Source organism: Chiroxiphia lanceolata, chromosome 8 (assembly GCF_009829145.1).
Source record: "Chiroxiphia lanceolata isolate bChiLan1 chromosome 8, bChiLan1.pri, whole genome shotgun sequence".
NCBI classification, from domain to species: Eukaryota; Metazoa; Chordata; class Aves; order Passeriformes; family Pipridae; genus Chiroxiphia; species Chiroxiphia lanceolata.
Window position 1 is genome coordinate 16,570,318 of NC_045644.1, and position 144,179 is coordinate 16,714,496.

The 144,179-nt window shown below is 39.5% G+C and overlaps 3 protein-coding genes across 6 annotated transcripts; all 3 read left to right on the forward strand.

Annotated features, from left to right (window-relative positions):
* The first annotated feature begins 10,008 nt into the window (after positions 1-10,008).
* Positions 10,009-99,361, forward strand: EXOC6 (exocyst complex component 6). 2 transcript variants are annotated; one of them, XM_032694238.1, is made up of 23 exons: positions 10,009-10,212; positions 30,242-30,413; positions 31,692-31,739; positions 31,854-31,944; positions 32,852-32,897; positions 39,492-39,696; positions 40,774-40,927; positions 41,595-41,665; positions 44,983-45,066; positions 45,162-45,208; positions 45,589-45,709; positions 47,569-47,640; positions 48,217-48,318; positions 49,405-49,509; positions 52,899-53,008; positions 54,017-54,128; positions 54,232-54,366; positions 58,115-58,294; positions 66,958-67,099; positions 74,811-74,884; positions 97,239-97,351; positions 97,768-97,779; positions 98,245-99,361. In XM_032694238.1, exons 1-23 carry the CDS (start codon positions 10,091-10,093, stop codon positions 98,375-98,377), a joined length of 2,451 nt encoding a protein of 816 aa, XP_032550129.1. In that variant the 5' UTR covers positions 10,009-10,090; the 3' UTR covers positions 98,378-99,361. The 2 variants fall into 2 exon arrangements, with proteins under 2 accessions (XP_032550129.1, XP_032550130.1); XM_032694239.1 differs by lacking the exon at positions 10,009-10,212 and adding an exon at positions 12,362-12,460 and having other exon boundaries at positions 30,238-30,413.
* Positions 99,362-100,040: 679 nt separating this feature from the next.
* LOC116790234 (cytochrome P450 26C1) lies at positions 100,041-109,037 on the forward strand. The gene is made up of 6 exons (XM_032695015.1): positions 100,041-100,232; positions 100,309-100,533; positions 100,662-100,937; positions 102,570-102,725; positions 105,696-106,202; positions 106,458-109,037. Exons 1-6 carry the CDS (start codon positions 100,041-100,043, stop codon positions 106,794-106,796), a joined length of 1,695 nt encoding a protein of 564 aa, XP_032550906.1. The 3' UTR covers positions 106,797-109,037.
* A 212-nt stretch (positions 109,038-109,249) lies between these two features.
* LOC116790152 (cytochrome P450 26A1) lies at positions 109,250-113,690 on the forward strand. 3 transcript variants are annotated; one of them, XM_032694888.1, is made up of 7 exons: positions 109,250-109,394; positions 111,012-111,236; positions 111,322-111,609; positions 111,730-111,879; positions 112,202-112,336; positions 112,548-112,700; positions 112,893-113,690. In XM_032694888.1, exons 2-7 carry the CDS (start codon positions 111,030-111,032, stop codon positions 113,232-113,234), a joined length of 1,275 nt encoding a protein of 424 aa, XP_032550779.1. In that variant the 5' UTR covers positions 109,250-109,394; positions 111,012-111,029; the 3' UTR covers positions 113,235-113,690. The 3 variants fall into 3 exon arrangements, with proteins under 3 accessions (XP_032550779.1, XP_032550777.1, XP_032550778.1); XM_032694886.1 differs by lacking the exon at positions 109,250-109,394 and adding an exon at positions 110,248-110,824; XM_032694887.1 differs by lacking the exon at positions 109,250-109,394 and adding an exon at positions 110,248-110,824 and having other exon boundaries at positions 112,205-112,336.
* The last annotated feature ends 30,489 nt before the right edge of the window (positions 113,691-144,179 follow it).

Sequence of the window (144,179 nt, forward strand, 5' to 3'; positions counted from 1 at the left end):
ACAGTTCAATCAAGCATTAAAAAAAATGTGGATATCATGTAAATCTTATCAGGATCACTAAAATAATGGGACTTTTGTTTACAAGGTGTCGATTGGTTTTAGAAGCTTTGATAATGACTCCAGACAGTCAATAAATACAGAGACTTTTACATACCCAGTAGGAGCCGAACTGAACTATCTAATCTTTTTAAAATGACAGACAGCACAGTGAACTCTGAACTTAATCCCCTCTAAACATTAAGGAGACAGTTTAGTGCTTAAAGTACTATTCAAACTCAAACCCTACATAAAAAAAATCACTAAGTGTCTGATTTAAACACACAGGAAAATTCAGAGCTAAGGCTGGTTTTCCTTCCCATTGTGTCTGGCCAGTGGTCTGTGGTGGGCTCCAAGTCTGTTAGTTGCTTGTCTTGGGCAAGGAAAACACCTTTGTGCCTTTTGAAAGTTTGTAGCCAAAGCATTAAACTCTCCCTCAAACCTGAAACCTTAATTACTTTTTGTCTCTATCAAGCAAATTTTCCCCTTTGGAAGCAGACATGGGGGACAATGTTATATGCTACATTTCAAGTGACAAAATTTACACTGGTGGGATCATAACCTTTGAAAATGATACATTGCCTTTAAGAGGCAAAGGCAACTGTAAATGTAAAGCTTACAGGGGAAAAGAGTGGCAGGTAACAGCTAACATACAGCTTCTGTATATGTGAGCATATAAATATATTAAATCATTTATTTCAGCTTGTCAATTTTTTAAATAAATAAGAGGACTATCAGACCGCAGGACTGTTTCTTCTACTAGTAATAAAGTAAGAGAAGAGAAAAATGTCCTTTAAATTATCATTAGCAATTCTTCTAATTGTTTACTTTTTAACATCTTCAGAATCTCTACGTGCAGTGCAAACCTGCATCCTTCAGTGCTGCTGAAGGTTCATTATTACGTGGTTTTCCACAGATTGCATCTTGCATGTGCTTTTTATTGGTTTGTCTTATAAACATACCTCTCTGTCTAATGAACAGAGGAATTAATCCATTCTAACCTTTTCAGTGCATCCCTCTTGCTGGCTAGTGTAAAGCCTGATGTGAAAAATGCTTTTGTTTTATTCTTAACATGATCCACACATCTTTACTGTCTTTATTAGTAATTGGAGATAAGCTGTGTTTAATCTCTGTATTTGTTATTAATTAATTCCACCAAATAGATATTTCCTGAGATCTTTTTGTTGCCTCTCGGTGTCTCCAGTAGATTGCTGTATGCAAAGGGGGATACAATTTAAATAATAATTTGGACTTTAAATAATACATTTCAATTACCAAAATCTGCTTACACTGTTGAATGCAATTTGTTGTTCTACAATTTTGTATTTTTTTTTTGTAGTATCCTTATTGTCTTGGTAAGTTACAGTGTGTAAATGATTTCAAATATTTTACGTTATTAACAATGATTCTTAAGTCAGGAATTTCTGAGGTTCCCACTATCTGTGTTTTGCCACGATTAATTATGTAAGCTTGTCTTTCCTGTAGTGCTCGATGAGTAGACTATAGCTGCTTGTTGTTGAGTTGTCCCTCAGATGAGCTACATTATCAGGACAGCCTAAATCTTATAATGGATTGTTATTGAGAGATGTGATATCTGTGTTGTCAGGATGAGAGGTGAGAGTGTGAGTATTTATTTGGCATCAGTGTCTGATATTTTAAAACATTTTCTGAAGTCTGAATTTACATTAACTGTATATAAACTCTATCCTGATTTCAGGCTCCAGTTATGCTAGTTGATTTTGCTGACTGATCCCAACATTTCAAGACATTATAATTAAAAAAAACCTCAAAATGCTTAATTTAGAATATTTTCTATATGTTTGACTAACAGGATTTTGATAATCAGTTTTTTTTCTGGTGGTCATTTGTGGTAAAATTAGTGGAATTTCATGACAGTTGATATACACAGCACTTTTCCTTTGCAGTAGTTGCCTTTCCTTTCCATAGTTGCCTAATTACTGTTTCCTGAATCAGAGAATATGAAGAACCATAGCCTGCCAGGTCTATGATGAATGAAAATCCACAACTGCTGACTTATTTGGCTTCTGGTTTTTTCCTTCTTAATTTCTTTAAAGCCTTTGGTAGTCATTCTAATAGGTTGCTTCCTAAATCTGCCTCTGTTTATGGACAAGTACTGTAGAAAACTTTATAATAGGGAAGTCTGTGTTGAAGAACTACGCAACTGGTCATGAATAACATCTCACCAGTATCCAGTTAGAGCAGAACCTACAACAAGTGTCTCTAAAATAATTGCAACATCTTTTACTCTCACGGGCTCCTTGGTACATGCTCTCTCTCCCATCCTCTGTCCTGCACCACGTGCTCCCAAATGCATTGTGTTTGGGCAGTCCCATCATGGACCAAACTATAACTGAGATTAGTTATAGGCATTAGTAATTTTTTTCTCTATCTGTAACGGTGGTAGCCATGAAAGAGTTTAAGAAAGCTGAATGATGCCTGCTGGCATTGTGGGCAAAGGATCCTTGGCACAGGCCAGATGGCCCAGGACTCATAGACTTACCATGTTCCCCCTCTGTGGACTAATTATGATGCAATATATATACAACACAGCCCCTCCAAAATCCCCTTCTCCTGGTGCAGCAGCAGAGACCCGCTGGCTGTGCTGTTCTTGTACCTGACTTGCTTGTAAGGGAGCCCTGGGAGTGTTCTGGCAGGCTTGGGGCTGGCTTGGTGACATCCATGTCCTGTGGTGTGGGTTTGTTGTGTTGGGCCTGCCTATAGTGATTCAGTTTCAATTTTTAAAGCATTGAGCTCTCCTGTCACTTGTCACAGCTTCCCAGTGGGGCTCAGTATCGGTGTCTGTGAAGGCCTTGGTCTCCTGAATGGAAATCAAGTACTGCTTTCTGGAGGAAATCCCGGCTCTGCCACAGCCAGTGAGCTTCCTACCAAGAAGGCAGATAAAGGCATAACTTTTTTCTTCCAAAAAGAGTAGCATTTACCATACCTTTAATTCCAAACTGTGCAGTAATTTCACAAGAAGTACTTACCAGCTTTTGAATTTTTTAATTGATCAGACCTTTCCCTTACTTTGCTGGACTGTGTGTGTATTTTTAGAATTGTAACACTAATCCAGATCTGCCTTTGTTTTTTGTGATTTATGCTTTTTTTTCTTGAACAGGAAAACATTCATTATCAAATGTTGTGAGAACAATACAGTAACTGGAGGTTATTTTATATGAAAATACTGTTGATTGTTCCTCCCCTAGAAATCTCTCTTGGCAGCTCACTTCCTGCCAAATGAATCAGCAAAAGCTGCTCATGAAAGTTGTTAATATATAATACAATCACCCAGCACTGCACTTGCTCCTTATCTATGAAGTCCTTTTGTGATCAATGTTTCACATCACCTTTTGATTATAGTCTCTGAGCACAAACAGTTTCTTAATATAAATTAATGGCCTTGGAATTTCTAAATAAACATTCCCTTTTGTTTAGCATCATTTCCTATTTTCTTACCAAAACAGAGTCTTATTGTAATTGTTCAGTTTTCACTGGAAAAAGTGTTTGTGGACTGGAATGTTCTCAAAAAACAAGAAGTTCCTTTCAGAGCTATTAGTGTTGATTTACAAGGTCTAACGTGCAGTGTTAATTGAATATAGTTAGGAAATATTACAAAAAAGCAGCTAGTGTGGTGTGATCCTGTAAATAATAATTCCGGCTTTCATTTACTGGAAAAGAGATTTTCTTTTGAAGTATAGTACTATTTGGCAATGTTGGGGATTTTTTTTATTTTTCTTTGGGTTTTTTTTTCTGTGACAGTAATAAAACTCAGTTTATCTAAGCAGGAGGCAGTCAAGGTACTTCCTCTAAATGTTCTTACTGTAGTTAAGACAACTAGATAGTTAGGCACGGGCTCTTCAGCAGAATTAATTCTGAAGATTTCCTCTGGCTAGGTCTGACTAGCAGGACAATTAAAATACCAGCCATCACAGAGTGGTAAGCTAATGTTAACTGTCTCCTCTTGCAAACTTCAGTGAACCACGAGTGGAGAATGTAGCAGAAGCATAAGCCTCACCTGCACACAATTGGTTCAAAAAGCTGATAGTATTCCTTTTTAAAGGCAGAGTTATTTCACTTAAGTCAAGTAGGTGGAGTTCTAACTAAACTGAAGTAAGAGCCTGAGAGACTGAAAATGCCTATGGAGATATTTAGTTTAATTAATTGTTAGCTGAAGTGATTCAAGCTTATATTCAGAGAAGGGATTTTTTTTTTTCCCTAAAGCTTTTAAAGAATATAGGCCATGACAAAAATGATCAGACTTCTGAGTGGGTTGTTTGTGGTGGTTTCAATTAAAGGGTTTCAGTTTGCAATGAGGACAGACTCAGACTGGGCACAGTGTATGTCACTCACTGCAGTAACTCGTCAAGCTGGGATTACTTGGCCATCACCAGTCAGAGGTCCATACACTTGTCCTAACCTCAAAAGTAATTTTATTTTCTGACTTGCTCGTACCCCAAACTAGAATAGGGGCTGTTTTTCTCTAGAAAGTTCTCCTGGATTACATAATGAATTTAAATGCTGTGGCTGTCTAAGACTGGGTGCTCTTAGAGGGGGAGAAAAAAAAGCCCTCCTGTTCCAGAAAAGCAATGTCTTCCAGGACAGCATCTGTAACATAGCTCCTCACTGCCTACAAGGAAGCAAAGCTCTCAGGCTCCCAAGGCACATCCTTAACTCAAGGTTTTAATCGATGCCTGTTCCTTAAAAGCTCTAGTAAGCAGAGAGAAAACTTTTTTTATGCATCACTGTTTTGTTTTGGAGAATGATAAAGACACTAGTTTGTAGGCTATTATCCAGTGTTATTAAAGTGTCTCCTTCAAACAGGAAATGCGAATGCTGTGTTAAAAAATAGATGTATTTATTTAGTCTGATCTATTAATTACTTTTTGCATGTGCTCAGAGATGGGGCTGAGCGTTATTTCATGGTTTGTATGTTACAACGGTACTTGTTCCTCAGTGGCACCAAGCATTATATAAACGTGTATGATGAGAGTGACTCTCCTCTTGTTTCCACTGCTGTCAGAGGGAAGTGCTGCTGTCCAGCCAGCAGTCTCGATTCCTTTATTGACTTATACATGGATAACATCAGCACCAGCTGTCAATCTCTTCAGATATTTTTAAACACTTGTAAGATGTCAGTGAAATTTCAAAAGTAGTTAGTGATATGCTGCCTTCCTAATGGGAGAGATGCATATTGTTTTGAGCAATTTACTATTAAAAAAAACAGGTGTAAATGTGCAATAGAACTTTGTTTCCTCAATATTTTGGTGGAGATTGTTATATACACTGTCCAGTTCTTAAATCCAGTATAATTAAAACAAAAAACAATGTATTTATGGATTTTGATTACAATTCAGGAAGCATAATTCACTTAAATGCTCTGAAAGAAAACCAAGGTAATTTCACTGTGCTATCTAAAGCACTGTCAGTATGGAGTGATCAGGCAAGTCAGTAACCTTAAAAGAATACATTTTATCAGATGCATGCTAAGGAGATGTCATAGTAGCTTTTGGAGAGAGAGGGGTGCAATTCAGTTCAAGGAAACTCAGATTTTTAGTCATGGTAGTTCTTTGAGCACTAAAACAACTCCTAGCATCTTTCCCTTGGTTTATGGTGTGTATGTAATACCTAAAAATAAATGTTTTAAAATAGAAATAAAAATGTTATATGCAATAACAAAGCACAGTTTCTCCTGCAAACCCTTACTATACTGAAGTGCATTTGGGACAATTAAAAAATGTATCAATTTGCAACAAATGCCTGTGAATCATACACAGGGGCCTTCTACCTAATCTGCTAAGGGTTTTATTACAGTTTCTAAAGGTTAATATCAAAGTTATTAATGTGTTCATGATGCATTTATTCTGAAAAAGCAGTATATGACAAAGATCAAAGCACAAGAAGGTAGGTAACCAGTGTACCTTTTATTAAAATTATTCTTACACTCCTATTTCATACACAATTTCATGGTTTTATCTCAAAAAACGAAAAATTTTGAGAATAAATTTTTTGTGTAAAATGAATGAAGAGGTCTAGCAAGGTGCTGGAATTCTCTTTTTCACGGAGCAAAGATTGCTGTCTTCAATATGTTTCTGCCAGCTGAAACTGATACTAAGTCCTCCATTCATCCCAGCCTATGTTGTACACAGGTTATTACTGCATAGGTCGCACTTATTCATCTGTTCCCATGTAGCTGCTCTTGTTTTACTTGCTTGGGCAAAGGTGCCTAATTCCTGATGGCATAACCTTGAGCTATATAGGCCTAAGCTTTTCAATGTAAACTTTCAATGGTATATTTGAAAAAAAATAATTTTGTCCTGATCAAATGGGCCAGGCTGAGCTAGGTGCAGCTGTACTGTTGATGCTGAGGTACAGGGAAGTGCATGTTGTTGATTAGAGTTCTTCAGGGGGTGGGACGGTGGGTAGAAAAATGAGTGAGAAACAAGTTAGAGCTCCCTTCCTCCTCCAGGTAAATCTCCAATGGCAGTATTCATCAAGAAGCCCGGGTAGCTATTCAGGTTACAGATTAAAGAAAATTTCTTAAAGCACATCTGCACCAAGGAAAAATGTGGCAGCGGTAATTCCATCTTCTCCTTATCTGCCTGTTTTCCCCAGGAACCATTTGACAGGGTTGTTGCCACCATGCTTCATCTGAGAGGCAGGCAGAAATAGGTCTGGCCACCAGAAAAGCAGGCACAAGGGAAATGGGAGCAGCCAGTGCAGTTTCTAAGGAGAATGAGCCGGTTTTCAAGGGTCCAGTTTGGGGATGAGCCCAGGAAAGGAGGCAGTACGAGAGCAGGAGATGCCAGAGAAATGACTAATGCCATTGTTGCCCTTGTGGAGGGATGTAAAGAGGAAATATCCGAGCAATGGCCAGTGAAGTAATTTGTTATGGATGGCATTGCATGAGAAAATTATCTATAGTAATTCCATTTGAGGGTGGACATTTTCCCCCTTCCCTCTTTTCCATGAATCATTCAAAATGGATTCCAATCCAACTGGGAAAGAAAATTAAAAAACTTGATGCTTCTAATCTTGTATTGGCAATTAAAAAAAAAAGTAATCTACACTGGAATTGCATACCCAGTACAGATTCCATACTACAGCACGTGCTATATTTATGTAATGATCACGTGGGTAAAATGTGTTTTTAAAGTATTAGCACAGGCAGGCAAGATTTAAACCAGCAGTTCTTGGCCCCTGGTATCCCATTAGGGTTGGGGAAGAGTAAGTATTATGGGATGAAAGGGAAAAAGGACGTGGTGAAAGTGGTTTTGCTCTAGATAAGCCTCTGCTTCCTGCTTCACAATCTTGTTATTTGCCTCAATTTCCCCACTTATTCTATACAGAGCTGTGAACCACTTTTACACCTTCAGCAAGAAATAGGTGCTTTGGCTTATTTTTTCGAAGAGAAATCTCAGGATGGTTGGAGAGATGGCAGCAGCTGTCTTTACAGCTTACAGGGCCTGAAGTTTCTGCTTGACCAGACATTAAATATTTCCTTCACAGAAATAGCGGGAACTTAACCAGCACAGAAAATACCTTCCCTTTTCTACCAGCGACGCCTAGCATATTAATACTTTCTCGGCTTCTTGATCTGATTAAATCTCAACTTGTACACGTACCTCAAAAATTATAACTACTACTCTCCTTTTCTGCATAGGGAGTACCATAATTTAAAAAAAAATAAAAATTAATATTTAGCATTGTCTTTGCTGACAATCTATTTAGTTGCAGCCTCTATGTTATGTATAGTTGTGAAGTAAAGATACTGTTCTGCCAGAAGCTGATGTCATGTGACTGTATGAATTTGTCCTTTGTCTTTTGCAAAAAACCTTTATTTCCTTGGACAACGGAAAGAGCAGAAGACAGAAGTGGAGAAGGAGAGCACAGGTTGAACAGACAGCACAGGGAGGAGGCAGGGTCATCTGCAGCAGAAAGGGCTTTTGGCAGGTGTTAAGGTGCTCCTGCCCAGGGATCTGAGGTCAGACACAGATCCACCACTATGTGGTAGATTCTTTTTTACATGTCATGATCTCAGACAGGTTCAGTGTGGGTGTAAACCACTCTGGAGAGCCAAGCAGCTGGGCCTGGTGCTCTTTGGTCTAATCCTGTGCAGAGAATCAAGGTACTTCAACACCCACTGCCACAAACGAAGAGAGTATAACACCTGCCTGTGTCTTGGTCATTCACCTTTGTATTTGTTTGCTTCTTTTACATTGTTTTGCTTTCTTACTAAACATATTTATTTCCTGGCAGCTGTGATACCAACAAGAACACTTGCACAAGGGATTCAGAGTCCTGTTTATTTGGTTGGCTGATTCCTAAAGCAAGTTTCTGTTTAAATTTTTGGGGAAAGAATGAAGTAGTTGTACCCAAGCCCCTGTAAGTATTGAACTATTTTAAAGTCATAAAAGCTCTTTGTATAAATGTTCATTCTATTTTTATTGCAAGCCATGGTGTGGTGATGGCTGGGTGCAGATGTCCAAGGCACCTCTGATTTACCTGGCCTGCCAGCCACAGTGGCAGGTAGATGTACTGTCTTCTACAACGTGAACAAGCTTAAGCTTACTGTAATAATTTTTGCAGTTTACTTTCACAGTGTCACCTGATAAGTGTTAATTAATACCAAGTCTGGTAACCGTTAAGATAAGAACGAGCAGTTACAATATCCTTTCATCTGCATTTGTGTGACATCCAGTGGCTGGGTGGCTCAATCACAGGCTCCAATTTCTTGTGAAAAATGTAAAAAGTGACTCACGACTCTGTTTAGAATGTGAAAGCAGGAAATGTATTGGTTATTAATGCTAGCAGAGCAATTGCTTACTTTAGGTTAAAAATAAACAGGCCGTTAAAACAGCTTGTTCAATGGAACACACTGGAGATGTGTGTGCATGTAGCCTTAACTCATTATAGCCCTTAGAGTTCTTTCCCGCTGCTACTGACGTAAACTCATCTCCCCAGTGTTCCCACTGGACACAGAGAGGTGAATAAACAATATATCACCCTGGTCAGAAATGAGTAATCTCTGTTTTCCTGCATTTAATAGTTGACTGCACCATGACCAAGACTCTTGTCATTTTTTTCAGGAGCAGTACTGAAATAGGAAACAAATTTTGATTAAAACCCTTGAAATATTTAAAATAGCCAAATGTATAAAGTTTGATTATCCAAATAGTATTAAATAAGCCTTCTAATAAGGCTTAAATTGAAAGACCTAGAACTTCACTCTCGTGTTTGAAGTAACTGCCTGAAATTTTAAAGTAATTCATGGCGGTTGTGTATTTTCTTTACCATCATCATAATGACAACGATTTGACAGCACTGATCTCAGCATTTGCTTATCCATTTTTTTTCCATGCAGGCAATAGTAACAGCTTTTTTTATTGCACACTCGGAAAAACCACAGTTATCACGGAGCATTTTTTGCAATTTTTTTATTATAAATATTGTTTACTAATGCTACAAAGGAAAAATAGGAAAACATAGAAGTTTCTCTGTTTTTCTTATCTGCTTTACAAGGTCTATAACCTTGTTTCATAAATCCAGCTAATTCCTTGTGCAAGTAGGCTTTTTACACAAGCAAAAGGAAAAACACAGTATTTTTTAAAAAATTGCTTTTAATCTCATAAAACCTAACAGAGAAATTAAGCACTGATGCCTAGTGTCTGAAGCCACTTGAAAATTGTGTTTTCAAAATTACCAAATTCCAGGCTTATTATTTATTAATGATGAGCTATTTCAAAGATGTAAAAATATTATTTTGGCAGAAAATTTCCTGTTAAGATAAAGAAATTGGATGCACAGAGAACAAAGATAGTGTGAGGCCTGGGTACTGCCTGTGAGGCAAATGTTAGCAGCAGACAGGAAAACAGCAGCTGTGCACCATTCTTGGACACAAAGTCCTCAGGAGTCACGAGGTTAGTGCAGGATCTCTTTTTTCGTGCCTGGTTTTGCTGACTACAGAGTCACTTAGTCAACTATAATAATCAGAATAAAAGTCCTCTCCTAAAGTTAGACTAGTTTATGCTAATCTATGGCAAGGAAAAGCAAGTCGAATCTGTCAGAATTGTGTCTAGAAGAAAACAAAGATCAGATATATGAAAATGCCCTTGCTGAGATCCAGTCCTTTGAGCTGCCTCTTGGAACCACACTAAGGTATGCTTTTTTGATAATATTATACTCTTCATGATGGATATGTTTCATTCTATAGCTGTTCTTTTAGTTAGTCCAATAGATTAGAAACTTGGTTTTCCTGACCCTGACGCCTACAGGACAGTTGAGTTTAATTTCAATGTGATTGGCCCTAAATGAAAAAATACAAACCTAGGTCAGCTACTCAGCTCTTTCTTTTCACCAGGACAAAGCGATCTGTTACTGATGACCGGCTGCAGATTTGCTGCGCAGAAAGAAATTACTCTTAAAAATGAAAACAAGGGGAAATCTAGTGTAGCAGTGTTTTTAATTTGACATTAACAGCTAAATTTTTAAATAATTGCTTCTTATTCTTACATTTTTAAGAAATGCAACTTATTTTAATCACTAAAGACACAACTACTTAAGGTTTTACCATTGATATTCCTAAATATCTGAAGACTTTTTTCATTTGCAGCTTATGGAAACTGTTTCATGGTAAAAGTGTAACTGAAAAAATTTCCTCTGCATATTTGTCCCTAAAAGAGTAATACACAAAAGATTATGATGTTATATGTCTAAGTATAATGTCAGTATCTGTAGAAGAGTTTTAAAAATAGCTGCCTGGCACTGTAGGCATCAGGTTGCAGTAACTATCAGGCTAAAAAAAGAAAATTTAATTTACCCTGAAAAAATGTGTCAATCTATCATTCAGTACTTTGGTGATGGAAAAAAAGGAACGTGGGAAGATTATTACTGCATTTGAATGAGAGAATAGATCATAATATTTGTTCTCAAGATGATTTCTTGAGGAATTACTCCTGTGGTGGTAGCTTGTAGGATTTTCTTATTTTTTTTGCATCATGTGCTTTGTAGGCACTTGTCTACATTTGGATAGTCCCTGTTGAGGACTATTCAGTATTCAATAAATTCATCTGAATCAACAGGAATATGATAAAGCCACAAGCACAGACAAGACATGCAGTCTTCAGTGCCATTACTAACTTGTGTACAGGTGTAGTTGCACCAGGGCAGGAGAGATGATGAGTTTTATACAGTTACTGAAGGATGCCAAATGCTATTGTAGACCTTGATGCATTCACAGTTGTGAATTGCTGCTAGTTCCTCACTGGAAAAAGTAGCTACACATCACCCTGAAGTTTTACACATCTGGTCTATTTTTTTGCATGGGCTTCCACTTGCGTGCAGATAACTTGCCCAGAAAGCAGGTGTATCCTGTCTCCTGAGCACGCAAAACCCAAGGACTGGTTCATCTTTGGCCACAGACACAAAGCATATAATTTAAATAGAAGATAGGCTGATCCTCCTCAAAAAATAAAGCACTAGGAAACAATATGTCAATTTCTAGTGAAACGTAGCAAGCCAACGCGCCAAAAGGTGCACTTTTTTTTGGTTGTTTGTTCTGTTCTATTTTTACCCCGACCCCCAAATTTCTATCACCTAAAGAATGGAAGGAATCAAGTCCGTGACATAACCCGAATGCAGAAACCCCCGCAGAGCCTCTGTCTTAGGGGTCAGCGCCGCCGGCCCTGGCAGCCGCCTCCTGCAGGGACAGGGACAGGGACAGGCACGGGCACGGCCCGCGTGCGCAGGAGCGCTTAAATCAAATCAAACAAATAATAATAACAATAAAACAAGACCATACCATGAAACAAACCAGAACTATCCCAGAGGAAAGGGCCAGGTTTGACCCTATAAGCCTCCAAGGCGTCCCTGCAGCGCGGTGCCCCGGGGTGGGCGGGCGGCCCGTCCGGAGCGCAGCCGGGACAGGGGTCGGATTTTGGGTGTCCCCCGTCTGTCACAGGGCGCTGAGCGGGTCGGAGCGGGTGGCGCCGGGCAGACACAGCTGCCCGCGGTCTCTGCCGGACACCAACGCTTGGAGATGCCCGGGGGACGGAGGGGCTTTGCCCGGCTCCCGGGATGTTCCCGGCGCAGCCCTTCCCCTGACAGGGGCGGCGGGGCGCCGGCGAGCTGGGACGAATCGCGCGGGCGTGGTGCTACCCGCTCGTCCTTACCAGCCCCTTCCCCTCTGTCCTCACCGCTGCCCGCGCCTTCTCCGCGCCGGGGAACCCGGCGACTCCCAACTCCCGGCTCCGCGGCCGCTCCTCCCTCCCCAGGTCCCTCCCCGGCACCTCCCGCCGCGGCGCGGCCGCCGGGTCCCTCCCATCCAAGATGGCGGAGAGTCTCCCCGAGCATGATCGGATCCTGCAGGAGATCGAGAGCACCGACACGGCCTGCGTGGGACCCACCTGAGGTGGGGGCGCGGGGGTCGCGGCGCCGCCGCCGCCAGGCGAAGCTCCCCCGCCCTGCCCGCCCGCCGGCCCGGGACGCGGCCCGGCCCGGCCGCGCTCTCTGACAGCTGCTCCCCAGGGACGGCGCGGGGCCGCCCGCAGCGCCGCCGGCGGGAGCGGCCGCTCCGGGCGCGGAGGGGACGGGCAGCCCCCGGGGCCGCCCCGCGGGAGCTCGACCGCTGCCCCCTGCCCCGGGCCCGGCGGGGCGGAGGGACGGGGCCGGTGCGGCGCGGGCAGGGAGCGGGGCTGTCACCCCGGGCCGCGGCGCTGACAGGGGAGGGGAGCCGAGCGTATGCGGCGGCCGTGCCCCGGCCCTGGGCTGGCCGCTCTCGGGCATTGTGTGTTGGGGAAGCAGCGGGGCGAGGAGCGCGGCCTCGGGACGCGGTGGCCAGGCTCGGCCAGGCTCGGGGCGCCCGCTGTAACCCAGGGCCGGCCTTTCCTGCCCCGCGCTTGGACACGAGGCAGCTCCCTGGGGTGTGCCGGTACCCCCGGCTCGGTGCTGGGAACGGAACCGAAACCGTGTCGTGGGTGGGTATTGCAGTGCTCCTCTGTGCAGCTTTTAATGATGCGATCTGAAACATCCTGCCCTGGTCAGCTTCCTCCTGGAGATGTGACAGTGTTTAGAGCGTTTCTGATGTGCCATGACTTCAGTGGTTTGGTTTTTTTCTTCTCCCTCCAGTTCCACATACTGCCAAATACCGTAGCCTGCATGTTGAAAAAAAGGTTTTGCATAACCTTTCCTGTTAAGAGGGGAACGTGAGAGAGAGATGGGGAGAGAAGCGCTGGGCCTGGAGAGAGTGAAATGAGTAATGGAGGAGACATACTGGGAAAGGGGATCTTCATCCTGGAGCTGTGTTGATGATTCCCTGATTAGAGATGTCAGAAAGAAGTGAAAAAGCATGGATGCTACCAAACAGGGGAGAGAGAACTGTGAATTCTTCCTCTGAGAAGATACAGAGTGCCTGTTTGCAGAGAACTGGAAAAGGCAGTTTGTGTGGCAGCATGCTGCACAGTGGTGAGCGTGGTGCTGCTTGCTTTTCCTGGAGGGAATGGTGCCTGCCGGAGAGCGTGGACAGGGCTGGAAGAGGGTGAATGCAGGGTACACAGATGAGGAACCCTGTGCTGAGAACTGATGGAAGAGAAATTTATGTTGCATATGAAATGGATCATTTTGCACTTCACAGCAAATGATTTTGAGGTTGGCTGCGTGTGTCTACGGTGGGCCCTCCAGAGCAGTGTGGAAGGTGGCAGTCTGGGCATTTGTGCGAGGCTGGGGCTAATCAGTCTTCCAAGAGCCCAGCTAGTAGGGTGGTCCAGACATCACACAGGGACTGCTTGTCAGGTCAGTCTGGTCTTGGAGGTCAGCTTGGAGCAAACTGTGCTCTAATCTCCCCTCGTGTTCCTTAAACACAGCAAGTATTGGGAGTACAGAGTGGAGATGCTGAAATGGAGCATCACAAGGAGCTTCACTTGTGAGACTCTGAGAGCTCAGGCTGAGAGAAACTAGATTGAGTTGTCCCTGGAGGCAGTTTAGCCATGTTTCAGTTAACATGCCCAGGCAGGCTGAGGCTGATGTCTGGAAAAAAACACACCAAAACAAAAAACTTAGCAACAAAATATTAAATATAATTGCAGTTTTGCTACCATCTCCAGGATGGAGCTTAATCACAGTACGTTGTGTAAAGGACATACAAGAGAATCAGGCTACACAGTAGAAGAAGGCATGTTTGGGACCCACAAGTGTGAATGAGGAAGGGACTATATAAATCTCTTATCCATATTAAGCATTTAAAATGTGCCAAAGTTTTTATAAATATGGACATTTAATTTCTTAATTTCTTTGCATGTTCCTGTCCTTTCTTCTATTTGTGTCTCATCTGTCTTGTCTATCTTGTTATCTCACTAGCTTTCCAGTAGGGGAATTTTGCATTGCTAACTTTAAGGGACCCCAATCTTTTTGGAAAAGATTGCATGTTGGTCTAATTTAAGCTCTAGTGTTCAATTTCAAATTAAAAAAATGAGGCTAAAGAATGGTTACACCTGGCAGAGTGTTTTGAAAGAAGTCCAGTCAACATCACAGTAATATCCTGCTACTTCTTAAGAATAGCAGTGTTTAAAATCAAAACTGTAGCTATTTGCTCAGCTGTGTCTGTTACAATTTGTGAATTGCTGGGCAAAACTGAGAAGTCTAAAATCCCGCAACTAATTTCAAGATCTATTTCAGTGAACAGAAGCGTGAACGTAAAATGGAACGTTATTTTCTGTGTGAGATCTAGGTTTTACTTGCTAGACAATATGAATCAAAGAAATGAGTTGAGTAATTATTCAGTTGTGTAAGACTACAACATAAAGTGATCCATTGATTTCCAGTCAGAGAAGCCACTGAAACCAGTTGTCTCATGTAATGACCGAAATTACATTCATTTCATTATGTGAAATGGAATGTTTTCGTAATCTGTGATCTGTAATGCTGGGAGAATATTTATAGCATTGTCACATGAAAGAAAGTACCAACATACCTACTTAAATAGCAGAACAAAAGGAGGGGCTCAAGATGAGCGGTTTGGATAAGTAGCATGAGGTGTAGGGATATACAAGGTGTGACTTATCCTTAATTGTTCATATCAAGATCTTAATGTCTTCCTAGTGCATCCATGCTTCATAGAAGAAGTGTAATGTTTTTTGTGGGCTGTATGTAGATTCCATGGAAACACATTTCTGCTCTTGTTTTTCTGCAGGGTTCTGTTTGCTAGTTTGGCATAGCTGCCCCTGCCAGGGTGCTGTTTCCTACCCTGCTACAAAAATGACAGCACTTGTTCTCATGATATAAAAAATAGCAGCATTTATTGATATATAATGGTTTTGTGTATAATGTACAGGTAAGAAATAACATACGGACTGATCTTGCAGGTGATTTTCTAGTGTTGAGATCTACCCATATAGAAGAATGTGAAATGCAGTCCTTTATAGGAGGAATCAAGGTACAGTTGGTACAATTGGGATTATTTACTGTTTAGGAGAGTAAGTTAGCTCCTAAATATTGTTCCACATCTCAAGAAATATGAAATGGAAGAGATTGGATTTGATGACATTAATTTTCTTTTTACATTTTAACTGGATTAATTATTTATTTAAGATTGCTGGTATTTTACTTGCATCTCTAAATTCGGTAACACATGCTGAATCATTATAAATGAAACTTAAACAACTGTATAGCATGCCATTCATTAAACAGGCAGACTGCATATAACAAGCCAGGATTAATTTTTTTTCATCAGACTGTGCAACTTTTATCAACATCTTTTTAGCTTTAATGGCTAACAAAATGAGATTAGTGACAACACCTGTTAAAGGCTCATCACTCTCACCTTTTTATATAACATGTTAATATCTTGTAATTCACGTCACATACTTTTGGGCTTTGCAAACCCAGGGAGAATTATCAGCACATTTTTGATCTTTTTAAAGGAAATGGAAAAAGACAAAAAGAAAGGAAGGAAATTCCTATATTCTCTTTCTCAAAAAAAGATAAATTAAGAAGTTAATAACAAAAAAAGTTTCAGGCCCTCGCTAAACTTTGTATAAATATATACTAATAGAATTTCAAGAGCCAATTTTTAAGATTGTCTTCGGACTTCTTGAATAGTCAGTTGGATATACTGGGGAAGAAGATAGATTCTGTTCAGAGGAAAATAATTGACCTTTTATGATGGTTAGTTTTTGGTTGATTGAAATAGGTCAAAGTGTAGCTCAACAGAGTAGAAGAAGTTGTTCTGCTGGTGTCCTGATATACTATAGTTACGAGTCTCTTTGAGTTTGTGGTAATGTGTTTCAAAGCCTTTTTAAAAAATAAATTAATTAACTCTTAAACTCTAGCTTGGCAATGTGTTGTGTAAGCATATCGCAGACTTTCTCTGAACACTTCATCTCATGAGCTTTGCATCGCTGAGTCTGCACTGTTCTGTGATCCTCCTGTCAGAGGACGACCTCCCTGTCCCACAGTCCGATGACTGAACAGTAATACAAAAGTAAAATTAAATATAAAAATTATGTGGGACTCGATGATGGCAATTTTGTAGCTAAGGTGAAGTTGATAAGGAGGTGCTATGTCTGTTGACGTGTCTGTAAGTGGGATGTGCTCTGGCTTTAACCCACAACTGCAGCTTGGAAAGCACTCCTAAAAAGTCAGCATAAAAATGCTTTTGAGCAGCTTCTCTGTTCCTGATATCTGTCATCACCAAGCTGTTGCCTGGTAGATGTTAGAGCATCTTGTAGGTTGCTCTAAGTTGTGCTGGCCATGAAACTTCTTTGCAGAGTTACTAGAGGGCCTCCTCTGAAGACATCTCACTGGCTTATTGTCTCTGGCTGTGGGAATCATGCCCCCAAGAGCTGTTTGGTTGATGCATTTCTGTCTGATGCTGCAGTTTGCTGCAGTCACCTTCCACTGATCTAGGACTGCATTGCACTGGTAAAAGCAGCAGCGAGCCACCCGGCTGCAAAGCATAATCACTTTTGCATGGTGCTGCTTTTTTCTCATTTAAGTTAAACAGTTTGGATGTTGGATGTATATTTGTTATGACACTCGTAAATGAGTATGGGTGAAGTGCTACAACTAACTGATAACTGTTCATCCTGAACTTCTATCCTTGTGTTGCAGAAAAGCTGAAGGTGAAAGGCACATTTCAGGAAGACATCATTAGAAGAATAAGCAAGATATTTTGTCCTTTCCTAATCAAAGTCTCTAAGAAATTACAAGGTAGAAATGTGGAGTGAGAGCCTAATTCTGCTGCTTTTACTCTGCTGTCAAGCTGGGGTCCATAATTTGTATTTTGGAGATATTTTTGTATCTGTTGAGGCGGCCTGTCCAAGGACAAGTGCGCAAAGCACCTAAATGCTCTGAAACCTCAGTGTAACTTGTTTTACTGAAAGTGTACATTACTGTTACTAGCAGACGTGCTTTAGCTATGCGATTCTGAATCCTTAGCACAGCAGTTAGTAAGCAGTAACACAGGCAGTATGAATGACTTCTCAAAATGTGGGTAACACAGTTGCAGACAGGGAAATACATTTTCTGAGTACCTGTGGGCTGTTGGGATTTGTGATGTGGTTATCCAATGACAAATTGTGGTTGCCCTCATTTTGCCCTGTGGTCTTACTTGTCAGGTAGGATTGTATAAAGGCATTTTTCTGTGTTTTCATTTTTTTGGTTTTGGAGTATGAGCCAGCAATTCATGGTTTTGTCTATAGCTTAGTTTTGTTTTAAATACAGAGCAAACATAAGAGGACTCAGATCATCAGCCAGTGCTTTAAATCAGAATTTAAATGGTTTGATCACGTATTTCAATTTCAAACATATAATAGTATCACAGAGTTGTAAGCTATTGGTTTGAAAATGAGTAGTCTATATCTTTATTAATGATCTGTCTTCGAGTTCTGCTCAGTTTTCAAGTTAATGTGCTTCATTCCTAGTTCCCTTTCAAACTGAAGTTACAAAGTAGCCCAAAAAGCTGGAAATTCCTTGTGTGATAGCTGTGGTCTTTTTTGCATCAGGTCACAGAGTGTACTTTATGTATATGTTGTGGTTTAACCTCTGCCAGCAGCCAAGCACCACAGAGCCGCTTGTTGACTCTCCCACCTGCAGGATGGGGGAGAGAATCAGAACGGTAAAAGCTGAAAAACTACTGGGTTGAGATAAAGACAGTTTGACAAGGAATGCAAAGGCTGCACACACAAGCAAAACGTGGAATTGATTCACGGCTTCCCATGGGCAGGCAGGTGTTCAGCCATCTCCAGGAGAGCAGGGCCCCATCACACATAGTGGTGACTTGGGAACACAAACACCATCACTCCAAACTCCTCCCCTTCCTCCTTCTTCCCCCCACTTTACGTACTGAGCATGATCTCATATGGTCTGGAACATCCCTTTGGTCAGTTGGGGTCACCTGTCTTGGCCATGTCTCCTCTCAACCTCCCACGCACCTCCAGCCTCCTCATGAACGTGGCAGCACAAAAAGGCCTTGACTCTGTGCAAGGCCTGCTCAGCAATAACAACATCTCTGTATTATCTCTGTGTGATATTATTATCTTGATAATATAGCACAAACCCAAAACACAACCCCATACTAGCTACTGTGAAGAAAATTAACTTTATCCCAGCCCAAACCAGCATATATTTATATACCAGTTATTGTAATAGTGAACTCCTGTTTTGTAACTGGGTGTTAGGGAGTGAGGAGAATGACCTGCTTGCTGTGAAAAGTGTATCCTGAAAAAACAGAGGCTTGCTTGTAGTGTCAGTTGCAGATTTTGTTACTTGGTGCAGGATTTGATGGTATTCCAAATGTTTAGGTTCAAAGGCAACAGTCAGATAAATCGTCTATTTGATGTATATACTATGAAGGAGCATTGTTTTTTATCACTAGTCTATTATATAGAGTCAAAAGGCATAAGAAGAGTGTATGCTGTAGACTGATTAATCTGGCATTCAGAGCAGAACTGCAGCTCTGATTTTTCCACAGACTAGCCTGATATTTCAGTCAGATTTGTCATTGGCAGCAAAAGTATTTTAGAAGGTGAGGATTCACTTGCATTGCTACAAGTTTCAACATAATTCTGAACTTTTTATTAAGCCCGAAACTGTTTGTGGCTAATCATATCTGCACTGCATTTTTCTGTTGTGAAAAATCTTTAGGTTCAGTGCTGATTCAGTTCATCATGAAATATGTCTGCAAATCAAGTTATCTTGATCTTTAAGTGTTCATACATCAGCTTCTGACTCAGTTCTTGCAGTGATTTCCAAATGGGCAACTGCCAAGTGAATTTTAACCTAGCTAGTAACCTGTGTAAATGGTTCTGAAATAGCTCCCTCCAATTTCACAAGCATTACTAAAGAGTTGAAATTGTCCCAGTGTTTAGGAAACAAGTTTCAAAATACATAAAGCTTTTAAAATAGAGGTATCATCTGCTGAGAGATCCAGAATAGTGTACTTAATAGGTGTTTATCTAAATTTAACCTTCTCATCATAGGAACAGCTTATGCTTGTGCATAAGCTCTTACATCAGTTAAATTCAGGAAAGTCAGTTCTTATTCCTGTCATCTCTTCATTGATTTCTTCCTCAAGCTGATTTTATTTAGTGTCTGGTGACCCAGATTTTGAACCTGCCATGTGCATAGGAAGTGCATAATTTACATCCTTCACAAATGCCAGTCACATGGGTACTTATTTTCTTGGAGATTTTTTTGGAAAGCCAGCAGCATAACCTGTACTCCAGCTTTCTTTGTGTGTTGCTGAACCATTGCTCCAGACTTTGAAATTTCCTCAATACTGATGGCTGCCTGAGGGAGCCTTAGCATAATTCAATTAAATATGAGTCTGATTTTGACTAAGTGTTAAGAGTGTTTGCACATACAAGGCTGAAATTACAGTGACTCAGTTAAACAAGTTTTGTCATGTTGTGTTTTATGTATTATACTACTAAAATGAGTTAATACAAATCTGTGAGGATTAATATTTTTAAATAATGCTTCTAGGATGGTACCCAGAATGGATTTGCAAATAGGAAACTATTTCTATGGGTTGTAATTTATTAAGTAATAACTTGTTAAAAACATTAACATAGCTCTGCATCAGCATCAAGTAATCACATGAGATTTTATCTTACTGAAGGACTTGCTATGGCTAGTTATAAAATCTAACTGTTGCCAGCCATTCTGGCTATTTTCTGGTGGTGGTTGAAATGCCCACATCTAATCCCTGTCACCACAGACCTTGATATAACAATGACAGAATTCTCAAAGATGTTCTTAAAGTATGTTCAGCAATGCATCTCTTCCTCATCTGGTTCTTGTCTACTATGGAATTATTTGTACACCTGACAAACTGTGTGCTGTGCATGAAGGAGTTAATGATCTCCTGGAGCCTGGCTGAAGCCCTTCCAGTACCTCAACCTTTGCCAGTAATAGCAAACTAGTAGGGAACTTAATCACTGACAGAGGTACTAAGAAGGAAGGAAGCAGATTTTAGAGTGCATCAGCCTTGATGGAAAGACATGGGATTGACAGAGAAGACCTAAAAAAGATGCTGGGGATTTTTTTTTTTTTTGGATATAACATGAGGTGTTTGATTCTAATACAGTGGGTGGGATTTTCACTGTGTCTTAGGGAAGTAATTTGCTTGCAATATTTCAGTGAGTGTAGCTTGCAATCCTCCTGTGAATCAGAGTAATACAAAATGAATAATGCATATATTGTTTTATGTGTACTAGGGGATACTTTTGAGACATTTCAGCTTCAAAAAGAAGCGTTTCAACTTTCAAGTATCACATACTTCAATTTTAATACGCTCTCCTTTCTATTACAGGCATTTAGATGTTTCTTTTGGTAGCAGCTCTCACTGGCATTTTCACAGTTTGCGCACTACCTGATGCATAGAGTGACTTTGAAGGCTCTTTACCCCCTTTTATTCATTGAGGCAATGTTTTCTTCTGGGTTTTAATTTCAACATAAAAGTAACATAGTAAATACTGTTTTATACTGTATATTTGTTCTATTTTGTTTCATAAACTTAGGAAGCTATAAGCAGTTAGCCAATGTGTGCTACCTCCTCTTGAAATGTGGAGTTTCTGTGGCATGCTGAAGTGTCATCTTTCCCTAAGAAATGAACAGGTTTTCTTAGTCTGTTTACTGAGCAGGCAGAGGACTGGACTAAGTCAGTTGCTTCAACAGTCTTAATCGCTTCCTAACAGAGAGAAACTCTGTGAGTTAGTTTCAGTTCGGCTTCTGAATAGAAAGCAGACTTTTTTTAGAAGTCATCTTTTGTTTTCTTCAGTGATCCTGGTAGATGTGCAAAGTATATACAGTACAGGCTGCTGTTTTGCATGAGTAAAATATATGATGATTTTCTATGTATAGGCTATGGGAGCTCATAGAGTTAACAAAAATTAATAATATAAAATTATTGTAAAATATATGCTTTGGTTATGTTTGCAGAGGAATATGTGTATCAAAGAATTATTTGGTTTGATCAGTATTAAATAGAATACATTCTTAATCCAATTGATTTTGAAACTTTTTAATTGCTGTATATTTTATTCAATGGAACTTCTTGAATTTCTGAAATAATATTTACATCTGTGTAGTGTGGGTATTCAAGTTTGTTGAAATAACTAACTAACACTGCTGACATTAAGTGTTCTGTTCTATTTCACATGTCTCATGAAGAGGCATATGAAATTGTTGACATGAAATTTATTTTGTCAATTGGTATGTATTTATCTTGTATTTATGTCTCAAGTGCTCTAGATAAAGATGACAGATTAGCTAGAGGTTGTAAGAGATGGCTAATTATTTCTGAAACATGTATAATAGAAATCTGATCAAATTTTCAAAAAGAACTTAGAAGCTCACTATTTGATTTACAGATGAATCCATTGCTACTAAAATGTAACAAAACAGTCTATGGAAATATTAAGGGAAAATAAGAATATTACTGTATGGACTTTAATTTCTTATTTGATTTTCTATGAAATAAAATAGATTCCAACTACATCCACTTGGATCCATTTAGGTCTATGGAACAGATGGCCAAACTTGGCATTTCATTATGTGGCAATAGCCAGTACCAAAGTGAGTGAAGGGGCTGTTTCCTTTGCTGTCTTTTAATCTACTATTACAACACAAAATGAGAAAAAAAAGTTAGTGCAGCACTTGTTTTTCAGTTTCTTGCTTCATACATCAGTAAGTCGCACAAAGGCTTAGCAGGAAGAGGCATCTCCTTGGTCAGCAGTGTAAAAACAGGAAGGAGGAAGTCTATTGCAAATCTGGGTGTGCTGATTATCAGTTCATGTTTCGCTGCAGAGGATGTCCATTAACAGCCAGCAGCGTGATCCATTGCTTATCCAGCATGAACAATGACTGCTGTAGTGCTGCTACTACAGAACAAGAACCCTGCTTATAGGAAGTAATGTTAACTAACAAACTGTACTCGGCCCTTTCCTGCTCATAGAAACAGGATACTATTAGTGAGAACAATGCACAGAAATTGCACATCCAGGAAAACCAGGCAAGCAAAGTATAACAGCTAAACTAAGATTAATAAAATCTTTTAGCTTGACTTCTGCATTGTTTTGGCATGTAATAGGATCTTCTAAATAGAGTGGTGAGATGTAATTATGAATAAGGATGGCAGAACTGGACCCTAGGTAGCACTTGGCATTGAAAGGCTGCTTAGGTTTTAAGAAATGTGCTTATTACCATAAGTGCAGTTGAATTACAGGAAACACCTGGTCATTATTTTATAAAGCATTTAAGGGTGCATGCAGCAGCCTATATGAAATTACTCCATGGAAAATCCCTACAAAGTTTGCAGTTTGTGTAAACAGAAAGTATCTTTGTATATGTAGGACAAAGGAAGTCTTTGCAGTGTTTCCTGTGAAATTGCAGCTTAAATGGAGTGTGTGACACAGTATCTGGTTAGGGATGCCATGGTTATAGTCATAGTGACAGGTCTGTTTAAGGGACAGAATCTTAATTTGCATTGTCAGTGTTTTGTGCTTGCACTGATCTCACTGCTCATCATGGAAATGCAAATACTGATGACTGTTAATGAACATCCTCTGCAGCGAAACGTGAACTGATAATCAGTACTTTGTTTTATAATTTTATTATTATATCTCTGTTGGTGGTGGTTTTGTTTTTTGTGGGTTTTTTCTTAGTGAAGGGAGAAATAGGGAGAGAGGACAAACATCTAGTGGGCCACGTCTTGCAATCTGTGTATGGGAGCTAGTTGAGAGCACCTCTAGCATCAGGACAAAATTGGCATTGGTAGCACGATACGAATTCTAAAACAATTATTTTCCATAAGCACAGGTTCTTCATTTGAGAGTTGATTTATTTGCATGTGTTTTAAGTATTACTTTGAAAAACTGAATAAAAAGTGTATGGTTTTCTTTTTTTTTGTGCCTTTGTTTAATTGATCAAAGTGGTCAGTTGATTTTTTTCTGAAGCTCTACAGATGAATCTTTTTGTCTTGCATCTGTAGCAGGTCAAAAGCTGCAGTCAGACTTACATTCCATGTCAAACTTTTACAACTGTTGTACAGATGTGTGTAATTCCTATCATTGTTACAGCATTCATGGAGTTGTAACTGATTGGCACTTACTGAGTGGTTATCAGTATCCTGAGAGGAATGGTGTATACAGTTTTTAATTGCTTCATATGTCTTGTGTAATCAGGAAATGAAAGACTTTGTGGCAGTGTGGGCAGGGGTGGGGAACCTGCAATTCATCCTAGAAATGGGACAGAACAGGATGGGTTAGGGAGGTGTGAAAGTGGTGAAAGGTGGCAAGTCGTTAATGAGGAGCTTCTTCATCCTGTGAAAAGATTGGTATTTTTCCTCTATTTTCTGGTTTTTTTCACTATTTTTGAAATAGGTGTTCTGTTTTAAAAGTCTTTGCTGCTGAACCTGTTACCATAAATGATTACTAGAAAGAAAATTATTCACTCAAAAATTTATAGTACTGCTCCATAAGCTCAGAGTTGTTTTTTCTGAATATGGATTTGCAATTAAAAATTGAACCATTACTCATTTAAAACAACAAACCACACACACTAAACAACCCCCAAAACCTTCAAGAAATAATAGATTTAAAAATAAACCAAAATGGAACTTGTTAAATATTATTTTTTCTTTGTCTAACAGACTGTTTTAGTAATGATTTTTAATTGACAGAGTTACTTATCACCAATCAGGAATTCATATTATTTTCTGCTTCTGATTGAAATGTTACAGCTATTGCCATAGATATGAAACAAAATTACTTAGTTCTGATTCTAATTATTCTTGTAATCTGTTTTTCCATGCTAAACCAAATAGATTATGGGAGAAGTTGTATTTAGATTTATGGTTATTGTTATTTTCTAGTGAGAAGATAACAAAGATGTGCAAATTGGGGATGAAGAGGAAAAAAGCAAATTTGGGGTATTTGCTGAAGTTTCAAAAAATATTTTTAGGCTTCTCTCCTTTTACACTTATTAGTCTGTATATTTACCTTTCTAGTAGTCCATAGTCAATATATTAAATAAATTTCTGGGCTTATATGATTTTTTTTTTTATACTTTTTATTTCCCTTCTCCTTAGTGAAATGTTCATCCTCTTTCAATCCCATTTGCACTCAGGCATTTAAGGACATATATCCTGATTGTGCATAGAAATATTATATGATGTTATAGCAGAATATCCTTTTGAAGTGGGACTGTAATCATTTGTGAAGACATCTGTGATAGTGACTTAGAGTGATAATGCATATGTGTGGAGTTGTCATTATGGAATAGATCAGATTTCAGGATAATTGATTTTTAAAAGGAATATATTTTTTGAAGGATCAGGTGGAATTTTTGGCATGTTAAATTTTACAATCCCTGGCTAAATTTTAGTTCTCTGGAGATGAGCCTTTTTGCTTTCTTAGCAGCTGGTGTTTTCGTGCATAGAATGGTGCCCTCTGGTGCCTCAATGTAGTTTTGCATGTAAACACAAGAAGGTGTCAATAAGACCTATTAAATACATATTTTTCATAATGTGTTTCAGTTTTGAAAGTAAAAATTTTAGGGAAGTTTTATGGTATAAAGTAAACTTATTTTCTTCAATTGGAAAATGGTTGCATATCTGAAAATTCTCCTTTTTTTTTTCTTTTGGGACCTGAATTCAAATCTGTTTATGCTTGTTTTTCTCCCTTCAGCCTACTGGTAAAAATATCCCTATTGCAATAAAATTGATCCAGTGACTGAGACATCTTTCTCCTTAGGTTAGTCTCTGACTATTCCGAGTTGATTTTTTTTCTCTTACAAGTACTTCTGCACATTTTATTTACGTAGCCTGGCTTTAATATGAGTTGTATTGCCCAGTTGTTGGGATGAGTCAGAGAAAAAAGTTCCTCTGTTTATATGGAGTTCAGGGAAATACAGACAGATGACCTGCGACACGTTACCAGAAAAATTGTTCAGCTCTGCTTGTGCTCTTCATGAGTTCCCTACTTGCCCAGTCGATTAGGAAAGAAATAGTACCTGTCCTGTCACTGATTTGCAGAACTGATGTCTAAGTAGTCACTCAAGTTACTGTTCTCTCATTTCACATTGAAAATTGAGGTGATGTGTTGTTTTGGGTTTTTTGGTGCCAAAATCAAATACAAACTTCTGTCTCCGACATCGGTGATTTTTTTCTTTTTCTTTTTTTTTTTTTTTTCCCAGTTTGAAGACTCATACTGAGAAAAAACCTTCTTGTCAGGGTTTCATGGTATGAATCAACAACTAGAGGTCTATAGGTTCCTAGAGCTGTGTAGATCAGATGTTGAAAGTAATTGTAATACAAACTGATCATGTCTTTCAGTTCGGCACAGTTTAGGTTTGTGCTGTATTTCAGACCGCTAGCAACCACTTCAGGGGTCCATAAAGCTGAAGGGAGGATCCTTGGGATTCTTCATTCAGAAGCATATAAGCAGAAGTTTAAAGAACTATATTTACACATGTAAAAATTCTTTTGGTATCCTAGGCACGTTTGCTCTTTTTGTGGCATTTCCCACTGATGTATATGAAGCAATTTACAGTGAGAGATTTTTAGGGTAGACAGATTAGCATTATAGTCATCTCCTGAAGAAATGGAGCTGGAAGGGTTACTACGACCTCACTCTCTTTCTGAGAGAATTCTCTGTGTGTGTGTTGTAAATTTTGTTAATTTTGTCTTGTAATTTAAAAGAATAATCTCTAGGATACTTTCAGGATTCCATGTCTCTCTGCAAGATACTGAAATATGGTGATAGTCTAACTCTGAAAAGTGCAGAATTGCTGTCAGGATTGCTTGCAGTGCCGTTATCTGGTGAAATATACACTTTCAGATAATTATTCAAATTACTTTTTTTAGGTAAGTGTAGGTAATTTTTGAAATGTATGTATGGAAAGTAAGTTTCAGTATTATAAATAAACTATACCGTACAACGTGTGATGTTCCATAATGGGTAAATTAGGTGTGTGTAGTCTCAGTTGTGTTTGCAGATTTGAGAAAAAAGCCCAGTTTCTGTCCATGGCTAGAGATGGCATGGCTCTCTAGAGTACACTTACATTTCTAAAAAAGCCAGTACTTTAGGCCAGACTTGGTTCTGAAGCCCCTAAATTGCGGGTGTATAGTGTCCTAACAGTACAGCATCTTAAGGAAGTTAGTGAACTTGTTTGATTCATCTTCTTCTCACCATCTCTTCTCTCACTTTTTCACAGGAAGTTGTGATACAAAGTGTGAATTTTTTAAATACACAATGATTTTTTCTGTAAAAGTGAGCAGTTTGTCTCAGGAGTTTTTTCACTCATATGCTGAAGAGGATTAATTTGTTGTTGTTCCCACAAGATGGAGCTGTCTACTTATGTAATGAATATGGAATTTATACTACTAGTGCATCTTAGGGAGCTCTGTCAAAATAGTGGTTTAGATCACAGATCATAATTATATTAGTATCTTTGCAGAAAAGAGTACAATGTAGAACATGAAATAGTAACTATTATTTTAAGAAGGTGGGGTAATCTTGTGGTTAAGGCGTTGGGATGTACGCAATATTGATTTTTCCCCCCGTTTGAACAGTTATTCCCTGTATGATTTTGAATTAAATATTGTGATAATACCCCTGAGATTAAAAATAAGTACTTTATGATCATTAAACTTAATAATAAGTAGCTTTAATATATTGAAGAAAACATAATAACACTAATTTTTACAACAGTGAATACTGTATTGCCTCTACTGCGTTTTATGTGCTTCCAGAATTTCTGGCTATGCTGTCTGAAGTTGTTTGATAACACTTTAAGGAGAAATCTTCTGATCTCAAATGATTTCCTTCTGTCAGTATTTCAACAGCATGTCTGACTGTATTGGTAGATCTGAAGTGGATTGAAAAGTTGACAAGGCAGCTACTGGATACCCCCAATCATCAGGCAATAACTAGTCCAAAAAGACAGTACACTACAACCACCAAAGAAAGTTTGGTCACCAAATCAAGTGTGGAGTTTCTCTTGCACCATCTTTTTCTTATTCCGTTTTAGGCATATTTGCTTTACTGTGTTTTACTGCTGTTTTCATTTATGTGTGTATTGCACAACTCCCAGTTTGAGCACATGGCGATAGGTGGAAGTCTCCTATCTTTGTGATAATGATGCTCCTTTCTCACTTCCCTTTGAGAACTCTGAAAGGAGACCTGAACTTGGAGACTCCTTCCACTCTTAAAAAAAAAAAAAAGGCTAAAGGAAGCAGTAATGAATTGAACTTTTTTTCTTTACTTTAGCATACAGTAAGATGGTAAGTCCAGTCCATTCAGAGATGCGTGCCTGATATCTCTGAAGGCACTATCTGGTCCTCCTAATCTTTTTTCTTCTCCAGGAACTCTGGAGGCAAGTGGGTGTCCCCCTATGTCCACCCTGTAGGTTCCAACATCTCTGACCCTTTTCTTATGGAGACAGAGCAGCAGTCATGTAACTAGCGTGTACTGTGTAGTTTGGAGCACTACAACATCAGTCGTTGAGCCTTTTTATCATTCTTTCCCCATTTCTTTACAGGTAACAGTGATAGGGTCTCCATGAGTGTCCCTGTGCGTTCAGATGCAGAACATTGGGTTGCTTGATGAGAGCTCACTCAATACCAACTGTGTCTTGCACCTTTCTTTCCTCCCATGCCAGGATGCTGCTTCTCCTCCAGCCAGCACCAGGTTCTGGGTGCAGATGTTTCCCACTGGCAGATATGGGTCACTCGTGATCATCCACCATGGCCCTTTAAACCTCAGTCATCCTGGGCAGCCTTGAGAGGGGTCCCTTTCAGGCAGTCTGACAGGAACCTCAGGAGGGACTGATGGGCACACATGTGCCTCTTCCAGCTGTCATTTCAAACTGTGGTGGTGGAAATGGTGAGGGGTAAACCACTTCATGGGTCAACAATCCTGTTTTTCTCCTGGTGCCCTTTGGAGGAAAGAACCTGCCTTCAGTACCATAGCCTTATTTTCCTATCATAAGCAAAAGGAATAAAATATTCTAGGAATATTTTATTGCATAGATTTTTCCCAGGGAAAAGCAATAACAAGCAGACTGTAAGGAATCAACTTTCTTCCTTTAACATGTATGACAGCATATTGCCTTTCTCATGTCTCTAAATTCAGTAGCTTGAGTATTTCCTACAAGGTAAGAAGAAACTCAAAAAGTAGCAAGAATCTAGTTACAAGTCTTTTCAATCTCTTCTACACCCTTTTCTTCATTGAAAGGTCAAGTTCTTTCAGACACTCAGCTATAGGTTTGTTGATTGTGTTTGTTGGTGATGACTCCAGATCTTGGCAGAGCCCAGATGTCTGGTTAGAAAAGAGGATCTTGAAGAGTACAGGAAATCATACTTCTCCAAGAAGACTGGGAGGGAAGTACTTTCTTGCTGCTCAAGAGTTTTAGAGGCTTTGATTCATTGTTACCTGGATCTTGAACTTAAGACTGTACTTCTACAGATGACACTGAGACCATTGGAACTCCAGCCCATCTTAAGATTTTTTGAATTTTTTTTTTTTTAAAAACTTCTTATAAATTTCTGGAGAAAACTTTGAAATTATAAAAGGAAAATATGGAAGAAAAAAAGAGCAATTTATAGACTTTTGATCACCTTTATATTTTAATAGTCTTCATTTGTAGGTAGAAACATGTTTGTATATGTACGACTGTATCATCCTTGTATTGCTGCTCCCATTCTCTCTGAAAAGCTACTTCAAAAATTATATGTCTTTGCTGTTATTGCTATATCAAATTATTCATCAATTTTTGGAACTGTCTGTGCCGTGCATTTGTCGGGAGACCTCATACCTTTGGATTCCAGCACAACTCTATGTAATACCTCTTTTCTTGCTTTCTCATATGAAGTCTAAAGGTTTGATGTCCCCTCTACCTCCTTTGCTCACTCCCATGCTTGAGCGTTCTTCCACACAGATTTCTATTTCTGATGCTGCTCAACGAGCTACACCAGTAATTTCTCCAGGAGTCATGTTTTGTACTTGAAGTTTTTAAATGTACTATTCAAACAATTAGTAAAATAAGCCAAAAGACCTGGTTCTAGCCCTTTCTGACTGTAAGATCCCATTGAGGCAGCAGCCCTAGGCATATGTGTGTTACAGATTTGCTCTGGGAGCTGCTGGATGTAGGCAGGGAGAGTCAGGGAGCCCTGGGGATTGCCTTCTGCCAGGAGTCCGGCTCCTGCCGCACCATGCTCCGGTCATTCTGGCTGGAAGCATCCGACCCTGATTTAGTTGGATAACTCTGGTGTTAGGAATACCAGAAAAGCAAATTTGTATGTTTGCACTTCTTTATATTTAGCAAAGAGTGGAATTTGATGGAAAAGCGATCCGTGCTATTTGAGGTGGTCGGAGAAACTGATTCTTTTGTACCCATATTTGAGCATTAGGGCATAAATAACAGACCAGTGAGGCTCAGGTCAACCATGATGTAACTGGTTAAGCACCTGGATTAATGCCATAAGAGCTGGGTTCAGTTCTCGGTTTTGTGCCATCTCTTTCTTTTAATGCTGATTTTCGTGGAGTGGATCCACCAAATGATGCCACTCTAACATCAAAGTTTGCTTGCTTTTATTTTCTTTTTGAGAGAGAGAGATTTCAATAAAGATCCTTGCATACTGTTTTCAACTGGGGGAAAAGTAAACTTTGATTTTCTTATTTGTATTTAATAGGTCTGTATATGATGACCAACCAAATGCACATCAGAAGTTTATGGAAAAACTTGATGCCTGCATACGTAACCATGACAGGGAGATAGAAAAGATGTGCAATTTTCACCATCAGGGCTTTGTGGATGCTATTACAGAACTTCTTAAAGTTAGGGCTGATGCAGAAAAATTAAAGGTAAGGAACTAGTTTTTCACAGTTTCATTTATCATTGTCTTTGAATTTCAAAGAAGGAACTGGACTCTTCTACTGGAGAATAAATTAGTGATTATCACTTACACTCTGATGTTTGCAGCAATTTTTTAAAAGCGGATTGAATAGGATTTGTGATTTGAACTGTGTTGCTTGATACAGTAATTTACATTTACAAAACTGAATACTTATTTAGATCTAATTCTGATTTTTTTAGTGTATGTTTTCACAAAATGCTGCCAAAATTATTTTACCATCTTTAAAGGCTTTCTCAGAAGGTAAGGAAAAATAAACAATAACTGCAGTATTTCTTAAATAGGTCTTTTTCTATCCGTGCATTTCTGTATCTGACTTCAGAAGAATTTAAAATCTTTATTAGAAAAATAAAAATACTGCAATTCTGCATTAAAAAAAATGTTCTTTACTTTGTAATGAGCAAGAGAGTTGGTGATGTTAGTAGTTTTCATTAGATATGAGAACCAAGATTTACTCCCAGATCAGAATGCAGAATAGTGAATTATGTCCCTTTTAGCTCTCTTTACACTTTTGAGAGCAAAATATGCACACCAGACAGAATGAGCATAGTTCATCAGAGGTTATGATTAGAAGAGCATTATATAAAGGATATTCAGATAACAAGAGACCAAATACAGCATCAATGAGGTCATTGAGCATCTTTGTTCAGAAATTAATGAGATTTTTAATAAACTAGAATGTGCTTCCTTATTATGATGACCTAATGAGTCACTTACTATGTGGGAAAATCTGAGGTTGAGCTTTGCCTGCACCTGCAGCATTAAAATGTTGCTGTGGTTTGGAGATTTCCACGTTTGATGTTAATCAACCACCCAGTGTTTGCATTCAGCAAAGTATGAATGTTTAATTACCATAAAATGCAATCACCATTTCTTACAGACAATGAATGGCCCATAGAGCTCATTGAGGTTATCAAAAAGGGACCAGTGGTCAATTGGGTCAATGATTTGAATTGTTTGACAGACCTACAGAAACAAGGAAAGTTCAAAAATCCCAAGTAAATTTGAGAAGTTTGCCACAGAATCTGTTAGAAAGAACTGTCATAAGTAATTGAAGTTAACAAAAGCCCTTTGCGATCAAAAGTTCAAGTTCAAGCTGTAGAGTTAATTTGAATTTGCATTTCTTTGTTCTAAGTTTCTCAGGAAGCATGATCTGATTACAAGGGTGAGCAGTCACATCAGGGCAATATATGCATATTTGTCTAACAAAGGTGAAATTATTTTTAAGGTCCAAGTTACTGATACCAACCGAAGGCTTCAGGATGCTGGGAAAGAGGTGAGAAAATGGTGCTTCCTATATGACCATTATGAATATTTGTAGCAAAATAAATTTGTTTGCATAGTTTAAGTGTAATTTTCTTTCTATTTTTAAAAAAAAAATCCCTTTAAGGTGATATCCCAAACAGAGGAAATCATCCGATGTAGAGTTCAACAGCGGAATATTACAACAGTTGTGGAAAAACTACAGTTGTGTCTTCCAGGTGAGTGACCGATAGCTAAATATGATGGCAAATTAAATGAAGTCACCATAGCCAAATGGAAAAGAATTTTATTTTTTAAGTTGTAGTCCTGTAACATCCAGTTTAATGAAAAAATTAATAGGTTCTTAAAAGATGTCTGTGTGTAGGTTCTGTGTCTTTTACAATATTTGACATAGAGCAGTTATGATGCTGTGAGAAGAGAGTGAGACAGATTTAAATACTGCAAACAATGTAGCCACATACAGCGTTAAATGAACCAATATTTTTGATATGATGAACAATGAATTTGTTGCTTAAGAGGGTGGCTTTTGCTGTTTGAATACTGGGGAAAATACTAATGGTGCACCTTCAATTTGTACTTTTAGTTCTGTGTCACTACAGGGTTTTTTTTAAATAAAAATAAAGGCTCTAAATGTTTCAGAAGGTAATATTGTGAGATTGCACACAGCCCCATAAAGGTTTTGTTTGGTTCGTGATATTGGTGTAAAGCAGATTTGAGAGTTTTCCTTTGTAAAGTCTTGATGTTGACGTGTTATGAGTACAGTAGGTGGTACTGTTGCCTCTTTATGGAGACAGGTCACGGGCTGGTAATGCAGATAAGGTTATGGTATGTAGTAAGTGAATGACTATGCTTGATATATATAGTGTTGACTCTTTTGTTCAATCTTAATTCTTTTTACTTTAAAAGCTGTTAATAGTTCAGGGTTTTTTTCTTTTTAGGTGCGTTCTAGCATATTTTTTGCTAGTTTTATCACATTTATGTTACAGTATAATATAGGAATTAAATAAGCTAAATTTAGCATATTCTTTTCTATTTCTAATTTTGTGCTTTACAATATATGTTTTCCTCTTTTATTAAGTAAAGCCATGGTAAGATTCATAAGTTAATCTGCTTGTTTTTATGCAGTGCTGGAAATGTACAGCAAATTAAAAGAACAGATGAATGTAAAAAGGTGAGTGACCTTATTTCTATGAGAAAAAAAATATAGCATTTGTCAGTAAGCTGATAGAATAGCAAACACTAATGTAAACAATAAGTATTCTAAGTCCTGTAGCTTGATATGTGTAGTCTTCTTTTCATAATACCTTGTCTGTGTTTCAAGAATGTCACTGCAAGGGAACAAATACTATATTAAATATAAAGAACTTCTAGGACCTTAGTGATTGCCATGAAAATAATGTTTACTTAAATAGGTATGACATGTAATGAAATTATGATTATAAAATGTGAAGTAAAGTTTACTGTTTTTTATTACTCAAAGCAGTTTAAGAATCAAGAAAAGTAAGATCCTTTGGGACTAAAGAGCTTTCAGAGTACATTAATATCTGATTAATTTATCATGATATATTTAAGTAAACTCATAATCCAAGAAGAAAGGACATTTCACTCCCTATACCTTTCTTTAGACCTATCTGGTATCTCTGTGCTCATCTTTTGTGTAAATGGGACAATGAGAATGAAGTGAAGGAAGTGTGTTTTGGTTTGGAGTTTTTTGGTTTGGAGTTTTTTCCTTCACGATGAATTGTTAAAAAAAATTAAAACCATAATTAAAAATTAAATTCTAGAATAATAGTTTATAACTGGTATATGACCAGCTGTTCCTCCCTATTGTGTCTCCACTTTTCACCACTCACTGCTACTGTAGCCCCAGTATCCCCCGTTCTTTCTCCATGGCAGTTTGGCTGCCCCTGCCCCCTGCTTTAGCTGTCATCCAATCCCACTGGGACTGCTACACCTCACACACCCACCCAGGAATACCATTGCTGCTGTTTTCTTCTTCATGATTTCTCTGGCATTGTTGTCTGATTCTATACCATCCCTGCCTGCTTTTGTCGCAGTGATTGCTCTGTGCCTTCCCTTTCTACGTTCAGGATTGTTGTCAGTGCCTCTGTGCCCTTGGCACCACTGCAGTGAGCTCCTGCTAACAAGTCAGTCTGGACCAATCTGTTTCCACTTGGAACTAGCTATGCATAGTCAGTTGTCTGCAGGGTTGCTTTGTAATCTAGATTTGCTTTTGAACTGTTTGTCTGGATTTCTGTTTCTGAGTAGCCTATACCTCCTGCTATACCACTGGACATCTGATAACCCTCAGCAGCAGCCAGTGTGTGAGCAAATCAGCTCTAAAGCCTGTGTGCAGACATGTCCTAAATGCTTCAGATCAACTGTACACAGCAGATCAATCAACATTGCAGCAAATCTGATGCATCTTTGACAGTGATATATGTGCTACATGATACCTGTGCATGTTTGTTGTCTGGGAGGTCTTCTGTAGAAATATGAAGTTTAAGAACAACCTAATAGCTATGTCACTATGCTGTCTCTTACAACAGTTAAAACTTGTTGTATGTGAAGCAGTGTGATACGTCTCATCAGCTTGACTACCATACACTGTTTCCTCTGAATAGGACACTGGTTTGGCATCTGCTTAGAGTAGATGGCAGCATGTTGTTGCAGTGTTCTTGGAGCAGCTCAGCAAAAAGACATGAACAGTCCAGTGCCCTTGCTACTCCAGTCAGAGAACAGACTGAACAGTGTCTGAATTGCACTGCTTCCCTTTGCAAGGTCTTCTGTGGAGTATGCTACATTTAGTGTGCTGAAAATATTGGAAGCACTGGGATCAAGGCCTGCATTCTGCCCTTCCTGTGCTCTGTCAGGCAAGGCAAGCAGCATCCTGGTTTTAGAATTCCAAGGGAAGTAATAGTTCCTAATGTCATCATGTAAAGGTCACTTAGGTGAGATGAAATTGCAGATGGCTTTTTTGGCATTTTGGCTCCATAGTTGCTAGTGGTTTTGTAGAGTTCACTGATGGTTGATGTGCTTCCTGAGAAACCATCGGTACTCTTTAAGTCTAGAACTAAATTTCTATTTTTTAAAATACTCAGATCTGATAATTTTCCTGTGGAAGGAGTCGCCAGACAGGAAGTCTTAAAAGTCAAAGGACTCGAATTGAGGGGTTTGGACATGTCATTGTCATACCATAAAAAGATCTAAGGGAGAGGGGAGATTCCATAGCTTTGATGTACCATACCTTGAAATCACATGGAGTGCAGAAGGCTTAGACTCTGCTGCAGGCTACTGCTCCGACTCGGATGACTCTTTCATTAGCTGTGCTACACTTACTACTTTGCCTGTGACTTACAATTCCCTATAATACAGCCTACAGGTGGCTATCCCATGGAGCTTACAGGTAATTCAAACAGTAATTTCTTTGTGGCTCAGCAGGCAACAAATCTGAAGTTGTGCGTGTGTCCTGGCCTTTATCACTACTAAGAGATTGAGCAATAGCGAGGACATCCGTAGTGTCAGTGCAAAGACCTGATAGCCAATGTTGTACATACAAGGAATTTCAAAACTGATCTTCCTAAGTTTTGCTGTGAAGCTTTCCTAGAAGAGTCAGAGAGAGGAGCATTCACAATCCCTGTCATAACAAAGCAACGAGGAATGTTTGTTTCAGGGAAAGATAATTTTGTCATAAACCTTCACTGAGGTTGTTAATGCAGCAAAGCGTTTGTGGTCTTTTTTATAAGAAGACATCTTGATTTTCTCTGCTTGCAGCCTTTTAGAGTATGTTTTCATTATTCCATTTTCTTACAGTCTTACACCATGAATAAAACTCACAGTTCTAATGTTTAAAGTAAGAGAAGGCAAAAGTATGGGTATTAGATATGTTTGGGGGATAGTTGTTATAGATAAAGATTAGAATTTCATTTCCTTTTCTCCATGGCAGACCTCTTTTAAGACAATGTAGGATTTTGGGTCTGGAATACATACTGGTTTGTGCAGAAGGAATGGAGGTTTACAGAGGAGTCCAAAAAGCCATCTATTGGTAGCAACTTTTGGTCCTTACCATCATGGGTTACGTTTGAACTGATGACCTAGAGGTGAAAGGCTCTGTATCCTATTTATCTGTCTCCTGAGCCATGGATAACACAAGTTGACAAGAACTGTAGCTGTGAGAGGAAGTAACTGCAGAATCTGCTCTAAACAGACACAGTTGGCTGAAAAGAGTCATGGAGGGTTTAAAGTCTTAACTGAGGAAACACAAAGGAGAGGTATGGTTTCTTCACTGCTCTCCAAACCGCCTAGTGGGGGCTATGCACTGAGACTGAACTACCTTGATCTTTAATTTTAAGTCACAGATAAGATCATCCCACATTTCATACAGCTCTGTTACCATGGCCTTAGTGTTTGGATTTTGGTATGTATCTTGGGATACCAGCTGTTTCAAGTGATTGTGGTCGAAGTGTGGGAATTGTTAGGACTGGTGTTTTTGCAAGTCTTTTTCCACAGTATTACAAAAAGCCCAAACCCATCATACAACAAAAATAATTAAATAAGTCATTCTGCTAGGGTAGTTGCTTAATCTTCTCGAATCTACTGTGAGATGGACTAAAGAATGAGTATAATTTTCTGAGTGAGCTCTTTGCCCTGAAAGACTTGGATTTGTTTTTTTGACCTTACTGTAAGCTTTCTTCCAAACTGTGGGAAAGACAAAGTTGATTAGTTATTTAGGTTACTGAATCTCACTGAGACAGTTATGCAGCCTTTCTCTGTAAACCCTCCAAGCGTCTGAATAAACCTTAAGACATAAAGGATGCAAATATGAGAAGTTAATATTTCATATGATTTGGTTCTACCCATGTGTGTATGGAAAGATATCAGAACAGATAAAACCATGGTAATTTGTTTGGGTTTTTTCTGCATTGTGTTGGAACCGTGTCAAAATGAAGCACTGGCTTTTACCAGCTGCAAATCAATACTTCCCAGAGGTACCATGGATCTGGCAAAAAACCTCATCAAAATGTATATTTGCTACTGAACTGTCAGCTGCTTTCTTTGTCACCAGTCTCAACCCTTATTAGTTTGATAATTTCTGCTTTTAAAAAAATTTCCTACCACATGATTATTGACAAAAAAGGTATTCTACAGATATTGTTTTGTTGTTTTTTTTTTTCCACACAGCAACTCATCTGATTTACAGAAATATTGAGATTTTGATTAACTTTACAGAAGTTTCAGAGTTAGTAGTGCCTTGATCTCAGTTCATGGTCCTTTTGGGGAAACTGATAAAATTGGTATGCTGGGGAAGTTTAAAAATGAGGTTTAGAGTTGTTAAGGCAGCTGGATGTACAAACAAAATAAATACTTGTTCCTGTGGTAAAAAGATTTCAATTGCAATTTCAATATGTCGTCTTCAGGATCTCTGTGAATGTGACTTTTCTGTAGTATTATTGAAAAATTCCAAGGAACTTTCTTCTACCAAATTTGTTTCGTAGAAATTTTTTTCATATTTACTCAGTGGAAATGTAGTAAGCAGGAATATGCAGTATTTGCCTCTAAGAGAAGCACAAAAGTTGGAGAACACTACTGGCTTTTTTTCAAACTAAGTTTGTTTCCTTAATTAAAATAAAATGAGAATTTTGTCTCTCTTTTTTTTCAGCAGGAAATTTTGTGATATAACTGCACTTTTCTTTGCTCAATAGACTTGTGTACAAATAAATTATTCTCAGTAAAATTCAGTCTTTGAATTGATCTTGCTCTTGTTCTATGTAACTTCTTGGCCACTGTAGTTTAACTTGATGGGGCTTTTTAGTAAGTTATGCTATTTCTCTTAACTGCCTCCAAAGACACTCTGCTGATAAAAATCTTAAAAGTTCTCTCTGTTATTTAAAACATAAATGAATACTTTGTGTACACTGATGTAATAATGGTAATTTTATTTAATTTTGGCTTTTTTGTGTGTTGATGTTTCAAATTCTATACAGATCTGACTACTCTGTGCCTGGGACATTTTGTAAAGAATAACATGATGTGAAACACTAATATTGATCCTTGGGGGAAGGTGTTTGTTTGTTGTGGGTATTTGATTTATTTTGTGTGTTTGTTTTGACTTTCCAGACCTCCTTCTTGCTAGTTTTAGAAGGCTCTATTTTATAGTTTGGAGATATTAGTAAAGTCCATCCTACAATTTTCTGGTTCTGATGATGAGATGGATAAGTTCTGCACAGTCCTATCATATGACTTCTATTGGTGTTTCAAACTTGTGTCTTCAGTTTCAAAGCTTACATTATTATTTTACATTGGGGAGCATATTCTTACAAGATTAGCTCAAAAGAATAGATGGAAGAATACCCTATTTTATGAAAAAATAACTTTGAAGATACTTTGACTCATTTGTAGTCAAATGGTCAATCTTCACCTTGTATGATTGATAATATGGGGTAGGAACTAATAATATTGTTGCAAAATCTTCAGTATTTAATTAAATCTGTGGAATGTTTTAAAATAAAAATTTCCAAATGCATAATTCTGAAATGATATGCAAAACTTTTTAATTTAAAACCTGACCTGCAGATGACCTTCAAATTAATAAGACTTCAGTGCTTTATCAGAACAGATGTTAGAAGAGCAAGGTCCTGAGCTCCATATATGTATAATTAGTAAGGGACTCTAGAATGGATTTAAAATGGATTATGTTAATTCTGATCTTAGAGACAGCAGTCAAAAACCTTCCAGATGAACTAACAGTGTTCTGATAAGCTGATCCGTATAATTTAAATAAAAACCTTTTATACAGTTTTGACGCTATTATGGTTTTATTCCCCAGAAGTCTCACCATGTGGCACTCTCGGTCATTTGCTATTTAAAACAAAACAAAAACCACACACATAAACCCCCCAGACCTTTTCTTATGTGCAACATTCCCGTCACCTTATGTATATTTTATATAAACCAAGTATATAATAAACTAAAGCTCCTAATTTACACTTGAAATCTCTTTATTTGCAGTCTTCTGAAAGCTGTTCTGTTCTGGAATAAAAGAAAGATTTTTGCCATCCTCCGCTATGCTGAGTCGTTAGCTTAGAAATGTCTTGATTGAGAAAATTAAAAACATTGTATTAATTTCAGAATTGAACAAGAAGTCATGACTCTAGTATTAGTAATTTGTTATTGCTTGTCTACTGAAGGAAACCAGAAGCTTGAGTTGTATTTCAGTTTGAAACTGTTTACTCATGTATACATGTGTTTTCCGACTAAGGATGGTGGAAAGAGGATGAGTGTAGGTGTGTACGTGTTCACATATACCTGAAGATGGCAGATACATACAGGCATGCTTTTTCAAGATTTTTCTCCTTGTGTGGTGCACATACTGCAATGTTGGGTGATTGGCAATTTGTGTTTCAGAAAAAAAATCACATTAATAAAAAACCCTAACCAATTCAATCTAGAAGGGTAGATAAAGGTGAGACTTTAGTGTCTCCATTCTGCAGAATGCTCCGTGTGGTGTTGAGACTCTGTTGATCAGAACAGCTAATACCATGGGAGCCTACTTAAAATTTTTACTTGACTGAGTCACTCTGGCAGTTCACTGTTTTTTTCCAAACTAAAGCATTATGGATGGCGTTTTGATTCTTACTTTTTCTAATAACAGAGTAATTTTGTTAGATGCATATTGATTGCATGTGTGATATTGATATCCTTTATTTGATAAATTATTTTATGAAGTTTTTATAAGCTACATAATTTTATTTTAATTTCTTTATAGATACTATTCTGCTTTAAAAACAATGGAACAGCTCGAAAATCTATATCTTCCTAGAGTTAGCCAATATCGGTTTTGCCAGATAATGATAGAAAATCTTCCAAAACTGCGTGAAGAAATAAAAGAAATATCCATGTCAGATCTAAAAGATTTCTTAGAAAGTATTCGAAAGCATTCTGACAGAATTGGGGAGACTGCCATGAAGCAGGTAAGCTGACGTAACAGGATGATTTCAGTCCTGTTGTTTAGTGAAAATTTCAGTGTTGAATTATCCCAAAAGATTTGCCCAAGGGTTATAGTTATCACATAGACCTCTAAGTAAAGATGGAGAGCTTGCTAACATCTTGTGTAGTTTCTATCTGTGTCCTAGACAAGAAGTAGTTTCCTCCCTGGGAAAGGAAGGAGAAATGCTGTATATCTCAAGTTTCAAAAAATTGTGAGATACTTTGAGTAGTCAACTCCTGGACAATCTGTAGCTCAGCAGCTACTGCACCAAAACAAAGAGCAGCCTATCTGGCCAGATGGCAAGGATGAATTAGACTAAAAGAAGTGTTGAGATACTACCTAGTTCTCTCTAAAATACTACTAATACAGAAGACTGAAGTAAAGCCAGGGGAGACTGAGACAGCTGGAGGCCTTGTGTATTCCATCACAAAATAATCTGCCTCTTTAAAGCACTGGTACTGGGCAAGCTTTAAACCAGTTAATACTTCTAAAATTATTCAGAGCAAATAAAGTTTTCATTTCGCTTCTTGTTGGAGAGAATTCAGATTGGGTTGCCATTTTGTCATCTAGGGTTCTTGTAGAATGCTGCATTGATTATTATAAATGAAACTTAATTGCAAGATTGTGCCGTGTTACTCGTTGCATTTCTTTTAATAGTGAGGACAATAAAGTGCCTTTGTCTTCTGCATCCGACTGCTCACTTAGGCTTAACTGAAGACAGAAAACAATAGTTGGAAACTCTGCGATAACTGTACTTCATTTAAATGTTGATTCTCTGTTTGCAGTTTATGATCAGGAAAATTACAGATTGCTTATTTTATTTTTCTGCCTTTAAAATTATGTTCTGGAGATTAAGGAAAAACTGCAGAATTCACTATTGAACTCATTTATCATCCCAGATTGATTAAAGGCAAAATCATTGGTGTAGGCTGAGGGCACTCATCTTGCAGTTATACTGGTGTGTATTCAATGGCACCACCTGTTTTTCATGTCCTAGCGTATGCTCATCAGTGGTGAAATTTGAATTATATCCCTCCTATTGATTCTACTCTTAAAACAGGCACAGCAACAGAAGACCTTTAGTACCACTCTTCAGAAGCAGAATAACGTAAACTACGGTCGCAATATGCATTTAGGTAGAAGCAGAATTTCAGAATCCAAGAATGAAATTACATTGAAGCGAACATTTGAAGATGATGATGAACATGAAGAAGGGTAACTTTGTTCTAAATCAGTACATCTTGTTTAAAGTGAATTTTTTAGGTTTATTTAACAAAACTTGCAGTACCCTGTATGTACATGGTAATTGTTAGTTATGAAGAATTGCAGAACACCTTCGAGGGGCACCAGTTCGGAGCAGCATTATAGGGTGAAAAAGTAGGGCCAAAATATTATTTGTATTAATGCTAGCTTTAGCATCATGTTTGAGGACATTCAGATTGACAGAGCTTGCAATTATTCTGGAATTCAGTTGCAATTGATATTATGCATTACCTGCCCACTGTAAATGGTATGTGGCCCACTGGAATATTCTGCTATTGCTAAAGTCAACCTTTTGGTGCTGAGGACATGAGCTTGAGTTAGAACTTTTTCATCTGTCAAATACTTGCTATTCCTAAACTGAATGAAACAGTGAGTATTTAGACCTTTAAATCTGATGCTTTGAAAGAGAGAAAGGAGTCTGGTGGTGTGACGTAAATAAAATATAGTACTTGTAGTACGAAGGGAAGAGAGATTCAAGCAATTGATTTATTGTTTTATGATAGAAACCGTCCACTTTTGAGTCCTTCTTAGATAGGCAAGTTCTGTTGGCAATATATCACATTTTGCAAATTATATGTTTTTTATGTTTTATTACTCCTCTTTTTCCTTTCCTTCTTCAGGTTTTGACTGCCCAAGATCTTGTAGACTTTTCTCCAGTCTATAGGTGTTTGCACATCTACTCAGTTTTGGTATGTATTAAGGTCACCTCAAAAGGATATTTAAATATTTGTAGTTGAATATTCATTTTCACATTTTTTGCACTCTTAATAGTTCCCAAACATGCAAGCATATTGCTTCTAGGATTAGTAGTTCTGGATGAACCAGCTGAGATGGGTAGAGTAGGGATACACAGGCATGACTCCATGTTTTATATGCATAATAAAGGACACAGTAAGATGTTAATTACCTAAGTGTTTTTAAGTATATATGTAAAATATGCATGTTTACCTCAATACTGGTATTGGCACTTCTGCAGTTCCTGCAAGTGTTCTGTGTTACCCAAATGTTTGGATCAATATTATCAAAACATAGCAATATTCATTCTTAATCTTGTGGAAATCAGAACAGTAGAGAAAAATAGGAAACAAAATCTGGGGATTCTGACAGTATGTTCAGGCAGATTAAATAGGATTCAATGACAGAGACACAATAGCCTATTTTAATTTCTGTAAAAGAGATTCAGTGCACAAACTGACAAGGATGAAAACTTTTTTTGGGAAACATGCTATCAAATTATTTGTTATTTTCTCATCTTTCCTATGTCTCAATTACTTTTGAAGTCAGATTTCTCACAGAATATAAGTATCAATGACTTAAGTCAAGATGTACCTGTGAGTATTGCTAATCCTACAATCTCAGCTGGACTGGTTTCAAGCATTCAGGCTGGGTTATCTTCTTTTTGTGGAATCCTTGCAACTGTGTTACATGAAAGCTTAATAATGAAATACTGTTTAGAATGTTGTTTCACTGTTACTTTTTTTTTTAAGGAAGGAATCCAAACAAAACTGTCAGTAATTATTCATCTCAATGAAAGATCAGGAGGGACAGAAAGACAGGCTGCCAAAGCTATTGAAAGAGTGGACTATTTCTTCTTACAGAAAACAAAGTGTGAAATAACATATAAAAAAGAATGTGTAAAATTAAACATACCAGTGACAACATCTGCTTATTCTTTCTTTAGTATAATAAAGGAATAAAAAATAAATCGATAGATGGCATTTAAAAGTGTTATATAATTATGTTTTTCACTTTGACAAGGATCCCAATGTTGGATCTTTGATCCAAGGATATGCTTTTTGGGTTTGCACAGCAACTTTACCAAGTTCCAAATTTACGGGAGACAGAAAACAAGTTGGAGTGCTCTCTGACACTGGAAAGGGTTGTTGCTGTCTTCAGGACAGGACTTCTGGATTTCCTGCTAACATCATCTCATTAGTTGTGCATTAACCACTTCTTGGAGTTCTCATTTATCTTGTGTTTCAAACCATCCCTTTTGAGTTTAGAGAACTTAATGATGACAGCAGAGGAGGGGAGTTGATACCAGGTGGCTGTTTGTTACATTTCTATAACAAGGACTTACCTCGCAGCAAATGTTATGGTCTTAATGAATCCTGTCTCTGCTACAAAATTGTAGAAAATATTCTATTTTTATGGAGGACTGAAGTTTTTTACTCTGCTTCTTCATATTGAAGAAGAAAGCACAATTTTTATATACCTCAGGATACTACATAGCTTGGGATTCCAACCTGGTGATGACAAGATAAATACATACCAAACGTAGACTGTATTTACTGATGAGTAGCCTTTCTTTAAACTAGAAACTTCTGAGCAATATACATAAAGATCTATGCTGTCTATTTAAATTCTGGTGAAAATACCCTTATCCCTTAGGCATGTAATGTTACCTTTTAGTGAAACGCAGTATCATTGTTAAATAAATGTATCTATGTAGTGAAACAGCACTTGATATATTAGCAATATTCCTAGAATTTATAACCAAATATAAACTGATTTATTGTCTCTGTTGATATAAACTCATGAATTTTTGGAAACTGGGCAAAACAAATGCTTTGCTTTGGCATATTTTATCTCGCCTAGGCTTTGCTTATTCAGTGAGTGAATCATCAAGGTTGTTACTATATTCTGCTGATTGCTTTAGCACATCTGTTTCAGACAGTTGTTATCCCTGAATTGTTGATCTTGACTGCATAGTATAGCATGGTCTGTAAATAATGGTAAGATATTTTACATCTCCACTTGTGGTGTGGATTTGAGAAGAGCAGCTACCCTTTTCACTTGAGAAGCTTGTGTCGGGACTGGGTAAAGATTTGACACTGACAGTAGAAGTCAACAATCTGACAACTGCATTGAATATTTGGGCTGGAGATGAATGGTTAGTGTGTCTGATCAGTATGTGTTTGTATGAATTAGAGCACACTGTGTAAAGTTCTGCTGCAACAAACAGTGTTCTAATACATTTGCATCTTGTTTTCAAGTGGATTTTTTTTGTTTTTAAGATAATTCTCTCTGTTACTTTGAGATTTTCTTAGGTTAGCATTATTTCTAAATATGATGAAGTATTCATTATGATCTAAATGTAGACTTTCTTTGTTATATCTTATAAGGGAGTTAGGTAAGTAGTGTTGGCTTAGTAGTATAAATTGTCTAATAATTTGATTTGGAGATTTTTTGGAAGACCAAGTAAGGGAATTCTAAATAGCACTGGCCTAATAATAGGCTCATAAAGTAAAAACAAACCTTAAAAAGGCTAAGCTGCGTTATTCTGCTTGCAGACAAATTACTTTGGGTTCAATAGGTAGATGATGACTCAATGTAGCACTGATTTCAAATGGACAGATGGTTTCTACTGAGTGGTCATCTTAATGAGATAAGTAGGATGTCACTTGAATTCCTCACAGTATAATCTTTAGGCACAGAGGGTTTTGTATTTTTGAGGATCATGATAAGAGAAAAATCCAAGTCCACACTCATTATAAATCCAAAGAGAATAAGGAAATATTCAATAAAACTCATATTTGTTTTTTCTTAGGTAAAGCTAGTACAGGCAGTGTTCAGATGTGTCATATATCAGAGAAACATTTTTGTAACAATGTAGTTACTTTCTTGAATAACCTAGAACAGTATTTTAAGAGGATGAGTTTCAGTTATAGAGTAATAGCTAATATACCTTATCTATAAATATTAGTATACTCTGAAAGCTGTAGCTGAAAAACAAACGTACTGTTTAAAATCCATATTGCTTGACAAAATGTAGGCACAAGCGAAATTTCTTCTTACAGTACAGGCTGTTGGCTACTTTATAGGAAAAGGTAATTTCTGCATATTTCATTCATGCAAAACTTTGCTGCTGACAGCTGGAGGTTTATATATGGAATACATGCAAAATATGTGCTGAGTTTAAGAGAATTCTACCCTGAAATTAAAAAGTGCCTTTTTCATACTGAAACAATGTTCTTGTTTTAACTACTTTTTACTCTTTTTCTAGGGTGATGGAGAAATATTTGAAAATTACTACAGAAAACAAAGAAGGAAACAAGCACGATTAGTTCTGCAGCCACAGTCAAGCATGGTAATCAATTTTTATTTTTTTTTGCATTGACTTAAGTTGTAGCTAATGCTTAGTGGTATTTTTGTTTCTAAACTTGTTTCCTTTTTCACTGAAAGCATGAAACAGTAGAAGGCTATAGAAGATACTTCAGCCAAATTGTAGGGTAAGTTTTATAAATAAAAATTTATTTCAGTTTTAATCTGTTGATTCACTCTGTGTTCTCTCATTGTCTGAAGACTCTTCTGCAAGATTCAGTTACTGCACAAATTGTGTGGGTGATTGTTGCTGGATCTGAGTAGAGAAGAGCATTCATATCCTACCAGCCCTGTACCCTACAAGGACACTTCAGAATCCTGGATTCCAGATGGGATGAAACAAACTGTTTCACATTTTACCTTCATTCTGAGCAAAACTGAACACCAAACCTACCCAAGTGTCACTGCTCCAGTGGGGAAGGGTTTGACTATGCTTGTGTGTGAAGAGTAGAATTTGCTCTAATATTAGAAAACAACTGAATAATATAAGCATTGGTGTTTTTTTTAGTTTCTTTGTAGTAGAAGACCACATTTTACATGTAACCCAAGGATTGGTAACTAGAACATATACTGATGAACTCTGGAACATGGCCCTTTCCAAGATTGTTGCTGTTCTTAGAACACATTCAGTAAGTGAGAAGTCTTATCAGTATTGCAGTTTAAATCCTCTTACTTCAAAGCTCTGTGTATTTAAAGCTGGGATAGCAACAAAGTGAAAAATTACACCTATCTCATGTTTTATTTTTCTTGTGATTAAAAATTTCTCAGATTTGGGAGGGAGCCTGCCAAGCTTTTGTTTTTCCCCACAGTATCAGGCTGTGATCCGCAGCCATGGGCTATTTGCATAATCCTCCACTGATTTACAACTCACTGGGTCTTCCAAACCTTCTCTTAGTCCAGCAGTTTAGAATATGCAGAGTTAATCTGCTGTTATTATTGCAATCCTTCCTCATTAGTCTCAACTGACCTCTTCATTAGATCAGATTGAATAGTTCAGCACTGAAAGCACCACCAGGAAATAGTTCCTAATTATCATTCCAAATGCAGTGTTTCCAAAATAAACTCCACCAGCAAACCCCTTGGAGCTCTCTCTTCAATGCTATAGTAGTGTTATGTTTATGTTGAAGAAAAGGTATTAGAAAAATTCTATGTTAGCTCGGTATTTCAGTACATTCGAAGTGTGTCTCCTAAAGTTTTATTTCTACCTTAGCTGCAGTGATGCTGCAAGCTATTTCTTATTCCTCTGTGAAAAAACACTGGAAAACACATTGTTCACTCAGACTGACAGTAAATTGCTTCAAAGTTTACTACTGTTATAACTTTTACTATCAGAAAGAAGAAAAGAATTTTTTCTTTCCCTTTTTAATGTTAGCTCCTTTATGAAATGTTATTTTTTATTTTTATTGCAATTCATCTTTAACTCAAGGAATATTTGATATTTCAATTATACTGAGGAAAAATGGGGAGAAAGTTCAGGTTGCAACTATAGTTATCATAGGACCTTTACTGATCAGTGGTACATGAGATGTTCTCATATTTTTAAATTCTTTTAAGTGGATTGCAATAAATTGAGATATATTTATCCAGCATTTTTTAAAGCTAAATACTTTGCTAGTTAGTTGTCTGTGTGTGGATTTATATGTATGATAATTTAAGTGTTAAAAGTAACGTCATCTCTAAAGAACTCTTCAAAGTCTTGTCATGTACTTCATCACTATTTCTTCTCAAAATGCATGACTCCCATCAAATCCAATTCTGTCAAAATCTAACATTGTCCTACTGTAGACTAATATTTAGATAAATAAACCAAACCCTTACTTTAAGAAAGTATGCTAGGAGCAAAATTTCAAGAAAGGTGAAACAGGTGTATGTAATCTTTAACCAAAACTATATTCTCATGCTGCTTCAAATTATTTTAATAGGAATATTTTTTTACTTTATCCAGTATTGCAAATAGTGAAGCTGAGGTGAAAGCCTTAGTTGTGTGACTCTGCACCTCTGAAAATCAAATTTCAGTTATTTAGTAAATATCTTACGTCTTGACCTTTTTACCATCAAATTTAACTTCGACCTTGTTCAGGAAGTATTTTATAGGGTGTTACCCATACAGCTGGGAAACTGAGGTGACACAGCATTAGTTAGACCTGGGCTTGGGGTCAAAAGAGTGTCCTATGGAACCTCTCTGGTACTGATTTAGCAAAGTGTGCTTATGTTCCACTGAAATAAATGTAATTTGCTGATTTTCAGTCTCAGTACACCATACTGATATTTATTGAATCTCATATTTTAGTTTACTTTTTCTGAACTTTTATACTATTGTTAACTCATATGAAAATTTAACAAATACTTTTATGTAGCTGGACTAAGTAAGGACAAGTGGGTCTAGTTTTTTTACTAAGGCTGGAGAGTTTAACCTGTGCTACTATTCTTTGAAAATATGTGTCTCATATTTTAAATCCTTTTAACAAAACCAGAATTTCTCTTTCAGTCATATTGCACTGATCCTGATCTTGTTCTGGAATTGAAGAATCTCATTGTAGTATTTGCTGATACTTTGCAGGTACTGTATTACTATTTTAACTGAAATTCCTGTAGTCAAATTTTAACTTTATGTAAGTGCAATGTTTGTGTTTTCATGAATCATATATGCAAATCAAACCCAAAATTACACAGTAGTGTTTAAAAATATATGTATTTCTTGCCTTAGTTCCTCCTTTTCAGTATTAGAAACTGAATGTATGCATTCTGGGTTATCCAGCTAGCATCAGTTATTCATATCTGGGCAAAATTAGTGTTTCGTAATTTGTGTACATTTTTGTCTTTTACAAATACTTTATGTCTCATCTTAAACAAGAATAGCATTTCAGTTATCATTAGCTCTTTAGATGAGAGACCAGGTGAACAGGTATTCTTGCAATGTTTAACAAAGAGAAGTGGGGCAAATTTCCAAATGCATAGGATAAATTGTTTATTAAAAAATTAATATATAAACTTACAGTGGTGTGCTTAAGTACTACAATTTATTTTATAGAAGTGTCAAGATTGAATAATAAGTCCCATCTCAGAGTCCTGAAGTGCTATGATGGGAGTTGAATGTATTAGTTCTTGAACTATCCCCCCTTAATTTTTACCTTAGGGCTATGGTTTTCCTGTGAACCGACTATTTGATCTTTTATTCGAGATAAGAGACCAGTACAATGAAACGCTTCTTAAAAAGTGGTCTGGATTGTTCAGGTTAGTATATCAAAATAATTGTGTCTTTTGTATTGCATCTATTGTTTTTGTCTAGCTTCAAGTTTTTATGATATAGTTATAATTCTGGAAGAATTTAACTCAATGTTGTGTATGAATTTCAGTTTGGATATATATTCAGTTTGGAGGTATTCATCACGTGACTAATGTTTGGGGAAAGAAACATCAAATACTGCTTCTATAGTTAATGGAGAGAAGGAAGGTCTCCAAAGGGACATTACTGGAGAAATATGCTAGGAGAGAGGCATCTGTTTCTCTTCATTAGGAACCTAATAATTCTAATCTATTACAATAGGGCTTTAGGTTCCTAATTTATCTAGTCTTAATGTTTACAGTTAGCTGATATGCATATCTCCTGACAGACTGCTGATATTGCCAGTATGTCTTCATGTTTTTTTAATGCACATTAATTTCCACCTATTCCTTGGAATCCTTTGATTAAGTTTTAAACCCAGGAATACATTTGTCTGAGACTGTACTCCAACGCGTATTTAGATAGGGTGTGATGTCTAAATGTGCGTAAATTGTTTACCATAAAGTATGTTACATTGTATTACAGAAAACCTTAACATTAAATTGACCACTTAAGGTTCTTGAGCTCCCCACTCTTCTAATATAGTCATTTGACTAGTGGTCCAGAGGGCACTCAGACTGTGCTGTGCCATAGGCCTGGTTGAGTTCTGAATCGTCTCCGCTGGCTGAATGTAGCTCTGGTGCCCAAGTGAGACACTCGGAATATCGGCATTAGTGTAGGAAGCTGTGGGTTACCATAATTAATAACTATATTATGGTTTACTCTGGAGTGTACTAGTTGATCTAAGGTTCCTTTGATGTCTTATGCACATATTAAAACACTTCTAGGTGTTTTTTTCTCTGTGATTAGACACATGATAAAGAGTTAGCATATATGAGGTACTTTCGAAGTAATATTTGGGATGTGCTAAATTCTTAACACTTCTTGAAGATGCACACGTAAGTGTGGTAGTAAAATTTATATTCATTTACATGTTTTAACATCAGAAAATAGTGTAAATTACATGTCCAGTTTTTTTTCACTTTGCTAATTCATCAGGGATATTTTGAAGCAGACAACTACAGCCCTATTCCTGTAGCAAATGAAGAGGAATACAAAATAGTTATAAGCAAATTTCCTTTTCAAGATCCAGAACTTGATAAGGTAAGGAGAAGTTTTATGTTATTCAAATTTGTGGAAATCCAATTAAGGACACTTGGGACAGTAATGATTTTTATAATTAAAAAGCAATTAAACTTTGAAAAGCTAGGTAGATTAAGAGGCTAAATCACCTTCTTTGTGCATAATTATCTAGTCATAAATAAATATGAAAATGAAAGCTTTAGTCATTTGCTCTGATGTTTGAGTGAATAATGAAACCCATTGTTTTGTAAACAAATTAATAATATGGTTTAATTGATAAAGTCTTTATGTAATGATAATACAATTTGTCTTTAATTAGTTAAATTTTGTTGCACTCATTGGGTTTAGTAACTCAGTATGTGCTGTAGTGTTGCAAAAATACGTGTAGAACAGTCATCAGAGACAGCGACTTTTGTATTTCACTTTTAAGTTTAATTATTTTTTGTGTGGGGCAAAATAAACGTGAAGAGACTGTAAATAATTCTGCTGTAGTAGCATTCCAGTAGGATGTCCTTTTGTAGCCTCAGCCATTCTTTCACTACAAACTCTTTTCACAGAAAGGTGATTAATATGTTTTGCTATTCAAGTATGGTTTTGGTAATACCAATAAAGAAAGAGGCTCATGATGGAGTCTGTGGAGAAGAACTAAATCTAAGAACAACCTGATGGTGGGAGTAACTGTTGTAGGGGAAAGCTGTTTTATACACAATCCATTGCTACAGATACCTGCTAAAGTAAAAAGCTATTCTAAGTTTGTGGTTCAACAGGGATTTGCCAGGCAAATGTAACAGCTGCCTGTCATTAATACAGTGTTGCTGTGAAGATGAAAAACTAAAGTAGGTTTTTATGCTGATTTTTGAATGAGACTCCAGAGGGCTTCCTGGATGCTTTCCTCCATCAAATTCATTTACTTATCCATTATAATACTCAAATAAGATAAACAGAATAACTAACATATTTTGTTAATAATTGAGGGAATTTTTAATTTGTACTAAATAATTTTATCTGCTAGTTATATAATATATGAATACAAAGCTTTGGCTTTTTTTTTTCCACCAAAAGGGAAATGTATTCTCTGTACTCAACAATTTTCAGTCTGGTTTATGATACAGAGAGTAATTTCTATTTCATAGAGATTTCTATTTCATTGGAGATATTTTACAGGCAGAATCTCACTGATTCTTAGTTTTTGGGATGATGAGCCTGAGAGTAAAGCTGGGAATCAGGCTGGATTCTGTTCTCAACTCTATCATTAACCAGCTGCCTGGTGCTAGTAGTCACTTCACATCTCTCTGTCACTGTTAATTCATCTTTAAAGGAGGGAAAACTTTTTTAATGTATCTCTGAAAGAGCTTTGAAACCTGTATGTAATTAGAAATAAGACTGGTGGGGGTTTTTGTGTGTTCTAGCAATTTTTGAAGCAATTTAGTTTACTTCAATCAAATGTAGTGAAGGGGCAGAAGTCTCTGTGATAATTGAGTTGGTAAAAGTTTTGTTGACTAGACAGAAGAAGAGAGGAAAAAGATTCGTTAAGTATCCTTGTTGAAAGACTACAGTGTTACCTTGTGTGTTATTAGGTAGCAGGGGATCCACATGGAGGGGAAACTTTATAAATCTCCAACATCACTTCTCTTGATTACTGTTTATAATTGCATCCACTTGATACCTCTCTGTTGTTACTTCAGACTGTAAGACACTGGGAGATCCTGTTGTGAGGGTTAATTCAATCTACATTTTGATGTTAAAAATAATAAAATAAAGATTTATAAGTTCAGGCTAGTCACTGAAGGAGCCTATGTAGTTGATAGAAATAGACACCCCAGAGGGCTAAGTCCACTTGATGCATCTCTGAAATTTCACCTTTGAAAATGTATGTTTCTCTCAATTTATTATAAAAAGACAAACGTGAGCTTGTGTCTCATTTTTAACTGTAGGTTAGGATGAAGCATCCTCACATTTTACAGGTAAGTTTATAAGAGGTGCTTACAGCACATTAGGCAGAATTATGACCACAATCTATTAGATATTTAACATAGCATAAATAGATAGTATAGATATTTAACATTTATTTAACATAAATCCAATTTGACTGAACAAAATAGTCTTGTCTGTACTCTGCTGTTTAGATCGATTATGGCAAACTATCATGGTTTGATTAATAATTTAATTTTATTCCTTGTTCTGTATTCAGAAGTGAAGCAATTGGTTGTAGCTCTGTTGGGTTTTTCCCTTGCTTCCTGCTCTAATGATCAAATAGAAAGTGGTGTGTCCTCCTATATTGGCCAGATACTGTAGAGGATAAAGAACTGCAAATCTTTGAATATAGGAAGATGGAAACTCAAGTCCTGCTGACAGAATATTGTGATGAGCTGAAATAGTTGTATGTAGTTGCATTTTTTTTATTTGTAAAAATTAATTTCTAAAATCAGATAAACACATATTTGAAGTAAATTTTGTTGTTAAAAAATGTTTGCTATTGTTGTTTGTCGGCGCAAAAGCCTGGCTTACATCACATATTTGTCACACCACCTAATCTTAGATAAGAGTATGGTTAGGAGAATGTCAGGGTAATCTGTTTTACCTTGGGTTTTTTTAATAAAGAAGTTGAGCTGTTGTTGATTGATGGGGTTTTTTTAAGAGAAATTGAATTCTTCAGGGATGGTACCAGTTGATTATTTTTCTCGTGCACTAGTCAGAGTGAGTAAATAGAGTAAACAGAAAAGTAAATTTTTTTGCAGATTTCAAAAATTCTGTATTCAATGCAGAATTACCTATTTGGTATGTATAGATTTAATTGAATATGTTTATTTTTTTTCTCTCAAATACAATATCAGCTTTCAAATTGAAGTAAGAAGCATGATTTTATTATTACAGAATACGGTATTTCCTGCATGTTAATCCAGATTCCTGAAAATAATTCAAACTGCTTTGGTTTTGTGACCCATCAAAAAAAAAATGTCTAAGCATTCCCAAGATACTTGAAAAATCCCAGAAGTATTGAACTTCTCAAACTTGTTTTTACACTGCTTTATTTTGAAGAAGAATGTTTTCATTTTTGAACCTCTTATCCCATTTACTTCTATCTTGTTCATTCAGATTAAAATGTTTAAGACCTATTTTTAATGTATTTTTGTAAATTGCTTTGTACAGGGGAATCTTAAATTAAATAGTCTCCAAACTTAATTGTAATTTAAAGAACTGATAAAGTTCTATTTTGCTTGTAAACCATTCAGACAGATCTAGAAGTTAACTCAATGCATACCAGTGTTTGTATTTGATGAAAACCACAAAATGTTAAGGTAGATTAAAATGTTGATAGTGTTAAGTGGCTTTCTAATTGTTGTGTTTAGTACCAAGCTCTCTTGGAATCAGTTTTAGGTGTAAGATAGTATGATCTTTTATTTTCACAGCAGTCCTTTCCAAAGAAGCTTCCAATGTCTCAGTCAGTGCCTCAGATTTATATGCAGGTCAAGGAATTTATTTATGCAAGCCTTAAGTTTTCGGAGTCACTTCACCGCAGGTGAGCTTGAAGTATCAGGAATGTGACTGTAAGGTAACCTGTAACTTTCAGGTGACCCAAACATATATACTAAAATGAAAATACATGTTCTTGTGTACTTGCTTCCTGTGCTTGTTTCATAATTTGCATATATAATTGTTTGTATTTTTCTATGATTCTCAATGCTGTAGTATATATTTCATGTAATATATGCCTTACAATATGTGTATGGGTGAAAGTAGCTGGGTATGGTAAGCAGTCTAAAGGACTAAAGTCTAAAGGACTGCTGGGGTTTTTTAAACAGTATCAACTGGTTTGAATAATCTAGGGAATTTATTTATTTAACATAGCATGTAAGATTGAAAAGTATACTTTGATACTGACCATTTCAGAAACAATTGTTTAGTGTCCCTGATTATTTACGAGTCTTTCCCTTCTCAGTGATTTGAGTTTCCTTAGCAATGATTTTTCCTGAAACAGAATGTGGTGTCTGCATCTCTTTCCCTCTTCTAACCCACCTTTTTCTGACCCATTTCCTTTCCTCTTCTGGCTTTCAAAAGCTTAGTTTTAATTACATAAAATAGAATTAATAGATCTGAAATCTGGAAGGTATTTGTGGCCGTCACCCACTTCTGCACTGCTAAAGATGTAAATTGCTCCCTTTCACACATTCTTAATTGATACTGTTTATAATTTACACGTACTAATGAGCACATGTTGACCTCCTTAGTAACTCATTAAAACCCACAAATTACTCTTTACGAACTGCTGTGTCAATAAACATGTCCAAAATCTAAAAATAACAGATTTTGCTTCAGTGTTGAAATTCAGTTAATGGATATTTGGTAAGTAAAAGAGGTGTTCTGTCTGTTAGATCACAGAAAACTTGGAGCAACCAGAATTTAAATGCACGTAGGGAATTCTTAACATGAAAAGTTCCCTTTGCAGGGAAAAAAATAAAATTATTAAGTATTGCTGTCAAAATTTTGCCATGCACAGCATAGTTATAAAAAAAACCTTTTTTTTCAGCTCAACAGAAATAGATGATATGCTCAGAAAATCTACAAATTTGCTGCTTACAAGAACCCTAAGTAGTTGTTTACAGAATCTAATTAAAAAACCTCATATAGGTTTAACAGAGGTAAGTTTTAAAACCTGTATTCTAAGACTCTTACCATTTACAAAATCAAATGACAATGAATGATACAAAAAGGATTTTGACAAAATTTTTTTGTCTCTTGTAGCTTGTTCAAATCATCATAAACACAACACACTTGGAACAAGCCTGTAAATACCTTGAGGATTTTATATCTAACATTACAAATATTTCACAACTGACTGTTCACACTGCAAGACTTTATGGACTTTCTACATTTAAGGTATAGTACATGGCATCCATTATATGACTGGATCTGAAAAGTTATGTCAAAATCACTGTAAATGAAGCATTTTAAAACAAAAGGGTGTGAGGGCAAAGTGTGCATTCTCATTTTTGTCTTCAAATAATTCTGAACTCTTAAGCATTCAGTTCTAACACTGAGCAGATAAACACTGTTTTTATGTTATTGGTATGACCTGGAATATGTCAGTATGTGAGAAGCCTCAATACTGTCTTTCAAATGAATTTTTTATTAAGTTATGAAATTAAAATCTAAGCTTAACTTCACAAGAAACTTTTAATAGATTAAGCCCCAATTTATGTAACATCTCCCTTTTCCTGAATGGAATCAAGCAAACAGCTAGCTTACTCTAAAATGTTTGTATCTCTTTGATTTTATTCTACAGTAGAAATACTTTGTGCTGTATTTTCAAATGGTATAATTATTAATATAAAAGAAGTATTAAGAATGTGCTACACAGCACAAGTTATTCTATGATAATTTTACAGTTTATGTTTTATTTACATGTCCTGTATAGACACAATAATAGTTGTTAAACAATCACTGGAAATTTCCCTGTTTCCAATATACGGCAACTGCTTATCTGCATGAGCTGTGTTTTCTGTGATGCTTTTAATAAAGGATGGAAGTGCTTAAACTTATATCTCAAAAAATTAAATCTTAAGTGATGTATATTCAGCATAGACAATTGCCATTTCATCATTTAGCATGTCAACATTTGTAACCTGAGGACAAAATAATCCTAAAATAAAAATTATTTAGTTTTCTTGTTATATATATGGCTCCTCATCTCATTAGTAGATGAAGTAGTTCTTGCATATATATAACAAAACCTTCATGAGTTAAGGACCAGGAGAGAACACTTCCTGATCACTATCATGATGTGGGGATCACAGACTCAAAGTGAGGATATTGATTACATTTATTACTAATGGAATCAGAGCAGGAGAATGAGAAGTAAAATAAATCTTAAAACACCTCCCTCCATCCCTCCCTCCTTCCAAGTTCTACCTCCTCCCCTTCAGCATTGCAGGGAGATGGGGAATGGGGGTTATGGTCAGTTCTTGTTTCTGCCTGTGCTCAGGGAGAGGAGTCCTTTCCCTGTTTCATGTGGGGTCCCTCTCGTGGGAGACAGTCCTTCACAAACTTCTCCAGCATGAGTCCATCCCACAGGCAACAGTTCTTCACAAACTGCTGCAATGCAGGTCATTTTTCCATGGGGTGCAGTCCTTCAGACACAGGCTGCTCCAGCTTGGGTCCCCCACAGGACCACAAGTCCTACCAGGGAACACCTGCTCCACTGTGGGCTCCTCTCCCCCCAGGTCAGCAGATCCCTGCCAGGACCCTGCTCCAGCATGGGCTTCCCATGGGCTCACAGCCTCCTTTGTGCATCCACCTGCTCCAGTGTGTGTCTTTTCCACAGGCTGCAGGTGGGTCTCTGCACCCCAGTGGTCCTCCATGGGCTGCAGGGGCACAGCTGCCCCACCATGGTCTGCACCACGGGCTGCAGGGCCTTTGCTCTGGCGCCTGGAGCACCTCCTGCTCCTCCTTCTGCACTGACCTTGGCGTCTGCAGAGATTTTCACATGTTCTCACTCTGCTCTTCTCTAGCTGCAATTTTCATTTTTTTTTTCCTTCTTAAGCATATTATCACAGAGATGTTACTGTCATTCCTGATGGGCTTGGCTTTGGCCAGTGGCGGGTCCGTCCTGGAGCCGACCGGCATCGGCTCTGTTGGACATGGGGGAAGCTTCTGGCAGCTTCTCACAGAAGCCACCTCTGTAGGCACCCCCGCTGCCAAAACCTGGCCACAGAAATCCAATATGTATTGGAGGGATTAACTGAATTCTGTATCTGTGCTTAGTATCTATGACTTCAGAAGAATATGGGATGAATGCTGACAACCAAGATTTTTTATTTTATATGGTTTCTCCTGTCTACTTTGCTGGAAAACTTGTTAGCGCAGTGTTCTCCAATTAAAGTAGAGAATTCTTTTCTTGTTAATCCCTCTTTTTTTTTCCCCCTCTATTGTAATGAAAAACTGCTCACAGTTTCTCACCTGGGCTCTCAGAGAGTTTGGTATGTTCTACTGTTATTAAATTCATGTCCTGGTGGCAAATTGTGTCACCTCCATTCTTTCTGAGTGGTCAAAAATCTCCTTTTATTAGCAGCATTGATCACATTTACATTCCATGGGATGCATTTTTTTAAAAACAGAAGGACTAGTCTTCCCATCACCAGTAAATCATTTTAACTGTTAAGGGTTATACAATCACTCCACGAATGACTTAGTTTTTAAACAAAAAACCCCAAACCCAAACAAACAGAAAATTGAAGGAATTTTGCTAAGCTGAAGCAGATGTAGTTGCAAGCCCCATCATTATAGATTGTTGAAACTGAGGTCTCATTGTTAATTAGAAACTTTGAATATAGATTAGTTAAAGCTTTCTTAGTCATGGCCATCTACAAAATTGTGGATGTCAACATATTCCTTTGACATGTTAACAGGTTGCCAGATTCTTGTGTGTTGGATTGGGAGAGCCATTCAGTGGAGGCTTTTACAAGTTGTTTTGGCAGTAAAAATGCAATTTTTAGGGAATCATACTTTTGTATTTATTCATGGCAGGGCCACATGCTTTCTTGCTTGCTCCTGAAGTGCCTCATTGCCTGGGGCCTGACTGAAGACTAAATTTGGCACATTCAATGTAAAAGCACCTGTAAGCTCAGATAAATGTAAATGTTTTATTTTTTCTTTTTGCCTTTCATATTTACGCTTTTCTGAAGTGCCATGTTTTTTGGACTGCTTTTTCCTAGAAGAAAGTAGTGATGGGAGTTTCATCTGCTTTTTTGTTGCTTCAGTATATCCAGCCTATTTTAACTCTCTAAAAATCTCAAGCAACTGATCTGTTTGCTTTAAATCAAATGTCTTACTTGAATTATGCTCTGTATTGGTGAAGAAAGTTTCATGCTGTGCCTAAATTAGAAAGACACTGAGAAACTTCAAACTCCAGACTGGCAAAAGCACACTTTTCCAGCAACACAAATGTACCAAGCATCTGCACATAGATCCCATTGGATCTCTGAAGGTATCCCTACACAAATGAAGCAGATCGTTAGCAGTGTGAACTCAGTTGGCAGTAAATGCAGGACTTCACTGTTCCAAAAAGTAGAATCCATTGTGTGGCAGAACAAAAAGTAGGGGTAGGAGGAAGTTCTGAATCGTGGTGTATGATGATCAGGATATTTAAAGGAGTATGAAAAATTATCAGTATTCTTCAGATGTGCAGCTTTAAGGCATTATTACATAAAAATCATGATGCTGGGCCTCTGTCCATAAAAGATAAAATTATTAGGTTCTTTTATTATTTTCTTTATAAAAGAAGGCAAATGAACTTTGTGTCAGGGTTTGTAAGGCTGAATAAAAGGTGGTTGTTGTGAAGAGAGCAAAGAACTTGCCTTGTTTCCAAATTCAAATTAAATTCATTTGTCTGAGAACTTAGATTCTTCTGTAGGCATGTTATTTTATAAACACTCACAGTATGCATTATGTGAGTATTTTAAAAACCACAGCCCCAGACTTACTGTAAGACAACGTTAAAATGCTGATTTAAATAAAATATTTTTAATCTAAGAAAAACACAAGACTTGAGTTTTGTTGATGGATATAGTTTTATCTGCATTTAATAATATTTTAGAATTCTGACAGTTGCACATGATTTTTTTTTCAGGATGCAAGACATGCTGCAGAAGGAGAAATATATACAAAACTTAACCAAAAAATAGATGAATTTATTCAGATTGCTGATTATGATTGGACAATGTCTGAATCAGATGGAAGAGCCAGTGGATACTTAATGGACCTAATTAACTTTTTAAGAAGCACATTTCAAGTTTTTACTCATTTACCTGTAAGTGTTCAAAATTAAATTTAATTTCAAACTATTTCAGCATCATTTTATTTTAATACATGAAGGTTTTGAGGATAGATATGGTTTTTGAATTGTGCATATGCTGGCAAGATGTATTTTATTTTTTTTCAGCACAGGAATATTGTCATATGTGTTTCAGTATATTGGTGATGGTTACCCATGGGAATACAAAGAAAAACTTACAAATACTTTAGTAATATTGTTACCAACAACTAATTTATAATGTGAGAACTCATGCAGTTTTGTAGAGCATCAGATGGACTTTTTAGTTAAGCATCTTGGTTTTGTGTTTACGTGCACTGATTCAAACAATGCAGAATTGATGCTAATCCTGCATTTGTGCATCAGATTATGGAGGTCTTGTATCCTCCAAGGTTTTTAGCTAAATAGTTTTGATCATAAGAAGTCATTTGATTCTAGTGAACTGAGCTTCCTTGAAATAAATCCTTGTTTGTATTCAAATATATCCTGTGTTATATTGTCCCAACAAAAAGGGTACTGTTAACTTGTCTTATGCATGAATTGTTACATTCTGTTGTCTGATTTCCCCTTGCTTTAAGACAAAAAAGACTGCTTCCAGTTTGGTTTATCATCGTAATAGTTTATAGCTTTATAGGTTGGGAGTGACTTCAGTAAGTCATTCAAGCTACATCTGCTTTTCATCAGCTTGTCCTTGGTTGCTACAGTCACACTGATGTCTGAGTGCTTTGCCCACATGCAATGCTTGTAAAGAATAAGTCCTCAAGGCATAGAATGTTTTGAGGCTTCAGACTGGAAATAGTCTGAATAATAATTTCTTTATGTGCACAGCAAGGTTTTGAGGTTGCTGGCATAGTGAGCTTATCTGGTCTTCCAGATTATATTTGAAGAGGCTGTGATTCTTCAATCTCCTGTTCTTTTAACTGACTCAAAGACATAACCCACCCAAAACATATCATGTGATATCGACTGTGTTGTGTGAGGCATGTGCTTCTGTGCCAAATCAGTGGAGCGGTTTTTGATACAGAATAAATTTGTTAGATAGTTAATTTCATAATAATTTAGTATACAAAGCAGTGTGAACGAAAAACACTGTTCCTCAGTGGTTATGTGCATATCATAGTTAAGGGATGTGAAGTTTGTAGAGCAGGATATACAGACGCCTGCCAGGAATGGAGGCTACCATAAAGCTGTTCAGAAATGAGCCACAGACAAAACCAAGTAATGTGTTAAGAGGGATGGAAAGAAGCAGCTGTGGCATTAGGACTTAAAAATTGTGGAAAGAGTAGAAATATGTGCCTGGGGGCACCAGTCAGCCTTTGGAGAAAGGTAGTTCCTGTGAAGAGGCTATTCTCTAATTTCAAACTCCGGTCAGGTACCAAGCAGGATGTAGAACTATATGGACAACTAATCTGCTCTGGCAAGAGGTTTCTTATAATTTTTACTTATCTTGCATCTCGTTTCCTATCCTACCTTGGCCAGTTGTAGAAACATACGGTCCTATGGATGTTGTGTGAGCTGTGGAGTTTATATGAAAATGTGTACACAGTTGCATTATGGTAATTCTGATTAGACTTGTAAGTTACTTTCATTAAGAGAAAATTTATAGTAAAAGCATTTTCAAAGATTAGCCCAGAACTAGGTTCCGTAGCTCATTAAAATAGTAAGTGCTTTGGAGTGCTAAACTAAGCTAGATTCTCCTATGCCATAATTAAGATTTGGAATCATTTTAGAATTAATTTTCATCAGTGGATTATTCCAATAATGTCACTGTGTCATTTCCATAATAATTTTTGTATGGCTGGCAGAAACATTCCTCTGCTCCAGATAGTTTGTCAGAACTTTTATCTAATTAGAAATCGCAGAACAAAAGTCCTAGCCACTGACCAAAATTCTAGTAAGGAAAAGAGGGGGACAAGTAGAGGAATCTCTTCTGTTCTACCTTAGCTTACCTGATGGTGTTAGAGGGCATTGTGCCAGGGCTGGGGACAGTGTGGCTGGTTGGCCACACTAGTTCTCTGTAGTCACACTCGAGGGTCTTTCTCTTTGGTATTGTTTCAAATGCTACTCTTCTTGTAGAACTGTTAAAATATGTTCTTTAACAATTTTTTTGCTGTGATTCATTTGGCTCCTGTTGGTAAAATGTCGTTTTATTTTAGCTGTGTGTGTAAGCTGTGTAAATGCGCAGGGATGCGTCTCCTTTTGTGTTCCATGTGGGGCTGTACTAAAGTTCTGTACCAATGTAGGCACAACTATCAATTGTATTATTTTTATTGGAATGTTAGTTTTAAATCAGATAGGCTATGATCTCAACTCTGCTGAACCTGCACACAAAATGACACAACTTAGTTGGAGTCTGACATCTCTGTTGAATCATGGGAAATGTCTTGTGTCTCCAAAGCTTTTCCCCCCCCTTAAGTTTTTCATGTTAGTTTTCTCCTCTGTGTTTGTTTACTGTAATTAGGAAGCAATATTGGAAAAGAAAATAGCTTTTTCCACCCTTGAGTTATATTGCCATTAGATTTATGTTAAAATTTTTTAATGATTCATGTTACATTTAGATTCTTACTGTCCTCGACCATTCTAAGTCTTGCTTGAACAAAGTATGTTAATGGCATACAGATAACCTCTGTAAGCCAAGGTGGTAAACGTGGCATATATTTTTAATGTAAGAGTTCTGGAATATGTTTTTTCTTGTAATGAAAACTTTCTGGAAGGGCATTTCCACAGACACTTTGTCATTTGAAGTTTGCTACTTTGATATTTTGGCATACAGTTCCTTATTACAGAAAAAGGTATTATTGCCAGATTAGTAGTATTTAAATTATAATCTCTTTGTTATGCCTCAACAAAATACTGTGTAAATTCACAGGTTTAAAAAAAATAATTTAAGGAATTCTGTAGCTATAATTGTTCTTTTTGTAAGATTTTTTACCTGTTATTGCTACCAATTTTTTATTCTTTTTTTTTTTTTTGAAGTTGACAGTACATCTTAATTTTTTTGTTTTGATTGCCTTACTGGTTTCCTTCTCAGAATAACAACAATGACCATGCAGCTATGTCGGTAAGTAGATGCAAGATGAAGAAAAAGCATGTGAACAGAAAAACTATGAACTGCCTGCAGGCTTATTGCTTCGATTTTTAATCATTTAATAAAAAGACCCTTTCTGTTTTGCTGATGACTTGCTGTGTACCTTGTGTGGTTGCATGCAGGGATCGAGTTAATGGCTAACATTGGGCTTTCATACACTGGGACAGACAGCAGGAGTCCTAAAAACCTTGCAGAAGGTTGATGGGATGTGTCTTGCATCCCAAATGAGGTAATTTAGAGGAGACTATTAGACCTTTTGAAAGAGGGGTCAGGTATCAAAATACAGCCATGAGACATGCATACAGAATAAGGGTAGAGTGATAGAGCTGAATAAAGAATCAGCAAAAGTTCCATCCTTTCTCTGCTACCTCTGCCTGGGGTCAAAGGAATGTGTGTGCTGGTGTTCTTTATTTGCTTTTTAAAAATTTTTTAAAGAAGATGATGCATTGCATTTAAGAATTCTTCCATCCCTGATTATTTTCATGTCTTTTTTTTTTATATAAGGAGTTTTTTTGATTTGGCATAAGCATTGCCATGATAATGAAAGTGATGAAGTTAATATTACTAAATTATCAAAATCTGGAGAATGGATCTAGCAGTGGGGTCCCAAGTTGTTAGGATCCTAGAGCACAGGAGTTACAAGTGGAGTTATGGAGGTCAAGTATTTAGCCTGTTAAATAGAAGACTGCAGACAGATCTAGTGGCAGCCTACAACCTCTTGAAGAACAAAAACAAAACTGATGGAGCCAAACTCTTCTTGATAGGACTGACAAATTCACACGTGGCTATGGTCACAGATAGAAGCTCAGGAGGTGAAGCTTCAATATTAGAGCAAAGGTTTGCATGAAGAGAGTGGTGTGGTATTGAAGGAGTTTACAGAGAGACACTGTTGAATTCCCATCCCTGGTGATTTTGAAGCCTTAGCGAGGAAAAAGGACAATGGACCTGAACCAATGTTGGCAATAGTCCTGCTCCAAGTAGAAGGTTGGACTAGATGATGGTGGTGGTTCATTCCTATGAACATTTCTATCATTTGAATACTCAGCCTCATGTTGAACTGTCGTGGTAATAGGTGTCACGAGCACTATGAATGTTGAATATTTGGTGTAGAAATACTTCCTGTTAATGTTGCATAGGTCTCAGTCTGCTGGTTATGCCATGACTAAGGACTAGCAGAACTTCAGCAAAGCAGAGCTGCGTGGAATTTGGAAGGTTATAATTGAGAGTTATGCAGTTTTTAGTGGTTCTGTTTTCTAAATTCATAAGAATTGAGTCTTTTGAGATTACACCCTATTTTAAGTTCATGTTGCAGTTTATAGTACCATTAGATGCTCTGAATCAAAAAGCAAATTAAAATTTCATTATACAGCCATTCATCTCCTGAAATAAATTGGATGATCAAATCTTTATTAACCACCTGCCTTCTCTTAAGTTTAATTTTGAACTGTTAAGGAAAAATGTTACCTTCTAATTTCAGATCAGGTAATTTGAAATTATAATGGATCTGTATATAAGTGCTTTTAATCTAAGTTTAGAATTAGCTGAAACTTTATTCTAGGTATGTCCCTTGTCAATACAAATATAATGCAAATACAAAGTTAGTACTGGACAACTCTTTGGAAAAGAGTGGCCATTGAAAAACAACAGTTACAAATTACTTTCAATTAGGCATTTTTCATTGTTTCAGTAGCATTTGGGGCAGAGGCTGTAGGTAAAATTGATTCTTAAAAATTCCACTAGTGCTTTTAGTATACTTGTATTTTATTAGTAGTTCAAAAATTGGATTTAGCTCCGACTGATAAAATCTGTATGTTTAATTTCTTTGCATTTTCAGAAACTGACATTTTCATTTCATATTATTAAATTAATTCTTCAGCTTAACGTCTTAGATTTCTAACAGATAAGTTTTGTTATTTTCTTTTTATGCTGAGGATGGCAGTTTGTGTTATTTTATTGTTACTGTGATTGGCAGCGAAAGTCTAATTTCACAGCTTGCAGTGGGGGCGGAGGGGTGGTGGTTTTCTGCAACCATATTCAAAAACTGTCAATCAGCAGCCTTCACAGGCTACTTAGAGAATGAGTTTTCTTACTGATTTCTCTAAATGCTGCTTCATGCTGTCTTTGATTGGCACAGCCTGGCAGGGAGGATGGATGAATCTGTCACTGGCTGGTTAATTGTGTTGCTGGTCTCAGCCTGACATCAGGTCTTTGACTCCTAAGTGGCTCAATACAAAACAAATTAGCAGATTGTAGTCATATTTCTCATTCTATATGCTTTGACTTTGTTGAAATGCAGTCCATAAATCATATGACACCATAGTGAATGATGAAAGCTGCTTTTGAGACAGCTAGCATGGGTTTTAGAAAGCAGCACCGCGAAGGTGCCGTGGAAGGATGCATATGGCTGACCCTTTGGGAATTCCTAGGAGCCAAATGTCTCTTTACTACAATTGTTCTTCGGAGAAAAGCTTTTGGGTCCTATAAAAAAGGATTTAATATGTCAGCAAATTCTCTTTACAAGCTCCTTTGAAATATAAGAAGTTTGTCTAAGGGTTTTCTCTTTTTACAAACTTGTATTTCAGCAAAATGTGAAGGCTGGGTGAAAAAACCAGTTTCCTTTAACACTGTTAGCAGGTGTTTTTGCTTATAGAATAGGGTCCTTGTTTCCTAAACTTTACATTGGTTGAGTGGAAGAATAGGTTTTGTAGACAGCGTCAATTAGCATAGGCACAGCAGAGACAATAGTAGTGTCTCCAAATGGGAGGCAACTGGGGAGAATGTGAGAAGCCTGCTGAATCTCTGCATGCTATTTGAATATAGGTATTTAATTGCTAGATAACCACGGCCACCCCCGCCTCCCTTAAAAATTAATAATAGTAATTAAAAAAACCCCAAACAACAAACTGGTAAATAAAAATATCAATAATGTTTTAAAACTAACTGGGATTTAATTCTGGAAAATAAATGTTATTGCTATGTTCATGAATCCTTATGTTTCCTCTTCAAAATGCTGTATGAAAAAATGGTGAGGAACTGATTAATTGGTAGATGGTGGAAATTCGGAGACAGATTTTTAACTAGATCTCATTTTTCAAACACAAATTTTAATTTCATCTTTTCTGAGTATCATACATCCAACGTATTTTGAATTGGGAAGCACTGAATTTTGAAGAGGATAACAGTATAGTTCACATTTATTTCAGTTAAAATTCAGCATTTTGAGAGGTATGCGTAGCTTCATTTTTTCTCTAAATTTGAGAATATTGAGTGATTTTATTGAGTAAGTATTAACTGCGCATAGTAAACTTTTTTGATATGTCATTTGAACAATAAGCCTGTAGTTCAAGTTACATAGTTGGAAATAGTTTATATGTTAGGATGTTTCCATTTTATGAAATGTTAAAATAAACATTAAATGTACATGTATTAATACTTATTTAAAGTCCAAGTGGCTTTAACCATGTCATTTCTGTATTGTAACCATTACCTTGTGCTCCAGTACTATTGATATTTGCCAGATTGTAACAATTAACTACACATGCTTGTTAGAAATATAAAATTCTGTCTTTTATTGAAGATAACAGAGGAGTACAGATTGTTTGCATATGAAATAAACTGAATGTTAAAATTTTTCGTGACAACCTATTAATCTGGTTGAACTTTTATTACATTATAGTGGCAGCATAAATAGGACATGGAGCTGATTTGATGGAGCAGTACATTAAACAGAGATGCACTAGTTGTTCCATTAAATCAAAATGACATTTCCATTAAGTATTTCAAATCTACTACACTGTAATTACATGAACTGTGGCCCATTGATTCCCGTTCTCACCTCCTATTTTCCTTCCTTTTTCCCTTATTTTTTTCTTCTCCCCTCCCCCCTCGAATTCATATTGGTATTGTTCTGCTTGGGGAATAGAGCTACGTGTCTCCTGGTGTAATTACCGTTGGGTTTGGGAGACTTTTAAGCATGCTGTTCTTGCATTGTTTCTTACATTCCTTGTTGTCGGTTCATCTATTTTGCTCAAAAATGTTATGTGCTTTTCTGAGATTTTCAATTAAGAAACTGACATCTCATTTTAGATATAAAGCTCCTAACAGTTCAAGGTGTCCTACTGCTAAAGAGGTATTAGCAACAGCCATTTAATGTTTCAGTGTGAACATGAGGAGAGTTGAAGGCTTTCCATTGTGTTCGCTACACAATTTGTTAATCACCTTTTAACAAATAATGGATTTTTAAAGTACAAAATATTTGGGGCCAAATCTGCTTTCTGTTATGAAAATTTTCTGTACATGAAAAGTCAATTATGTGAGCTAGTTGAGTTATTAAGGATAAGATCTGGCTCTTCAGAAGCTGGAGCAGAACTTTCAAACTTTTTTGGGACAGTGAACTGTTGTCTGTTATAATCTTTCATTGTATGTTTTCTGGGATTCAACAGTGAATTGCTTAACCTGACTTTGCAGAAAACAGCTGGGGACTATTGGTTTAGAGAAACAGGTGTCATCACTTCACTGATGGATAGAAGTAAAAAATAGCGGTGTGTGCTCCAGTAGCTGTATTACATAATTGTGATTTATTTTGTGCATGTTGTTACCTTTGTTTCAATATACATTGTAACATAGACATCAATTGAAAAGCAAGGTTTAAATACATTAAACTACAGAGATTCATGTAGTTGCATTTGAAAGCCAAGATCACTCTGCTTTAAAAGATGGCAGTGCTATGAATAGAATGGTGCCATCTGGTTCAGTATCTGGTCTTAAGTGGTTTTCTTAGCTTTAAGGTGGAATTTCATTATATTTCAATTTTTCTGTACTAAATTTTTAATAATTGATTATGGAGTTAATGTCTTTCTGTTTTGTTTTTTGGTCTCATGTTGGAAAATTACATATAGATATAAAGAGCAATGTTACTAGTGAGACTATGATTGGGAAATTATTTCTATATTGTACAGCAGAGGGCTACATTTCATTTTGTAAGTAGTTGATTATTGACAGCACTGATTTATTAAGCACTGAAAAGATGATGGATAAACATGAATATTTTAAATAATTTAGCTACAAGCTTTGAGATGGAATTCAAGCAATTAAAGTAACAATAATTAGCGCAAGCTGTTATGAGAAATGCCCCAACTCATAGCAATCATTTTTGTTTATATAAAGTTTGGGAGGTTTTTATTTACTATTGTTAAAATATGCAGCATGTTGATTTTCATAACATTCTTGCTTTCATTCTGTTTGGGTTTAAAATATTTGAATAAAACCACAAAGCTATCTTATGCTTCAGCAACTTATAATGTTTTGGAAAAGTCCTTGTATTCATGAAAACTGTTGGATTTATGGAAGAAATATCAGTAATTGCTTTGACATATATTTAATCCAGTTATTCATTTGATCTAATAGAAACAAAGCTAACATGTCAGAGAAATAACAGGAAGTGTGATCTCTCTCCTAATCTAAGTCCTGTATCATTAAGACTTTGAGTGTATATTGAAATCAAATCAGACAAGTAGTTCTTTAGTGACATATCATTTGTTTCTATCTTAAAACCTATTGCTTTTTCTACTAGGGAAAAGTGGCCCAGACAGCTTGCATGTCAGCCTGCCAGCATCTTTCAATGTCCCTAATGCAGATGCTACTGGACAGTGAATTAAAACAAATAAGCATGGGAGCAATTCAGCAATTTAATTTAGATGTGATCCAGTGTGAATGTAAAGTATATTCCAACCTACATCTGTCTTAACACTGAAAAAAGTTAGTTAATGTAAGTGATCTTTTTCCATAATGTACTAAAACTTTGTCTTTTATGAAACAATTAATATGACAGTATATCTTCTTGTAAAAATATTTATAAGTATGTTAAAATTTCTGGGAATTTTTTTATAAAGTTCTTTTTTAACTCAAGTGTGTGATTGAAACATACATTGTTTTTATTCCTAATGGGATCATAATCACTGTATCCAGTAAAGACATAGTTTAGTACAGAATTGCCTAAAACTTCAATATAAATATTATGTTGAAATTGTTAAGAAAAAAAAGGTCAAATGTCTGTGGAATTTTAATTTTTGTTCTTGAGTTTATCTATTATGGTACAAATTTTAAATGTGCTGTTACACAGGGTCTCCTTACTCCTAAAGCTGCTACTGCCTTACTCACCATGCAGAATACTAGTACTCATTTAGTACATCAGATGTTTATTCTCACCATTTAAATATGGCATCAGAGTTATTTTATAAACTGGTTCAAGTTCAATCCAGCACTGAAGACAGGATTAATTACCTCATGTTTTGCATAGAGCTCATAGTTGAGGGTGAGCTCTTAATCTGTATGAAGGAAGTAATTCTGTGAGTATAGTTTTAATTGTTTTATAGTTGATGACTGAGATACAGTGGAAAGACTGACTAGTGATTTTTTCAATGCATATTTTCAGATTCTTCTGCTCTGTTTTTTTCCAAAGTATCTTTTCTATTATGTATTTGAAGCATGGGTCTTGGTGATTTTGGTGACAGCTGTATAATGGGGCAGTTCTATAAGTTGTATCCTGAGGTTTTTAGTTTGGATATGTGAAAAAAATTGATGACTACTCAATTAGAAGCCACCTATGGGAGACTGGAAATTTGATTTCAAGCAATTTGATTAGCACAAAGGATTCTTGTGGGAGTCCAGGGACAGAGTTAAGGGGCATTTTTGACATTTTAACCATATGCTTGTCTTTCCTTCTCCTGCCTTTGTTACATTCCAGCTAAACTCTGTAACAGGTAGAGCAGGCATCTTTCTGACAGTCCTTCACTATCCAGCCCTAAGGCCTTTCAGTGCGTAGAATGAACTGATGGGATTATCTGGGTCAGATTGAAAAAGTATTTGTGATTGTGACATTAAAATTTGTCTCGTGGTTGTACAAGTTGGCCAAACGTATCATGGTTTGACTTCTTTCGCTTTTAGTATGCTTGATGCTGCAAATTTAATAGTCTTCTTGTCAGGTGTGTGGATAGGGGTATGTTTTGTTCATTTGTGTAGTTTTCTAGATGTAAAAAAGATCCCAGTTGTAAAAACAGAAATTACACAGTATTCATAATACTGACATCATAATCATTCATCTAGACAAGCTGAATTAGGGTACCCACTGAACAGTCATCTGCTAGTGTAACAGTGAAGAAAACTTACCCATTACCAAATTATTCGGTTTCTAATATTTAAAATATCAGCTGTGAACAACGCAGTGCTTCAGTGCTCTGTAAAGATTAACCATTTCACTATTTCACTCTGGGAGCATGTGGCATGGACAGGACATGACAAAGCTTGGGCCAAAATAAGACATTTTCAGAAAGCTAGTAACCTGAACACTGAAACACTTTCTTTCCACCACTGTGCAACTTTTAGCATGGGCTGTACAAATGCAAATAGAATAAGCTTTATTTCTTCCTTTGTGCAAAGCTTTTCAAGCATGTTAGAAAAAAAAATTGGTTTTGCACAGAAACCCTTTGAATAGTTTAAATGTAATTATGTAATTATTGTCAGGATAGTATGTTGCAACAGACAACGTTTTGCTATCTGTGGAATAAAGGATTGACACAAGATTTTGCTCAGACAGCTTTGCTGATGTGGTTTCATTCATAAGGTCCATCACAAGCACATTCCAGGCCTCGCTGTGATGCCTGTGATTTATGTTCTTGTTCATCACCCTCCCCCAGCTTTATTCTTTGATGCTTTGGGATTAATGGATACGACAGTGACATTTCAATTAGTGCTTAGAGTGTGCATATAATTCACAACTGTTGGGTAGTTTTCTACTGTATTGTATACATGGGTTTGACACTTCTAGACACAGTAGAGTATACTCATGCATTTTGAACTGTGAAGTTAGGTGAGATGTACAAAGTTATGAATATCTGAAGATACATTTTTAAAAATTCTTGGCAATATTCTAGATATTTTTTCTGATCTTTAACATTGTAATTCTATTCTTTCTTGTATGAACTGGAGAGATCTAAATAAAAGCAGAAAAATGTGATTACCTGTCAGGTTTTTTTCTTTTCCATTAAAAAACAATCAACAGTCCAACCAACAACCCAACGATCTGCTAATGAGCAGCAATCTGTTAAAGTCAGTAAGTGCTGAAGTTGTTAGTCTTCACAGTGAATAGGTAGAATGATAAGTGGACTTCCAAGAAAGGAAGGTGGAAGAGAAGGAAGTGATCTGGTGGTGAACTGCGATTTCATTATCTTGCACTAAATTTCTGTGCAGTGTAGCCTATAGTACCTAACTTTAAAAAGCAGAGCAGAAAATCTGGAAGTATCTGCTATTTTTGCTTAACAATAGTAATAGCATCAGCTGGTTCTTTAATGATTCATTTAAAAAAAAATGTGATCATCATCTTGCTCTTCTTCTAACAAGTTTTTTGGTTTCTTTGCAAACATTTAAAAAGCTTTCAGTTTGATTTTAGTTTTGTCCTGTTTTAATTGAAGTATTTCTCCACTCTCTCTACATATTTTATAGCCTAGAGCAGTGTTTTACCTCCATATTTTACACCACTCTTTATCAGTGGTTATCTTCCAGTAAGGTGATTAGGATTCTTGGAACAGAACATACAGAAAACAGAACATACAGGTTCCACTGAATAATATCCAAAGTATAGTCTTTTACTTGGACATTGCATTTCAGTTCCCCATTTTCAGGAGGAAAATGGGTTGGGAAGGGGAGGCTATTTACTATTTCTTGAAGATGAAAGTCAAATGTGGGCTGCTGTATCTCACTTTACAAGAAGAAAGGTGTATAATAGAAGAATAGCTTTTCAGAGACACCATCCAGATCTACATACCTTACATCAGCTTTTTATTAAGGAATTAGAACTTGTCAGAAATTCTAATTTTTGGAAGAGCTAAATGTAATTTTTATAATTTATGCATTTTAGCATTGCTGAATTGTGAGGCAGGATGAATTGGCAGAATGAAATATGTTTGAGTGGGTGTCTGTCTTCACCTAAATATGATTCTGTGCAAGGATGAAAAGGTTTGGGTCCTGCCTATAAATGAGTATGGGTTAGTGAAGAATTAGTGCAAAGCAGGATGCTGTGTATCTTCCTAATCAGCCCTACATAGGGCTTCCTGACAGTCCCTCCTTTTTCACCCAGTATGTGGAGAGCTGCAGTTTCCAAGAGAAAGTGGTATCTTGACCAAAGTGCTCTCTGTGGAGTGTACACAAAGGTAATCTCCAGGTGGGCATGCCGGAAGCTGGGGAACCCAAATCCTGTTTTTTCATGAAAAGGCACTATATTCTCCTCTGGAGGCCCTCACTTTACCTGCCACCTCTTCCCTCTGGGAAGCCAGGTTAACTTAACTCACTTGAGACCATCCTTCATCTGCCGGTCACATATGGCAGCACGGAGTGAGGGGAAGCAGCCGATCTTGCTGGTGCTGGGGCCAGGGCTGGGGGCTGCTGCCTGGCCAGCTGGCAGCTCCCTCAACAAGGCTCCCCTCCAGGCGTGTTTGAACAGCTGGAGCATCCAACAGGGCGGCAAAGTGGCTGCTGGCTGCTGAGATTGTCACCTGATTCTCCACTCTTCCTTTAAAAATACATTTGTACCTTTACTGTCCTGCCTGTGAATCAGTGCTATGAGACTGAAGTAAAACTGTCCTAATTTAGCTTTTGATTCGAAGTCTGGACTCTAGTTTTTAATTTCTGCCACTGAGTGGCAAAGCTGTTTGTCAGGAATTAGGTACAGAATTCCCAGACCAGCAGAAGGGCACAACCAGATGATGTCTAAAAGTTGGGGGTTTGAGAGACTAAATGAAGAGACCTGGTAATATATCTAGATTTTTGTGGAAATTCAGTACAATTTGCAGGGAAAGAAGTCTTAAATTCCATTTAGCAGACACAGCCTTTTCTTAAGATCTCCATTAACACACACACACACACACATATATATAAAAATCACATATACCTGTACACAAAATAATTAAAAGATCAAAGAAAAATCTTCAAAAGAAAATGGACTGAAGTAATCTTTACAATATTTACATTTAACATTATAGTGTATGTGTTACCTCACAGCCTGTTTTTGTGTTACTACATATTTTTTTATTAGATCCTACCTTCTTTATATTCCTAAACTGCTTGTTATATGAAGTATGTTGAGATTCTACGTATTGAGGACACACATTGTGCCAAAGATCTTGTTCTGTATATACAGGAAAGGTCTACACAGTATCAGCAAAGTGAAGGGAGAGAAGATATTAACAAAATCTTGTGAATACCAGATTGATGTAATGTGTATCTTCAGCTGATCTTTCCCAGACATTTAAGTTTGTGATTCAAACTGCCAAGCAGCCAATTGTTTCTCCCTAAAAATAACCGTTCAGTGGTGATCTTTGTATTTCATTCTCCTTTATGATAAAATTCCTGAATGCTTTTATGCACAGTAAAACAAACAACCAAGCAGCCCCCTACCCTTCCAAATCCTCTTTAAACCTAGAATGATTGTAGGGGGTGAAGATTTTAAAAGATGTATATATGACAATGTTTCATTACTATCTGAAAAAGGACCCTTAGGACAAAGACATTAAGAATGTTAATCCTATTCTTATAATATCCTAAAATGCTGTGCAGTAGAAAATATTTAATTAGCTTTGTAAAATTGTTAGCAAACTTAAAAGCCCTGAGCTGAGGGCGGAGGGGGAACTGTCTGACCGTTACCATAAGTAGATTATCTTTTTGCCCTTTGAACTCATGAAATTGTAATAATGAAACAAATTCTACTGTAGTCACCTGTCAAAGTGATCCAAATGTGAGAATAAATGCTTGTACTATGATGAGTGTCCCTGATGTTGTAAATACATTCACTATATAAAATTCTAGGTAAAGAGAACAAAACTTATACAATAATTAAGTTTGGTACATTGTGTGCTTCTTGTTCTATAACTGTGATGATAGTAGGTGCTATGTATAGAAACTAAATCATTCTGCATTATTTAACGCATTAGGATGAATTCCAAACTACCGTAGCCAGATGAACTGCAGAAAAGATGCAAATATTTGCCCTGTGGCATGTAAGAGTATCCACTGTAGGAAGGTACCTCCTGAACTGTGTAGTGCCAATAGCTAACTGATTTTCCGTAGGTCACACTTTTCAGTCATATTTACTTTTCAGTTCTGTGGCCCTTTCTTTGCCATTGACCTTCCTTTTCCCAGTGCTACCATGGTGGAGTGGCTGGAGGAGCTCAGACTGTAGGAGGAAGCTGGTCTCAGTGTACTGTCTGTGAACAGAAAGTTATACAGAGTCAGATACAGATGGGCCTTACCTTTCAAGAGTAGTAAGGTTTCTTTCTGATTTAAGAGGTCTGGAAAAGACCCCTTCTGACCATCAGGCTTATCTTCCTTATTAGTGTGCTGCCGTAGCTCACAACTCATGTATCTCTTTTTAGCTCTTTGCTATGGAGCTTTGCTTGGAGTTCCCTGCTACAGTGTGGTGTTCCCATTTCAAATGCTGTGTTTGGCTGCCCACAGAAGCCAGCCTGGCTGTCCCTGAACAAAGGGTGGTCCCAGTGGCCATAAAATACCTGCAGAAGGCAACCATGTGGACCTGCAAGCCTTTAGCCAAGGCTGTTCAGAAGGGTACTTGTGTAGGCATGGACATCTTTTGTTGTTCTCTGGTTTGGTGTACAGGCTGCTTTCTCCTTGCTGCTTTTAAAGAGTTTATTATTAGAAAACTCTCTCTATAAAATGCTGAGTGTAGGATGTGCTCTTTCTACTGTTTTTTATTTTTCTTAATTTTATTTTAAAAGCGTCTTTGTGGTCGATTAAAATTCCCTGAAAACTCCCCTAGAAAGTTGGTGTTACTTATAAAGTAGGAAAACTAGACAATTTAGAATTCAGACTTGAATACAGTAATCAGTGAGCATTTGACAACTGCTATTAGTAGTTGTCTGAGACATTACAGAGATCTCTCTAGGGCGTTTGATTGCTATTTTTTATTTCTTTACTTGACGAAGTATTACAGTTTAATTCATTCTCCTATTATGTGGCTCTCATAAAAAATTTTTGCACTACTGTAATACAAGTAATAAATTCTACCTCTGCTGGTAAAGCTGTTACTCTGATACTATATTCATCTGTTACTAAGCTATTCTTAATTATTCTGAGATGGTCTTATTAATTTCTTGTACCATTTAAGTAAGAGTCTGTATTTCCAATTGTATTCCATATAATCTTTTTTTGGACTTGTGAGTAGTCTGTCTGAATTCATTAGTCTGCTTTAAGTTAAACCCATACAGTCAGAAGTAAATGGTCAAGGCCATTATTTTACCATTGTGTTAGCTCAGACACCAATGTTTTTCTGGATTTTACTTTTACTTAATCCAAATTTTCTAACTAGCCATTTAAAAAAATATGTTCAGGATTTCATTGTACTACATGTTAGTAGGAGTCCTTGTGGCATAGTAGAGCTTAGCTCTGGATCTGAAAATTTTTTGGATGCATATGTTCTGTTTCCTCTACCACTGAATGACCAGTTTCTCAGAGTTGAAAAAATGTTACCTTTCACTGCCTCAGATGATAGTTCTCTAAAACTCTTGCAGTAGTACCTACTTTGTTTTGTTAAGAGCTCTGACTGAAGGGCATAAGAAAAATACTTTTAAGTTCTTTTGAAATAAGATATCTTACCTGAGTGGTGATGTGGGGCAGTGGGTGTTTGTTATTAACTTGTGACTGGGATAATAACAACAAAAAGTGTATTTGTTTTTAAGTTTGACATTTATTGATCATTTTCTGATTTAAACAATAGCTTTCTTTCATTACTGTGTTACCATTTTATGTATTTTGAATATAGTTTTGCCTTTCGATTTTGACAGCCTTTTTTGGGTTCAAAATGAGCAAAGTTCATTACTCATAAATGGGCTAAAAGGCATGAACAGGCATTTCAGCTCTGTTCTGACTGTGGCACGTAGAGCTTTTTACCAGTTGTCTACACATTAAACTAACTCCCACCTTAGTGTTTTCCTTTATTGCTGTTTGGCTAGAGGTGAAGTTTTTATAGCATGAATGCTGTAACAAAAGCAGATGTTTGAAAATATGTTGACAACCATGGAATTGGTATTATTTCAAAATTCTTCAGTAATCGTGCACCTCAGGCCAAAAAATATGTTGGTTTCTGTGGTTATAGCATTGCTACTGGGTTAGAATTTTAAGTAAAATTTCTAGTAATACTCCTAAAGGTATTATTCTTTTGAATTACTGTAAAAATTATGGAAAAGTTGTTTGTTAGTTTGTTTAGTTTTAATCACTATGAATTATTAGTTTAAACTAATCCAGTGAAACTAGTTTCATTTTAATGATAGCTATCATTTAGATTGAATAGAGTTTGATTTTCTGTTACATTTAAAAAAAAAATAAATTTACATCCGTAATATTTTAACCTTTTTTTTCCAGTGTTTGCTAGTTCTGAGCCTGTGCCAGGATTCCAGGGAGACACCCTGCAGTTAGCTTTCATCGACCTCAGACAAGTAAGACACTAGTTTGGTGTTTTTATCCTACTAATTTCCCCTTCTGACCAATGCTGAAGTTATTAAATTCAAGAACCTTTCATGTTTTTGCATTCCCATGTAATTAGTTGTGAAAAGCAGTTATTTGAAGTGTTATTAGTGGCACTATTCCCTGTAATTTAACATAAAACTGTTTCTCCAATGTGTGGTTAGGGGGCACTGTGCTACTGGTGGTACTGTTACATGAATATTAGATTGAATTTTGGTCCTGAAAATGTTGTAAAGATCTCGTGATGTCTTTTTGCAAGAGTGTACATGTTATCCTGGTGTGTGCTGGCCTGATTCCATTCTGAGCATTTGCTTCTGTCTGTACAACTACTCCCTGGATAGCAGAATTGGGCATGATATTATTTAACATTTCCTTTCCTGAATTTGTTACACAGAATTCTTTCAAACTGTTCGAAAGCAGCTTTATTCTAGCTGGCTGATCTTTATTCTATATCAAATTTAATTCTAAATGCCGTAATATTGGAAGTGCTTTTCCACAGATCTTGCCAAAAGGAGGGGTTTTCCAGACTGAAATCTACTAAAAAATCTACTAAAAGCTTTGTAAATTTGGACACTATATCCACCCATAGCAATTGATTTTCAAAACTTTTCATGCTTGAAGTTAGCTTTTACAAAGGATTTATTATTTCACAAAATTTTAAGTATAAGTGTTATCTAATAATTAAATTAATCATTAACTGCTTTCTGCGGATGTTGGTGATATTTTTCAGCTCCATTATGAGCCTGTCAAAGTCACCAGAAAAGAAGAGAAAGTAGAAAGAATTCCATACCAAATTATCTATATATTAAGAAATTTTTGTTTTTAATAGTTTAGTAGATTTTTCACAGCAAGATTATTAAAAGACATTTCAGAAGGGAAAATTCCTGAGGCAAAATATTCCAGTTTCTCCTAATTGTTAGAAAGGACTTCATTAAACTGTCTTCTTAAATGAAAAAGTTAAAAGGTAGAGTTGTCTGTTAAATTCTCACAGTCATATGTCAATGAACAATATCTACAATGGGATAAGTGTGGACTACAGATCATGAGGAGGGATTTGTTCATGTGATATTTGTACTTTAGGAGTTCCAGAATTCAGCATGTAAAGATGCACTATGTCAGACTTCAAATACCACAAGTTTTGCCTTGACTAGCGGCCTTCCTCTTTTGGATTCTTTTTATTGTCTTTTTACTGTCAATGTTAAAAATGATTAAACATCTTCAAATTTGTACTTAGATCATTTTAGTTGAAGGGAAAGAATGCTGAGAGATTTTGGCACAATTTCTGTCATCCACCTAAGTGGTATAAATCCTTGCAGAGTCTGCATTTGTTTCAGGGGAAATCATGGTTTCCACTGTGAAGGAGGGCCGGGTGTGTACATACTTGCTACAGGAAATAAATGGGTTTTTATGTTTAAACACTAACTATTGAGTGTGTCACATAAATAGGTATTATGTTGCTTATGACAACTCTCAGTTTATGTTAGCAACTTACAGTTCTCTCAAACACGTTATAGAGGATGCTCTGTATGTCATGAGTCTGATTTCAGATACATTTAGACAGGAAAAGTCTCTTATTGGGTTGCAATTGGAGCTCGTATATGTAGAATACTTCTAGTATATTTGTTTTGGTTTGCTTTTTACTATATTTCTGTGTGCATCACCAAAAGGTATTGTAGGCACACGTTAAAAACTTTTATCATTTAGTAAGGATTTTCAGTACTTTCCTCTTTTCCTTTTTGTGATCCATTTCTGTCTTAATAGGGTGGATGACAGTTCTTTTCAAGAATACTTAGAAAGGCAACAGAGCCTTTTTCAGAAAGTTCTTATAAAAGGTCATGCTTCTGTTTTTTAGTTTGAATTTGATACTTCTTCATGAATTGCAGGATATGAAAGATAAGGAAGTAGGTCCAGTGGTCAGGTTTTACCTGCCCACCCGGACTGTGCCCTGAGGTCAAACTCCTGATATTCGCTGTTTGGTACAGAGGAGCTGATGACAGGTAGGGGCTGATACAAGGGGGAAAGCTTGAACCGTATCAAAGCTAAAAGGCAGGAGATTTGGGACTCAGTGAGAGACTGTAGCTAAAAGATGGATCAGCAGGATTGCCCTCTTCTTAAAAAGCAGCTGACCTGCAAGGGAAAAGACTTTATCGTCCTGCCAATCACATGGTTGCTAATGGAAGCCAGTTATCTCAACAACAGCTTACTCTCTCTCTGTTGTACTAGTGCAATGTGTAAGATTAATGAGGATTGGGCAGTAGAATATTATAGCATGTTTTACTAAAGAAGTGAAGTCACTTACAAGGAGCCAGCTTGGAAGACAGAGGGAAGAGCTACACTTGGATGATTACCATAGAGGGAGGGGCAGCTTTGAAAAGAATTGACGTAGGTATTTTCAACCTAACAGTTCCTGATCCTCTGTCTTTCCCTGAAGACAATGTATAGACAGCATGTTGTCCCCAGCAAGCCCACTTTCCTGCTTCCTTCTTCCCTCCACAGACATAGAGAAGCAAACACAAACAGCTGGCCTGAGAAAGTTGTGTCTAAGAAGAGAACAGTAGGTAGTAGCGGGAAGCTCTTAAGAGGCCAGGAATCAAGAAAGGGCAAGCACTTAACAATGAGCCACCTCTTTCTCCTTATTCTATTCTGCATTTATGCTCTTGTCATACTTAATATGCTCCTTAAAGATCTTTATAATCTGAAAAAAACCTTAGTCAATAAAGATTTCTGTGCTATTTCCATAACCACAGTATCTCAACATCTTACAGAGGTGACTTGGTGTGGTTGGCTAAATCACACGTAGTGAATCACATGGCCATGATCATATAAAAACTTGCAGTTCCAGCTAGTTTAGCAGGTAGAAAATTGGGAAAGATTCATGGTTCTGTACAGCTGCAGTAACTGTGTCATGTCTTATGCCACTTGTCTCAGCGTATGACCTGAGATCACACCTATGTGCACACTTTGATCCCATTTAAAGCCACTAAGGCACAGGCCATCTCAACAGGGTGATTATCAAAGTGGCATGTGCTGCTGTGAGGTGACCAAGCTCTCCTGCAGCCTGCATTGCTCTCTGAAGACCGTTTCTTGCTACTACCTTTACAGGGAGCCTGGGTAAATAGTGCAGCGTCCCAAAGTGAGGTGGAAGGAACTTTGGGGATTTCGCTACCAATTCAGATCCTAGGTTAATTGGAATTAACCTTCAAAAATACAGGTTTTAGTTTGTTCTGCTTGAATTAGTCTCTGAGGAAGCTCAGCCTCTGACATGAATTTTTTTTTCCGGGTTATGATCTGTTCTTTAGTGCCTAAAGACTAGGGTTACAGTTCTGGAATGTGAGGTGGTTTCTTGGATGTCCTGTACGCTTAAATACTGTGAGGAAAAGGCCTGAATATTACAATTTGTATATTATTCTTTGAAGAGCCAGTGTAGTGTGTAGTGGACAAGAACAATAACCTAAGCTGAATGTCCTGATTCTTAACCAATGGGTGGTAACACATACCTGTTCTTGAAATCAAATAATTTCCTGCAGAGATATAACCTAACCTGCAAATGTAGCTTCACTTTTTTTCACTTTGACTTCACAAGTTTTTCCTGGTGTTTCTCTCTCCCATGAGCATTGCTTACAGACTTCTTCCTCTACTGTTTATCTAAAATAAGTACTATGCTAGCTTGATGATTGTGGAATTTCCTTATTTTGCTGGGGTGAGGAGAACTGTGTCTCATCTGTATTCTTTTGGCACTGAAGTACATGTTAATAGCCTCCAGTTGCTGTCAGTGTTGGTCCTGCAACAGGGGCAGCAGTCTCAAGTGAAAATAATCATACGCTGTTAGTAACCCCTGAGTTAAGCAACCACAGTAGCAGTATTCCTCCCTCCACATGGCAACAGAGTTTACAGACTGATAGTGGTGTCCCTTAGACTGGGAGGCCAAGGGCTGTGAATGACAAGGTCCATAAGTTCTGCATATTCATGGGGAAAATCTTGGTGATTTTCAGCAATTTCTGTTGCATTTTCTCAATGTTAGGGATAGACCAAAGTCATAATGCAATCAATGTGATTATATACAAAATAATGTCCCATGGAAACATTAGAAGATACATTTTGTCAGACTTCTGATAAGTACTTCTATGAGCTCAAGTTATCAGTAGTACATAATATGTATTCCATCTGAAAATTGATACCTGATAGTTTAAAAAAGTATAATACATTTTCTTCTCGTTCCAAAGCATTGTTAGTTTCTTCGGGTGCTTGTCCATTTATTTGTAATGTGTTTTCTGGTGAGAAGTATTGCCACACCTTCTGAACTCTAGTGTTATGTGTACACAATGCAAATGTAATTTATTTGAAAGGGAAAATTCCTGCTACTACTTAATATAGCCCTCCTCTTTCTTCTTTGCTTCCTATTCATTACTGAGAGATAATATTTCCTTCTGATAAACTCAGAAGTAACTCGTTGTAGGTAGAAACTGTGTAACAGATCATTGGGCTTTAATCCCAGCCACAGGATTTTCTGCCGCTAAAGGCCGGCTGACAGCTCAGTCTTCCCTACTGTTTGTTTGCAGTGTTTAATTTGAATTAATTTCCTGTGGTAGTAACTGTGTTTCAGCTCGGGCTTGTCTCAGGATTCCCCAGCATGCAGCCTGCCGAGGCTCTTGCCATCTGTGTTCCTGTGGAGAATGCTCTTGAGCCCTTCAGTAGACCTTAGAGATAAGTTGCAGCCTGTTGCCAAACCTGCTCCACCATGACTCTTGAGGGTTGAGGGCTCTAAAGGTGTGCTGTGGCTCCCTTCAGAGGCTGCCAGCCCACAGAGTGCCAAGGCTTTGAAATTAATGTGGTACACCCACCCCTGGCCTCTATTCCAAAAGGAGGCTTGAACTGAAAAACATCAGGATTTTCCAAGAGAAAGAAATCCCAACCAGTATGTTTAGGAGTACGTCTTAAAAACTTCAGAGTTTGAAGATAAAAGTAAGCCTTTCTTTCATAAGGCAAACAGTTTGAATTTTAATTAGCAAGTAGTACAGAACATTTCATCTTTTGCTTCCTGAGGAAATGGTTGCTGAGACTTTCATCTTCACAGAGGCTCTTTCACAATGCTTACTGATCCCTTCTCCCCCCGTTATGCACTCCCCAGGTTCTCTGAACAAGCAGAGGAGCAGGTTACATCTGTAACATGAAGCCCAGCCTCAGGGTGCTATGTAATGGGATTTGTGCTTCTTCCAGTTTTCAGTGCAATGCTGCTTGTTTAGCTAAAGAAAGGAGCTCAGATTTCAGACAGCAACGAAACAGGAGTTTGCATCTCCCTGGATTTCAAACACAGATCCTCACTTTTCCAGGGAGGAAGGCAAGTCTCTTGCTGGCCTTTCCCTTCTCTGTAAATTGACTTGACACTAAGGCAGGAGGGCTTGAGGCACACTGTGAGCAGAACAGGGACACTTCAAGGTTCAGTATCTCATGTATTTGCATCATACAATGACAGCATGCATATGGATCCCTGTGTTCAAAATGACACAGTTATTTGAGTATGACTGCAAGCAAAATGTGTGTTATCTGGCTTGCAGTGGCAACACAATGTTTTTTCAGAGTACTATATTCTTACAAGTAAATGGGAATTCTTCACACAAATGTGGCTACTTGTTTGTAAGCACTTAAATTCCCCAATGGAATCTTACTTTGGATTTCTCCTTTTCAGCTAGATTCTCAGAAGCCTGTAGTTAAATCACAGTAGGATCAGATCACAAGCTGTGTGTGTAGATACTTGCGAGGAAGATCTCATCAGTGCTCTGTACACAGAAGCAAGCCAGCTCATTACTGAGATGGGATTTATACCATACCAGCTGGTAAGAATTAGGAAGCTTTGGAAACAAATGCACAGAAATTAACAGCAGGTGGTCGAAAACAAGCATGGCTTTGGATACACTATCTTGATAAGGATTTGGCAGAATCAAAGCAGGGTGGCAAGCCAGTCATTTCCTGGCAGTAAGTATTCCTACCCTGTTACTGCCGAAAACTAAAAGCACACATGCCAGATATTAGGTGTACGTGTGTTCCTTGGGACATTAAATCAGTCATCAATTCAATGCAAAAGAGACTCTATCCAGTTCATCTGAATGCCCCTTTTTCAGCAGAGAAGTTCAATAGCACGCTGATCATCGACAAGCTTTTTGCTCTAGATCCTGGCTTGCTGACAGTGATGGGGCACACCTTGAAAACAGGTTTGGAAAACTCAGTATACAAATGCTGTTACTTCAGTAGATCTATCAATATCTCACTTAACTAAAATGATGTACATATGGCAATTTAGCTACAAGATTCACTATTCCATCTATGGCAAAAGCCTTACCAGTTTCTCCAAAGGAAACTGTAGTAGATTGTGCATAAAAGACTATGAGGTGTTTAATGCTTAAACTGAATGTTATCTCTTAATTGGCAGTAAGAATGCTGTAGTCACCTAAACTATGGAAGTTAGATAAGAAAATAATTTTCTTATTTTTTTTAAAGCTAGTTCATTAAGAGATACAATTCTCTTAGTTCTCCACTTACTAAACGATATACATACAAGAATTAAATGAGCTCACAAGAAATCTGTACTGTGTATTTAGAAAATTACAGAACTTGTGAAGTACTGGCTCAACTTGACTTAGAAACCTGCAGATAACAGCCTTTGAATAAGAACATTAAACCTTAGTTGAACAAGAGGGGATTTTTTGTTGTTGTTAGGTGAATTTATAACTTTTGGAACTGAGACAGGAAATGGCAATTGTTGATCTCATTTGTCATGTACAGGTGAAACACTTGACTTAGAGCTGTGCAGGGAAGTTTCATCTTCTAAATACTTCATCATAGAATCATAAAAGCTTCATTGAGAGGTTGATCAAAGCAGAAATTAAGAAAAAAGAAAAAAAAGAAAGAAAAAGAAAAGTAGGCAAAAGCTGCTGTCAAGACTATTTAGGTGGATATATCTGAGTCCCTATCTGAATACTACCAACTGTCACGTTAATCAGCTTTCAGCTCTTCCTCTTGGTCATCAGTACTTTCCGCAAGACCGGTTTAGAAATAGTTAATCAATTAACTCAAAACCTACAGCGCTGTTGTTATGATGAAAACTTCATATCTCTGGAAAGCTTTTCTGTTCAAGAAAGCTCATCCTGTAGTACAGAGGAAATTCCTGTAAAACTGTGACCTAAATGGCAGTAAATTGTATCCCGCCTCGGTAGTTGAATTGAAATTCCAAGTATACCCTGTACATAATGCCAGCACCCCAATGCTTCAGTTTTCTTGGCAAGATACTAAATTTCTTCATAACTGGCATGCTATGTGTCTGGAAGACTTTATGAAGTAGTCATTGCCAAGGACATTATGAGAGAAGGCACTAAATAAACTTTATCTGGAGGAGGTTTTATTCTTTTTGAAGAAGGACTTGTTGGTTAGAAAAGTTCGAGAAGCTTCCTTTTAGATAATTTCTTGATTAACCAATCTAAGTTGATCTGTGTGCCTATTATATTTGTAAATTCCTATGTACTGCTCCTTTGAGTCACTGATAACACCCCATTCAGGGCAGTTATTCGAAAAATTAAGGTTTCTCTCTAGTTTCTTTCTCTATCAGTTGTGCTCCTATCCAACCCTTGCCTTTTTCTTTGTCATGTAAGAAATTATGTACATGCAAGGAAGGAAGGACTTAGGTGCACGACTTCCCTGAAGTTTGTGAATACATTATATCAAGCTGTTGTCTTACTGCTGGCAGCTGGTTTGCTGCAGGATCTGTGTACCATTGTGTCTGGGCCTTCTGTAGCCCTGAGCTGGTGGATTGGAGTTCATTTTTGGAGCCCCCCATCTCTATAGGAGTTCCTCTGAATCCTGGTGAGCGGTATGTGGTTCCTATGAGTAATGAATGAACATTGCTAATTGAACAAACAAGAGAAGAAAATTATGGTTTCATTCAAGTTACGTGTCTTTATATCTCTTGACATCTGTAAGTCCCTAATCTCCCATCAAAGAGCCATGGGACTGGTAGCTGCATTAGCATATTCAATAATTTCTGCCCCAAAATTGTTTACATTCTCCAGCCTTAGCTAAACTGTAGTATCTCTGTATGTAGTATGTACTGGGCCAGGGTACTAATATAAAGGGTACTAACCCTTTAACCCTACAGATTTGCCTTCAGTATTTTTTTCGTTGCATCAATCAACATACATTCCATTCTTTCTCTAAATTATCTGTCAATCATAAGGGTGGACAGAATATCGTGGGTTTTTTTTCCTTTTGCTAATTTCTTCTGTGAAAAAAAGTTAGTCCATCTTATCTTTGGAAGTCACTGTAAAGCAAATGTAAAGCCCAGTAAAATCAAGGGAATTCTTTACATCAAGAAAACAAGACTTGTTCTCTGCTTCAGGAGAGTAGCAACACAACAATGGAACTGCATTGCCATAGCATGGCAATGACTTGAATTAGTGAAATGTAGTTAATGAATGTTTATTCATTATTCATAGTGTCTTAGAAAAAAGATCATATGTTCAAAAGTGTTTGTACAGGATGCACCATAATGTGACAGTGATCTTCAGCTGGGTGTTTTATAACTGCAGAAATACAAATTAAAAGTATTACTTTGTGTAGCTGACTGCCTCCAGTCAGTCAGTGAAATTTGGGAGATGAAGTTAGCACAAGGATATTAATAGTTGGCAAAGAAATCATTGAATTTCATGCTGTTTTGTAATAACTGGTTTCTGAATGAAGTGAAACTATATAAGCAATATGACTGAACCAACATGTTTTTAGGCACAACTTATCATATATGTTATACATTATGGCTCTTATGGGTGTGTCAGCTGTATTGTATTACAAGTTACGCTATTTTAAAGAATATTGAAATAACAAATAAAGTTTACAGAAAGATTCACATATAGGTGAAATATGTGTCAGAACTTAAAGAGAAACTCCTCCAAAGGATTTTCCCTAGAGCATTTGTAGCAAAGGAACGGTGCAACTGAGAAGACCCTGCAATTATAGAAAGTGTGATGGTGGGGAAAAAAGAGTGATATGATAACAGCAATGAAAAAAAAAGAAAAAAATCAAAATATGGGTAGGTGAAAGCAGTAGCTGATGGGGAGAAAAGACCGTAAAGGTATGGGATGAAGGGGGAAAAAAGGGAAAAAGTAGGTTCGTGTCTATACATGTACTTTATTGTTATCCTTTTCTTTCTGTGTTTATCATTTACCATGATTTATGCTGACACTCATTAGGAAGATTTCTCTTTTAAACAACAGAAATTTGAAGAGATGTTTTTACCCAAAGAAAAGAAAGGACTTTCAGTACACAGTTAATGTCCATGAAACCATCGGATTGCCTTGTTCCCAGGAGAACGCAAGCTTTCCCGGTGTCAGTAGTGTGCCTCCAGGAATTCGTTCCAGGAGGACACACAATTAGCCCATACTCTTCCAAAGTGCACAGTGTAACACGATGCAGTTAAACCAGAAGACAGTTTTCATCTTTTGACCCTGTGTCAAACATGTCAGTTGAGTAGCTTACCTGAGAAGAGAACATAGGCCATCAGATATTTTCCCATAGAAAGGAAGATGCAGTAGATACACACACACACAAATGCACTTTAAAGCCTGACTTATTTTTGAAGCAAAAGAAAAAGTGGCCTTTGTAAGTGGTACAACTCAGTCCACTGAAATTCTTCTTTCTTTTGCCAGTCTGAAATTTAAATAAAAATCTTGCCCTTGCTTAGGCTATATGAGAAGGACATTAAAAATGGCGCTTTCATTTTAGGCACTAACAAGATATTGAGTCCTCTGCAAGAATGGATTTGGTACTATCATTCAAATCTACATCCAAATTATAGTTTTGGGAATGGTAAAATATTCAGTGTAGTGTCTACATCTTGCATCTATTAACATGCAGAATAGTTTAAAGAGTTCACAATGAAAGAGAGTGATGTTGAATAACTCCTAGACAGAAATACACAGGTAACTGGTGGCAACTGAGTTGTTGGTGGTGGTCCGTGTGTGTGTGTAGGGTGTGATGTGTGCAGGGGAAACCTGCATAACTGGTAGAAAAGGCACAAGCTAAAAACTCAAATGACAGTGTGAAAAAGTCCCCATAGCTTAATTAAATAAAATCAATAATGTGATTTAAACTTCTTTGCTTTAAAATTACTTTAATAAGGGTGTTAATTACTAGAGGATTAACACTGCTTACATGTGATAATAGATGTGGTCAGTCAATAAAGGGTGAGAATAATGTTCGTTTAAGAAGCAAAAGAATCTAGCACAGGATTACTCATCAGAAAGGGATAACATTTCAAAGTGGCAAGTAAAATCAGGGAAGAGTTTTTCGAGTTGCAGGAAGCATTAGAGGCTGAATTTTGGCATCATTACCCAGCAAAAGTTCCATGTATATTGGGATGTGTTGGAGCTAAAATATGAAGAGTAATTACTACAAATGACTTATAACATAGTTTGGAATTACTCTGTCTTTCAGAGCAATCGTTACAAATAATTTTTCAGGCAAAACATTTTAAGAAAATATTGTCTGTAGAAGTGAGGGGAAAAGACAAAATCTAAAGGAAAAAAGATCAATTTCTAAGGAGAATAATTTCTTCAATATGTGTTTCTTAGAAAGAGCTTGTACTGGACTATTGCCATTAAGCAGAAAAGGTTTTTCCTAGTATGTTTGCAAACAGCAGCAGGAGGAGAAAGATCTTCTGCAAAAAGCCAACAAAAAAGCAAATCCAGGTTTCTTGTTACTGCTGCCTGCCAGGCTCAGAAGCCTCTGCTAAACCAAGTTGTCTATACAACACGTTAACAAAAACAAGACCAGGATGTTATGTGGGCTGTAATATTTGCTAAAATGTTTTTAGAGTCATTTGATTGATATAAATGTGGAAGTAAATGTCTTCTTGTAGCTGAAGAAGAAAGTGAAGGTTGTCCAGGAAAGAATAAGAAACTTCTTTTCTAGTGATTTTGGCTTTGCTTTTAACTTGTCTTCATTTGCATTCCTAAGCTATTGATTGTGGAATTCCTTGTCCAGTGGTTCCCAGGTCTAGTATAGCTTTCCCTAAGGGATGTAACTTCATCTGCTATGAAGGGTGGTTATGCAGCCATACCCTGAGTGCAGTACTTTGGAAGGAATAACTATCTGTTTACAGTAAACTTATGATGACCAGATCTGTAAGTGCCAGTGCCTTATAGATTGCATTGAATTTTTGTTTCTGGACACAAACAAAATTATGCTGGTTTGTGGCCTGTTATGTCTTGGATTTTGGTGGCTTTCCACATTCTAATTCAGCACCCAAGATCAGCTGAGGTACTTTATTGAACAGTTGCTGTATTTGTGTCTGCTTCCTGCAGAGGCTTTTCAGAGAGACACTTTATTATAAAATTCTGAGTGTTTTAATGGCCACTTAAGAGAAGAATCTGGAGCACTGCGGCTATAACTTTTTTATTTTAGATGTGCAGCTTTTGAGAAATGCACAGACCTTAAAACAAACCAGACCAAAAAAAGTTTTAAACTAAAAAATAATTACTCTGCTGTGTTGAAAGAAACTATTTCCCCTTACCTGCTATAGAACCCCAGGTCACCTCAGGGGAGATGATGTGTTTCATAGTGTACACTAGAGATCATGGACTTCTGTGGAGACCAAATGCTGCAGATTCAAGAGGTGCTCATAAACGTTATAGACCTGATGTATATCCTCATGTTAGGTTGAATCAATCTCTGTAGCAATGTAATTCAGTATATTTCGTAGGTGTAATTTTCTCTGGTGTTTTTGTCCATGTCAGAATATGACAAAAAATAACTGGAAAGCTAGGAGGGGGAAACACCCTGTTCGCCGAATCACTAGTTCCCAGTGCCCTGGATCTGTCTGTGAGCTGCAGCTTCACACTGAGAGCTGAGGTCTTTGCCTCCTCTGGAAGCACGAAGCTGATGCCATGGAGCTGTGCCGTGCTTACTTGTCTTCCCATAGGCATCAGTTTGCATTTGCACACCAGGGCTGTGTATTGAAAACTCCTTTCTTCAATCCTAGAAGTAATCAGACTGAAATTTAAACGTGGAGTTGTAATTATACTTGGACAGAGCACTGCGGATGTTTAGTTCTAGGGTACGGCAGCCTGACTGTATAGATTAGATGTGCGTGTATACAAGGGCAGTTTGGATTAGTTAGTTAAAAACAGCGTTTGTCAGATAATGATTTTTCGTAGTATAGTGTATATATATTGTAAGACTGCAGGCATCTAGAGTTGCTCATGTGGATACTGCTAAATATTAAATGTGACAGAGGGGACAAGAGCGTTCAATTCCAGAACACAGTATGGAAGTTGAAGTGAACGTGTTTTGTATTTAAATTTTATTCTAGTTACACCAAATTAGATTATTTTAAGTTAGTCACACCTTCTCTAAGCCAGAGAAGGTGGTTAAAATTCAATTTTAACTTTAGATTTGAAAATTTTGGATACATTTTTTTAGTGAATCAACTCAAATGGATTTTTACAGGAAGGATTAAGACAAATGATACAGTTTTAATCCCCAAGAAACTTATTTTAAGATACTCTGCCTCATCACGTGCTATTTGTGGCAGTATTCACAGATGAGCAAATAGTTAAAGCAAGCCTGTTGTAAGTTTTGGGCAACTGAAAAAAGTGATTATAGAATATTAAAATTTAAATAAACTAAACTGTAAAAGTTAGTTTTAGTAAATATCAATATTTAAGTACTACTGGCAAACATGTTTAAAAAACACCAGAAGCCAAATGAAAATGACAGCTTAAATTTAACCGTGCTATATTAAATGTTCCTCAATTGTAACATCTGAAATTCTGTTTTCAAAGTCTTGTTCAGGTCAGAAGCAGATGGCCTGTTTTGGGGGGCTGCAGTTGTCACCCCTGCGTGCTCTGTGAGTGTGTACACCTCTGTGTCGGAAGCTCAAAACCAAAAAAATGGTGAATGACCTGACCATTGCATAATACACAATTTTTAATCCACACAAATTTTGCCATTGACATAGTTTTACGCTTTGTCTAAAGGGACTTTGTGTACGGACTAACACGCTTGACAGGAGCAATTTGGCCCGAGCCCATGCCCTCCGGAGCCTGACTGTCTGCCAGGCTCCTGCTTTTCAAACTCTTCCCTGTTTCTAGACTCAAAAGACGGTTCTTTTGCTACTAGTCCAGCTTATTCTGTAATGATGAAGAACAACACACTTCATAATAACATTTTCACTGTAATTAAACAAATCTTCTTTGAAGAGGTATTATTTGTTGCTATATTGTGTATTTCATAGGGCCTGGCTATTTATATTTGTCTCAGTAACTATTTTTCAGTGGCTTCAGATGTTACATCTTGGGCTGCTTGAAATTTTAATGGGATTTATAAAATTATACATTGTGAGTGTTTTTCTGGGTATGGTAACAGCAACAAGCTTGTTCACACGACTTCAGCAGCAAGTGTTTTATTTTGTAGGCAGGCCTAAATTCATTTGAAGTGCCAAAGAATAAAAAATGTATTTGGACTTGTTCATGAATATGACAAGACCAGGCAACTATGAGTGTACTACAACATCAAGATTTTATAAAAAAATTCTGCCCTTTGTAAGAATTCTTGCTTATAAAAGATACATGAATACAAATAACTTCTGTTTCTTTCTTAGCATAGCAATAATTCCCGATGGTTCAGCTGTCATAACCTCTGAGTTTATACATTGTACATTTATGAATGTGTTAAAGATTGTATCCCAACATTCAAGATACTGACAGATATGATTTCACTTATAAATTTGAAACAGATGGTAGCATTTAAATATGAAATCGTTTCATTCTTGTGAACATTTCAATGTCCTACATTTAGACACAATTTCTAAATGCATGGTGGTTAAAAAAAAAAAAGGCACGTTTTAATGCAGCGGCTTAAAAACTGAAAGACACTGCCTTTCTAACACAAACTATCCTTCCTTTGAAAATCCAGGGCTCAGTTTTCAAAGCATTGTCTAGGAATTTAGCCTGCGACCCCCATTGACACTAATAGGAATTGCATAGCTAAGTCCCCATAACATCACTTTGAAAATCCATTTGTTGTACCAATCCAGAAAAAGGGTAGCATAAACTATAGGGAGACATTCACAGATCAAGAGATCAATTTACACTTTGAAATACAAGCCCAGTGTGCATTATTCCAGTTATGTGATTTAGAGAGGGGATTTTAAATTCACCACATTCACAAAAAAAGTCACCAGGTGTAAATAAAACAAAATATTTTGGCAAGTGGCAGGCAGGCTGCTAACCAGGCTAACAAGATATTTGTCAGCAGTAACGAACACCTGCTGATTAAGTGATAATTGTGTTTGGTTGGTATGGTGTTATTCTACCGTTAGCAAATTCTTTTTTTTCCTTCAAGCTGGACCTAGATATCTATATTTTAAGTACTTCTGTTGTTCTTTGCAACCACGAAATGTTTAGAGTGAACAAGACTTGTCTTTGTCCAGTTCTGATTCTGGTCCTTGGTGCTCTAGTTCCAATTTAGTAAGTGCTTTCATGATGTGCATGCTTTAATAAACAGGGACATAACATTTGGTGAATAATTGTGGTGTTATCTACATGGTTGTGCAGGAGTCTTTGTTAATTTCTTGGAAATAGCTGTATACCTGTGTAAGGTATATTCATGTGTACTTGTGCACAAAACCTAAGGAAAGATGAAAGAAGTGTCCTTGTTGTGTAGCTGTGTTGCTGCAGTGCCTATGCGTCCCAGTCATGGACCATAGCCTCATTATGCCGGGCAGAATATAAATAAGTGTTTAACAAAAGAAAGACAGCGCTGCCTCAGAGTTCACAAACTGATGAGATTATAGCTCCACTGAAAGGTTAACATTATGTCAGAAATTATGAAATAACAATGATTCTGGTTGACAGGCTTCCTCTTCGGTCATCAAACCCATTTGTCCTTCTGAATACAAGGTGTGGTGTATTGGTACAGTGTGAGCTCCTTGGAGTAGGAAATGTTGAGGAATGGGACATTTGTGAGTGGCTCTTGTCAGTTTACGGTGTTTAAAATGAAAAAGTCTCTTTCATGATTGGTATTTTTAGCTCCAAACCCCAATAAAAATTATAAAAATTGTAATAATTGAAATAATTATGTATTTGCTATTTCTTTATCTTAGTGACTTAAATTATACATAGCTAACAACAGTCACAGAGTTTTTTTCCTAGGTCAAAAGCCATGCATCCTCAAGGAATAAACTGTAATGTTATTTCTGTACTCTTTCCTAAGAAATGGTTGGGTGTAGCTTGCAGTTGTATATGCTTGGCACTGTTCATTTCCCAGAAGAGTTCACCGTATTCTAGGCTTTGGGGTTTTTTTAATTAAAGAGGTCAAAATCCATTATATCAAAATTTCAAAGAATTTACCAATTAGCTGTAGTCTGTGATGCCCAGCAGGTGGCTTTTATACTATTAAAGGGAGATTGTTTCCATCTCTGATCAAAGCAAAACCAAAACAAAAGAAAATATAGAATATTTTGCTGTACACAGTGCAAACCACACGCTGTGTAAATTATACGTGAAAACTGTACATGAGAGACTGTTTAGTCATCCCACTTCCAAGAAAAAGTTCTATGTGTTTTCACACTGGTCCTCATGAGGATTTTAATGGTAGTGTCTAAATCTGTTTAGATTACTGATTAGCTGAGGAGGACAGCTTGCTATTTTCTAAAATGAAGACTGTAGCATTTTTGTTATTTAAAAGTAGAAGTAAAAATGCACAATTAAGTAGATGAATGAATTTGGTTAGAAGTGAAATTAGAAAAAACTGAGTGTGCTGGAATGTCCCAAGATGCAAAAAAAAAATTCCAATTTGCACTTTCAGTGAATCTAAACTTCCCCGATTTTTGCCTACTTAAAAGAATGTTTGTGACCTTTTGACCCTTTTGTTATCCCTTACTCAGAAGGGCCTTTATTCTGTAAGGCTTAGGTATAAAAAAATAAAAAGAGCGTTAATGGCATAACAGTCCTTTCTGATCACCCTGTGTAAGATGTTTATGCAAAGTGTCAATAGAAGCAATTGGCCTAACAGTGTGACAACCTGCTTTGCTTGGAAATGGGCTAATCTCCTGTTTGGGTTATCCAGAGGTCAGGTAAGGATTTCTTTCTTCGCACTCCCCGTAGTGCACGGGTACATAACCTGCAAACAGTACAGGGCAGAAATCAGAAGGAACTGAGCCCAAGGATGCCACAAAGCATTTCTGTTTAATCTTGACCATTTTGCTTATTCTCATGATTTTTTTTCTCTGTCTTCTTTTGGTTTTTCTCTTCCTGGTCCCATCCCAGAGAGTCTCCTTGAGCATATAACACATAATGATGACAGGGACTCTAACAATTTCATTATCTGCTGCTTCATTGTGTTGGGTTGTTTTTTTTTTCAAACAGGCATCATCCCACTCTTTTTGAAGTTCACGTGGAAACCTACTTTAAATCTCAGTTTTTGAGGGCTGCCCCCGTTGCCCTGTCACAGCAGGCTGGAACTCAATAAGAGCTCAGGCAAGCGTAGCAGGCCAGGCAATGGGCCTTGGCGGGCTGCACGCTGTGAACTCCTGCCTCACTGAATCAGCTTCTGTGTGTTTTTATAACTGCCTTTTTTTCCCTGTTAATTATGTCCCAAGGCTGTGGAAAGACAGCATTTATCTGTTTCAACAGACTAAGCAGCAAGTGTTCTGACATGTTTATCAGGCAAATTGTACCTGACAAAAGGTAATTACACATGCAATCAAGTCCAGAAGTAACTGGGTGATTAGGGGTTAATAAACTTCAACATAAGAAATATTCTGCTTGTGAGCAAGGAGAGTGGGCCAGAAAGACATAACTGACAGGGGTATGTTAAAAAATTACTTTCTTTGGATGGAATATTTGACTTTACTGAAAGGTAAGTAGGATATTGAGTGTACAACTCCTCATTTTTATCTCCAGCTCCTGAATCATTGGTGTCTGTTGTACAACCAAAGCTATTTTGTACAACTCATGCTACTTCAGAAGAGATAACGGCACCTTCCAGCTTGTACTAAGATACCTTGATAATTTACAATTAGGATTTTTGTAGTATAACCAACACAGTTGCTGTTGTCTAATGGACACTGCCCCATTTCCATCTGCAAAGCTCATGTCTCCTCCTGTCTCTTGCTGTGTTGACTCTGTTCATAGCTAGTTCCCAAAGTTGCGTTCTCTTCCAAGATTATTCCTGACAGTTGCCCAAAAGTAAAAGGAAAGGGCATCTGTATGATATTGAGGATGTGACAAGAGGCTCAAACGGCATTGAAAGGGCCGGATGGTTGATTCCAGCAGTTCCCAGTGCACAGAATTCTCATGTAATTACAAGATGGCCTAAATACAGGACTATGGCTGAGCTGCTCTGAACTTTAGGTAATACAAGACAAAGCTTTAGGGAGCAATGAGGAACAGTAATTTCTATCCAAACATGACCATATCACCTAGACACTGGGAAAACACAAGAGTACTAACTGTGAAGAATAGGTACAAGTGTCCTATTTGAAACCAGAATTCTGTCCCTAAAATCTTAAGAAATTTTCCCCCGTAGCATCAATATTGTAATGTTTTGTGTTAACCGATTCTGTTAGCTAGCAAGGTCTTAAAGTAGGACCTGTTTTAACCAGAATATAGTTTAGTATCTTTTACAATAAAATTGTTCTGTTTAAAATAAAAATATTCTAATTGGAAATAGCAGTGTTATCTGTATAATTTAAGAAATTACTATAAACTTTTATGTAAGTACATATAAACACCTTTTTTTTCCCCAAATGGTGTTTATTTCTGTCAGAGAGACCTAATATTACTCATAAAAGGCATTTAGAAAGTACCTAGACATGAATAAAAGGTTAGAAACCCAAAGCATTGTAGGACATTATTTGAAATAAAAGTGCAGAACAGCAATGAGAGGCGTAAGTTCCCTATAATGTTGGAAGTATGTATGTGACTAATAATGTGCTGGTTTGAGAAGGCAACACTATTTCATGTACAGTAAAAGAAACATGCTGCTTTATGATCATCAGCCCTGATGGTTCCAATATGTTGGCTAGAAGTTCCCCTTCTATCACACCTTTAGAAGAGGCAAAATCCTCTAAATAAAGGGAAGTGACTACCCTATCTTAGGTAAGTAAGCAGTCTGTTGGGTGCTCTGTCTGGTATACTTGAAAGGTTAAAGCTTTTTGTTGTTGTTGTAGTTGGTTTTTTGTTTTGTTTTGTTTTGTAATGACTCAGACACACACACTTCTCTGCAAATTACTCCTAGTCAGAAGTGAATAATTGCTCCTGACTCCTAGGGAAACATGTTGTGCTTCATTATAAAATACTCAGGTACAGTATTGCCTGTCTTAGCGTATTCTTATTTTTCATGGGTTTTGTGGGATAAAGAGAGTACAACAGTGCCATTGTTCTTGGGTGTACATATATGTAGTTTATTTGGTGCTTCATAGTGTTTCAGCTGCATGATAAGCTGGTTCTGACTGAGCACCCTCGGGTGGCTCCTTAGGTGGGGGGCTGAGTGGCTGACTAACAGCTAAAATGGGCTGCACTGCCCCCAGATTCTCAGAGTAGTAGGAGAAATTGTCTTTCTGTCTCGTTTGAAGTTCTTCCCATATGTGTTAACTTTGGAAAGATGCATGTGCAAAATAAACATTTTTCCTATTGTAATTTCAAGGCAAGCAATGCATATTCTAACCTCAGAGAAGTCACATCCAGTAGCACCAAGTCACATCCAGTAGCACCAGTTGATGTGCTGCACTCTGTGGCCTTTGATTGATTTTTGAGGCTGGAAAATATTTATTACCAGGACCTACTCTTTGCCCATATTTATCTTATGACAGTGCATGCCATTCCTTGCTAGACAACACATCTCATTTTCAGTTATTGTCTTGGTAATAGTGACAGTTTTAGTAGATAAAATAGTAGTTGGGAAATGTTGCTTTAACTTGACCTTCAATAAGTTGATTCTAGTTGCCACAGTAAAAATACTGTCACAGAACCAGTAAATTCTCCTGTAGGTCATATACATCATATGCCTCTGGCCAAGACGGTCCCACTTCTTCTATATGAGGAAGAGGAATTAAAGTGCTTCATTTGAGGAAGGCACACATTTGTGGAGCAAAAGAGTGTAAATCAGAAAGGAGCAGAGGAACAGAAATTGAAGCAGATTGTAGGGTTGACACCTCTGCAGCATGGCTGCAGGAGTGAAGGTGAATTTGGGGTTGTGCTCAAGTGAAGCTTTGTATAAGTGAATTGAAGTTATTTTCCATTACACATGTGGTGGTCCTGGGACATTTCTGCTGGATTGTCCTTCCTGCAGTTGGCTGCTCACCAGCCTGCTCCCCTCACAAAGTGCCTACATTGACTGTACATCCACTGAGTCCAAGTGCCAGGTCAGATGCAGGTGATATGAATGGCCGGGACACAGATCCAAAGAGCTGCACACCAGGAGACTCTTGCCCACCCACAGTGTACAGTACATGCTGTCAAAGCCCATTACATACAGCAATATGGCACAGTGCAGAACTGCAGCTGTGAGGGGGACAAAATGCACAATGCATAATTGTGTGCAGCAGCAGTCCAGTCTCCAGCAGTGTCTGCAGCTCCTGCCACATTTACTCCAGAGGCAGAGCGTGGTTGTCACACTGCAGCCCCTGGACATTGTGCAGAAGGAGGGAAGGGAGCTATGACTGAGTGGCACGTGTCATTTGATTGCATGTCCCTGGTCCTTTGAGTTACCTGCCACATGTCATGACAGCTGCTTGAACTTAGGAGATTTATTAGCATGCGGCTGGTTGTGTGCAGCTCTTTGACCAAGCTTTGGGTACATTCCCCTCACTGATAGTGTCTCTCGAGGTGTTCACTCTTCAGAGCCAGGACTATCTTGGAGTGCACAGAATATGCTTCTTGTTCTCTTGGGACATTGTTTTACCTCATGTCTTGAAAAGCAAAACTCCATGGTCTGTTTAGAGCCCTACTTGCCTACCTGTGTTAGGCTAGGTGACAAATGAGGTGTAATCTTCCAGCACAGCTGTCACTATCACTGAGATGTCCCAGAGCCATGGCACAATCAGACAGTTGAGTCAAGCACTGAAAGCATAGTATGGAAATCACTCATTTGATACTGTCAGGGAAGTTTCTTTGAACTTGTCAGTACTGTAATTGTGTCAGTCATTGATGGGTTTGGGTTGCACATTGCTAACAGGATACAGAGCTTCAGGGTTGTTTAGGATTTACCCAGAATCCTCAATTTCAATCTTACAATAGGGTTAAGAAATTAAATCTTTCACCTTTGATTTACTAAACACACCTACTGCGGGAACTGCGTGTCCTTTCTTAAGAACCGTCTCCCATGTGAAGCCCATGGCAAGTAGCATTGTAATTAGCAGTAATTTATTAATACATTGTTTGCTTCTCTGTTTACTTCTCTGTAAGAGAGAGGGAACATGAGGTCACCAGATTATACAGTTTGGGTTCCTGTGGTTATCACCTTTATCCTCCCTGCTTGCGTTGTGCGTCTGCTCTTCCTACCTTTCTACTCTTTGGGTTGTGCTTTTAAATTTCATACAGCCTTTGAGGACTGGGCACTACTGACTGTGTGTGTAACACAGGTAATAAGAAGTGATGAGTAATATGCAGCAGCAATTGAGGCTGTGGGTTTCACAAATGGTACTAATTCCCGAGTTAACAAGCTTTCCCAAGTCTGTTTGCTCAGTGACTAAAGCGATGTTCTCAGTTTGGTAGGAGAATTGGTGGTGTCCATTCTGAGAAAGGGCTTTGTGGGGAAAGAACTATTTGCATTTGATCTTGTCAGCTATCATGGGTATGTAAGTCAGCAGAGAATGAAATAGCTTCCTTGCTTCTTAAATACTTTTCATCCGTATGAGATAGTCAAATGTAAAATCTAGATGTCACTGAGGTTTGTAATGGTCCTGGAGGTCTTTGGGATGACAGCAGTAATTGTGTCAGAGGTTCATTATAAAGGCAGGAAATGTTGCTACTGTATGCTTTTATTCTATAATGAAATTGGTGTTATGATTTTGGGGATGAGTATTAGTGGACACCTCTGGCACTTCATCAGGCTGAGAAGTTTGAGTAAGGCAAGGTTCTTGGAGGTGCAGTCCCCCTCTTAGCATAGCCTGAGAAGTCAGAGGAGTGGGCACCTGTTGCAGCTCTGCCTTGAGGATCAGGAGCTGCTACTGTTGTGCCCCAGCTGTAACAGCTCTGGCATGACTTAGCAGAAGCACATGTTAAAATGAACAGGGTTCTTTCCTTCTGTGACTTGCAGTAGTCTGTTACATATTTTTAAGTAGTTTTGTTACAGAAAATCCTGTTTGGCACCACCTTTCCAGCATTACGGATTCAGCAGGCCTCCAGGCAAGCAGTGGCCCTAGGTTACGCTGCCACAGGCACTACGAGCTGGGGCGAAGTGCTGCTAATGGTTCCCCACGCTTATTTTAACAGTAGGTTTGGCTAACACAGGGCAGCCTGAGAACAAGCCCTTGTTAGCCCTCAGCAGCAGGACAAGGCCAGGCACCAGACGCAGGCTGAAGCTGGGGGCGCCCCGCCATTGACGTCAATGGCAGTGGGGCCCGCTGGCCCGCAGGTAGCCGTGGGAAAGGCTTCCCCGAGCGGGGCTGCCTGTGTCCTGGCCCCTGGCAGCCTGGGCAGGGTGCCCAGCGGTGCCTGGCCTGCGCCCCGTGATGGTGGAGGGGGAATTAGGCTTGGAGGGCTGCGAGGGTGCTGGCTGCTGGAGGTTCCACGTTGTGTCTGATTGGAAAAGCAGGCTGTTTTGCTGAACAGCAGCTCTGAGATCATGAGTCAAAGGCCTGATTTGAAGTTGCAGCCAGGCGTAGGGCTGCGTTTGGAGGCTTTTTGTTCCTCCACTGAAATGTTTGGGTTTGTTTGGGCCAGAAGTGTGCCCGGGGCTTGGCGCTGAGTTTCGGGGATCAGTCACAATGGAGAGTGCAGCAGGAGGTGTTTAATTCACATAGTTGAGACTACCTGAACCTCTGCTTTTAACTACTGTGAGGAGCAGCGGACACAAACATCCCTAGCTTGCTCCCCACGGTAAAGCAAGCTCCCAAACACCAAAGCAAGTTCCCAAACACCAAAGCGTGAAGCCATTAGCATCCCTTCCTAGGGCCGAACCTGCACAGCCGCCTCCCTGCGCAGGGAGGGAGGCAAGGGATGTAAAAGAAAGAAATGGGCAGGTAAAGGGAGGGTGTCGGCTGGGCTCGGCGAGAGGCTGCGGCCGGCCTCCTCTCCGCAGAGCCGCCCCGCGCTCGCTCACCCGCCTCTCCCCCCGCAGCTCCTGGACCTCTTCATGGTGTGGGACTGGTCCACCTACCTGGCTGACTACGGGCAGGCCACCTCCAAGTACCTGCGGGTCAACCCCAGCACGGCCCTCACTCTCCTGGAGAAGTAAGTGCAGGGGTCGGAGCTGCCGGCACGGGAATGGAGGCGGCTCCAGGGCCGGGGCTGGAGCCGCCCGCCCTGCCGGGAGCGGCGCGGCCGAAGCCCGGCGGCAGCACGGCCGTGTCCCGGTGCCGGGAGCGGCGCGGAGCGGCGGGCGGTGCCGGTACCGCGGTCTCAGCCCGCGGCTGCCCGAATTGCCGCTCTAGGGAGGGGAAATGCGTGGGGTTTGCCGTGGCGAAGCGGTGTGAGCCTTTCGGCCGGCCTGGAGGGTGGGCTGGGAGGGCAGGGTGAGGAGGGCGCGTTGCCACCAGCCCGGTACCAACCTGCTGGTAAAAGCCGCATCAGAACACACTGCGGTTTAAAGACGTTTTCTAACAGTGTTTCCTCTCCTCTCCTGCCTGTGATGAATATGTCTTCTGAAGAGTTCACAGAGGGTACGTATCGCCTATATCGTTACAAAATATTGTTGCTTTAACTTATTTAATTTCCAAAATTTCGGTTTTAAATCCATTACTACGGGAAATCAGCCATAACGATGCCCGTTATTGATGGTGAGCAAAATTCGCCCGTTCACTGCATCTGAATTTACCATGGAGGCAGATGATATTAACGGGTTTTATGGTTTGCTTCTTTCTTATGGCATTGGGTAGGGCCAGGGTCCTACCGAATGGGTGTTTGCTTCATACTTATGTGTTATTTGTGAAGTAATATTTGTTAAAACCAGTTCTGCACTGCAGAAGTTGAATTTAAGAACACACAGATAACAGGTTTTGTGATCTTTCAGTTCTTAATAGCAGAAAGATAAAAAGAGGATCAATAGTAAAACTGCTTCAGTAGTCGGATTTTCCCTTTTGAAATTATGTTTCTAATGTGTGTAATTTCCTGTTTTATTTCTCTAGAATGAAAGACTCCAGCAAAAAGAACAACATTTTTGCTCAATTCAGAAAGAATGATCGTGACAAGCAGAAGCTAATAGAGACTGTAGTAAAGCAACTTAGGAGTTTAGTGAATGGTATGTCCCAGCACACATAGGCCTCTTAAATCAAAAATATCTCGTCATGCCAAGAGGTGTTTCTTAGCCACTATTTCTACTAAGCAAAGTGATACCAGTTAGGACATTTGTTTGACTGAGTAAAGGAGAAATGCAGTAGATGGATTGTACATGGAGTCTTCAACAAACAATTCTTTGTACGTATTTTTAATGGTTCGAATACTATTTTGTATATTGTAAACAAATGGTAAAAAATGAGACTGTACAATAAAAACCAGCGCAATCGTATTGTACATGGAACAGCGGAACTGTAAATATGTTATTTAAATATCTGCAGATATGGTGTCCAAAATTTTGCTCCGGATAGGAATTATTTGAGAAATGATCCCTTAGTTGCTGTTTTCTGGTTGAATCCTAATTTAATGTTTTTAAGCATTGAGATACTTGTGTTTCAGATGCTGCCTATTGTTTTCCTGCGTTAAATGTATATTAGCCTTAAAGTGACTGGACATAATTTTGTATATCAGATTTTGTAGTCTGGAGGTATGAAAAAGTCTTCTGATTTTTAGTACCTTTGAAAACTACCTGAGAACTAGACTTGATACCTATTTAGCGTTAGGACTTATAGGCTTTGTTCTCCAAAAGGGTTTAATCTTGCGGTCGTGAATGTAAATAACCATTCTTTATAATGTGACATTTTGTTTCGTTTTGGTTTTGTTCCTCAGGGTTACTAATTCTATTTTGTAAGATCCCGGGTTCTTTTTCCCAGGTTGCAGTAAGGAATAGGTTTGCCGCTGTTGGTTTGTGCTGCATCTGTTTGTCAGTATGCGCTTTCTACCGCCAGCCCCATCCCAGCGATTAGCATTTTGTCCCACCACCGGTTTCTTTGCACTGTCCCCTCCTGGCTATTTTAGACACTAAGAGAATGTCTAACAAATACAAACCAAATGGAACGTGTAAAAATAATGTACATTTTTGCTGTATTTTTAAGTTATTGACGGTCTAAATACAGTAAGATAAACCTCGCCCGTGTTCCTGTTTAATTTCACACACCAGCACGCACCCCGGTTTCGCGGGACCTGTACGGGTCCTGACTCAGTGGCGATTTACCCCCGAGGAAGGCGGTCGGGGGTCGGGGCGGCCCCGACGGCGAGGTGCGGGTCGGGGGCACTGCAGGATCGCCCCGACTGCCGCTGCAGTCCGGGCAGCCGGGAGAGGCGGGACTGGGGCGCTCCCCGGTCGGGGGAGCCCGGGACGGGACTCGCTACCTTCGCCGGGCGGCGGGGAGGGCTGGCCCGAGGGGGCGCCGGGGGCTCCCGCTCCCGGGGCAGCCGTCCCGCCGTCGGCTGGGGCGCCACGAGGGGCTGGGAGAGGGGTGGGAGGGGGGCCGCCGGGCCCCCATCCCCGGGGGGGCTGCCCCGCCGCGGCCCCGCGCCCCTCGGCCGCTGTGCCCGGCTCTCCCGCGCCAATCACCGCACTTGGCCGCGCCGCTTAAATATGCAGCGGATACGTCATCTCCGAAGGTGGATCGGGCGTAAGTGGCCAATATCTATATAAATGTGGCCGAGGGGCGAACCGGCAGCAGGAGGCGAGCGGGGCCGGGCGGGCAGCAGCCGGCAGGGCCCGCCGTGCAGCGCCCGCCGCCGGTAGCCGGTCTGACAGCCGCCCCCGCAGCCGCCCGCCCGTCCCCGCCGCCGGAGGAGGATGCTGGCCGGGCTCTCCTGGCCCGAGGCGTCGGCGCTGGCGCTGCTGGCCCTGGCTCTGCTGGTCACCCTGTGCCGGCACCTGTGGGCGCTGCGCTGGAGCCTCAGCCGGGACCGGGCCAGTGCCCTGCCCCTGCCCAAGGGCTCCATGGGCTGGCCGTTTTTTGGGGAGACTCTGCACTGGCTGCTCCAGGTAAGGCGTTGGTGGACGAGGGCAGGGTGGGAAGGGACTGGTGGAAGCCACAGGCTGACCCGCAGCTCGTCCCCAGGGCTCCCGCTTCCATAGCTCACGGCGGGAGAGATATGGAAACGTCTTCAAGACCCACCTCCTGGGCCGGCCGGTGGTGCGGGTGACAGGCGCCGATAACATCCGCAAGATCCTTCTGGGCGAGCACACGCTGGTCAGCACGCAGTGGCCCCAGAGCACCCATATCATCCTGGGTGCCCACACCCTGCTCAGCTCCACTGGTGACCTGCACCGCCAACGCCGCAAGGTGAGTCTCTCGGCCACCCCAACAGGACACACAGCCCAGGCGGCACCTCCGCCCAGGCTTGGGCCTCGGTGGCGTGTGTGCTCCCCCTGCTTTAACTACCTGCTTGTGTTCCCCCCTTCTCCTCCTAGATCCTGGCCAGAGTCTTCAGCCGTGCTGCCCTGGAGAGCTACCTTCCACGGATCCAGAAGGTTGTGAGCTGGGAGCTGCGGGGCTGGTGCATGGAGCCGGGCTCCATCGCAGTTTATTCCTCCGCTAAAACCTTAACTTTCCGCATTGCAGCTCGGATTCTGCTGGGGCTCCGCCTGGAGGAAAAGCAGTTCAAGGATCTGGCCAAAACTTTTGAACAGCTGGTGGAGAACCTCTTCTCCCTGCCCCTCAACATACCCTTCAGTGGGTTGCGCAAGGTACTGCCGCATGTCCCGTTCCCTCTGCCTGGGGGCAAGGGCCTGGGCCCTGGCAGCAGAGACCTCCTGTCCCCAGGCCTGCCCAGGGGCACTTCCAATGGGCCAGGACATCTGCAGCACCCTATTCCAGGTCTGAGGGCTTGGTGTCTTACCTAATTCAGCCATTTCCCTTTCTCTGCACTTCCCACCTGCTCCTGGTTGACTTCCAGCACCTTTGGGTCCTGGCTCCAATTCATTGTACCATGCAGGGCTTCTCTTCTCCCTCATCCCATATGTTGCCTCTGGTTAGTTCATCATGTCTGGGCCTGTCCCATCTCATCCTACCTGGACTCCTGTCAGCCCACGGCAGAGGGGTCTGTGGGCATGAGCACGCAGCTCAGTTTAGCACCCCCTGTGCAACTTAGGCAGGCCAAGGACTTGGGACCTCTTATGATCCTTGGTCCCTTGTAGCCCAGCAGCACAGAGACAGCCCAGGGAGAGGAACATGGCAGACAGCCTCCTCTGCCTCTTTCAACTTGCAGTTTCCTCCCTGCTGCTCTGCTCCTCTTTGCCTGCCTCCCTACACTCCTGTTCTAGGTATTGGTCCTGTGTATCACCCCTCCTCTCACATTACTCCCTCCTCTGACTTTAGGTTCTCCATACTTACCACAGCTGAAGTCTCCTGCCCACTCTAGCCAGGTCTTCCCTCATCTTTTATTTCCACTGTGAGCTCTGCCCCATTGGATCCTCTTACCCAGACAGTCCCAGTTCACCCCCAGCCTCCCTGCTGCTCTTCACCAGTTCAAAGCTCTGGTTTTCCCTGTCCAGTTTCCCTTTGCAGGTTGGCACAGTTTGGGCTTTCATCCCTCACATCCTACCCCTCTCTGCCCTCTCTCAGGTCAGCCACAGGCTGTCTGGCCCCAGACTAATATGTTCCACTTGCATTTAGGTCCCCTTGTCTTTCCCCTTGCTCCCTGCCCTATTTACTTTGTCCAGTCTTTCCCACCTCAAATCTAAGCCTTTGTATGCTTTTCCCAACATTTGGTCATGGCCATTTTTCATTCCAAATCTCATCCTTCTGGCTTTTGCAGGAAGCATCTTGATAGAGAGCCACACTCTGTGACTCCATCCCACTTTGCAAAGGGATTGCTGATCACTTGACTTGTTGAGATCTTACATGAATGTTACACAACTGAAGATGAGCTGGCTGTGATTAATGTGTCTTTTTCCACTATACCCTGGTTAAGCCACTCATTTGATCCTGTCTCAGATGTGCCTTGCTGTCTGGACTCAGTTTTATTAAGTTACCTCTTCTTGTCCCTTTGGACAAGCTTCTTTTGGACCTGACACAACTGTGGGTTTGCTCAGCGCAGATGCCTCTGAACTCGGTACCACGTGTTTACTGCTGTCTTTTCCTCTCAGAGAATTTCTTGTGACTTACTGTATTTGATTCACAACAGCAAAGCAACAGAATATGCAGCAGTTCCCCCCAGATTGCTGCCTCTTGCAAGGCTCTGGGGCTGGGCAACAGATTAAACTGTTCTTGCTGTTATAGATCCTGGTTTTAAGGATTGCTACACATGGGCTCCCTCAGTGTCTCAGGAGAGGAGTTCAATTCCTAAGGTTCTCCTGAACTGTGTCTGCCTCTCACAGGGAATAAAAGCACGGGACATGCTACATGGGTTTATGGAGAAGGCTATACAGGAAAAACTGCAGAGAAACAACCCAGAAGATCATAGTGATGCTCTGGATTTCATAATGAACAGTGCCAAGGAGCACGGCAAGGAATTCACCATGCAGGAGCTAAAGGTAAGGATGAACCCAGTAGTCCTCACTGAGCCTAAACCACTAACTGAATGTGAACAGTATTTTCCCAAAGATCTTGGGAAAAAATTGTCATTAGTACTGCATCATTCATAGTTCCAGGTCACTTGGTATCAGTGAATGACAGATGACACTACATTTATATAACAAGTTTTGAAACAGTTTTGCATGGGTACAGCAGCTGAATAGGGTTTAAAAGTATTTGAATATAGTTTAAAGGTAGTTTCACTGCTTACTTAAGTATTTAAGGAAAACTGTCTAAAGATTAATATTTTATAAATATTTTGTAAAAAGGTAATCTCTAAATCTAAAATATTTGAAAAACTTTGAGCAACTAGTAGATATAATTAGAATCAGAATATGTTCATAAAGTAATTTTATTATAATTATTTATTATATTATTTATTTTAATAGATGTTTTTATTATAATGTAATTTTTAAAATAATTGAAACATTCAAAATGTGATTGATTAAGATTAATTACTCTCTGTTAGTTTTCACATGAATATTACACAAGAATAATTTCACGATCTCTCATCATGTCCCTGGCTCTGACCACAAATGCAATAAGGGGATATTAAATGTAACATGGAGTTACATGGCGGTGATCTGGGGCCAGCTGATTGAAATCATAGTATTTAATATATATTATAATATATATTATATTAAAAGTATATATATATATACACATATATATATATATATATACACACACACACTATAGGATACACTGTCCTGTAGCATTATGGTTAGAAGATTTCTATCTTGTCTGTATTTAACAAAATTACTTGCAAACCAAACTGCCTATGCTTGAGATTATGGCAATATTCACTCTAATATAACAGTAGCAGAGCTTTCATTCCATTAAATGGTGTAATTGGATAAAAAGTCCAAAGCTGTCTCAGAGACGTGGATTTATCTGTCTTTGAGAGAGCCTCCAAACACTGGCACACACTAGTTACTAATTTGCTTTGTGTTCAAATTATTTGGAAGGACAGTCTTTCCAGAAGTTTTCCTAAATACGCTGCTGGCATGAACTCATCAGGACCCTTGAAATGTAAGGGTCATTAAAAAGATATTGCTTTGCCAAAAGTTCTGTTTTGAAATACTTAAAACCCTGAAAAGATTAAAAAGACCCCATCCTACATAATGGTGCTGTCACTGGCTGGATGGGTGGAACTGTAATTCTGCCTGTCCTGCCCTCCAGGACAGGGAGTTGGGCTGTAGCACAGGGACAATACTGGTGAAACTTGGGAAGGTGCTGCCTTCCAGGCACTGGTTATGTTGGCCTTGTAGAAGCAGGAAGGGAAAGTCAGCGGCTCAGTGTCACAGCTTCTGCAGCAGCACTGTCAGAGGTTGATGCAGAGAGTCATAAGGGCTGTTATTTCAAATTGCAGAGCTTGCCCTAAATTCCTTGCATGCTATTGAAATGTCTTGGGGTTTAATTGCAAGTGGTGGAACTGAGAGCTTTCTTTTCATCTGGATCTGCTACCTTGTGAATGTAAAAATCCCTGCTCATGCCTGCAGGAGGTGTGATAGGGGTCGACAGGGATCTGTTATTCCAGAGGTTTTATTTCAGCTGAAAGATGCCCTTGAGAGCTGCACTTTGACAAAAGCATCTAGTCCAGCCAATATATGGCACTGGGGATGGTAGCAAAGAGTCATCCTTGTGACATGATCCTTGACCTTATCAGACTTGGGTCCAAGTACGTTCAGGCTTCAGGTGTCCTTCTCTGTGTTTGTGGCTTCACCTCTCCAGAACAATTGTTGTGTCTGAACAATTTAAAGTCCAGACATACAGTCATGTGAAAGGAAGCTGCTCTGTGTCCTTGGAGGATTTTGCTCTGCTTTGCCCCTGGACTGGAGCAATTAGTGCTCTGTAGTGCCAGCCAAGTCTCAGTCTTCCCAGGGTGGTAGCAGCTGGTATTCCTCCCTTTGCTTTTGTCTCTGGCCTCTGGTCTTGGTGCTCCCAGTCCTGTGCTCCCACTGGCACCTTCAGATGGTGTTGTAGGTTTGAGCATTACATTTGCTGTCAGAGACATGATATGCCATGACCCAGCTCTGGGCAGCCCTTAACTTTTGGAAAACCATTTGCAAAAATTCATCAGAGGGTGCTACAAACAGCCCACAGCAGCCTGGTATGTGCTGTGCCAATATAGACCCAGCAGACAGTCCCGCAAAGACTGAGAGGCTGCATGGGGATCCGTGAACTGGGACAAGGCACCTATTACAGATTTGACTGTTCTGTGGTCCATCTATCTGAGCTGGTTAACTTCCTAACTTGTAATGGATACATCTGCTGCGGAGCTATCAGAAACACTGCTGTGCTTCAGGCTGTAAAGCTTGAAAGGTGAGCAAGTCCTTTGCCTGGTGTGTGCTCCCTGCAAGCTATAGTACTTCCCAGGCTGACCTGCTGTAGCAAAGAGGTCTTTCTGCTCTCAACTCTTGGCTTCAGTCCCCTCCCAGATAAGCAAATGGTCAATTATAACCGGAGATGCATCAAATGCAACCCATTTTAGCTGCCAGCACATCTAGGATTTGTGCATAAACACACTCATATCCACTGCCTGGGCAGAAGAGTAAAAGGTGGGTGCAAAGGGGAATTGGCAGATGAAGAGAAAAGGCATAATGCTTGAAATGGACTTCACTCAATGTGCTATAATGCATGTTAAAATGCTGCTTTAAAATTGGTAAATCTTAGGAGGAAAGCTCAGAAGAGCTGTACTGGTGGTGATGTGTACTCAGCTGTGTTTCCGCACCAGTCACTGGGCAAGTGGATGTCCAGTTCATAAATGGTTTGCTTCCTGCCAACCCAGGATGGGTGCAGGTTTGTGGAAAACAGAGTGGGGGCCAGGGCCCTCTGCACAGGGACAAAATCTGAAAAAGGTGAGAACAGTCTAAATCACAATCAGTTTAAAATGGCATTCAAACTTGTCACCTTCATTCCTCTCCCAGGAGTCAGCAATTGAGCTCATATTTGCCGCTTTTTTCACCACGGCTAGTGCCAGCACTTCTCTGATCCTCCTGCTACTGAAGCACCCCTCAGTGATTGAAAAAATAAGGCAGGAGCTGATGTCCCATGAACTGTATCAGCAGTGTGAGTGCCACCCTGCAGGACCCTGCCTGGACACCCTGACCATACAGAGCAGGGACAGAGAGAAACCACGTTTCCACTCCACGGCCAAAGATGTTCAGAAGGATCAGAGCCAGCCCCCGGCCCCAGTGGAGGAAGGTTCCCTCCAGTCCGGTGCCCTGCTGGAGCCCACCGTCCCCCGGAGCAACCTCTGCACTGGCTCCCAGCTCCAGGCACCATCAGGGCAGAGCTGTCACTGCTCCTCTGACATCAGCCTGGAGAAGCTGAGCCGCCTGCGCTACCTGGACTGTGTGATTAAGGAGGTGCTGCGGGTGCTGCCCCCAGTCTCCGGAGGCTACAGGACGGCACTGCAGACTTTTGAGCTCGATGTAAGTGCCTCGCAGGCTGTTAGGGAACTGCTGCCTGTCACTGCGTGCAAGCACAGCACAGTGGTGGTGCTTGGCAGTGTAGTTCAGGGGGAGGTGGCACCCAGCAACCTCTGTGGGTCCCAGCTCGGCTGGGGAGAAAAAGAGCTACAGAGCAGGTGGGCAGTATGTTGGGGCTGTCCTCAGGCACCCTCTGCTCACCCTCTACTAGCACGGGTACGTAACGCTCCTCTCCTCCCCTTTTCTCTCCCCTCCCAGGGCTACCAGATCCCCAAAGGCTGGAGTGTCATGTACAGCATCCGTGATACACATGAGACAGCTGCTGTCTACCAGAGCCCCCCCAGCAGCTTCGACCCAGACCGCTTTGGTGCCACCCGGATGGAGGCTGCAGGCCGGTTCCACTACATCCCCTTCGGTGGTGGGGCACGGAGCTGCATCGGGAAGGAGCTGGCACAGGCCATCCTCAAGCTGCTGGCCATTGAGCTGGTCAGCACAGCCCGCTGGGAGCTGGCCACCCCTGGCTACCCTGCCATGCAGACCGTGCCCATCGTGCACCCCGTTGATGATGGGCTGCAGCTCTACTTCCACCCCTTGTAGCCTGGCCATAGCTGTGGGGCCTGAGCTAGGGGTACACTGCTCCCCTCAGCCCTGGAGCTGATGCCCCTCCACAGCTACTGGGGGCAGGTCTCCACTGCCTCAGGCTGGGTATGGCACTGGGTCACTGCAGAGCAAAACCTAAAGGTCTGTTTTTCCCCTCCTAGTGTACAGGCTGGTAGGGAGAGTCCTGCAGAGTCACACTCCTGAGCGCTAGGGTGAACCTCAACCCCAGCCTGGGGGCAAAACCAACCGAAGTTGCTGGCGGGGAGCATATGCCATGGGGCCTTAGCCAGCCCCCACTCCATAAAGGTCTCCAGCTATCAGAGATGTGGAGCAAAACTCAGGCCTACAGCTAAGGCTCCCAGAGCATTTCTATCCCCGGGTTGTCTCCTGCGGGTGTGTTATAGGAGAGGCAGGATGAACATCCTGAACACTGTAGCTTTTTAGATGTAAAAAGAAGAAAGATGGGGGGCTCTGCAGGAAAATACAAGCCAGAGCTGCTCAATTCATGGCATCAGCTCTAGCTAGAATAATAGGGTGTAAAGTGGTTTTTATTGTAAATATTTAATCTCATTCCTGCACTTCCCATTAGAGCTGGCACAAAGAGGATATCTCTCAGTCACCCAGTAGTAGTAGCTGTGTATGTTGTGTTGAGCACTGTGCTGCTGCTTGGAGTCTGCCATGAAGCCCCACTCTGCTGTCCCCATAGGATGTGCTCCCCAGCTACAAGTCCAGTCCTAACCGCAGGATCGAACTGAAGCATGGGAGGGGGCTTTGGGGAGCAAACATTTAGAAAATGGACATTTCTGAATATGTCTGATTTGTGGTAGAAAGTCCCTTGTTCCTGGTGATGCTGTTCACATTGCAGAGGGGACATTTGCAAGGTGACACAGGCTCTGTGGTGGCTGGCTGGCCAGACTGACCTTGCCAGCTCTGTCAGCCTAGCTCTGCCAGCGAAAGTGCCAGGACAGCAGCTCCATGGGTCCATCCACAGGGTGGAAGCTGGGGCTAAGCTTGGGTTCTGAGAGCACCATTCTAGATGGTTTTTGAGTACATCCACAGAGTGTTTCTCTCCCATGTAAAATGAAGTTAGTCCTGTTGCTTGTGTACTGATAACAGAACTAGAGCCAGGTCCTTGATCCACAACAATACGTTTATAAGCTGCTTTTAGCTTCCTCTTTGCTCCCCACTGTCATGCATCCTGTGTGGATGCAGTAGGGAAAATAATCTGCCTTGTTCCTCCAGAGCATCCTGTGTCTGGTGGTGTGGTGTGCTCTGTGTGAAGCACCAGCTTGACCTGTGAGGGCCAAAATATGGCACAGTGTCCCGTTGGAAAAGGCCCTGAGAGCTTTTCAGTCTCCTGAAACTCTGTCACCATCCTGCTTCGGTGCCAGGCTACAAATGACCTCACCCTGGCCAATCCTCCTTGACTGTGCTGGGGCACTGCAGCAGGGTGTGTGCCGCTGTTGGCTGTCTGAGGGCTGTGCAGTGACCACTCCGCTACCTGGGGCAGAAATGTGGCTCCCAAATGTAACAGGTCAAATCTGGAGGTTGAACTGCAGGGCTGAGTTAAGTGCTGTTGGCAGGCCGGCCCTGTAGTGAACCAGAGCCTCTGCCCCTCGTGACCTTGTCCTGAAAGGTGAATCTTTTGCTTATCAGAGGTGAAATCAGTAGATGGTGGGTGCAAGTGGCAATGACTAACTTTAATTGGCAGGAGCTGCTGGCCGACTGAGACCGCGGGCAATTCGGGATCCCACCGCAGGCAGGGCTGCAGGCAGGGCTGCGGGCAGGGCTGAGCCCGGTGCAGAAGGGTCGGGGCTTCTCCAGCAGCGCACTTAAAAATTACCCCGAGCGCTAACGAGCCCTGTAGCCACCCGCTGAAAAATGTAACATGAATCTAGTTAAAAAAAAAAAAGACTTGAAACTGATTTTGTTTGCAGATAAACACAAGCATTTACAAATGAAGTGTAATAATTGTTACTTGTAATCAAAGTTTGTTCATATTAGGCTGTTAATTTCTTGACCCCCTTCCAAGATGTTTTTAATTATCCCTTTCACTCTTTACCATTTGATTCTTTTCAAGCCGGTGGCTGGGGAATACACAGCTGGGGAGATAATAAAGCCTTCCTGTGGCAATTATCGGTGCTCAGGCCACCGTATCTCGTTATTTTGATAGACAGTGAACTTGGCGCGGTTGCCGGCCGGGTTCACGCAGATGTCACGGTCCGTGTTGTAGGTCACAAGCAGGTCAGCGCCCGGCAAGGAGAGAGCGCCGGGTCAGGGCGCGGCCGCCGCTCTCGGACGGGCTCCACGGAGCCGCCCGGGACCGCGGCGTACCCCGAGGGGCTGCTGCCTCCGGGGCCGGGGAACTATCCTCCGGGGGTGTCCCTCTTGGGTAACAGGGTGCGGAGGCGGGCAGCCCCGCTCCCGCAAGGCATCGTAAGAGGAGGGAGGGTCCCGTGTGATGCGTTCATTGCTAGAAAAATAATAATTAAAAGTGACATCTCCCTCTCCCATACACAGGCACACACACAAAACTTCCAGCGTTTATTGGGCTTGTCTGGGAGCAATAAAGCAAAAGTAACAGAGAGGGAAGAGGTAAAAACTGTAAAAAAAAAAAAAAGAAAAAAGAAAAAAGCGAGCGCGGTAGTTTATTGGCAGCAGCCGTGCCCGGCGGAGAGCTCCGCGGCCCCACAGCCGCGCTCTGCGACGGGCGCCCTTTCCCCAGCGGCTTCTGCACCGGGACACAGCGGCCGCCCCCGCCCCAGCCGGCACAGCCTGCCCAGCCCCGCCGGGCGCCCCGGTACCGCCGCGCTCCTCCCGCTCGGGGCCGCCGCTCCCGCCCGGAGCGCAGCTCCCGGTGCCTGCCTGCGGGCACCGGGAGCGAGCCCCTCTGCGGCGCGCCTGCAGGCGGAGTGCCCGCCGGCGCTGAGCGCCTCTTTCCGACCGCGGCAGCCCCGACGGGATGCCAGGCAGCCTCAGGCGAGGGTGAGCAGTGGATCCCGGGGAGAGGAGCTGGGCACGGCGGGTTTGGTGTTTCCTTTCCGCCCTCACCTCCCTTTCCCTCGGTGACCCGCGCTTGAACCTGCATCGAGAGGCTGAGACGGACTGTAGCCGGCGGCTCCTTCCTCCGCGGCCGGCAGAAATACAAGCCGGGCCTTTCGAGGTGAACCAGGGGACAGCGGAGGCTCCTCCGCCGATGCGGCGGCACTGCTGCGGCTCTGCCCGAGGTGCCGCCCGGCTGCCCCAGCACCGGGGACCCCTCGGTCCGGCTCCTCCCGGCTCCGGCCGCTACGTCGCCGTTCCCGGCCGGCGACAGCGGCGAGCGAGCGAAGGAGCTCCGCAGCTCGCAGAGCGCACCGGCGCCGGCCGGGCAGCGCGCCGGGGGTAGGTGTCTGCGGGCAGCCGAGCCTCCGGGTGCTGGCGCGGGACATTTCTCGGCGCAGCTGCTGGTCTGTGACGAGCATCGGCGATAAATCCGAGGAGCAGGAGGAGGAGGTGGCCGCCACCAGTTGTCAGCAGCGTCCCGCAGCCTACTCGCCGAGCGCGGTGCAGGGGCAGTGAGCCCGAAGGCTCTGCCGTCGCTCCCAGCGGCACCTTTCCTTCCCTGGCAGCGATCTGCGGCGGGCAGGATGCACTACGCAAAGCAAATAGTTAAAGATTTCGGGGGGAGGAGCCAGGCCGCAATCCGCAATTAAAGATGAACTTTGGGTGAACTAATTTATCGGACCAAGGTAGGGTGGGCAGCAACCTGGGAAGGGTATAAAAGGCGGCCCGCGGCGAGCCCGGCCCGCGCACTCGGAGCTCCCAGGGGGCCAGGCGGGACTCGCTCCCCAGTCATGGGCTTCTCTGTCCTGGTCGCCAGTGCCCTGTGCACCTTCCTGCTGCCCCTGCTACTGTTTCTAGCCGCCGTCAAGCTCTGGGACTTGTACTGCGTGAGCAGCCGCGACCCCAGCTGCCCGCTCCCACTGCCCCCGGGCACCATGGGGCTCCCCTTCTTCGGGGAGACGCTGCAGCTGGTGCTGCAGGTAAGGCGAGGCGATGCCGCGGGAAGCGGAGAGGCTCCCCGGCTGCTGCTCTGGCTGCAGGGGAGGGAGATGAGCAACAACTTTGCCAGGCTCCCGCGCCCAGGTGGGAAAGAGCTGCTCTCCCTGCCTCTTCCTCTCCTCCCTTTTAAAATTTATTTTATCATTCTCCCCTCTCCCCCCTGTCCAGAGGCGGAAATTCCTACAGATGAAGCGCAGGAAATACGGGTTCATCTACAAGACTCACCTCTTCGGGCGGCCCACGGTGCGGGTGATGGGCGCCGAGAACGTGCGGCACATCCTGCTGGGCGAGCACCGGCTCGTCTCTGTGCAGTGGCCCGCCTCGGTGCGCACCATCCTGGGCTCGGGCTGCCTCTCCAACCTCCACAACGGGCAGCACAAGCACCGCAAAAAGGTACGGCCCGACAGCGGGCGGGGAGCGGTCGCCCCGGACGCGGCGGCTGAGCCTCTGTCCCATTCCTCCTCGTCCCCTCGGGCAGGTGATCATGCGAGCCTTCTCCCGGGACGCCCTGCAGCACTACGTGCCCGTCATCCAGGAGGAGGTGAGCGCCTGCCTGGCGCGGTGGCTGGGCGCCGCCGGGCCCTGCCTGCTGGTGTACCCCGAGGTGAAGCGCCTCATGTTTCGTATTGCCATGAGGATCCTGCTGGGCTTCCAGCCCCGCCAGGCCAGCCCCGACGGCGAGCAGCAGCTTGTGGAGGCCTTCGAGGAGATGATCCGCAATCTATTCTCCCTCCCCATCGACGTGCCGTTCAGTGGGCTCTACCGGGTAAGGCTCACGGTGGGCCAGGAGGAGAGAGGTACCCCTGCAGCCGGGGCAGCGGGGAACGGGTGGGAGGGATGGCAGTACAGCCCAAGTTCCACATTATTCTCCCTGCTGCTTGGTCAGGGCTTGCGGGCACGCAACATCATCCACGCCAAGATCGAGGAGAACATCCGTGCCAAGATGGCCCGTAAGGAGCCCGAGGGCGGCTATAAGGATGCGCTGCAGCTGCTGATGGAATACACGCAGGGCAATGGGGAGCAGCTAAACATGCAGGTAAGGTTCCCCAGGGCCAGATCCATCCCTTTCCCCCAGCCCCCTTGTCAGCATCACACTTATCTTTTGGATAAAAAGGAAGGAGCAGGAGGTGCTCCCTTTCCCCATGAAATAAACCAGCTTGTGTTGAGCACTGGGGCGCAGAGGTTGCAACCAGGCTGTTGGATGGGGAGCATAAGCACCTCTGATCACCTCCATCCTGGCCCCTGGATGTCTGCTCTGTTCTGGCAGCAATGCACAACATTATTGCAGTGGAAGAACGGGCTTGGTAGAGATACTGTGTTTAGTGCCTGGTTTATCCCTCTTCTTTCCTCTGTGTAAGGAGCTGAAGGAGTCTGCCACAGAGCTGCTGTTTGGGGGCCATGAAACCACTGCTAGTGCTGCCACATCACTGATTGCCTTCCTAGGGCTCCACCACGAAGTCCTGCAGAAAGTGAGGAAAGAACTGCAGGTGAAGGTGTGTATCTTCCCCAGAGCCAGTTCAAGGAGGGGACAGTGGGAAGTACCTCCGGGACAGGTGTCCCAGACAGGGCTCCCTTTAACCCAGGTGGTACCCTACTTTTAGGGGTGGCAGGATAATACAACTCACTGAGGGGGACAGCTCCTCTGCAGTCCAGGGGTCCTGGCCGCCCGCTCCGTGAATGTCATGGCAGCATCTTCCTTTCTAGGGGTTACTGTGCAGTTCCAACCAAGAGAAGCAGCTGGACATGGAGGTCTTGGAGCAGCTGAAGTACACAGGCTGTGTCATCAAAGAGACCCTCAGGCTGAGCCCGCCTGTTCCTGGAGGATTTCGAATTGCACTCAAGACCCTTGAGCTAAATGTAAGCAAGGCTTGGGCACAACTCCTCAGAGCAGCTGCAAAGTACTAGTGCTTTCGCATAGCCTGTCTGCCTTAGAGCGGCCTGCAGGAAGCCAGGAGGGGGAGGTGGGGTGAACCTATGTGTCCTACGCTGTCACTTCACATATATTAACACAACAAGGTGCTTCACGACTTCTTTCTCTTCTTTTCATAGGGTTACCAGATCCCTAAAGGTTGGAATGTTATTTACAGTATCTGTGATACCCACGATGTGGCAGATCTCTTTACCAACAAGGAAGAATTTAACCCGGATCGCTTCATGTCTCCATCTCCAGAGGATTCCTCTAGGTTCAGTTTCATTCCTTTTGGTGGGGGCTTGAGGAGCTGCGTGGGCAAAGAGTTTGCAAAAGTCCTTCTAAAAATATTTACAGTGGAGTTGGCTCGGAGCTGTGACTGGCAGCTGCTGAATGGACCTCCTACAATGAAAACGGGCCCCATAGTGTACCCTGTGGACAATCTGCCTACCAAATTCATAGGTTTCAGTGGCCAAATCTGAGAGCTCAACACTTGCCTCTGACTGGATTTCTATATAGCATCTAATATGTACATAGTAACTTTTATAGTAACAAGACCTTTAAATATTTAAACTTGTAAATGTACAATAGTTATTTATGTCTTCTAAATATTTTGAAACGCTATGATATTTTTTTTTCCCCAAGCACTACAATTATGGGTCTCTGATTCATAATTAGATAATGTTATTTCTATAGAAATAAGTTTTCCCCTATTTAAAAATCTCATTGAAAGCTGGCCAGCTAAATATTTGAAGACATTTCAGGATGGCATATGTAATAAGAAATATTCTAAAAGCATTCAAAAAAATGGTAACTAACTACTCATGCAAGTTACCTGAAATGATTATTGTTTGAGAATGTTTTCAGTATTATTTGTGTCTAGATCTTATGCTTAATGTGTGAATTTTAAGTTTGATAATAAAGTTTATTTTTGATGATCCTCTGTATGAAGATGTGTGTGTCTGCTAGAGAGTAGCTTAATGAATGGGGCTCAAGAGTTTGGATGTAAAGTCAGATCTGCTTTTGTGAATGACGTACTTGCTATTTCTGTGCTCGTAACTCTTCCCTGCCTCCCCTCTTCACCTGTGGTTCTTGCTTGTGAATTATTCTAAGTTTTAGCCTGTAAGTGCAAGAGCAATGCAAAAACACATGCTTATTGAAAAGGAGTGATGACAAGTGCTACAGGTCTCCTTATCAAGCACGTCATTTTGAGTCACAGTAAATAAGAGAGTAAAGGAAAGCAGAAGAATAATGTGTTACATGAGTCTTTGTAGCTAGAGAAAATAGGTTGAGGAAAAAAAAATTCCATAAATGTCCTCTCTTCCCATATTACTGCTGACCTGTGCAAACAGACCACTGGATCTTGTTCTGTGTTGAGTCTGTTGGCTACGAATCTTTACTTACGAAGGTGTCTCTTATCAGCTGGTAGAGCAAACAAAATTGCTGATTTCTTCTTGAAATGCAACAGCTCTGGCTAGGTCAGGGAGAGAGCATGCATTTGATTTAAGAACTTCTTTCCTGGAATTCAGCAAAGTGAAAACTAAAAGGCAGGCACTATGTGAATTGATTAACAGAGAATCAACTGTTGAGATGCAATTCCCCAGGGGTGTGTAAGCAGGGCAGATAAAATGCCCCAGGCATGACCCCTATTTGGCTTAACCATAAGGGGTTTGTGCCCACCCCCGCTTACTACACCTATTAGTCTTCCCTCAAAAGTCAAACAACATAGGCTGGCTTTATAAACATCTACAAAGTAAACCAATGTAATTCAGTGTCATGAACACTTATAGCACCACATAGACTAATTTAATTTTCTGTTTGCTTCTGGAAAACAGTCACTTTTCATTACGTTCTCCAAGATCAAATTAAGTATTAGTTAAGTTGCTCAAATAGCTGCAGGTGCTTAATAGCATCTATGAGATTTGGGATTTCTTTTAAGGAGTGTTTCTATTACACATTTGATGTATTTCCAGCTACCATTTTAAATACATAAGCTTCTAACTTATGGCCTTAGATACAAGCTACATATGAGTTTAACTATCAAGAATTTTTCATATTCATTTTTTTGTAATTTTAAAATACAAAATATATTCTATTTAGATTGTGCCTTTGTCTTCTTAGCAATGTTTAAAATCTTAAATATTTTTTTCCCGTGTAAACCTCTTGTACCATTATGTTCTCAGGGACTTGATGAATGACCTCAGTTTAAGACCCTTTATAACATATATAGTAGCAGAAAATTGCAAACCTTGGTCCTGATATGGAGGTGATCTGAAGTCTGGAGAACAGCAAGACTCTTGTCTTGGTATCCTTTCCTAACATTTTCTTCCATAACATTACAACATTCTGCAAATCCAGATAGATGCTGATATTCTTTAAATGTTACGTTTGGTTTTAATGGAAGTCTTTTATAAGTAGGAACTTTTTACATGGCTTCCTACTATTTTAGTTTAATTTTATTTTTATAATGAATAGGAATCTAAGTGCTGTCTGGAGAATACAAACACTTTCATGGTGTAAGTCCTAGGTCATACGTGCAAATCTCATTTTTGGTTTTGAATCAAGTTTGTGTGGCTTTTATGTTCAAAGAAGAAAAAGTCATATACTTCATTTGATTTTGTCTGGACATCTGGGAGCACATCCTAAGCTGTTGTAAATCATGACAACATAGCCTATGTTAGGTACTGCCCCTGTAACAATTTATTTCTGTAGTTAAGCGGTCTGTCACTGCTGTGCAATTTAGGCATCCTGCAGCTAGTTTTAAACAGCTATCTCAAGAAATGGGAGCAGTGTAGTTACAGTAAAACGGAGCTCTGTGTGGGTTAATTGCTAAAATGTTTGCCCAACTTCTTGAGCAGGTTTTACAGTCCCTGCTAATCTCCTCTTGCAGCTGTATTTTGACAGCTTAGATGCTGGCTGCAGACCAGTTTCAGGTGAGCTGTGGTATGACAGCGTAGCTTTGCCTGCTCAGCAGAGGCTGGGGTGGGCACATACCGAGACTGTGGCTACTGTTCAGGGGCTGCTGCACTCCCAGCCCCTACCCCTCTTGTTATGCTGGGTCCAGGAACTGATCTTGTTGAAAAATTATCTACCAAAAAACTGTTTTTCAGGCAGACCAGCTCCTCATTCCAGCTCCCCGCATGAGCACTGTTTGTGCTGGGGTACTGCACCAATACAGAGGAGGGCAGGAAGAGGAAGCAGCCACTTCAGCCTGCCCTGCTGCTGACAGGTAGCTCCTACAGCCACGCTCTCGCTTTCGTTTCCCAGGTGTTACGAGGTGTTACTGTTAGTGACTGATGCTCCAGGGCTCACAAGGTGATACAAACAAAAGGGACAGATTTGGTGAGGAGCACTCTCTCCCTTCTTGTAGCCCAGCCTTTTTGGAGGTGTATCATATTCCTTCTCTTGGTTACCTGCCATTTAAAAGAAAAGTATTTGACCAGGTCTCTTTGAAAAATCACACACAGTTTAGAAAGTACTATGCTTTGGTCTTGGAGGTAAAAGGTCATCATTTCTATGTAGCATGCTGCTCTTCCTAGGGTAAGGTGAATTACTAGAATCCACACTTCTAAACCCACCTGAATAACAGCTGCTGCCAGCCAGCAGCATCTCTAGCTCTTAGAGTTTCTGATATCTACTCTATGCTAAATGTGTGGTTCTTAACAACAAACGTTATATCTATTTTTGAACAAAAAGGACATTAAAGAATGACATGGGTGTAAGTTGACATTGAGGAATGTTACTTGATAAATCAATACCTTATTGAAAGAGACAACAGTATTTCCAGATAATATCAGAACAGGTAACAGTGAATTTTGGTAAGGGTTATATGAGTAAGGGAAAAAAAAAAGCTGAAGATTCATTGGAAATGATTAAAAATAATTTGGTCATTATTTATTTATTTTGTCCACGTAAAACGAGGACATGTTACTTTGTGTGCTGCTTTCAGTAGTTGAGCTGGGAAAGATTTTTTTTAATTTTTGGTTCATAGAAGAACTTATTCAAGGGAAAATATAATTTGAAACCTTATATGCATAGGGTTTTAAAACTTATTTTTCTTACACTTTATTTTATTTTTTAGCCTTTATTACAGGAGTTTTTTCCTGGACCTTGCAAGATGAGAGGCTGAGAGGGAAGTTTCCTTTTTTCTACCCCATTCAATCTATCAAATGTTCTCTCATTTTTATTCTGTTCAGTGTTTAGAATAACCTTTGGAGAGGTACCAAGAAAAACACTTAATAATATGTAAAATACTTCATCCTTGACTTTCAAGTGGTAATTCCTAAGTGCTATAGGAAGTTTTTAAAAATTTTTTACAAATCTGCATCTAGTCATCTTTGAGAACAGAACACTTCTGTGTTTTGTTAACTCTAGACATCTGCAGAGGTTTCAGGGTGGGTGCTGATAAAAGAGTATGCCCCAGTCTTTTAAAAACCAATATGCATAAAATTAGAACCCTGGATCTATGTCTCTGTTTTTTAAGTATTGGAATTGATTTTATGAGGTATAAATTCTGAAAATTTGCTGTCTCAAAGGGAGCTGCACTGCTTAGGCTCCTGAAAACCCAGCTACTTTTGACATAGTCCCAAACAAAGATTAAGTAGCCCAAATGTAGCACCCATTGCTGAATTTCTTTACCTTAAAATTATTACATTCTTAGAACAGTCTAACAGGATCCTATGCAAGACTATAGGATCTTTTACAAGACCGTGCTGAACATCTGCATAAACCAAACTTCAATCTATTGACTTTCGGCAAAGTTTTAGAAACTGTAGAAGGCAGACACAAATCTTGTGTTTGGGACATACTGCTCATAATTTTCAGCCCCAAATTAGTGAATTTATTTATGACTTAAAGGTATTATGTTACATGTAGCTGTCCTCTCTATTACAACAAAAAAAGGGGGGTGGGTTTGAACAGCATTTGTTAATCCAGATAGTTTTGTTTGCCAGGTGGTTTGTATTGTAAATTCTCTGTCAACTTATACATCCAGCATGCAATGCAAAACATATACAGATTAGCAGCAAAAATTCAAAAAGTTTATTAGTCTCAACCATTAGAGTGATAGATTAGGAGAAAGGAAATGTAACTGGCAGCAAGTTTAGAGAAGACTCATTACTAGACTGGCTTGCTTCATTTGTTTAATAATGTCTTACGAAAAATGTTATATGAGAAGTTCAATGAATAATGCAGCCTTCATTAAGTTATGTAATTAATGTATCTTCATGGGTGGGTTAAAAATAAAATATTTAACAAATCTGTTTACATCCAAAGAGTAAAAGCAGCGGAAACAGCTTTTAAAGAATCTGAGATTTAAATATTTAAAAGGTAACAGACAGGAGAACTTTGACAGTAGGACATAATAGTGCTGTTTTAATAGGTGTTTACAGCTTGCCTCTCAGTTGCAACACAGGCAGGGACACGTATTAAGTATTCTCAGTCAACTGAAGTGATATTTGTCTCTTTATCAGCAGTTCCAACAGTGCAGTTTCACTTGTGCATGCTGTTAGTGCCCCAGAGACACACGCAGAACTTGAGTGATTTGCAAGGCTGGAAGGATCATTTTAGTAAATGTGACTTATGATGTACTTGTTTGCCAGGTCATTTTGTTCACAAATACACAATCATTCATATGCTGGTAGATTTCAATGCATTTCTTTTCCCCAATTTATGAACATTTAGGAAAGCCTAAGACTCCATAGGTTAAGTTTACACTACTCTACAAAGAAATGCCACAACATGAGAAAATTATAAACCCAGGACTAAATCAGCTATAGAAAACACGCTTCCTACCGCACCAACAAATGCCAACCTTTCTCATGCCTCTCCCACAGCAAATCCTTGGATTTGGGCCTCAAAGCTTACACAGAAGGTCAAAGATTGTTGAAGGTTGTTTTCAAGCAAAGGGGGAAATAAATTCCAGAGATGAGGGCCCCTTACAGGATCTCTCTAGAGATAAAAGTAACCAAAATGCAGTCAGTCCCATTAGCACTCTTTCAGAGTAGGAGGCAGGTCAGTAACTTTCTGAGGTGGTTGGAGCTGATAAGATCGGTGTCAATATGGAGATGTGGGTCCTGAGCAGTGGTCTAGGTACAGCTCAGATAGTTAAGGAGGAGCTGCGCATAGGCACACACCTACCTGTGTTAAGTCATCTTGTTAATGCTGCTTTAAATGAACGAGGTTCCTCAAGGAATCGCTGTTTTGGGGGAAGAGCAACACTTAGTTTGGGGATATTTTTCTGTTGTGGATGTATTGGATCAGCATTAATTTAATGTATCTGTATGTCAGAAATACACTGCTTTTCTGTGTGAAATGTCAGCAGAAACAAACATTTTTTCAGGATTGAATCTGAATTTTCAGTGGAATGATGGTAGATCTTGGTTTTCTTGACTTGCTGCCTTAATTGACTAAAAGAAGCAAGGCCTGTGGTGTGCTTTACCTAACAGCCTTTATTTTACATCTGAGCCCTTTTGAATTAGCTGCCTGGTTGTATCCTATGGGAAGCAAGGAAGGACTGGATATTACCCTGCTAGCTATAGTAGTGCCAGCCTGCATGAATACAGTGGGGTTTTTTCCCTCTTACTTCAAAGTCTTCGTCATACACCTACTCATCAACACCCTGCTTCTCTTCAAGCTTCCCTTGGAAGCCTCAGGACCACGAAGTAACCGGAAAACTGCTCCCTGACCTGGCAATAGCCTCCTTTTGTGGATTGTCCTTAACTTTGACAAGAATGGAAGGAGATAGGGTGGGAACAAAGGGGAACCAGCAGAGAGACAAACCCCCCACCGCTCCAGCACCACACTACAGCCCTTGCTGCCTAACACACAGGTGATTTTCACCCTGGTGTCATCCTTCTTGTCCCACACTCTCTAGCTCTTGTTATCATTATATTACATATATATTATGATGTTAATGATGCTGCCTACAGCACTGCAGCAAGATAGTAGGGCATTATAAATCTAGTGGTTAAGAGAAAAGTTCATTAATCTTGCTTGAAGTAATGGCATGTCGTGACCTTTTTGCTCATTATATGAAATAAATGAAATATCTCAGATTTGTGACATCTCTGAGGGGACCTTTCCTCTAACTGGGACTAAGAGCATGTTGGTCCTGAAATGCACTAATTGTCAGCCAGCATTTCTAGAAAAAAGTTGAAATTTCAACCACAGGGATGTGCACAAAAAAGTACATTTTCCAGAGATGAGTTACATTCCTGTAAAGTGGAATCATTCACTTTTTATGGAATTGTCTTATTGTTCTCATCTTTTGCATAGTCAGTACTTTTTTTTAATCAATGGTTTGCAGATTTTCTTATTATCAAAGTATTTAGGAGGAGAGAAAGGAGATGGGAGGAGCATGCTACTGCAGAAAGCCAAGAATCCTTAAGCAGTCAATGGTACTACTTGTTTATTTTGGTGGCTTCTTGGTGATTGTCCTTTTCACCTTCATTAACCTGCAAATGGATTAGTCCTCGTAAACTAAAGAGAGGAGACCAGGTGCACAACCCACTGCCCCAGAGATAAGGTCACAAAGAGGGGACGTTGTCCGAGTACAACCTCGGAGAAGAAATAGAAGTCTGAAGGCATTTACACTAGGCTGCCATTGCGCTTTACTAGCCCTACTGTGATTTACCGTATCAGTTCAACTGCTGACACCTTTATGTCCCTCCCTCCTATCCCAGCAGGCCACAGAGACACAGTCCATGATAGATGCTGGTGAACTTTTCCTCTGATCACCTTCTGAAGAACTTTCCCATAATCTATTGTTTTCTATCACAGTGGAAAACAAAACAAGGGGTTTTTTTGACTTTCAGTTACCAGCTATTTTGCCCTAACTTTAAAGCAATGTACTGAATTTATTACATCAGTGTGAAAGAAGTTTTAAACTCTTGTCTCTTTATCCTACTCCCTGAACTTAACATGGTCCAGAGTAAATCAACGTAATTGCTGTTAGACCTACATTGTTGCAGGAATGTTTTATATTCCATGTTGTCAGTTATTTAAAACAGTTAATTGAAATTGCAAACATAAAAAGAGTAAAGCTACAGTTAAGAAATTAACTTTTTTTGGTGCCTTTGGCTACTGTATGAATTATATAAAGAGCTAACACTAACTTTAATGTAAGATCAAAAGTGTCTGGAATATCTAAAAGGAAAAATACAGTTGTGGATTCAAGGCAAGTATTTCCTTTAATTGACCACGTAAAAATATAAGAACTCACTATGGATTGAGAGAAGCAGCTGACCTAGCATTCCTCTTTGTAACTCCAAAATATTTACCAAAATATTGCATTTGCTTCTAAATAAATAAATAAATGCCATGGGCTACATGTGGTTTTGTCTCATCAAAATTCAGCACCACTATTACTACATGAGGGGGAAAACTCACAGCAACATTAACAAGGGGTATTTTGAAGAAAGTACACTTGGAAGAGGGGGAGACTCTGCTGCAAAAGCCCCTGTGAGCGTTCCTCCTCGGAGTATGCCCTCAGCTGACTTCCTTGCTTCTTCAGCCTGTGGAAAGGGTGAGCAGGGCTGCATGTACCAGCAAGCTTGTCCTGTATACAGAGGCATCAGAACATGTGTAATAGGGAGTTAAGGAGTGGCTACATTGGGAAGGAGATATCTGGGCAAGGCTGAGTCAGCGCTTGTCAGTAACGTTCTGATTTCAGGGCTGATTGGCTTCGTCTTTTCAGCAGAGAATTATGTCTGAGGAGGTCTACAATAAAATGTTCCCAAATATGCTTTCTCAGCCTTGCACAAGGCTCTCTGCTGTCTCTGAATTGGGACAGTGCTGCAGACTCAAAGTGGTTTTCTTTGAATTATTTTGATAATTGCTTCTTATAATTAACATTGCTGTAGAGGAAGATTTGGCCCAATGTCTTTTAAAAATTAAGTCTCTGTCTTGCTATTTTTTTCTTTATACTGAACTTCATGCTCTCAAACCCCTTCTTCTGGGCTCTGCTGTATCACTGTGGCTGGCTGGGGTTTTGGAACAGTTGTTTTCAACAGAAGCAGCAAATTACAATTGAGATGTTATAAACCAATCTTGTATTCTTGAATTCCTTAAAACTGACTGTTTTATCTGGCAACATGAAGTAGGTGGGTTACACATAGAAATATTTGCTCATGCTATATGTAGGCAAATGTATATAGTTACATCTAGCTATATAAAGTCAGGTGGAAATATGAAAAATGTTTTTTATCTTCACATTACCGACATTAGGTAAAGAAACACAGCTGCATCTGTGGATTTGAACCTTGACCTGTCATCACCTTTAAAGCACAATGTGTGTCCCACCTGGCTACTGCTCCTTGTTTGCTTGCTTTTCTTGAAGACTGGAGGAAGAAGAATTTCAGAAGCAGCTTTTTGATCAGACACTCTGTCCTTGCAGCCCCAGCTGAAAAGGGGCAGGAGCGAATCAGGCCACCAGCTTGAGACAAGGTCAGTGTAGTTGTACTCCCGCCTGCTCAACTTCTTCAGAGGTATGCTAAGAAAACTAAGTGATGAGAGCAGAAGCCTAGCCCTTTGCTGCTGGTTCTACTGAACACTTGTGTACTTTGCAGCTCCTGTAGGCTATGCTGGTGCCTGCACCAGGGCCATCTCCCTGTCAGCTTCCTCATTTCCCATCCTCCTTTGACCTCCTGCATGTCTCTGATCCCTAATATCTGCTGCTGCACTGTGGCTTCCCTCTCTCCCGCAGATCCCTGTTACAGAGTGTATCTGTGGTTCATGTCCCCTCATGCTCCCTTTACCTCTCTCCCCTGTACCAGGCTTTCCTACCTTTCTCCTCATATCCCTTAGCAGTGCTCAGGATGACCCTGTCTTCCTACCTCTGCCGGAGGCTTCCATCATTCCCACTTGAATTCCCTTTCCCAGTCTCCTACCCCTAGTGAAGCAGTCTTTCCAGTCTTTATTTGTCTGGGAAATAGCTCATTTAACTGGGACAGGGAGGATGGGCAGACATGAGAAAGAGCCATTGTTATGCTGACAGCAGTTAATGGGTGCCACCAGACACTTGTGTTCTAAACACTGTAGCAGAAGTCCCTGGTGCTTCCCAGAGCACAAGGGTTTTCCACTTCTCCGTTCTCAGTTTTCAGATTTTCCTCCAGTTGAAGAAGGGTCTGGTCTACACCATTCCTTGGCGTTTTCTAGTGGATTTGATGAGGTAGTCGAACACCATACTACAGAGGGAGAAACACCCTCGAGCTGAGAAAAGGCCTCATGACGGGTGTCATTAAAGACCCGAGGCTTTGCGTATGGAGAGGGCTTTGGAGAGCCTAAATAACTCAGGTTTTTATACCAAAAATCATTCACTGCCATATTTTTTCCGCTTTTCAGGGGGCTGCCTGTTGGAGGCAGCATGAATTGTTGCTCACTTTTTCAATTCTGCTGTCTAAAGACTTGGAAATTACTTAAATTTTCACCCTTTCTCATTATTTTTTTCTCCTTTCTCCATCCCTTTCTCTTCTCCCACCTCACCATCTCTCTGGATCACAAGTGCTGACCTTAATATTTAATGCTCCACAAGCAGTAAGTCTCTCAGAGTTTTTCCTTGTGACCGAAAAAGTGGAAGATGATAAGATTTTTCTGGTCAGAAATTGAGTGTTACTGATTCATTGAAACAAATCCAAATGGTTGGTGGTATGTCTGTAAATATGCTATAATGATCACTAGTGACCTCTAAGGGGAAGATAATGTGTCAGAGATTGCCTACAGATACACCTTCTAGACTGGTCTGGCAGATGGCTGTTTCCATATTCCCTGATTGGTGTAGGGAAGGCATTTGGAATAAATCTTGTAAGAAACAGGGTGGCTGGCATATGGTGTCATTCACCTACCAGTCACATCCAGCCCAACTCAGCAGTGGCTGATGTGGTTAACATATCATTGTCCTTTAATGGTCTATGAAAATGAACTTTTGATCCCAGTCCTGTTTTAAGTAAACAGATGACTCCATCAAGCAACACCATCCCATTTGGGAGCTCAGCAGCAGCTAAAGCCAGCAGTAAAAGATCTGCCCATTTACAGACACTGCTAGTGAGCTGTGAACTTTTGTCCAGGGGGTGGTGGTGGTGAAAGGACACAGGAGGAAGTAGGAGGAGTGACACTCGGGCCTTACCAATTTCTTACCAGACTTCTTTTAACTCTACTTGCTTCCATCAGAAGGAATGATGGCAATTAAGTATATTATCCATGAATAACTCGTGAGGAAGGAAAGGTTAGTAACACTGCCTGCCTCCCCTAGAGGTTGCCTGTGCAGTGGCAGGAGAGAGTTCACATCTGGTTCAACCGTCCTGGAACTGCAGTGGCAGTCCAACACCCTGCTGCTTTTAGTCTGAGTGATGCTGAAGAATGGCGGGCAGAACACGTGCAGGCTTTGGCCCTGTTGAGCTGAACTGGGTGATAAACAGAGTAAGTGTCTCTACCAGAACTTGCATTCAGGCTGAACTCTTTCCCATTTCAGTGGTGTCTTGCAACATGCTGTATTTAAGGGCTACCACAGGCCATTTCAAATTTGATCTTGAAAGAGTATTTTCATGAACAAGAAAATTCACTGTGTATAACCTTTTTTTCAGATTAATACAACTTTCTTCGTTAAGCCAAATTCATTGGTTTAAAGTTAAGGACTACCTTATACCATAAAGCTGGACAACCTTTTTTTTTTTTTTTTTTTTTTCCTGGGGGAAGGGAAGGGAGCTGCACGGCCTTTCACCTTCCAGCTTTACAAGCAAAGCCAAACTTCTGGGCAATCACTGTGCAAAATGCTTTTCCCCTCCCCCTCTTCCAGTGATGGCTGCAAACAAAGGTCTTTAGGGCTGACTACTCCAGACTTCAGGACTTTTAAAGGTCTTTACTTGACTGGAGATCAAAGGTTTCTCCTTAAAGAGTTTATCACTCAGACAAATACTCTGCAGTTAGCATTTCAAACCCAGTTTACAAGTCAAATAATTTAGCAATTTCTTCTAACCATGTGGCCTTCTGCGGAGGCTGCTGGATGCCAATTATAGCACCACTTTGACAGGAGTGCAGCACTATCTATGACAAATGTGTGCACCCTTTTCACCATTCTTTACCGCAGAAAAAAGAGGTTTCCACATATTCTAAGTAAGTCCCAGACTGCTCAGCTGGGGCTTGAGTTCCCCTCCCGAGATTGCCGATTCCTTATTTGTCACCTTCAGTATGGCTCTTCACCTCTCTCTGCCCTTGCCAAAAGATTTTTTTCTCCTTCGAAAGCGTAAGAACTATGAAGATAGGTAACAGGATGGTGGGCATTACTATCACTGGTGTAAATTGCGGTAATATGACTAAAACATGTCTTAAACATTGTTCAAATGTCCCTGACCATTAACCCTTCTCTTTTCAATGTTGTAATCAGAATGTCCTGGCACTAGGAAGAAGAGATTACCTGTTGTGCTGGTTTATACAGACCAAGCCAGTGTCCAAAATGCTGTTGTCGGCAAACCTGCACCGACAGCTCTGTAAACGTTACCTGCTTGAGTCCAGAGCTCTGTTTATTTTCTGTGCTACATTACCATGTTTTGTTCTAGGTAGGGTTCCCTTGCTGTGCTCATCACTATGAGAACCTTCCAAAAATGAATTGAGCAATGACATTAGCACTCATCTTGGATTCATGGAATTTTTCATCTCACTAGGCAAAGAAATGGAGCCATTGAATTGTTTTGGGGATGATGAAACATTTGTTTCTGTTCATCTTTTATGTACGTCTTCACACACACAAAAAAAAAGTGTTTACACATAATATCCTTTTGAATATAGAATTATGGTAGCAGTATCAGCTGTCGATTAAATTGTGAGAAGAGTAATATATGGGATTCATTGAAGGGAACGTGCCTAGGCTTACACAAACTATAAGCCTGTTGTAAGTGGAGCTGTGTAAAAGGTATTATATATCCCATATATCCCTTCTTTACACCCTGTCGAGGGAGGTTTTGCTCTGCCTGCTGACTGTGGAGGCACAGGGTCTGACTTTGGCCGGCAGTTCCAGATCAGAAGCATGTTATGGTAGCAGTAAGTGATCAGCGGTTCAGATTTTCTAGACAAAAGGCTGAATTGTTTCTTAGCTTCTGTGCAACCACAGTGGTATACACAGTATTTGGGCAAGATTATTAATAATTAATAATTGTTTTCAATTCAAAGTGCACAGTAAGGAAAAGAGTCAGCATGATATGGGTAATTTGTGGCATATATTTTTTCGAGATGGAAATTCTGTCTTGTGTACACCAACTGTGATGCAGACTGATATGTTCAGAATTATGGGTGACCGAGCACCCCATAGAAGAATTTCATGTTGTTATTACACAAATGGTGTGTTCTACCTGCACCTGCAGGTATGTGAAAGGTTGGTTAATTTAGAACACTTTAGGTATATTAGGTATGTTCTGTATGATTATGGTATCCACTCAGTATCCTGATAACAATGTTAAACTCTTAGGAACATTTTTGATCACAGAGAGGGTGGTTATTTTCCAGTACTGCAAAGTGTGTATCTTCTATCCCCTGGGCTGACATTTTCTACAAGAAGCCAAGGTCATTCATCTAAACGCATTGTAGGCTGAGGAACACAGATGGTATTGCATCCTTCTCCTGACCAGCTTCTTCGTGTTAGCCTGTCCTTGCCCAGTGTCTACATCATGCAGAAGGCCTTTGCAGACCAAATTGAAGCTAAAGAGGTAATTATGTCCCTTCAAAAGCAAGCAAATTAATTTCTAGAGGGCTCTCAGGAGCAGCATCTGAAGATAATAATGAGATCAAAAGCTTGCCTAGTTCTGCCAAGAAACCAGTTGTTTCATTTCTGAATCCTTCAGGAATAGGTAACATTCAGGTGAAGGCAGTAACAGCTACTGTGTTCACAGTATCTATGGTGCTACAACTGAAAGTCATGGGACCCGACCCAACTGTCTATATGAAAAAGTTGGGAAAACAGAAATGTTAAGAACTGTAGACTTTGATATATTCAGATACTGGCTGAATTACCTAAAAGATATACGTGAGAAAATAGAAGACTATTGAAGAAAATGTTGATTTCTGAGAGGCTGCAATTTTTGGTGGACATTCAGAAGTGAATCCTAACTGGGCTCTTGTCAGTATTTGTAGGCTGCTGTTATTTTTACCTACCTTGTTGAATGCTACTTAACTCTTTCAAGCACAACAAAACAAAACTACCTCTGTTACAAATTTTATTCTAAATTGACGATATCTTAAGAAATTGCTAGAATGCTCAAATCAAGTTCATTGATAATGGTATGATGTCAAGATGGCATTGTCTAACACAGGGACCATGCAATGTTACAAAAGCAAGGCATAATTTGAAAGACAACCTCATTTGAGTTGATAGCAAAACTCCCCTTGAATTTGAAAAGCCAGGCTGTATCTTGCCCAAATGTCTTGCAGGACTTCCCTAGCAACCCTATAAAGAGACTATCCTTATTTATCTTGTTACTATTTAAAATTTTTTCATAGCATCTGTGAATCTGAAGCACAGACTGAGTCTAAAAGAGCGTTTTCTACCACGTCTTTGTACTCAATAATCTATGAGTCTCAAGAGTCCTAGATGCATGAATTTTTAGTAGATATGCTTAGGGTGTCACCTGAAAGAGAGAAAATAGCAATGATGTCTTCCTTTCATCTAATTGCCTGCTAATGGAGGTTGGCATCCAAAACCTAGAAACTTAAGTCATACCCTGGCTGGGTGACATGTTTCTCCCCCTTGCTGGGGAAGCATTCCTAACCACAGAGCCTCCAGCAGCATGGCGGAGTGCTCAGCTCCACCTGGAATTGTGCCAGACTAAGATTACAAGTATTCGCTAGTCTGGCCAGGAAGCAGGATGCTATCACAGGAGTTGGAGTGCTTGTCTGAAAGTGAGGGGCTTTGCTATACCTTTTACAAAGTTGTACATCTTTTGAAGACAGCTTGATTAGGCTGAGGATGAATTTGATGTCAATTTGGCTATCCTGGTGGTAAAATGGCAACTCTAACTGCTTTGAGACTGCAACCTGCAATCTCAGTACTGCAATCCAAGCTCTCTAGTGATAAGTGCACTTGATTTTTGAGAGAAGAATACTGCAAAGGATGAAAGTTAAGGTCCCAGGGACCCTAGTTCCAAAGGCTCAAGTTTTTACCTCCATGATTTAGTTCAATTATTTCCTATGAGGACAGTAGAGACCAGTGCACTGGGGAATGTATCTGCCCATTGTGGTCCTGGCAACAGTAGTTAAAACTGACAAGACTGAGGCAAGAAACCCCAGCGTTGACCTACTGCAGAAATACTCCGATTTCCTAGTGGGCTATCACCTTTTCTGTGCCTGAATGTGAATATTGTCCACTTTATTATCTGTCTGGAAAGAGGAATTGAATAAAAGATAGTCATAGACCTGAACCTTTCTGAGTGATTTATCAAGTAGTAGGAGAATTCTGAAAATGAGGGTTAAATCTGGAAAACATCTGTCATATGGATGGAATAAATGCAAAATACAAATTCCTTGTTCTCATACCCTATTCGGTTTGTTCATGTTATTTCAATGTAGTAAATGGAGATTCAGTTTTGCATTCCTTACTCAAATGCACAATTAAGGTAAAAGAATCACCTTGTCTGAAAAGGAGTCGTGATAGATCTGAATTAAAACAGCAGGATGGGGCAGTAAGTCATACACTACAGAATAATAACTTCTTAGCATAATATCATTATGTGCCACAAAAACTAGAAAAAAATATTCACACTGACAGTAAAAAGATCTTTCTACACTTAACCACATCCTAAGGTATGTTTCCTTTTGGAAGTAATGTATAATATATTCCTACCATTATTACTGCTTGGTGAAGTGGTTCTTGCAAACTTTAGTGTCTGCTGATGTTAAGTGGTGGGAGAAAGAGGTGGGAGAAAGAGTTTGTTTCTAAATTTACATTTTGAGAGAAACTATATTAATATGTCAATACCTTGCAGGTGTTAATTTACAGATAACTTTATTTTGGCAACAATGTGGTAAATTTTATATAAGAGCTGGTAATTTTTATCATATGCAATATGTGTTATCATGGCACTGGACTAGGAAAGATCACCTTTGACACTGCTGTTGCAGGTAATTACTAGTCACAAAGCCCATTCTCAAACTGCACCAAATTTGGTCTTAAACACAGGTATGTTACTTGCTTCCACTATTCTTACTGGAAAACTCTTCTTCAGTGTCCCTTTTCTAATAGTTAAAACCTTCTTCAAAATCCAGAAAAAAAATTGCTCATAGCTAGGTTATGTCTATTTATTCTTGCACTAATTTGATTTTAAAATTAATTAAGATTTTTCCCAATTTGAGTATAGAGAACTGTTCTAGCAGACTTCGTTCTATTGCACCACATGAGCCTTTTCATTCTCTTCTCCAGGGTCCTGTCAGTGCAGCAAGTTTCTCTTCAGTCATTCAATTTTGAACAAAGATGAATTTAAAATATGGACCAATGTGAACAGTATTCCAGATGAGGCTGGACCAACACCTTCTCCAGTGTTATGAATATTTGCCTATTTCCACTGGAAATGCCTTGCCTCATATATTCCAGGATCACTTTTGGCTTTTCACAGCCATATCACGTTGGCGACTCAGTCGTTCCATTATCAGGTAATACCTCCTGATCTTTTCTTTTCCTTCAGTTGTTTCCAGCTGAGGAGAATTATTAGTCTCATCTTAGTCCATTTTAAACTCTTGCTATTAGTTGTTAAACATGTACTTTATATAATACTTTTCATCCCACTTTTGCTACTGGCCCACTCTTAAGTGCCATTCTCTTTTGGACACTACAACCCCCTGACTCTTTGCTGTCTTATGAAATGAGATGGTCAAAAAACTGATCGCTTAGAAATTATAGTAGTAATTTCCCATCTAACCACCTCTGACCAAATATTACTCCTTTCAGCACCTCCCCCTAGAAAATTATCAGCCACCTCACAAATTCCTAGCTCTCTCTACCTTAACTTAAACCACTTAAGCAGCATAGCATTGAGTGCTCACTGCAGGCTTTTTCTGTGGCAAGAAATTCTCTTTTTCAAACAAACCATCATGAATTGTCTCATTCAGTCTGATATATTTACTATGAATTCTCACTGGTAGAGCTGAGTTCCATATGTTAGTTCTGTACAGTTTTTTGAAACAATCCTTAACTTGTCAGGAAAAATGCAAAATGTATGCATTTCAAATATGGATAATGGTGTTGTTAACAGATGCAACTTTGTGGTACATCAGTGCAATAGTTCTTCCCATAACAGAGGGGATAGAATGCAGAAGCAGGATAATGCTTTTTAAATGCTTGTCTGGCTTGCTTTTTTGTCTGTTGGTTTCTTCACTCAGAATCAAAATGATGAAATTCTTTCAGAACTGATGAAAGAAATTTTGTGACTATAGTTCTGCAAAATATCATCTTTATTTATCTAATGATTACATCTTTGTAATAGGGACCTGGTATAGTTGATCTGTCCTAATAAAAAACATGCTTCAAGAAATATTAATATTCTCCTAATTATATAGAGATGATGTATATACTAATGCCTTCATGTTTACACTAATGCCTTCGATTCTGTACTATTTTATGACTACATTTTTTTGAGATCTTGGTCTTTGTGAAGCACGATGGATTTGAGAAGGAAAAAGAGGAGTTTTCTCTTTTCCTGGTATGGACAATCTCAGATACAGTTACCTATACAAAGCTGTCTGTATACTATTGAAAAAATAGAAATGGAAAGCAGAGAAGCTTCAAAAAGTTTTCATGCTTGGACTCTGTTGTAAAATAGATTCTGTAATTTCTATATTAGCCATTCTTTTAATAGTGGAAAAGGTTTATAATTCTTTAGATACAGACTCCTATTTCTTGTTTGTTCCTATATACTTTTAGCCAATATCTTATCAGTAATAATTTTTTGGAAAAGGGAATAAATAGGTGGTTTGGACTCACATTTGGTCAGATGACAAAAATATCTCAAATCTCTTCTTTACAAAACGGAAAGAAGCCATGATAAATTGGTTTTTCCTCCTCAAATTAAAAATAACTGCATATTTATAACTTCTGAAATTCAGCTAAAAATTATAAGAAGGTAAACATTTCGGCAGATGACTTTAGACTCAGACACCTGGTTTTGAACCACAGAACCACCTGTGCAGTGTTAAACATGAGAGGAAGGAAGTACAGTACACAAGGTAAAAAGTACAGGGCAAGGCAATGTGATGTATCCCTTAGGTCAAACAAGAGGCTGTTTGTAAATGACCCTTCTGAGGCAGGGTATGACTTCCCAAGACTGGAGCACTCTACAAAGGGATGCATAAATAGCAGTTGTTCACAGCAAGGGTTATACTATATGGCTATTAGAGTGAATAGAAGCAACTCACTTCTTGCCAATGACAGGAAATAAGGTCAAGCAAATAAACAGGTCTTTGATTAGAGGTTTTCAAAATATTAGTCTACGCCTTCAGTATGGAGTTGAATAGTGTTTCTCTTTAAATTCCTACTTCTAAACCTAAGACATTTGAAACCAAGCGTATGAAACAGCAATCACTAGGTTTTATGCCTGCCTTACCCAATTTCACTTGCTCCAGAAGGCAGTACATTTAATAGTATAATCAATCTGAATGCAAATAATTAAAAAATGCAGCTGAGGGCTTTTGGGGATGTTTTGTTTAATCTGGATGTTTTCTATAAAGAGAAGAGAGAAGAAATCATATAATATGCCAGTGCTGTAATAGCACTGTTAAACACCTGACTTACTCAGGAAAATAAATATTTGTATAACAGCATCTTGTTTACTACTAACCTTTAATACCTGTATGTGATGCAGGAATAATTCTCTTTTTCCATAAATCTTCAGTGGATTAACTACATAATAAATTTCCAGAGTGACCAAAACCTCAGCTTTCTCCTTTGGCATTTGATAAAGGAAGATGGATCTTTTTCTGTTTTACGTAGCTGAATGTGATTCATAAATCATAATCCAAAACCAGTCATTACCCTGTTTTGTAATGCAAGCATTTAATATCAAAATTTGTTAGGGAAACAGTTTTACAATGATTTCTAGAAGTTCAGTCTCAGCTACTGTCCTCTTATAACTTCAAATCTTACAAGCTATTTTTTCCTGTAAGTCATTCAAAAATGTAAAGCAACTGGATCTGTGATAGATATATGAAATTAAATCACAGTTATAAACTTAAAATAATTTAAAGTCTTAGATGCGCATACCATGTTCGGCAATCGCACAATAAGTGAACCTATATAAACTTGTTCCATAATGGGGTGAGCTCAACAGAGGGGATTAAAAATTAGTGGAGCTGCCAGCAACAGTGAGGTTACGGGCAAAACATGAGAAAAAACAAGTATGCTTTTTTTGGTAGCATTTCTAGTAAAATAGTATATCACACTAATTGTGTTGATATTTTGTAGTCAAAATCAGAAATTAAAAAATAATATCTCTTTAAATTGTGAGAAACGAAAGAAAGTTGCAGCCCTCATCAGCTATATCACATCAAAAATCTAACTCAAATGTGAACTGTAGACTGACTACACAGGAAGGGAGAGACTGTCTTCCTAAACCAGATATTATTCCAAGCTCGTAGATCCAATTGCTTCACAAAACTGAAGATAACATCTGCCCGCTGTTGAAATTTCTTCCAATTAATTGTTTATGTATTTCAGTACATGGCTTTGGGAGGGGAAAATAAGGGGAAAAAAAAGTATTCCATATACTTTGAAGCTTGTCAAATGTAAGGAAATTACGGTTTGGCTTTAATTGTTCTATGCTCTCTTCATTTTAGCCATGTTAGTGACATGGTGCTTATCAAAGACTACAAGAAGGCAGTGTTGAGTCGAATGTGATCTTCTCAGCAGCACGCAGTCTGCTTCTTATCCATTTCCGACAAAAAACAGGTGAAAAGGGGAAAGATTGCTGCTTATCAGTAAGTCCAAGAGAAAGCAAATAAAACATCTCATGATCATTTTCTTCTGCCCCCAAAAAGTTCGAGTTGATCAGTCTCATATAATTTCTTTAGAGCCTCATTATCCCATATAAGCCTGAAGTACTCTTAAGCATTGCATTCATGCCAGTCTAAGTGTGCCTGGAGGAAGCCTACTCCTCATCTGGAATTTCTCAAAATTTAGCAGTAGATGCCTCCAAAGTTTTGAGCCTACTCACTCAGCAGCTGCTATTCCACAGTCAAGTTGTGTTAAGATATATCAGGAATAGTACTCAACTTTCCCCAAGACACGTGCATCCAAACAGGCAGTAGCAATCAGGATTGGTTACGTTGCTTCTACTACTCCTGCATTGGGAAGGTGCATCTCATCCTTATTTCCTGACAATCTCCATGTCTCCAATTTCTTTTGGCCTTATTGAGGAGGAGGGAAAGAGAGAATTTCTTTTTGCAATTCACTTTTTGGCTTCTTTTCACAAATATGAGATATTGTTTATTTTTAGAGTTCTCATGTTATTTACAATAATGTTAGAAATAATGTTTACTCTGCCCTTTTTTCCCCCATTCTAATTTTACTGACTTCGAATAAAGGATTTATTGTGTATTCCTTTAAACAGCGTGAAAGAAGGATCAGCTTGACAATATGCTCTAGTTCTTTTGGTTTTATATATATATATGTATATTAAAGATTATCTGTCTCATGTTGGTCTTTTTTTATTGCTCTCATTAATTTTAATGATTGTATATTTCTACCATAAATTCTGTGAGCCCCCTAAGTGGTGCCAATCTCCGAGCAGTATTTGGGTTTCTTTCTTCCTTGGATCTTTAACTTTTATTTAAAACATTTAAGAAATGGTGCCGCATTTCCCTGTATTTGTCCCCTTGAATTATTTCTTATTTTTAAAAGATTTTACCCAAAGTTCACTGACTGTGCTCACTCTTTCATTCAGTGTTTGGATAACTTTTTGATAACTGTTTAAAGCTAAATATTTTATAGGCTCTTGAGAGGTTTGCAGCTCCTTCACTTTTGCCATCTCTTCCTGGAGATGTATTGATTCAGTGGGCATGGCTGTGCTTCTGGGCCATGACTATACAGAACTCAACCATTCTTTTGCAACTTTCACTCTCAAACTAAGAAGCTTCCTGAACAGCACCATCTGAGATGCACCATCTGAGATGTATATTGAGGTTGATCTGTCCTGCATAGAGCCACTAAGAATGTAATACCTGAGTACTGCAGATCCAAAGCATTTTCTGTACATTTTTCTTAATGAGGAAAGTGTTGTTACCCCTGATTCACATACGGCTCAGAATGGTTCAGTTTATGATTGTCTACATACTTCAACACAGATTTTCAACTCTTCGTGTTCTAACTACTGGAATTTTAGTATAGTTACTGTGCTTTATGTGTGGTTTCTAACTCAACCTTTTAAAGGAAAACCCCTTAGCAAAATAGGGTTCTACATAGTCTGAAATTCATGGGGTTTTGGATGAAAAATGTTTATAGACTGTTGCACAAATTTGTTTACAAGCTTGAGTTCTGCTTTGCCATACTTTCTGTCTACACAGGCACAGGATTTTTTCTTCTCTTCCTTTACATGTATGGACTTTCTCTGTCTATTGTAGCAACATTCAAAAACATTAATATTGTGTCTGAGGTGCCTGCTGAGCGTTTCCGACACTTACCCTGGGAGGGGCACACATGTTAGTAATGATATCTCCAGCTGCTGCTAAATAAATCATAATGCCATCTTAAAAACATTGACAAAATAGAACCAGATTCCATATTGAAAGCTGGCCAATCTTTCACATGAATGTCTTTCACAGAAATTCCTGGGCACCTGTTATAAGACTTACTTTTCACTTTTAATTAAAAGATATCCATAAGTATTTTTATTAAATACCTAAGCACACATGGCCATCTCTTTTATCTTTTGTTTCTTTTCCATAAGGTGTAAAATCATCTGCCAAGCATTGTACTCTGTGCAAAGTTTGTGGTTTGAGGGTCATATTGAAATGGGGAACCAGAAAGATGAAAAAAAAGGATGTATAACTGTGAAACTATGTTTGTATATCCAATATAAAAATGCAGGCAATTCTCATTTATTTTGTTTTATGCTGCTCTCTAGAAATGAAACATCATAATAGAATAATTTCCTGCTGGAGAAGCATGAGTATGTCAGAGAATAAGTAAGTATTACACACATTTTAATAGTAAAGAATGAAAATATACATGGGATAGGATTTTTAAATAACTCAGTGATACTTCCACATTTTATGCATAAAGGTACTTAAATGAAATCAAATTCCTCAACTTTGAAGGTTGTTTTGTTATTTTTCTGATTTCCTGTTCTGTGAAGAATGGATAGACTTCTGCCTTATTACATAGTGTTCTTTACATTTTGTCATCTTTTAATTTGTATTACCTGACTTACGTTTTCCCTGAGGCAAACTGCACAATTACAAAATTTACCACCACCCTAGAGCATTCGAATTTACTGATAACTCTTTATAGAGAGTTTTCCCTGTTCCTTCAGTGCTTTGCTTTCATGGGGGGTAAGAAATCCTTTTTAGTAGCCTCTTTCAAATATATAACTTTGAGACAATTTTCCCCTGTGTCTCTGTAAGCTCTGCAGACCACAGTCTGCTTTCAACACAGGTTTTCAGGTAGTCATGTCTTCTAATCCTGCTATGTGCTGTCATTTGGAACTTTTTTTCCTATTGTTTAAGCCTAATATCATAACAGAGTAATGGTAGTTGTCTTAAGATGAAATAAATGAGAGTCTTAGGGCATGCAGAGTATGGAGAGAAGCATATGAATGCCGAAGAGTGCACTTAAACCATTGGCTGTTCTGTACAGTGGGAGAAGTAGGGTCTATGTTCAGAGGCCACCACTGCTGTTAATATTAACCTACCATTTTCAGTGCAAAAAATACTGTCATGCTGAAATTTTGAGTCATACAAGAGCTATTAAGAGGTGGACTGTAAATTAGAGAAGCAGTGCAGCCACTGAATATTGACCTCTTCTTGTTCCTGGAGGTAGGTGATTCACAAAGGTGTTCAGAAATTTTATCTGTCAGGAGCTCCTTAGAAACAGAGGACACTTGATTGGACGACATAATCTGGTGGAAATGTACTTGTATACATTTTGGTAGAAGTCACCAGCCAACTGTGACTAGTATGAGTGCTAGTTTGAAATCATTCCAACATGAAACATCGTGTGTGTGCACAAGCAAGAAATAGCAGCAAGAATCTGACATCAGAGGTGGTGTACCATGTATCTATAAATTTAAGCTTTGTAGAAAACTTTGCTAAACCATGAGGCTCTGCATGCCTTTTGTTTAACATGCTGTATGTATTGTCCAGCCCCTTGAAGAAACTGTTTTATACAAAAAGAATCCCTGACATTATGCCGAGTTCAATGTTACGTCGTTTATAGACTATTCCCATGCCCACAGAGCTAGAAAGTCTGCCCAAGGGCATAGGAAGGGTGTAATCTAGTTTCGAGTGGCTTAATATGATGAAGGATGTAATGCAACCTCCAGATACTAGAAAGTAACAAAGCATTTTAGATTAAAGATAGAACTTTCAGGGTTTTATTTTCTAGTTTAAATATATGCAAAGGAATGACAACAAGTTGGATTTGTTTTTAGTTTTTCTGAAGTTTGTTCCTCTAATCTTGTACTTTAAGCCATTTTGCTTTGTGAATATTACATAGGTAACTATCCATATTTAGAAGCATATTCTGTTCATTAGTCTCTTTTCTTCCAGTAAAGTACTCAATAGCCAACTGTTTAATAGTAAAGTAATTTAAAACACATTTATAATGTAAAATAAAATGCATCTAGAGTTAAAATTTCATGGATAAACCACTGAGACTATTAAAACTGTTCTATATAATAAATAAAAAAGGAGAGTAAAAATTGTCTGGGGTATCGACATACTCAAAGTACGCAAAACATCTCATCTGCTTTCTGGCATTAACCCAGCTGAGACCTAGCTACCATGTAAAAAACAGATTAAACTAACATCCATCAAGGTGAAAGATAATTATTGCTTGTGTCAGACAACACCTGTTTTTGCAGCATTCCTCAACTGAGTTAAACTAGAGACATGCTGAAGCTTTCCACTGAGTTTTACATCTGACAGTTGCCTGAAGCAATTGTGTCTGTGAAACACCTTCACCTCTCCCTTTGTTTACTTTAGTTTAAAAATGTTAAAATACTAAACGGAAAATTTTAAGAGTTAAGCAGAAAATCCAGCAGCAAAATATGTAAAGTTTTTGATGGATGTTTATTGTAAAAATGCTATGATAATCAGTCTTTTGAAGTCTACATACGGATCTGCTGAAAATATTAATTTGGTAATGAATTCTGCCTATGTTACTCAAGTGAGTAAACCCACTTACTTCAGTGGAAGTTTGTAAAAGTGAAAGTAGTAGTCCCAGTTAATGCCATAATGCAGTCCTGCTATCTTGAAGCAACACTGCATAGGTTGTAAGGCAAGATGTTCATCGTACTGCATTATCTGTATTGCAGGCACAAATTTCACCACGAAGTCCTGCTTCAGTTGTGCCAAGACAGCTTAGAGCCCATGGATCAAAGTGCCAAAGTGCCATTCTGTTACATGAAAAGCAATGATACCTATGCATGGTATAGTTTTCACGGGTCAGTTCAGAAGGATTTGGAGGTTTTTCTTTTTTTTTTTTTTTTTTTTGTGTTTTGTTGTTTTTGTTTGTGTTTTTGTTTTGTCTTGTGTTGTTGTTGTTTTTGTTTGTTTGTGTTTTTGTTTTGGGGGGGTTTGGTTGTTTGGTTGGTTTTTTGTTTGTTTGGGGTTTTTTTGTTGTTTTTCTTTTTCTTTTTTTTTCTTTTTGAGAGATGTAGGATGAAGTTTGATTTTGTGACTGTGTTATGAAATAGACCTCTTGAAATAAACTTATTTTTTCCACTAAATAGAAAAAAACCATTGAAAACTCTATGTCATCAACTACTCTGCAAGGGACTATCTAACTTGATTGGGTTAAATGCTAAATACTAAGAGGACCAATCTAGAGTTCACTTAGGTCAGATATGGTGTTTTCATCAATTGAAGTGGGGTTTGAATGATACCTGATAGAAAGACCAGGTGGATCCTTACACTAAACAGCAGCCCCTAAATTAATTTGATCAGAGGAGATGTTGCTTTAGAGAAGGAAGCACGAGGTTTGGTTGACTACAAACTGCACATTGACTCAAGAGGGAAGAGAAATGGGAAGGGGTGCAAGCAATGGAGCACCAATCATCCACTTAAAAGCAAAACTGCCAGCACGTGGTAGACTATGATAAACTGTGTTCAAAGGGAAAAGAAAAGCCCCCTGCAAAAAAGTGTTTCCCAAGAAAGAAACATAGAGGTCCATAGAAGAGAATGAACTGAGGTCACAGATGTGATGTTTATTGGGGCAATAGATCCAGAGGCAGCACAGCATGCCTCATTGCAAAAGGAGGCAGCAGTTAACAGTGTTTGGTACTAGCTGGTTTTAATGACACACAACCTCTAAAGACTGCACACAGATTTGAAAACAAACATGATCAGATGGAGAAATGTGAAATAGATAAAATGTATAAGCCAAAGGCCTTAAAGGAAAAGCTATTGCTGCAAATAAGTTGGGGGAGGCAGTTGCACCAGTACAGATAAAAGATGCCAGATCATCTTGTGGGAAATCTTTGCTGAATGATCAGGCAGAAGGACTATTTGCTACCTTATCTATTCTGAACAGTTTTATCTGAGAGCATGTCAGGGCAGTATGGTCACAGCAAGGGCAGTGCTGACACCACCCAATAGAGGGTTTGAAGGGACTGCAGTGGTACCTTTTCCATTGAAATCTCATTTGGAGGGCAGGCCTTAGTCAGCAGAGTATATCCTTAAGTGAGTAACCACAGTCCTGAGAGAATTAAGAGAGTGGAAAACAGAACAAAATCATTAGAGGAGACCACAAATTGGCTAAAGTCAATGGGCATCTCACCAGAAACCTAGTGACCTGTAAGGATCCCTAGTTTTTGTTAAGGTTGTAATGAAGGAGCAGTATTAGGTACTGATGGAGGAAAGACAGTTAGTGACAAAAAAAGCGTGAACAAAACAAAAAGGATGCTTTGCAAAAATCGTAGTCTTACAACAGACATTAGGATGACCAAGAAAACATTTCGTAATACTTTAGTAACATGACCATGAGTTTATTTCCAGAAACTTCAGAACAGAAGAGTGGATGGACAGAGATCCAAATGTAACCTGACAGTACAGTAACCAAAGGAGTTAAGAGTATGCAAACAGTAAGAGTATGTCTGTGGAAAGTGTTTTAGAGATGATGCCTCAATAGATGAGTCAGTGGAGAAAGCTGTCAATTATTTGAGCTGGAAATCATTGCTGTGAGTTGTATTAACAATACAGCTGGTACTGATTACATAAAGCAGCACAGGAAAATACATCTTTAGTGTTAGTGTGAGTTACAGTGATAACTGTGGATGGCTTTAGTGCATTTCTTTACATTTCTCTTAATGTATGGCTCCCATGCTTTAGAATAATTGACTTAAACTTGATTCAGTTACATCAAACCTAACTGAATAAAAGATATAATTGGTGATTAGAGGAGTGCAATGAGATCAATGGGAGGAACCAAATAATTGGCTTCCATACAATGTTTTTCAGAGTTTTATTTTTCAGACAAATCTGAGTACAGACCTAACACACATTCTTTCAAATCCTAGCCATAAAAAAACATCATTCTGGTTATAAAACATAATAGTCTTTGCCCTGGAGTTTATAGTCTTGACTTATTTGAGTGTCAAGTCTGTATAATTTTAACTTCTACTGCTGTCTGAAACAGTTCAAAACTGGTAGAGAAAAAAAACAAATTCCCAAGGCAACATGCAAAAAGAACAAATCATTTCAATTAGCTGCCAAAGGGAGGATGATCACAGCTGGAGTCTGGTCCAAGGAACTGGTCTACAGACCATGTGCACCAGCTGAGTCCCATGTAATAAACCCTCACCCATTTGTCTGCACACACACATGCTTGAGTTGGTACCAGTGTTGACCATGGTGCTATATTTATCTTACACATTTTTCCCGATCTGTGACCTCCAGATGCCTACATAGCTAAAACCTTTTTATGAAACTCTCACCCACTCATATCTCAGTTTCTAACACATCTTTTTGTCTGCTTTTCACAAATTCAGTTCTTCCCCTTGAATTCCTGCTCAGAAAAATGGCTAAAAATTAATTTTCCTAGGCTGTTATTTCACTTACCTCTGTCTCACAATCATTCTCTCCACAGTCTAAATCAGTAAAAGTGATCTGTCTTTTAAAGATTTTCATAGCTTTGTGATCATCTCATTCAGCATCTAAAGGTTGACTCCTATTTTTAACCTGTTAATGATGCCAGTGTCTATTTTCCACTTGTTACATTTTCAAAAGAGCACCAGAGTGCTTTCATCCATATATTTGGCAGAAACTCCATTCAGAACTCACAAAGAAATGCAACCTATTTATCTTCACTGCCCTTAGATACAATGCCTACAAAAAATTGTCAACAGACTGCTGGGTTCCTGAAATGCCTGTTCCTCAAGCTGATGAGTGTTGTTCTGGTGTTCTGTTGTAAAGCTCTGTTGTAATTTGTCCTCTTTTGTTTAATAGTAGAACTCTTTGGGGCATGGACTTAGGGACTTTTTCTGCTCTGCATTTATGTAGCATTGCTAGGACCTGCGGAGATACCAAGAGAAGAATAACTAATAACACTTGTACAAAATTATGTTTCCAGAGGCCAGAGTTACTTGATGCTACCCTGTAGCTTATGAAATAGCTACATACAACAGCCCATAAATAGAGATTTAACTTTTGCATGATCCACTGGCTACCTTGAATTGCCTTGTAGACCCAACCTTTCTTCAGCATCAAGCAGACTGATTGTTTGATTAAAGATGTCATATCTAAACACAAACTTTTAAAAAGCTTGTGGTATTTTTTTGCATAATTCCAAACACCACACTCTGCACGTTTGCTACTTTGCTTCTGCTTACTCCAGAATTAATAAAACTGGCCCAGCCAATTTTAGCAGCACCGCTTGTTTCTAACTTTCTCCCTCCAGCTCTCTTAAAAATGCATAATGTACACAGCAGTCTGACAAACCATTTAGGAGCTGATTTGATTGATGCTTCTGTAATAGGTTGCCGGTACAAGTCCTACAACAAATTAGAAAGAAATGGGAGAGCAGGGGCACACACAGGGTCTGCAGAGCAAGGGTCAACTTCCTACGTCTCCCAGAGGATTCGGTGTTTCGGTTGGGGAATGGGTTTGATATACTGTTCTGAACTTCCCAGAAGAAATGGGGATCTGCAGTATTAAAGACATATTGGTCATGCACACCTGTCATTGTGAAGGTAACTGCAGCCTCAGGAGGGCTGGCAACAAAATCTTTCCTAGTTGTTATCATTCCAGATGCCAGAGGTAACTTTCTCCCTGGATCACAAAATGGATGCCAACAGCCATTCCTCAAGTTCAGACAAATCCCAGCCCAGTCTTTGCAGAGAGCGGCAGGAAGCAGCCAAATCACTCCTATATATTTGAGGTGAAAAGAAATTCTCCTTGCTGTGTGGCAAAAGACCTGACTGGAAAGCCATGCCCAGCAAGGCTCACTTAGAAGAGCCACTAGCAGCAGGTCGGAAACTGTGGGGTAAATTTGTGGTGGCACAGTTGCAGAGTGTGTACTGAGCCTTGGGTCCAGGCTTGATAGGGTTTGTGATTCTTGACAGGGAGTATTTGGGGTCTCAACAACAGGAAGGACAATGGAGAAACTAAACTTTATCCCTTGTAGTGTTCAGAAGGTTTATTCATAGAGTATCTGGAATGTGAATTTAGATACTTCATGAAGAATATATAGAATTAATCAAGCAATGATTCAGGCATTTATTCTTCAGATTTCTGGTAACAATACAATTATTGGAGTGTACAAAATGTTATTGTTTTGGATCACGTCACTGTATGGAATTTCACCTCGGTGTTGCCCTTCAGATGGTGAGCTAGTGACTCACTGCCAGCTACTTCACATATTTTACGACATTGTAGAGCACAGGTGGGTCCTGGGGAAAAAAAATAAGTACATTAAAAAAAAAATAAAAAGAAGAAAAAACAAAGAAAACGCAAAACCCTCAGCCACCACCCTGGTTACAAGGTGCAGGTGGGACAATCCTTTCCGGCCGACGTTGCTGAGCCCTCCCTGTCTCGGGCTGAGGGGCGGCTGGAGCGGATCCCAGGGTCGCGGCTCCTCTTGTCACCGCGGCCGTCCCGTCTCGTCCCGTCCCGTCCCGTCCCGTCCCCGCCGATGGGTTTGTTTCCGCCCTGCCTTCCCCCCACTGCTGCTCAGCCGGTGCCTGGCGGGCCTGGGGCTGTTGCCGTCCCTTGACAAAGCCACGCGTGTTTAGTGTCTTTTACAAGAGCCTTGAGAAGATACCGAGTCTGTGACTTGCAGGTGCAGGGCATCCCTCGTTTGGCTGTTTGGAACGCAGCGGGTCCGCAGTCGGCTTTGGGTGGGAGCTAAAGCGCTTCCTTACGGTCATGTGCATCTGTGTAACCTGCTAATTGCGTGGTCAGGAGCGGAGCGGGAGCCCGGAGGGTTGGAGAGCGAAGCCCCCGGAGGGTGGTACACGCCGGAGCCGGGAGCGGCTGGGGCTGCGCCTTCCCTGCCATCCCGGCGGGACCTACCGCGCCTGCCCGCTCCGGGAGAGCCAGCCCAGACCCCACAACCCTTTTCCTTTTTTTTTTTTTCCCTTTCTTTTTTTCATTTTTTTTTTTTTTTCTTTTTCGGCAGCGAGATAGGCATTTCCTTTTCTCATTCCTACAGAAAGTTCACCTCTTTGGTGAACAGGAAAAAAAAAGAGCAGATATCTTGGACATAAAACTTGACAGCAAATGAAGTGAAAGGGTTAGAAATAGAGCTGTATAAGTAGGCTTTGGAGTTAAATGGTAGAGTTGGAAGACTTAGAAAAGAATGTTCATAATAACGACTGACATCAAGTTGCTTTAGAAATTTTCTAATTCTCGAATCTGCCTTCCTGTCATAGTTCAGCTGAATAAAAACATACAACTTTGTTAGTGAGCTGCATCAGAGAGGAGACCTTGAGTGTAATATTGTTAGTGATTGCTACTGTAGTATGGAGTCAGCATTTCTAATGTGAAAATCTTCGTCGTTCATATATGCTAGTGAGTTATGAAACTGCTTGTGAACTTGAAGTACAGGAAATATTGTATGGCCTTAAAAGTAACTTTAAAAGCCTCATAATATTTTTCAGGTTTTGTTGTTTGATTGATAAGTTGGTCTATAATTGATAAAGCATGAATTGAGACTGCTGTAGAATTTTTATAACATTAAGAAGGGATCATAGTAGTTGCATGCAGGCAGGCCAAGATTTAGGCTCTGTGAGGAGCATCAGCATAGGAATCTTAAATGCACTGTGTTTTCCCGTTTTTTCAAGGACTTTTTCTGGTATAAATCAGGAATGCAGGTGACAAACTTTTTCCTTTTGGAAAAAATAATTTCTAGTTCTCCATAATAAAGAGAATCCAGCCAGAACATTAAAATGAAAGAACAGTGCAGGGAGCCAAGTGAATTCATGTGTGCAGAGTATTTTTTTTTTTTTAAACTAACTTTATCTGTGAACTCCCAGCCCTGGAGCCTATTTGAAATAAGATAGGAAGCTTCAGTCTTGTCACAAATGCAGCTACAACTTGTCCTGGGGAAGCCTTCGTAATGGGGTCAGGTAGAGTTCAATGAACTACCAAACCAGCACTATTTCAGAAATGCTAAGGTGCTCTTTCCACTGATCGCTCCACTCTCTCTGCCTGTTATTAAACTGGTAGTTTTTACAACATCAATAAAGAACTTTCCTACCCAATTGCCCCAGACAAAGGCCTGAAAGCTAGGTTTAAACTATGAAAACTTTGTGTTAGGTTCATTTAGATTGTTTTGCTGTGTCAAATACTCACTTGAGTTCAAAAGTTCAGATGAACCATGAACTTTGTCATTTCACAGCAGGCAGTTCTACAAATATAATCCGAAAGTGAAAAAACATGCTATATTTAAGGTGTGTTTGTTTTCTGTGTGGAATATACTTGGGGTTCTGCATTTGCAAAGTTCTGCTTGACTTAAAAAAACCTTTTAACTATTTAAAGACAAAAACCCCCTAAACACAATTAAGCCAAATAATTCCTTGATCCCTGACCTTTTAGTCTTTCAAACCAACACATATTCAGTGACTAATCATTACTGCACAAACTAAACCCAGCTAATCTTCTTAATAAATTGTGAAGTCTTGTGTCTCATGGTTTCAGTGATGGCTTTTCTCCCCGTCTGGAACATTGCAGAATATCAAAACAAATGGGTCATGGCTTTATGTATTTGTTTAAAGTTTTAATCTATGTCATCTCATGATATAGTCTTG

Coding starts and splice junctions, on each gene's coding strand:
- LOC116790152 (XM_032694886.1), top strand. CDS start 110,636: ATGGGCTTCTCTGTCCTGGTCGCCAGTGCCCTGTGCACCTTCCTGCTG. Junction 110,825..111,011: donor CGCTGCAGCTGGTGCTGCAG/GTAAGGCGAGGC, acceptor CCCCCTGTCCAG/AGGCGGAAATTCCTACAGAT. Junction 111,880..112,201: donor GGGAGCAGCTAAACATGCAG/GTAAGGTTCCCC, acceptor CCTCTGTGTAAG/GAGCTGAAGGAGTCTGCCAC.
- LOC116790234 (XM_032695015.1), top strand. CDS start 100,041: ATGCTGGCCGGGCTCTCCTGGCCCGAGGCGTCGGCGCTGGCGCTGCTG. Junction 100,233..100,308: donor CTCTGCACTGGCTGCTCCAG/GTAAGGCGTTGG, acceptor GCTCGTCCCCAG/GGCTCCCGCTTCCATAGCTC. Junction 100,938..102,569: donor CCTTCAGTGGGTTGCGCAAG/GTACTGCCGCAT, acceptor TGCCTCTCACAG/GGAATAAAAGCACGGGACAT.
- EXOC6 (XM_032694238.1), top strand. CDS start 10,091: ATGGCAAGGAAAAGCAAGTCGAATCTGTCAGAATTGTGTCTAGAAGAA. Junction 41,666..44,982: donor TGCACATCTACTCAGTTTTG/GTATGTATTAAG, acceptor CTCTTTTTCTAG/GGTGATGGAGAAATATTTGA. Junction 45,209..45,588: donor TACTTCAGCCAAATTGTAGG/GTAAGTTTTATA, acceptor TGTTTTTTTTAG/TTTCTTTGTAGTAGAAGACC.